At 39.0% G+C, this 144,179-nt stretch overlaps 3 protein-coding genes and 1 long non-coding RNA gene across 8 annotated transcripts; 1 reads left to right on the top strand and 3 right to left on the bottom strand.

Annotated features, from left to right (window-relative positions):
* Positions 1–30,261: 30,261 nt before the first annotated feature.
* On the bottom strand, positions 30,262–92,790 carry igdcc4 (immunoglobulin superfamily, DCC subclass, member 4). Of its 3 annotated transcripts, XR_006399409.1 has the most exons (21): positions 92,458–92,790; positions 71,238–71,552; positions 65,088–65,229; positions 61,439–61,572; positions 57,181–57,315; positions 56,044–56,196; positions 52,489–52,899; positions 52,167–52,331; positions 51,599–51,736; positions 50,983–51,165; positions 49,876–50,088; positions 49,560–49,661; positions 49,225–49,411; positions 41,393–41,520; positions 40,004–40,174; positions 39,690–39,824; positions 37,540–37,642; positions 37,112–37,343; positions 36,857–36,985; positions 33,491–36,542; positions 30,262–32,665 (listed from the first exon to the last, which is right to left on the bottom strand). XR_006399409.1 is itself a non-coding variant. In XM_044337580.1 (20 exons), exons 1-20 carry the CDS (start codon positions 92,522–92,524, stop codon positions 36,015–36,017), a joined length of 3,771 nt encoding a protein of 1,256 aa, XP_044193515.1. In that variant the 5' UTR covers positions 92,525–92,790; the 3' UTR covers positions 30,262–36,014. The 3 variants fall into 3 exon arrangements, 2 of the variants coding, with proteins under 2 accessions (XP_044193515.1, XP_044193623.1); XM_044337580.1 differs by having other exon boundaries at positions 30,262–36,542; XM_044337688.1 differs by lacking the exon at positions 36,857–36,985 and having other exon boundaries at positions 30,262–36,542.
* Positions 46,354–48,370, bottom strand: LOC122971218. The gene is made up of 3 exons (XR_006399437.1): positions 47,953–48,370; positions 46,740–46,827; positions 46,354–46,587 (listed from the first exon to the last, which is right to left on the bottom strand). It is a non-coding gene; the product is annotated as an uncharacterized LOC122971218 (long non-coding RNA).
* A 9,462-nt stretch (positions 92,791–102,252) lies between the features above and the next one.
* scamp5b (secretory carrier membrane protein 5b) lies at positions 102,253–109,993 on the top strand. Of its 2 annotated transcripts, none has more exons than XM_044337384.1 (7): positions 102,253–102,426; positions 102,926–102,988; positions 103,075–103,194; positions 105,261–105,417; positions 107,594–107,695; positions 108,686–108,803; positions 109,154–109,993. In XM_044337384.1, the coding sequence occupies exons 2-7, from the start codon at positions 102,982–102,984 to the stop codon at positions 109,331–109,333; spliced, it is 684 nt and encodes a 227-aa protein (XP_044193319.1). In that variant the 5' UTR covers positions 102,253–102,426; positions 102,926–102,981; the 3' UTR covers positions 109,334–109,993. The 2 variants fall into 2 exon arrangements, with proteins under 2 accessions (XP_044193319.1, XP_044193387.1); XM_044337452.1 differs by lacking the exon at positions 102,253–102,426 and adding an exon at positions 102,688–102,774.
* Positions 109,994–120,518: 10,525 nt separating this feature from the next.
* loxl1 (lysyl oxidase-like 1) lies at positions 120,519–138,675 on the bottom strand. 2 transcript variants are annotated; one of them, XR_006399356.1, is made up of 8 exons: positions 136,963–138,675; positions 132,614–132,722; positions 131,439–131,576; positions 124,479–124,635; positions 124,107–124,202; positions 123,668–123,783; positions 122,281–122,456; positions 120,519–121,546 (listed from the first exon to the last, which is right to left on the bottom strand). XR_006399356.1 is itself a non-coding variant. In XM_044337226.1 (7 exons), the coding sequence occupies exons 1-7, from the start codon at positions 138,071–138,073 to the stop codon at positions 122,450–122,452; spliced, it is 1,734 nt and encodes a 577-aa protein (XP_044193161.1). In that variant the 5' UTR covers positions 138,074–138,675; the 3' UTR covers positions 120,519–122,449. The 2 variants fall into 2 exon arrangements, 1 of the variants encoding a protein (XP_044193161.1); XM_044337226.1 differs by having other exon boundaries at positions 120,519–122,456.
* Positions 138,676–144,179: the final 5,504 nt, after the last annotated feature.

The raw sequence follows: 144,179 nt of genomic DNA, 5'->3' as shown, positions 1-144,179 counted from the left end.
TCAGCTGAGCACACTCAGGCCAGGCTAGTGTCCTCGTGGCCACATGGCACTAGTCATCTGTTTGTCTGGGAGTGTCTTAGAGCCTTCTCTATAGGACAATGATACTCTGTTAATGTCCCCGCCTGAAAAATAAGTCTGAGATGGGATGCTTGTAAAATGAAAATATGTCATTGTGTCCTTATTGTGCCGACCGACATCATAGTGTTCACAAATACATTATATGGCTTTGTTCACTCTACTAAACTGTTACACGGGGCAATATAAAGGTTTGTCCATTATATAATTTGAAAGTCAATTCAGTAAAGTATTCTATGATTGACAACTTACAGTATCTACCACTGACACTGAATTTGCAACAGTTTCTTCTCAATGGTGTGCAATGTATTGCAGCAGCCTTTGAGATATACTTGCTCTTGTTTGATGGGTATGTCAGGGGTGAACCAATATATCTGCAGAGAAAGCCAGCTGAGGCAGTGATTTATGTACATACTACAGTGTTCCAAATAGCCATCAACAGACCATCGAGTACATTTTGCCCCTTTGAACAAATAGTATATTTAAACCTTAACTTTCAATCTTCTCCAAGAATGACTCAAAGTGGCCACAGAGAATATAATTTGTCCACTACACAGTAGTTAATAATAATTTGCAACTGGATATTTAATGTACCACCATCTGTGGTAAAATAATAATAAGAATAATATCAAAAAGAAAAGGAAAATACAAACAAAAATAGTTTTACCAGTGCTAGTTGTGACTCTGATCTGAATATTCCCGATGCAGTTTATGCCAAGTATCTGTGTCTTTCGACATTGCAACCTGGAATGGACATCTAGAGTGTGTCTGACACTTCCTCTCTGGAAGATTTGTTGATAACACGGTGCAGGGTATTTCTCCAGGGTGCTGGGCAGGAGCCAAACCTTGGTTTTATAATATAAACAGAAATGAGGGTCAAGCTCAGGCCATTCCTGCATCAAGCCTCAGTGAAATTGCCAGCAGATGAAAGCTTATGAATAGAAAACTACTGCCAAGAACCATGATTCAAATCACCCAGCCTCTGTTTTCTCTTTTGTTTTAATTGCTTTGCTGACGGTTTCAAGTTAGACCCAGTAGCAAACAGCCTATTAGCTCCTTCTGAATTACAGGTGAAACAATGAAATTAAAATAATCTCGAGCAGACTGATATGCAACTCTCCTGAAGGTTCTCTAAGATCTGGTAAATCTAAAATCCATCAGAGAGTTGAAGAAAGATGCAAAGCACACACTGCATCTCAGATGTGTAATTAACCTCTGTTCTTGTTTTCAGTATCCCTCCACACAATAGACCAGCTGTTTTTGTCAGGGAGGTGGAAGATAAGCAAGCTCATCATTATTTTTAGTACTTTGACTTCCACATGCCTTTACTTGAATATATATTCTGTATTAAAAGCACTTTTCATGCATTTATTTATTTGTATATTTTTTCCAAGACTGAACATTATAGCAAATCTCTGTCTGTCTGTCTGTCTGTCTGTATGGCATTCTGAAATGGTGTCAGGTTCTGCTTTTGACATGACCACTCAACTTGTGAAACTTAGAGAACTGAAGAGTGAAGACTGAAAATTATCTTATGACTGCCCTCTGAGCCTCTGGTGTAAACATAATGAGGTTGAGGCTACACGTGGTCCCTGTCAATGAGTTATATGCTTTTAGTCAGCAAGGATAAATCATCCTCCAGCCCTGACAGTCTTTTGCATTAGCAGTGTAAACCAGATTAGATATGGACAGTATAGATCACACCAAGGGGCTGTTTTCACAGCAGCACTTTGCATCTCATACATCAAAACAGGCTGGCCACGCTTGTCTCAGTGTTTCCCTTTTTACTATACCAGACATGTCTGCCATTACCCCTAATGGCTGATGCAATGACACACAGAGGTTGCCAAGTAACGAGACTCACCACCTCCATTATTCCCAACGCTATCCCCTTGCTTTAGCCCTGTGTGTGAGTGATATGGCTATAATAATAATGGGTCCGATAACACCGCAATTGCATAACACATTTTATAGGCATATGTCCCTAAAAGCACCTCATGGGCATCTAGTGTAAATAAGCTCAGCAATAAACAAGTCATGCATAAACTGCTCAGCCCTTGGGCAATTTCCTTGACTGGTTTGTGTGAAACCCATGGGTCACTGCTGGTTCAGTGCAGCTTGAGCAGATTCAAATGCAAATGTAAAGTTTACTGTGTAATTGTACAGTATGTTGTAGCTTGATAAAGGGCACCCAGCCTGCTAATTTTGAGTGCATAAACTGGCTCTGTGTGGGTGATGCAGGGGTAAAGTTCTTGTCCATCTCTGCAGAGATCCAGGGTTTATATGCGCCAAAGAAAACAATCAACTGTGTTTGGTTGTGTTTGGAGGTTCTTCGTCCGTGTCACTACACTAGCCATACACTACCGTACCTCCTGTGTCACAAAGGCAGCACCTCCCCAACAACAGAGTTGGCAATGACAAGGACTGCAGTGCAGAGGGAATTCAACAGTGGGAGAAAACAGAAGAAATTCTTGTGTGAGTAGGTGTATCTCATTGTTTGTGTGGGTTTATTCAAAACATACTAAAGGCAGCAACTGGCCATTGCTATTTTAACACTTTCAGCATTAAATTGACCTTGACAATTTTAATCTGCCAGCACTTGAGTACTCTTTAATTGAGCTATTTTCACTCTCAAGTAGTCCTCTGGAGAACACTCACTAAAGTTGATTAAAATTTAACTGGACTAACAATGCTTTTACAGTGCAAAGTAGTCTACCACTCTTTCTATTGTGTTTATGTGAAAGAATTTGTGTGTGTTTTGCATTCACTGTTATGCATGTATAATATGTGTTTCTGTGTATGGAGATACAGACAAAATGCAGTCCAACTTTGTTGTGAGACAGCAGGATGTGCTTCAGTCTGCTGTAGAAAGACAGTACTGACCACAAGGTACACACAAGTATAAACCTACAGGTAACTGATCTTATTTGGCTCACTCATTCCCAGTCATGAGTACCGTGGCTGCAGTCAAATGGGCACTTCAAGTCATTTGCATTTTTTTCTTAAGGAGTCAGCCATGGTATAGACTGCACTGTCTCTTTTGTTGCCTGTCCTAGTTTTGATCAGCTTTGATTTGCTTAAAGTCCCCCTCCACACAAAAATGTTTTTCTGCTTGTTCCTACAGTTGGATGTTTGAACTTCACTGTGGAGAATGATGTGTGTGCAGAGTTTGACACTGGAAGCCTGTTTTCACATTCATCTGCTAGAGGGGGAATGTTTCTCTGTGCTCACTGGAAATCTGATTTTGAGAGGAGATTGAGCGCATACACTGAGAATAGACTTTACAATGAAGTAGGAGGCATTTTATGTCCAGCAGTTAAACTTAGAAAGAAAATATTTACATATTTATAGATTCTGGAATTTTTAATGAGGGAGAAGAAGCAGCTGCCATCTTAAGGATTTTGAAGTGGTAACTCAACACTTTTGTGGAAAAATCATATCAGACACACATTATTGCTCTAGGCAGAGTATTTTTATATGTCTTAATATATGTCTGAAGGGGATCTTCAAAGATTTTTCTGAGGTTAATGTCCCTTGATAGACTTGCTGTTAAAACTCATATTTTTGCAGATGTCCATCTTTCTTTACTAGTGTGAATTAAATAGAAAAGACAACATAGTGTGAATAAAAGAACAACAGGGGGCTCATGAGCAACAAGTTGATTACCCCTCTTCTCAAGAAATATACCAGTTATTTATCTTTACATCTTAAAATGTGGCCAATTTCAAAATTGTATGCAGGCATGTTAAACTGTAGGACATGTGTTAGCATTTCTCTACTGGAGATACAGTATATGATTATATTGGTCACACAACTAGCGTTACATAACATGAGGTTATGAGCCAACTCTTGATGGTGTTTCTTAATTATATTATTCAGTCAACAAAGCTTCCTCCCCAGGCCTGTGATGGTAAGAATTAGAACTAAAGCCTGTGTCAAATATACGACAAATTATTTTTAATGATGCTGATGCTCTTTGGGATATAATGTTCATGGCTGGCATGCATTGCACTGTTGTCTCTGCCTTTTGCCATGTGAAGCTGACAGTGACTTGTGAGTGAATCTAGATAACGGCCGAGTGCTGTGTGATGTGCAGCGCACAACGCTTACATGTACTTGGAGAGCTGAAAAGTGGGTCACCCAGCCCACTGAGATTCAGTCTGTACCATTCACTGATGTGGAAATAAATCTCCTGCATCAGGCCCAGCTAGCAAAGCTGCACTACCAAACACTGCCAGCTTTGTACTATACAAAGCCCAACAAAGATGGGTCATTTTCACCAAATCATAGTTATTATGTTGGGCTACAGTCATTGTTTTGCAAATTTTCAACACATGCTAAGAAGATAACGTGTTGTGCTGAGAAGTGAAAAAAAATGCATGTTTCTCCAAGCAGCATATGTGTTAAAAATGGCCTCTTCCAGATTCTACTGGATTTTTCAAAAGTAAAATCACCCTAAAAAATCTATAAACGTATATGGTATTAATACAATTTATGTAGGATAGTAAAACTATAATATGTGATTTAGTTGAAACACTGGACATATTTCACTGGTTATAGATGGGTCCCATTTACAATCAAGTGCACAGCAGAGATGGAAAACATGTTGCCACACTGTCATGATAGCTTATTTATGTCCATTTTCAACATTAAGAACTAAAGCAATTTTAGAAACCAGTAAAATCACTGTTTATATGTGGATTTGACGCTCATCCCACCAAAACCTTTTTTTTTTTAACCATACGCCAACTTTGATAGATGTCAGCTCTGGTTAACAAACATGACACACATTCCTGTGAGAAACAGCAGCTAGTAATGTAAATCAAATCAAATCAAATCAAATTTATTTAAAAAGCACATTTAAAAACAACCACAGTTGACCAAAGTGCTGCACAATAAGATATCAAGAATAAATTAAAACAACGCAACAGGGTAACATCAAACAAGAAACAAGAACAAATAGAAAACAAATAATAGTAGAACACTGGGTTTTCACGACAGTCAAAGGCCCGAGCGAACAAGTGAGTCTTTAGTTTGGCCTTAAAAGTGACTAGGGAAGGGGAACACTTAATTCCAAAGGTAAGCTGTTCCAAAGTTTTGGGGCAGCTACAGCAAATGCACGGTCACCCTTACCCCTCAGCCGTGATCGAGGGACAGCGAGCAACAGTTGGCCAGAAGATCTTAGAGATCTGGTGTTGTGAAGGGGGCAGATGAGCTCCAAGATGTACTGGGGCGCCTGGCCATGTAAAGCCTTAAAAACAAATAAAAGTACCTTAAACTCAGTCCTATACTTGACTGGTAACCAATGCAGGGAGGCCAATATAGATGTGATGCTGTCTCTCTTCCTTGTGCCAGTTATTAGCTGAGCAGCAGCATTCTGCAAGCGAGACAGGGATGACTGGCTAACACTCAAATAAAGGGCATTGCAGTAGTCCAGATGGGAGGAAATCAGAGCAGTTGTGACAGTCTTCAAGTCGTTGAAAGAGAGGAGTGGTTTCAATTTGGCAATGTTTTGTAGATGGAAATAATAACCTTTGACAACAGAATTAATGTGTTTATCAAATTTTAGAGCTGAATCAAAAATAACACCGAGATTTCTGGCATGACAATGAAGGTAAGGGGCCAGGGGCCCTAAGAGATTAGCTATACCCCCGCTGGAGTTGGAGGGACCAAATAAAACCACTTCAGTCTTACGAGCATTTAACTGAAGATAGTTTCGTGCCATCTAATTTTGTATATCCAGGATGCAGTCAAGAAAGGACCTAACTGCATAATCGTTGTTATCACCAGGTCCTAATGGGAGGTATAGCTGTGTATCATCTGCGTAGCAATGATAGGAGATGTTGTGCTTATTGAAGATGGAGCCAAGAGGGAGCATATATAAGGTGAATAAAATGGGCCCTAAAATGGAGCAGTGATAATACTAACACAGAATATACAAAGAAGTTATCTCTAAAATGGTAGAGTTAGCATGAAATTCCTGCTGATCAACTGCTGCACAGGACAGATGCACTCACTCTGGTTATTTTATTTGTAACAATATGAAAATGAAAATCCTGCTGTTTCCTCAAAATATACCACACACTGCCTATGGAGGACCACAAGTGTAACGGAAATAGTAATAAAGCATTTAATTAATGAATAACTAATTGTACAATAAAAACAGGAATTAATACATTGGTTTAGAAATGTCTTAATTAACCCATAAATAAATAGACTAAATTACAAAGTAATTCATTATTTGATATTTTAATGGGCAACAAAAAGAGGAATCATAAAATTATTTACAAATAAAATAATAATCCACCAATAAATTGTCCAAACTAAAAAGGGATTTACAAAAACAACTTTAAAATAGTCAATAAATACATAATTTAAAAATACATTATTGAATTCCTAAATAAATAATGGAATTTCAAAATCAATTTGAAAATACAGTTTTAAAAAGAGAAATTCAGAGTTGAATTAAGAATACAGCTTTTAATCAGGCATTTAAAAAGGCAATTCCCTTTTCAATTTTTCCATTTCCCCGCTGCTTTTCCTTTTTCTATTAGCTATTCAATTGGCTGAAGCCCCCCTCATGTGAGCAGCTCCTGGTTTTCATAATAAAAACTCTGTTGTGTCTCGTTAGTACAGGATGTCACTTTATGTCCGTGTATTGGTTGTTTGTAGTGATGGGTTTTATTCTAAAAAATGTTGGCTAGCTATGTTGTGTGTAAATAACATACATCTAATTAATGATTATTGCCAAACTCAAACTCGTAATCTGAAATGAAGCAATGGAGATGTTAACTAGCTAGCACTAACTCTCCTGAATCTGTCAGTTCATCTCAGTAACTTACAGAACAAATACTAACATGATGTCAAATACCGGCATCATAACTCTCTTGAAACTGGAGTATCATTACAAACAATCAAACCATGGACATAATGTGACAACCTGTATTTACAAGACACTAGAGTATTTATTTTTATAATAATGTTCTTCTCTATGTGCAGTGATGGTAATTATTCATAAAATCATTAAACAAAGGGAAACAGGCTTAACCTTCCTCTTGTCTTCCTGTCGACCATGCAACTTTTGAACTTTTGTCCTCTGGTTTGACTGTTTGTAAAGCATATAGTATAAATTTATCACCCAATTCTATGTTTCATCTTTTTAGCCAGCTTCATTCCAACTCAATACCACAAGTTTTACACTTATTTATGGAATTTATGGCCAATAGACCTAATTTACATGAAATTATACCTCATTTTTGAGAAAAAAAAAAAAGAGCAGAAATTATGAATTATTTTAATTACATTTAAGATTAGAGGAAAATATGTTGATTGATTATCACAGGCTGGTATATGTAAAAGTTTAGGCAGGATACTTTTTTGAAACCATTTCAAATTTTTCAATGGGAGCACATAATGACACCTGTTGTGGTCACGGGTCAAAATTGACCCGGTCTCGTTTGACTGTTTATAAAGCATATAGTATAAATTATCACTCAAAACTGTGTTACATCTTTTTAGCCAACTTATTCCATCTCATTACCACAAGTTTTATACTACATTTTGGAATTTATGGCCAATAGACCTCTTTTAAATGAAATTATACCTAATTTTTAAGTAAAAAAAAAATAGCAGAAATTATGAATTATTTCAATTATATTTACGATCAGAGGAAAATATTTTGATTAATTATCACAGACTGGTATATGTCAAAGTTTAGTCAGGATATTGTATTGAAACTATTTCAAATTCCATAATGACACCTATTGTCCTCATTTACATGAAATTATACTTCAATTATGATGAAATCAGGTTTACAGACCTGTAGCTTTGAAGTTTTGTGTGTGTGTGTGTTAGGGATGTGCCATATCATATCGTTCATGATAATGTCTATATAGTTTTTAATATGATAAAAAAATTTCATGACAATGGCAATATTCCGACTTGTTGATGTAATGATGTCATACTGTCACGCACAGCAACAAACATGGCTGGAGACAAAAGTAACATTCCTACCGACTCGGTGGAGGAGTTAGTGTGGAGGTGGTTTGGTTATAAAAGATCCAATATACAACAAGCCACGGTAATATGTAAGAAGTGCAAGAAGACTGTAACAACAAAAGGGGGCAATACAACAAACTTATTTCACCACCTCAAGCAGAAGCACCCGATTGAGTATGAAGAGCGCCAAAGTATTTTGTCATATCAAAAAGAATATCAGTATTGCTAACCTAACACACCAGATGGTTTGTTACACAGAACCATCTGAGAAGCCGTCCCTGGAAACTGATTGGAAAAGGGCAGGCATTTTCAAAAATACTTAGCAGGTGATTGGATGAACCATCTGTCTATCATCGTCTATCACTGTCTTACCTTACCAGGCAGCTGGATTCACAAGATCACAAGATCAAACGAGAATCCTCATAAGACACTAAGTTGCCTGAACCACCAGTGATTCGAGAAGGGTCTATCTGCAGTCTTGCAGACTTACATGACACGCCCACTACACAACATACCCCCTCTGATGTTGTCACCCTAACGGCATGCTACATGACAACCCTAACCCTAACCCTAACCCTAACCCTAGCCTTAACCATCCCCAACTCATCTTCATGCCTAAACCTAACGAAGTGGGTGTGTCATGTAGTAAATTGGGTGCGTCGTGTAGATACTGCAAGTCCGCAGATCGACCTACTTGGGTGGTTCGGACACAAGAGCATAACTTGAAGCCTGACAAGATGAATTCTCATGTGATCTCATGATCTTGCGAATCCAGCTACCTTGCAAGGTAAGACGGTGATAGACAACAGATAGTATCACAGAAATACCCTGAATATCGTGATATTATTTTAGGGCCACATCGCCCAACCCTAGGGTACGTGTGCATGTGCTTGTGTGTGTGTGTGTGTGTGTGTGTGTGTGTGTGTGTGCGTGCGTGCGTGTGTGTGTGCATGTGTGCATGTGTGTTGTTGTTGTTGTCTGGAAGCTCTGGCCCCCATGTAGGGAAAGGTTGTTATGAAATCAGGTTTACACACTTGTAGCTTTGGTGTGTGTGTGTGTGTGTGTTCATCTAGTGTGACCCATTTCCCCATTGCACCACCTAGTGGTGGGTCTCAGATGCACTGTTATTGTGTGTGTGTGTGTGTGTGTGTTTGTGTGTGTGTGTGTGTGTCTGCGCATGTCTGCGTGTGTGCACATGTGTGTTCATCCGCTGGAAAGCACAATAATTTGACCTATTTCCCCATTGCATCACCTATTGGTGGCCGGGTCAAATTTGACCCGGGAAGACCACAGATGCTATAAATTTAATAAAACAGCCAAATTCAATGAAAGTAGTGATCATTACTTTTACTTGCAAAGTCGGTAGTATGGAACCATCCATGTGATTTTCAGGCAATTAGATGAAAGAAATCCATATTTCTGACATAAAAACATTTGAAAACGGGTCAAATTTGACCCGCAGACAACAGGAGGGTTAAAACAATAATTTTTGTCCTCTCAAGCTTAAAAGAGATGTGATGAGTGCATGATTGAGCAATATAAATCCAGCTGGGCTTTTTCTTTTTTTTATATTAAAATGTTGCTGTAGGTCATTTCACCACATAGACCATAGTGTGCATGGAGTTCCTCCGTACTAAATAACTGAAAGTGTTATTTGGCTTCAATGTCATGAATATCTGGATGAGTACGTCCTCTGTGGACAGCAGAGTACTTTTCTCATCTATAAAGAAGACAGATCTCCATTACTAGCACAATCACACATTGAAGTTACTGGCTTTTGCAGTGTATACTGACCTGTGGGCTATAACAATAAATTGACTGCACATAATTAATGAGTGTACAATTTGTCAATGTCAGTATTGGCAATATTTAATGTATGACAATCATGCTGTTCTTGCTATGTTGTCAAAATTATGCCGCTCAGAAGGGTAATTAGCCAAAGTATATGTAAATGACTGTCAATGAGGCAAATGTCTCAGTTTGGACACATTTTTATGTCTATTAACTTGCTTGATAACACAACACCAACAGTATCTGCTTTATTATCTTAAAAAAGAAAAAGAAGAAGACAAAGTTCTTCTGACAGCAAAAATGCCCTTATTACGGTCTATGCATTGGGATGGAAGATGGTGATTTGCTTTTATATCTGTATTTGATGATGAGTGACGTCTTTGAAGGTGTATCTCAATGTTTTTCTTGTTCATAATCAAATAACAGAATGTGCATATAGTTTTTTTGGGCCTTGACTTGAATAATTTTGGGTTACTAATACAGGTGGTTTGGTCTGGATTTGACGAGGCAGGTGTGTCATCACTGTTAGACAGTGTAATGACTGTTGGATAGACAATGTGGGGTGCAGAGATGCTGTAGGCTGCAGAGACGCTGGAGACTGCAAAGACAGTGTGAGGTTGCAAAGATGTTGCAGACTGCAGAGAAAATATGTAATACACCCACATAATTTCAGTAAGCTGAGTGGCACAATTTGCACTTTTATGATTCAGGGGTATATGCAGTTCAGTCACCACATCAACGAAGCACAGACCCACACGTCAACGTAACTAATGACACAAAATAAATGAAATCACTTGTGCTGGTGGACAAGACCTTTAGAATACCAGTATGGCATGTTCATGTCAACATTCAAGTAGTAATCACAACTAAGAATCTTGTAGTATTCAGAATGCAACAATATATCTGACTAGGCCAGGAATGGGGAACCATGTGCCAAGGAGAGCCATGAGTCTTCAGGTCTCACTCCAGCCAAAACTACAGCAGGTGATTTCACTTATTGGTTGATCACGTAACCACAAAACATCAGTCTCTATAGAAAAGTAGATAGACTTTAAGTGAATGTATATATATATATATATATATATATACTGTCTATACTTTATATATAAATTAATGGTTTAATGGGGTTACCATTTGATAAAGACACACACACCTGTTCCAATGCTTAGTCTGTGTATGATTAAACATCAAGAAATCCTCTGTTTCATGTTTCACCGTTTTTGCTGGCTATATGACACATTACAGGGCTTTGCAGAATATCCTACCAGAATGTAAAAATATTGCTTACTTTAATAACAATGCTAAGCAAGGTAAGTTAGGTCTTAATAGATTATTATCTCCAGTAACAATACCAATATGTGTTACTACTGTTCGGAAAACTTTTACACTTATAAGTACATACTGACTTACACACTCAATTTAAATGGTTAATTCAGGAAAATATTCTTACTGTTGTCTCTACACGATCTGCCATCTTGCCGACAACATTTTGTTTTGACATCTCATGTGATTCTGTGTGATTTGGACAACTCATGTTAAGCCCCTTGCTACAAGTTATGCCCCCTTCTGCCCCAGTCCACAGACAAACCCCTCTCTATTTTTAAAGAACAAAAACAACTTGACTTGTTGATCTTCTCATTAGTTCTCAGTCATTTTGGTTTGTTTTCTGCCACTATGCAAGCACATCACAGTCATAACATCACTCAGAAACCCAGTTGGACAGGCTATAACATGAATCTTGTTTTTTAATGTGATTATTTAGCACTGAGGTTATTATAACTAGATGTACCACATGCCCATGAACTATTCTTTTCCATGGAACTTATTAAAATAGTCTTTCCTTTTTCATTTCAACTGGAATGACCCCAACAACTTTCTTTTATGATGACATGAGTATTTCTTCTGCTTTCATGAGAGGTACACAGAAATGCAGCAAAAGAAGGAGAAACATGCAGACTGATTGCACTGAGTCCAGCTTGTAGACTTTCATGTGAGTCACGCATTTTTAGTCAGAGTTAGCCACATAAACTTGTGCAAATTTTCTAATTTTCACTGTTTGCTGACTGCAAAATAGTAGAAATACATAACTTTATATTGTTGGCATAAACACTGTTGGAATGAAATGCCTTGAGTTTAGAGGACCTGTGTGTTTATATGACTCTGCCATGCCTGGTGTAATGTATGCAGAGCTTTGAGCTCCTGCAGCTTTGACATCAGGTCAGAGTTTGATGTAATTTAAGGGCACCCTTGTTGGATGACTGATGGCTAGAAGCCAGCACTTTACTCTGAGCAAGCCCTCACTGGCAGGCAACAAGAAGGCGTTAATCCACCAACCTCCATCCAAAGCTGGAGGTTTTCATTGCAATGGTTTGCTCACAGCTATAGCTGGATCAACTCACTGTTGGCTCAAGGTAAAGCCAGTGAGACAGGCATGCTGTCAGTCCATCACCGGATTCATGGCTTCCCCCACATGGGCATCTTACCAGCTGGATCTGCTTGGTTTGCACTGTAATAAGGAGGCAGGGAAAGGAAAATAAAAGAGAAGAATGGTAAAAGTAAAAACTAAAGATAAAAAAGGATAGCATTTTGATCTTAATAACCCTACATTGACACTAAAATCATCATATCATAATCAAACCTGCTCTATCACATACATGTCTCTAAAGAGTCAAGGATGAAACATTTCTTCACTCCAAATATCACTGTCACACCTTGCCCCTGGTTGTAGTACAGAAAATTGGTATACAGCAAGTTTTAAAGCTGCTCCCCCTCCAGGGTCCTATTGTGGCCAGCCAACAGTGAATGGAGAGCAGCATATAGAACCCAGGGGATAGCAGAAGCTGGGGCAAACAGTCCAAAGCCATTACTGGCAGCTCCCTGGTTTCCCTGCCAGTCATGCCCCTGTGAGCTCACCTTTTACAGCTACTTTATAGGGTATATTAAGGCTTACTGTAAAGCACACAGGATTTAATATAATTCCAGAGATATGTAGTCCAAATAAAGCAGATGACTTCCTCCACATCCATCCTCCTTTCAAATCTCCCTCTCCCCAACTTCATTAATTTATCTCCTACCTTATCCTCCTCCATTTTCTTTCTCCTAAGGCTGTCTCTGTTTAGTTTGGGGAATATTTGATTGGCAGGTTATAACCCACAGTAGGGCTGACACTGAGTAAATGTCTTATCTGTAAAAAGTGTTATTTCATGAAGTAATTTCAGAGAACTGGCAATGAATGCTAGGAAAAGGGGGAGACATATAGGTATAGTACAGATGCAGAAACAAGCACATACAAGCAGACATTGACGTTGAATTAGCCAATATCCAAAGACAAATAAACACTACACATATTGGCCAGTTTTAACCTAGAGGACACAATGACAGTTATAGGGATAATACTTTAAAACACACAAACTGGATGGTCATGATGTTAGTTTGTCCTTCAGATATGATAAAAATACAAGACATCATTGGGATCTGATGAATAAATCAAATTTTGGGCTTATAAATTAATATTTTGTACTTATAAAAAGGTATTTTTGTGGTTGATCTTCTGCTCCTGGTATCTCTACGTCTGTCTTTTATTTACTGTGGCTGACTGTTACGCACAAAAAAATGGTGGTTCTTCAGCAGTTTTTCAGTGGTTCTTTGGGGTGGTTGAGGTGCTATATAGCACCGCTGCTGTACAAAGAACCTGTTAAGCCCCTGTGTGGTTCTTTAGAGGTTCTTTAGAGGTTTTTCAGCTTAGTTTAGTTTAGTTGGGGAAAGAATAAAAAAATACATTAAAATACAGAGTATTTCCCGAGGATAACACATTAAAGCAATGGTTCAACCTTTTTGACCCCAAGGCCCCCCATGTCTAAGGAAATATTCCATGGCCATCAAAGGAGACTCCCCCGCCCCCTCCTTATTATTCTATACAATATCTATTTACCAATAACCTAACCCATATAAAATCTGTGGTGGTGGGATCCAACAAGACAACTTGGATGCTGAGAACTATCAATTGCAGTTTAAATTCCGTGGGAGGAGGAATACAATTGGAGGATGAGATAAAGGTAAGACTGTAGTCCATGAATGAATGTAAGCTGATAGGAGACTGGACAGTAGGAGGTGTTGAATACTCAAGCTCTTCTCCCCAAAATTATGTCACAAACTTCAATAAAAGGGCTATTATTATATTCATATATTAACTGTTATGAGTTATTTATGTAGTCAGTACATTCCCATTTTGGAAGTTTTGAAAAATATTCTCAAAAGAGATGATGTTTTTCATTATGTTTTGACGAAGAAAAACTTCAAGACTTCATAGATGGATTAATTTTTCAACAGCATGCCTTTTTTAATGGCTCTAAGACACAGTTGAGGCTCAGGTTATATGCTGATGAATTGTAAATTGTAAATTGTTTGGGATCCAAAAAGCAGATTCACAAAATTTCAAGTGTCTACTTTACTCTTGGAAATATTCCTCTGAAGTATCGTTCCAGTCTTCAAAATATACATGTGGATGTACTTGTCAGAAACTGATGGCTTCAGAAGTATGGTTATGAGCCAATTTTGCATCCTCTTCTTCATGACCTTTGTGAACTTCAGTGCCATGGTGTATCAGTTGACTTTGAAGACCAGTCCCGTGTTCTCAAAGGCTCTGTGATTTCCATTTGTGCTGATAATTTATCAGTCCATTCTTTGGCGGGCTTCAATACTTGTTTTAGTCAGGGTCAGATCTGCCATTACTGTCTGTGCCACCACAGTGACATTGGTAACAAAACTGAGGAAAGTGTGTATATTCTCCAGACTCCTGACACACCGTAGACATTTACAAATGCCAGATGGTAGATCTTTGTATGGTGTTACTGGACGCTGCCCTTTTGATAAACTGCCTCATTTTGAGGTTACTGAATCCTTTCCGCCTGACTTGATGCATGATATTCTTGAAGGGGTCATCCCACAGGCCCTGAAATTAGTCTTGCTAAAGCTTATAGCCATGAAAGACTGGTAAAACTGCAACAGTTTAATGACCAGCTCCAACAGTTCCCCTTTGGACAAAACAATGTCACTCATAGGCCTGTTTTGCTGAAGCCATCTGCTCTGCAGCAAGGTGTCATCCCTGGAAAAGCAGTTGAAAGACTGACCCTTTTCCGACTCTTACCTTTTTTGATTATAAGCTTTGTCCCTCAGGAGAACACTTACTGGGGTCTCTATTTTCTATTTAGGTCTATATGTGACATAGTTATTGCACCGGTGATCAAAACAAGTTGGCTGAGTCCACTGTCTGCCTTGTGCACGCTGAGGAAATCCCTTTTTTTTTTTTAAAAAAGTTACACATATTGTGAAGTATTGCAGTCAGTGGAAACTGTGTGGAAGACCCTACAAAACTTGTTGCTTTTCTGAGCATCTACATGCTTACGGTGTCCAATCAACAACTCAGTAGTTGGCCATTACACCTGGGGAGGAAACTGACTTCCATGCCCTTGATGCATACACGGATCAAGAGGACAACCTGTACATCACACTGCTTCATCAGCCTGTGAGATATACTAAGTGATTTGCAACTTCAAATTGATTTAAAATTAATAATCTGTTTGATTGCAGTGATGAACAGAAAGAAGTGCACTAGGAATTTGCTTTGATGTCAATGGCACATGATAGGGCTGTGCAAATATGTAAGGGACAAGGTGTCCATTATCAGGGATTAGTGGATGATGGGGAGTCCATTAAAGGTTCTGTATGTACGGATCAGAAAATCCTTTTGTCTTTATTTTTGGCATTAAAGATTATTTTTTGGCCTGGCGGGGGTTCTCGTTCTTATAATCATAAGAGAAACACTGATTCAGTAAACATTCAGTATGTTCAGTAAATGTTCAGTAAACATTGAATACAGTTAGACCCAGCAGTCTCCATTAGGTTGGTCGAGTTCAAAGTTATGTCCCTCCCTCCGCAGGAAATAATGGATTAATCCTGAAAGGATACTGATGTAGCACTTATCTCCTTATGAAAGTAACACAGTGATTATTTGACCAATGAGACTTTGGTCGGACGAGAGCATATCGACCAACTAATCGACGAGGAGACTACAGCACTAAAGGTCACAAGTGCGTTAACATGAGACTCCCCTGAATGTAGCTCAGCCAATCACAATGTAAGGTCTGAACTAATGATAGATTCATAACAATGCTTGCCATTTATGATTTATTGAATATCTCATTCTTCTTCATTAAATGCTTTCTCATTCTCAGAACATGAGATAGATGGAGTCACTCATCCTCCTCCTCAGAGAGGACGTCTGAGAGGCTCATTCCAGTCATTTGCAAACAGAGTCTCTTTCTGGCCCAGTTGGAGAAACTTAAAAGCACACCAACGAGCAGGTAATCAGAACTGTATACCATATGTCAAATCACAGCACTGTGCTGACTCTGTTTTCTAAATTGTAATTCACCAGTTATTTGCTAATTTTATTTTAATTCCATTCTGAGGTCAGTTTTGATGGTCATCTCTCTATTGACTTTCTCTTTTCTTCTTCCCATTTTTCCTCTGTAGAGAACCCCCTCCGATAAGCAGCGATCACTCCAGCCAAGCACAGTCCAGTCCAAATACCTCTTTACTGATTCCAGCAGTGCTGAGGATGACCATAGAAAGAAGAAATCCTGATCCTTAAGAGTGCAAGTAAAACAAAACTACGAACTCTTTTGATCCAGACTCTTTTTGACCACCTCAGAAAGAAAACAATGTAAGACAGGCTTGCCAGGGTCAGGTTTTACAGAATGGCTATCTCCATTCAGGCATGGGTGAATGTAGCTTGCAGTACTCCCTCCTTAAAAAACAAACAAAAAAATAATAGTGATTGCTTGACCAGTAGGTGAAGGTAGTTTTGCTGTCAAAATGTTGTTTTCTGTAATGTCTTGATAAATGTATGCAAAGGAGCTCTGCGTGTGCGGCTACTCTTAGAATTTTCAGTGTCTAGTTACTATGGCTGGCACTTCACCAACACTAGTAAGCATTTCTCCTTGTGATTTTCATTTTAGGTACCCAACTCATCTTCAGTATATTGAACTTCTGTCAGTTGTGATAATGGACCACCCACTCCTCAGGGAAAGTATTGGGTCAGGATATGTAAGTTTTCATTTGTATTTGTTTGTTTTTGTATTTTGTTGTTTTCATGCTAAATTTATGATTGATTGTATATAATGGTATGCATTGTCCCTCGCTCTCGGCTGAAAACTAAAGGTGGTCGTGCCTTTGCAATGGTGGCTCCAACACTATGGATCTCCCTTTACACATACGGCCTGCAGTCTCTATAGAAGCTTTTAAAAAGCAACTGAAGACCCATCTTTTTAAATTGGCCTTTGTGTCACCTTGAGATGTGTGTGTTGTGAAGTGATTGTTCTTTTGTTTGTCTCTTTTTGGGGTACCCTGTTGCCTGTGTTTTGTTTTTATGTTAACTTTAATTTGTGGCTTATGTTTTTATTGCTTGTATGTTCTATAGTCTTATTTTTAACTTTTATTCTTGTGAAGCACTTTGTGAATTTTATTTATTACTGTGAAAGGTGCTATACTAAATACATTCATTATTAGTAGTAGTAGTAATAGTAGTAATAATAAGAATAAGAATAATAATAATGATAAATGTTTCATCAATAACTACAATCTCTTTTTTTTATCCCTCTTTTGTTTCACAGGATCCCATGCTTGAATTGCTGAGGAATAAGTTTAAGAAGGAAAGGCGGCCACTTTTGGCCAACAATGAAATCCGGCGATTGAAAGAGAGATGGGCGGAAGGAAGTGGCCACCTCAGACATCTGAAGCTAATCCAATCATCACGGTAAAAAATCAAATCAAATTCTACAGTAGACCTAAATTCAGAAATTGTAAAATTACAATTTCTGCAATAATCCATGGACATCAGAGAAAACCTTTTTAAGTAGATTTAAAGGGATAGTTTGGATTTTTTGACAAAGTTCTATAAATCTAGTGATCTATGCACAAAAACAATTATTTTTTTCAGCGAATCTTAGATATAACAAGATTGTATAAGTTAAGCAGTGTTGTGTTTAGAGCTGGATGACATGGCAAAAATATGATAATTTTTTCCCTATTAATCAATATAGATATTTATCATGATATATAATTTGATAATGCTACCACTTTGAAGAGTATCCTGATAATCATAGTTTACTAACATAAAAAATATAATAACATAATGTAAACATTTAACTGTGCAAAAATGGCTTAGTTTAGAATATATTTTTTGATAAAAGAATATATTGAATAAAATCTTAATATAAACATTTAACTTTGCAAACGCTTTATCTGCCTTAACAAAATAATACAAGTTAGCTTGCCTTGTAACTTATTAAAATAATGTAAAACTGTAATTACTATCACATCAAATTTCTTTGGCAGGGCAGCAAACATCTCAAATATTTTAGAGTTGTAACCAAGACAAAAAACTAAACAAGTGGATCACAAAGAAATCTGAGTAAAAAAGTGCAAAATTGTAATCCAGTCATTATGTTACATCTTTTATATATTAAAGTATATATTCTGCTCTAACCTCTTCATTTATCTTACTGACTACATTATATTCTGTGCTTATTTTACGTCACTTGGTTCGTTAGTTTTCTTTCTGAAACGACACTAGTGTTAGTGCCTTTGGTTGCTACTCCGTTTACTTAGCTTCGAGCTTAGCCTAGCGTAGCAGTTATCTTCGTGCATTTGCAGTCAGCCTCATTAAAACGACAGTGTGTGTTGACTATTCTGCAGTTGCATACAGAATGTCTCTACTAGAGAGACATTTTAGTGAGTTAAAGCAACTTTTTTTGGCTTACCTTACTCTGGAGTGATGGGCACTCCAGATAGTCATAGCCCTGCTAATGAATGGTTTTGCTTTGCTGTAAGAAATGGGCATGTACACTGACATGTGAGCCAAAAACTGCAGACTGAGTGACTGTAGTCACATTTATTTCTGCTGTGTGATAGGCTATTAGATCTATCCATAATAAGTAAAAAATGTCCAATGTTTATCATCATTATTGACATGAATTTTATTGCAATCCTGTACTGAGATCATTTTAACGTCCAGCCCTAGATGTCTTTATAGGTGAAGCAATGTTATTTCCAACGATCGCTATTTGGCCAAACAAGACAAGGCTGGAATGCAACCATGTTGCTTTCTCGCTAAACACACAGCCAATGTGTTAGTCTCCTGGAATATAAGGTGAATGAGAGAATCCAACCACCTAAATGGTTGTTTCTGACAACATTTTAGGTGAGATATAGGATGTGGAATTGCTGAATCTTAATTCATATTTGATCTGCAACGCCTAGTTTGACAGTTTAAATTGAATTTTGCGAGCCAGGCAAGCCACAGACAGTAGTGGGAAAATCATGCCAGCTCCTCCTACCTTCCTGACTAGCTACACAGGTCTGTTGTGTAATGAAGAAACACAACAGGCAACACAACATGGGTGGGATACAATGGCTTCATAGTATAGGCCTCTGTTGAATTTCGATTGTTTTTGCATTAATTTTACTTGTTTGGTGGTTGACTGTGAAGATGGATACAATTCAGGATTTGGAATTAATGAGGGCTTGGGCGAAAATGCCAAAAATGCATCATATGCCCTTGAAAATCAATTAAAGGGGGGCAAAAAAAGCCCTGAGAAAAAAGTTAACTTCAAACCCTGATACAATTGTTTATCTATCTGTTTTTGCTTGGTGATTGGTGGTGTTCTTGGTGGTGTTCTTTGGAATGACGCTTCAGTCTTATAATTTAGATATTATTCTTCAGGATTTCTTGCCCTTTCCATTTTTCTGTGGTGCATGTAGTTTTCCCTAAAAAATCTGGCAATCCTGGATTCTGAATTCTAGGGGCCCTGTAGCAGTGCTCCAATAAATATTGAGGTAAATTGTGGAAAATAAATATGATGAGATAAAAATAAGTTGAAAACTTGAGTCTGTGCAGAATTACCATTTGGGCTTTTTTTCCTGATACACCTAAAGGTCCCATATGTTGTAGTTTTTTCAGCAATTTTATACAATTTCCTTGAATCTCGTTCGTTGTTTTTTTTTTCATATTTTACTGACAGACCCCATTATTAACAATTTGACTACCTCAATAGGTTGATCCAGGAGAAGATGAACGAAGCATCAAGGAACATTTGCAAGTAATGAAAGAAGAAACAGAGAAGCTTCAACCAAACATAGAGCTCCACAAAGAAAGGATGGCACTGATAAAATGCTACCAGAGAAATTTTGTGTCCAACCACAGTACAGAGGAGACTCTGACTGAGTTCCCGTGTTTCAGACTGGCCAAAATGGTAAGTACAGTAGTGTATTAATTGCCTCCTTATTTAATTGTATGGATCATGACTATATTTTAATACTTGTCTTTTCTACTTTGCCTTCATCTTAACATAAGCTACATTGGGGTCTTAGAGACCACACCAATGTTAATGTGGACCAACAAATTCTCGCATAGCTCTCTGTAATGGCACCTCGAGTCCTTCAAGTTTTGCGGAGTCCCCTGAAAGAGAAGTTCAGACGCATGATTGATGACTGTGAGGATGGCAGACTGAAAAAAGGCAGTTGCATCAATTAAATCTGCACTGCATAGATTTTCAATGGTGACTGACTGACAAACACCATAACTGTCTGACCGAGATCCTACCTGTCTTCCTTCTGCATGTCTCACACACACTAATGAATGTTAAAGGTCGTGTAAAGCAATAATAAATGTGTTTTGAGTTTGTCACATCACAGAAAAATGTGTAATAAACCACCCAGCCAAATTTGAATGATTAAAAAAATTATGTTTAAAAACCATTGATGAATAAGGAGTATTCTCTGCCCTGAACCGCTAGGGGCATGTCCGCTGAAGGCGCTGAAGGTGCTGAAAGCGCAGTCCAACTGAACAGCCTCTGAGTTAACAATGCTCATACCAAACTCTTGTATAAAAATACAGAATTTAAAATAGGCCTTAGGTAAGGTGTAAGGCAAGCATCATGGATGATATCATTGCTGCCGGCACAAAACTTCTATGTCCAAAAATGTTTCAGGAAATGAAAAAAACCCTGTGTTTTTTAAATAATTGAACACTGCATCCTCACAGTTGGTATTGTGTCTTTATATATGGTAAGATACTTAAATGTGTAATTATATTATTAATATTTTACCAAAAGCAAGCTCAAATGGAGTTACCAGGACCAGTGAATGTGGAGATGCATGTTTTGTCCGTCATTGAATAGAACAGCTGCATCTCAGGCAGTAAGTGCATCACATTACGTTATCATCAACTTACTTGTTATAAAGTTTATTGTAGCTATGTGTGCGCTCAGTTTTTCCTGTTGTGGAATACAATTGGCCAAAATCTCTAGTTATAAAAGATTAAGTGCTATGAACAGGCTTTTGAAGACAGTATTGGCTATGACTAGACGGCAAATGCTAGACTAAACTGCATTCCAACCTACCGTGGTTTGCCTGCGTTCTTCTCTGCTCCCATGTCTTAAGCCTCAAATACATAAAACATTAGCCTTTACAGACTTGGTGTTTCTTGCATAAAGAAAACACTGTACTTCCTCAACCAGTTCTTTATTTAGCTGTGCATTGCCAGAGACTTTCTACTAATGCTGTGTACTCTTCTACAGTTGAATGAAGTTACTGGAGGGTGTACAAAACAGCAATAGGGCTAACTGAATGCAAGACTATTATGAATAATACTAGTTAGAGTATTCTCTAACACAACAGTTGATTACATGCATTAGACAGGCACAATCTTTTTTTTTTTTTTTAAATGTGCATTTAATATAACAATGGCACACCAACAATAAATAAATAAATAAATACATTAATTCATGTTCATTAGATATAAAAAAACAGGTAGTCCATCATAAAATTAAGTGACGCTGCACTAACAATAACAAACACACAATGAACATTAACAGTGTATCTACAACTTCCTACAACAATTTATCTATCCACAACAGTGTATCAAAAATGTATCAACAATCATCAACAATTGATTAACAATGTTTCGCTTTGTATGTTTGTGTGTACAGATAACTGCATGTGAGTGACTGAGTGTGTGTGTATTGTGTTTCCTAGTGTTTCAGGTTGTCATAAAAGCTGTGGAAGTCTTTCGGTATGACCTCCTTCAGGTCTTTGAGATGTTTGTATTTCATCTCCCTGATCTTCTGGCTCTCTGTGTAGAGTGGTGTGACTGCAAGTGTGTCTAAGGTGCTGTGTTGGAGCTGGTGCTTTGGAAATGGAGTCCAGTTGTTGGATCTTGAAGTCCATCGTCCCATTGAGGTTGTACCTAATAACATACAAAAAGAAAAAGTGACAGAGTTTGAACACCTCCGTTTACACAGCATCATCAGTTTATATACAGTACAATGTATAATATCACATAACAGATTGAACAGCAAGTAAATGTGCAACATCATGACTTTTGACCTGGACTGGTGAGAGAGACAGTGGTTTTAGTTTGACAGTTACCTGATGGCTCAGACATCACAGACAGTGGGGTCACCAGGTTTGATCCCTGGGCAGATAGACTTGCAGGGCCTCAGTTTGGTGAAGTCTTGGAAGTGGTTATGGTCTACATATCTGACTTGATATGGGCTGGGCTTGGACCATGCGCTCTCTATCAGGGCAACCTATTCAGCCGGGACACAGATTTACTGGTTTCTCAGACACCTCTCAATGACACTGTGCACTGAGTCCACTCCATCTGTGTGTGCCCCTACTCCAGGAACTTCTGGGTGACTACCTTCTTCATCTCTGTGGAAAACCTCTACAGAGCATTGCTGAGCACAGAATTGTGGTTTTGGTACCCATAACCATCACTCCACAAAATGTACTCCTCATGCTCCTTATGCTCAGAGAGACAGAGCTCCCTCACCTTCATGCCAGACATAGCAAGTGGAATTGTGTGTAGACATGTCATAAATTGTGAAATTGTGGACAGCGAGTTTTGACTTGTAGTACAGAGCTGACGCTTTCAATCTCGGGCAGACAAGAAGGGCTTTCAGATCCATGCAGACAACACGTTATATTAGCATCATGTTGAAGCAAAAAGTTTGTTATCTAGCAAACTAGACAACACATCTATAATCTGTATTATACAACACTGATGTTACATAATGTTACATCTACTGATGACAATCTTAAGTAGCAATTGATCAGTGAACAATAGGCTGTAACAGTAATCATAAAATATTAGCTTGCTATGTAGACTCAGCAAGCTAGTGGCTAACTTACTTCATTTATCATTGCCATTTCAACAGTGGACAGAGTTTACACTGAGTGTTCTAATAAGTGTTAAGAGCTAAATTTGATAAACAGGTACACTGCATAGTTTTAACTGAGTTTACAACAACCTAGGGCTAATTTGAGAACATTTTATTGAGCTATTTACCTCAGATGAAGAAAGACGAAATCGCCTCGTCACTCTGCCGCTCTTCTGTGTGCACCACTTCTTTCAAGATAGAGGCGGGGTGGAGCTATGAGGTTTTGCCAACAGTTGAAGATCCAATGGAGTAATGAGATTTAGTCACAAGCTCTTTTTAATACTATTCATTGGGCAAGTATTTGTAAAACCCATAGACAGATGTAAAGGTTGACCAATAGCAGTGATTTATGAAAAAAAAAAAAAAATATGGAGCTACAAGGTTTCCACCCAATATCACGTTTTAGCAGTTATTTTCTTAACATGTATAATGTGTTTAAAAAGAAATCTCAGATTTTCCTTTACACAGACTTTTAAAAAGTATGTACTGTAATGCACTTTGGGTAAAAGCATCCACTATGTTATGTTAGATTAATTAAGTTATTTTGTATTAAGGCCTACAGTTGGAAGCGGCCATTCTGCTCTTGCCTGCACCGTTCAAAGAGGACCCAGGGTTGTTGTTTGAAGTTGAGGTGAGCCATGAACAGTTGACTATGGTGTGTGAAGCACAATGTAATCAAAGCACTACACTTCTTGCGCATTTTGTTATGCTATAAAATTATTTCACATGCAAGCATTAGTTTTTTTTTTGTTGGTCTACACAAACTACTCTATCAAAGTGGAAAGAAAATTACATTAATTTACATTTAATGGCAAAAGTATTTGAGCAGTTGTATGAAAGTAGTAAAATTTTAATGTTAACTCATAAGATTTGCCTTTCAAATAAATGTGAGAGAAGATGGTTAATGCTATTATTCCCTCTCCCCCAGGGCAATGCTCAGACTAGCACTCCTGGCATCTCAACACCGAAGATGGTGATTAAAGGCTGTAGGGAGGGTCACCCTATGCAGTATGACCACATTGTGCTCATATTAGATGGTCAGTTGATCACAGAAGAGAGTGACGACATCTCGATGGCACTGGGCGTCCTCCTGTGCGTATATTTCAAGTTTTGAATCCAGTATCCTAAAGGACTGAAAAAGACTCACCTTTTTGGAGTGTGTTATTTTGAAATTGAAGGATGCAGCTGGACTTCCTGTCACAGTAAAAAGAGTGTACAACTCAATCTGTGAGTAGACTGTAGGAGAGTATACAACTCAGTTTGCGAGTGTATGTATTACTCAGTTTCACTTACTCACTCACTCACCCTCATTCTAATATAAAAAGCTCTTGACTAGTTCTTTATTTTGCTCAGAAAATCTAATGTAGGACTAAGCCTGTAGGCCAAAAGGAGACCTGCTTACAGGGCTGCAGTAAATGGCTATGGGCCAGAATGTTTGTAAACCAGGACTCTCTCTTCCACAAAATTTAACATATTTTAAGCTTGTTGCAATATTTTGTATTTCTATATTTGTTTCAATATTTTGTATTTCTATATTTGTTGCAATATTTTGTATTTCTATATTTGTTGCAATATTTTGTATTTCTATATTGTATTTTTTTAAGGGCAATATATTGTGGTGTGTGTGTGTGTGTGTGTGTGTGTGTGTGTGTGTGTGTGCGTGTGTGTGTGCGTGTTGTATGTGTGTTTTATATATTTATTTTTTCCCTGACTTGTTAGTATTGACTGTATTTGCTGAAAGAAAGAAATATAAAAGATTTGAAAGGATAATATATTGTTTCTTAGTAAGCATTTAGTAAAGGATTCTTAATCTTTTAAGTCACCATTTGGCAAGAAATGATTAATTATCATTCATGTTTTAAGTAAAAGTGTCATTTAGAAGCATACTGACTCATCTATGGTAGTATGATTTAATTAAATAAATATGGTAAATGTAATTTAAGGGCCCTGCTGGCTTAAAAATGTAAAAACAACACAGTGCTATATGGCACCTCTAATAAACATAGCACAAAAAGTAAGGGAATTTGTGTTTGGTAGATTATTTCTTTGTTGTAACAATGCTTCTTGGCAATAAAACTTATACTGTTGGAACGCCTGTTTATTTCCTTTTTAAATGGTACCACATTTGTAAGAAACATGCATTTGTGGGATGAGCAGCAGAGCTGAGTATATGGCTTGTACCCATGAAAAATATGCCAAATCTTCTCTGCCAATGCCAAACAGCTTATTCTGCCATTGACATTGTTTGGTGTTTGGTGGATTGGATGATTGAAGTTTGAAGAAACAAGACATATTGGCAATTTAACAATTTATTCATTTAACAAACAGGAGCCTCAGTAGCGTGTGGAAGAACCATACACAGCCACAACAGCCTGGTACCTCCTCCTCTTGCTGGTCATCAGCCTGGTTACACACTGCTGTGGGATGGCATCCCATTCTTCAATCAGCATTTGTCGCAAGTCAGCCAACGTGGTTGTGTTGGTCACTCTGGCATGAACAGCACTTCCAAGCTGATCCCACAAGTGTTCAATGGGGTTGAGATCAGGACTGCTGGCAGGCCATTCCATCCTCTCCACTCCCAAATTCTGGAGGTAGTCTCTGATAAACCCCGCTCTGTGGGGGCGAGCATTGTCATCTTGGAGGATAGAGTTTGGTCCCAGACTGTGGAGATATGGGATTGCCACTGGTTGCAGAATCTCATCTCGATATCTCTCTGCATTGAGATTGCCTCCGATGATGACAAGCCTTGTTTTTCCAGTGAGGGAGATGCTTTTTGTGCTATATTTAGTTCTACATAGCACCATTTGACAAATGTCCTATATAGCACCCTTAAAGATAGATGCTGTATACCACCAAAGGAGGTTCCCCTATGATTACGAGCCAAAGAACCAATGTTGGGTACTGTTTAGCACCATTTTTGGAGCAATAAAGTGCTATATAGCACCTCTAATAGATCTACATAGCACCATTTGACAAGGTGCTGTATGGCACCAAAAAGTGTTCCCCTATGATAACGAGACATGGAACCACTTTTGGGTACTATTTAGCACCATTTCTGTTAAAGCAATATGATGCTATTCATTATATCAAGTTTTCAGGAAAATCAGACAACCTTTTCACTTTACCCATTTTTCAATTAACATCCAATCTTACTAATTTTACCCATTTCTCGATTGACACCCACCCCATGTTCATTTTATCAAGTTTTCAGGAGAGTTGGATACCCTTTTCATTTTACCCATTTTTTGACTAACAGGCCCCCCCCCCACTCATTTTACCCATTTTTCGACTAACACTCAATTTTACTAATTTTACCCATTCATCGATTAACACCCACCCCATATTCATTTTATTGAGTTTTCGCGAAAATCGGAAGCCCTTTTCATTTTACCTGTTTTTCGAGTAACCCCCCCCCCCCCCCCCTTACTCATTTTACCCATTTTATAACTGACACCCAATCTCACTAATTTTACCCATTTCTTGATTAACACCCACCCCCCCATATTCACTTTATCAAGTTTTTGGGAAAATCGGAAGCTCTTACCCATTTTTCGACTAACACCCATTCTTACTAATTTTACCAATTTCTCGATTAACACCCACCCCATATTCACTTAATCAAATTCTGAACAAAATCAGATGCTCTTTACCTATTGCCCGTTTTTCAAGTAATACTGCTCACCTTACTCACTTTTCCAATTTTTCGGGTAACACCCCCACCCCTTACTCATTTTACTCAATGTTAGACTGACACCAAATCTTACTAATTCAACCAATTTCTTTGAATAAAACTCACCCCATATTCACTTAGTCAAGTTTTGAACAAAATCGGATGCTCTTTCAATTTTACCTATTTTTCGAGTAACATACCTCCCCTTGCTCATTTTACTCATTTTTCAACTAACACCCAGTCTAACTAATTTTACACATTTCTCGATTAACACCCACCCCATATTCAATTTATCAAGTTTTGAACAAAATCGGACTCTCCTAAATTTTAACCATTTTTCAAGTAATAACCCCCCTTACTCATTTTTCGACTAATACCCAATCTTGCTAATTTTACCCATTTCTCAATTAACACCGACCTCATATTCATTTTAACAGGTTTTCAGGAGAATTGGATGCTTGTTACATTTTACCCATTTTTTGAGTAATACCCCCCCCCCTTACTCATTTTTCCCATATTTCGAGTAACAACCGCCCATTCGTCATTTTACCCATTTTTTTTTACCCAACTAACACCCAATCTTACTAATTTTTCCGATTTCTCGATTAACACCCACACCATATTCACTTTATAAAGTTTTCATGAAAATCGGACGATCTTTGCATTTTAACCATTTTTCGAGTAGCAACCCCCCTTGCTCATTTTACCCATTTTTCAACTAACACCCAATCTTACTAATTTTACCCATGACTCGATTAACACCAACCCCATATAGTACCTCTAATGGTTCTTTGTAGCATCATTTGACAAAGGTGCTATATAGGTTAGATTACGAGGCATAGAACCAGTTTTGGGTGCTATTTAGCACCATTTTTGTTGAAGCAATATAGGGCTATATGGCACCACTAATGATTATATGTAGCACCATTTGGCAAAAGTGCTTTATAGCACCTTTAAAGATAGGAGCTATATAGCACCAAAAACTGTTCCCCTATGATTACAAGCGAAAGAACCACTTTAAGTGCTATTCAGCACCATTTTTTTTTTGGTGTGTGCCAGACCCCCAGTTTCCACAAGCACAAAGAACCATCTGTAAATACCTATCAACCCAGGAGATCTTCTACTGTATGCTTTGAAGAGAGAACACACAGTTCAGGGGGTTGTGCAGGGCTGATACTGAAGGTGGAGACTGTAGTAATGTAGTAGCAGAAGCAGGAAGAGGCAGAATGAATGGGCTGATTCAAGAGTTCCTCACAGTTATTTCCCCACAGGCAGTAAGCTATACCTCATTAATACAGCCCTCACCTGACTCTCTGTGCTCCACTCGCCTGCCTCTCAGATGAAATATGAGGCATGCTGAACTAGCCTAGAGACCACTCCGTTGTTGGATGGAAACACAATATACACACTAACAATTACACATTCAGACAGGTGCATTGGTGAGTACATTGAAGTGTATGAATGCATGCATGAGTGTTTGCATTTGACTCTATGCTTGTGTACAGGTGTGTAATATTGTGTGTTCATGTGTGGTCTTGTGCATATGTGTCCCCTCAAAGACCTCTGCACAGGAGCCTCGCCCTCTGATTAATGGTGATGAGTTGCTGAAGATAGTGAATCCAACCCCTCTGTAGCTCAGCACAAGCTTTTATCTAACTCTTCAGGGGATTCTGCCATGTGATGTCGCCTCAGTGCTCCTGTCTTAACTCTCTGCCCTCATCTCACCCTCTTATCTCCATCACCTCCCTCTCTTGTTTTTTTTCAGGCTGTCTGTGTCTCCCATCATGTACACGTACCCATACACACAAAGACACAAACAGACACACACACACAGTTCTCACACCATTTTGAAATGTGTATCTTTTTTAATGCGCTGCAATATTATATATTTTTGACCACCTGTGCATGTAAAAGCAATATAAATTTGCAAGCACAAACAGTTTTCTATACATTTGCACAATTCAGTAGCCAAGCAGGTATGAGGTGAGCTCCGACACTCAAGCAGCACTCTCTCTTAATGGGAGTGGCACTGGGTTATGATGCCTCTTTTTTATAATTGTTAGGAAAGACCACACTGCCCCCCTGTGTTTCATATAAGAATGACATCTTTAAGTGTGAGTGATTACCCTCCTCAGGCTCTGCTGAAATGAAAAGGGTGGGGCACAAAGGAACTGAGGGCATGTTACCTGGCTAATATGTGCACCCAAAGGGATGATGGGAGGCCAGTTATTACAATGCAGGATTTATTTGACTGTATTCTAGGCTCTAGAGACATCATGGCTTATTATTTTTATAACCGATTATGCCTCTGTGGGGCTGGGCTGATGACTTTTAGAAAACAACCTCATTCAGTTTCTCCACTTTCTGTATTAATAGATCTAGCATGCAATTTAAACTGCAAACTATATTATTCTTGATTATTTGAAGTAATAAATGGCAATAATCAAATAGGACTAGATGCTGTAAATAATTGCTCTAAGCATGTATTTGTTGTACATTTTCCAACTTTTAGATGTGGAATAATGAGTTTTAGCATTTCAAAGAATAGTAATAGGATAGGAAATAGGAACATTTTACGTACCTTCTTACGCACCTTCTTGCTGAGAGTTAGCTTATTGTATGTGACCATAAAATATGAGGCTACAGCCAGGGGATAATTATCTTAGCGAAGCATAAAGACAGATAGCAATGGAAAACAGCTATCCTGGTCCTGGTCAGAGTTTTAGAGATACCAGCAGGTGGATTTTGTTACCTTTAGACAGAAATGTTTCCCCCTGTTTCACTCTTTATGCAAAGCTAAGTTAACCAGCTGCTATCTAAATCTATATATTTACCATAAATAAGTGAGAGAGGTGTTTCATCTAATCCAACAACAGCTGCAGAAAATGAAAGCAAAATACACTTAGCAAAAAGACTTGTTTAATTTTGTTACCGATCATGAAAATGGTTCCTACATATAACAAACCTGTTGACTGTTAACTGACTCAGAGTTTCATTATACACTGTATACAGTGTACATTATGTTTAAATACTGTGATATTTTGTAAATTACATTATTTTTTGCATAATTATACACTAACTCATCTGCAGGGCTCTTTTTTCTCCCTCCCTCCCCACAGTTAACAAGGTGAGATTAATTTTAATCTATGAATGCAAACCTGTACAGCACAATATATCATACACTACGATATAACATCAAGGTCATAATGATTGCGATGTGACAAGAAATAACCCAAGTACGCAAGTTGCCAGGTATCTTAAATGTCATTTTTGGGAACGTAAATGCCAGGAAAAGTATTCAAACAGGGAGTTAAATTGACTGATAAATCTTTGGAGACCAAGGTGATAAAAAAGAAAATAACAGAGATTCTTGAGATTTAAGTTGGGCTGAAGAATGCACAGTTTGGTAGAGATCCAAAGAATTACACTGAGATTAGCTTTCAAATTTCTTTGATGTTTATTTACAGAAGAGTAGTTTCCACAGACATCTTGAGAGTTGTTGTGAGTTTTGACATGTTCACATATGGTAACACAGTGGAAATATTTCTACAAACCACAAATACTACCTCTCCTGTGACTGATTCCTCTGAACAAGCAATGTTTCTATCACACATCATGGCTATGGTCGCCATGACTAACACTGAGTAATCCATCTGTCGTTTTACAGACTAACAAAATTGCACTTCTAGAAATGTAAAGATGACAGTCAAAAGTTTCTCATGGCCCAGGAAGAAGTGCTCATCTATTAAGTGCTCCTACAATTGCTCCTACAGTTGCTCCTACAGTAGCATCTTTGACATGAATGAGGTCTTGTTCGGCACACAATGATTACAGAGGTGTCTGAATAGCTGTAGAGCGTTGCTGGCGGTACATGACCACAGAGTCTGTGCTTACACATTCTGAGAAGCACAACTGAGCGGGTACACACAAAACTAGAGAGGACGACGTACAAAAAAAAAAAAAAATCCACAACAATGTGACATCACTGGACAAAGCAGCTCACCACAAAGCACCAGAATGTACAGAGAAAAGACAGAATACACTGAGTGATTTGTACAAAACAAAATATCATCTGTGCATAAGAGTTTCCTTGATTTACTTTCCAAAAAGGACAAAATGAGGCTTTGTTTGACAACAAATGACATGTATCTGAGTTGGATATGCTGGCATGATCCTCTACAATTTTATGCAAAGATGGGGCACCTGAGTAGAGAAGAGACAATTATTTCTAAATGGCTGTCTGCATTGAGAGGTATGACCTGCCTGGGGAGGATGTCCCTTTAGCCCTTCTTCCTGCTTAGTACTTCAGTTGCCTGGGTTGTGTTAAAGTGGTATTTTACCAAAAACAGACTCTTACGCTGTTATTCAGCAGAAGCACAAATTTGGTAATAACTAGTATCGCAGAATAACAATGTAAAAGTCAGTTTAGATTACGTCCACTGACCCCTTACCCCTGTTATTTGTTTACCCCTTCACCACTAGACTAGACCATCCAGGCCACTGTAATGAGTAATAACTCACACTGAGGTAAAACTTAACAGTCGATCCTGTCCTCCATGAAAAACTTGGCTCACAAAACAACAGGATGCTTATGTTCTACTTGTTATAAAATGTGCAGTATCAAGAAACTGATCAGAATCAAATCAACAAGTTACCAACATGAGGTATACTGTTTAATACAACCCTTACAGAAAGAGGATGAAATGAAAATTAGCAAAGTAATTATCATCTCTACGAAATGAGAGCACCCACTCCCCCACCAAAAAAAAAAAAAAATCTGATTGTTCCAGCCAACAAAAAGACAAACAAAAAGGAAAAAATTACATGTATTTCAAAGATAGTGGTTAAAAGAGTTAAATAGAGCTCATATAAGGAGAGCATACATCCTTTTTGCTGGAGGCAGGTTTTAGGCTAATCCCCATTACAGATCCTCTGTGTTGGCTCCACACACCACTACTGCATCAAGACTTAAAATACGAGCAAAACAGCCTGATTTAGCCGAAATATTTGTGGTAAAACATGAAAACATAAAACATGAAACTTCTAAACTTAAATACTGTATGTTACTATAGTCTATATTGAACCATTGCAATGTCCAACTAAGATTTTTATTATAGATTTTGGCAGCTACATTATGATAAAATCTGACTCCTGCATCACAGATGTGAAATCACTTAACTGAATAACTCTCAAATACTGCAACTCACTGACACAAACCATCTCATTTCAAAACATGTTAAATGTCCATCAGAACAAATTGCAGTGGTGTCGAGAGCGTTCTCTGGGCAGAAGAGCATCAGCAAATAATTTGTATTTTACATAGCCTACACAAGTGCCAAATGGCTGTGGTTTGTCTGCAATGACAACAGAGGTTTTTCACAGAAGGCTCTTGAATATCTCCCATGTTGGAAGACACAACAGCTGCAATGGGCAAAGCGATGGTTTCTTTGTATTCAATTATGAGAAATATACATAAAATACAAAATCAAAACTTGGTATAATATTTGTTTATACTATTTGAAAATGGGTAATGTTGGGTAAAAGACACAAACTTGATGTTCAGTGAAAGGACTCTACAGGCTGAGCGTCAAAAGGTTTAGACAATCATAAGTCATCTTTGTTACTGTTACTACTTACTCAAAACACTCTTATACTACTCTGATTCAGTCATCCCCATTCACTGGGTAGCCCAGACACTACAGATTTGGCTCAAGTATTTGCAAATACTGAAGTGAATGGATGAACTGAAGCCAGCTCGGGATGAAGCCAATCACAGCAGCAGGAACATAGTCTGGGGTTTTAGCACTCCTCTTCTTAAGGTAGCATGGCTAATCATGGCTGACCTGGACTGAGAGAGGTATGTCGAAGATATCAGACTGGAATGCTTTTAAGAATATGCTTCTTTATGGATTCAGGACATAAAAAAACTGTATCAGTAGAGAACCTGGGTCAAAAATACACACAAATAATTTTGGTGGTTCATTTTAGCATACATAAAGAGTATATGATCACTAGAACACAAAACTGGCTGCACTGCTCACTATGTATTAAAATAGTCACCCAAATTAATGATGTAACAGCAGATGTTTTATTTTAAAAGCAAGTGGAAACCTGCTCTGACATCACTGATTGGAGTGGCCACAAGTAAAAACATGCTTGACACTTTAGATCGATGAGTTGAGTGGTGCAGCAGCAGTTTCCTGCCACAGGTGAACTTGCTGTTAAATTACTCTTCATGTACCATTTAAGCGTGGTTTGCCAAATAGCACAATACAGTGAGTTTCGTACATTTTTAAGTCTTGAATTCTCCTGATATAGCAAACTCTGCACTAACCCCCAAAACATCCTCCAGCTAATATTTGACCCAGGTCTGCTGACAAACACATTCAATTCTTTCCCTACATGACTGCTACAGCAGTAAGAAACATGTTAATTATATTGCAAGGTTAAGTACATACATGGCAAGGCTAAAAAATAAAATTATAATAAAATAAGCCTCTTTCAGGTACCAACCATGCATTTTGATCAGAAAAGTTTAGAGCAAACACAATTATGTTGAGAAAGAAACATGTCGAGTATGTTTCCTACATGTCATGAGAAACACTTTACATTTCAGTTGTTGGGGTGATTGAGTTGAGCTGGTGAGATTTAGACACTTGCATGGCATACATACAAAAAGAAGTGGTCTCCGGCTTGCACACTCCCTTTTCACTGCTGGATGACTAAAGACAGCCACCTGAGAGAAGAAGAGACATCATGTACAACAGAGCTTGACTCAATGGTCTGCTCATTCTGTCAGTTTTTGAAGTGTACTATTATTGTTAATATTATTATTATTATTATCAGTATTATTATTATTATTATTATTATTATTATTATTATTATTATTATTATTATTATTATGTTTCATATCACACTCACACAGAGAAACCCTTGCCCTTTGTTTCCACAAGTGAAACATGAGTTAAAGTATTGGGTTCACATCCTTACAGGTCTTAGTTTGGATGGGAAGCACCTATAAAACCATCTTACACACACTGAATATAGACATGTCCGTCATCACCTCCTGCATGAAAGAAAGTTACAGCTTCTGCAACTGTAACATTTCTGAAATAATAATTATAATAAAAATAATTTGACCTTTGTGCCACCTGCAGGCAATGCAGGTTACAGCTTAGCTTTTTTCTTTTTTATAGCTACTGATTTCTTTGTGTTTGTGTGTGTATGTGTGTGTGTGCGTGTTTTGTTTTTGTTTTAGGTTTCACATTTTGCATCACATGTAAGATACATAATTAAAAATGTGTACCTTTTAAAACGTCCACCACAGACAGACACTCAAACAGAACCCGTGAAATTTGAAAACTGCTGTAGTAACACTCATTGCCTGCAGGTGGCACAAAGGTCAAATTATTTTGCCTATAGATGATACTGGTTTGACTTGAATTTCACGTCCAGAACTGCAGGTCTGAAATTGCTGTGACTCTGCAATTAGATGAAACTGGCTGGACCTGGTTTCAGGTGCTTCCATCAAAGACACTGTGTGTTCTTGTTCTCTGTGGGCGTTTTACAATACTGAGTGACACAATCTAGCTGAGATCTGAGAGGAAGCCTGCAATGCACTAAAGCGACATAATTTGCTATTTGACTTATCACAAGAACATACAGTCAGTGTCGGACGATTATTTCTGCAAATACCAAAGGCTTTAAAATCAGACGAGTTAAGAAAAAGATCTTAAAAAGGTGCTAGTTACATAAAACTAATAAAACCACACTGGAAACCGTCCTGAAAAGAAATTGAGGTAGTGTTGTTGATAAGGAATAGGGATGCACCAGTTCTCCTTTTACACTGCAGAAACCAATAAGTATTGGTTAATTATGAAAACCAATCTAATCCAATACTTGAGTATCACAGATTTTATTGAACAGTTTGGGTCAATATAAAAATTGGAGTATATTTCTTTCTTTCTTCTCATCAAACTCCATTCCTACCTAATAAAAGTAGAAATATCAATGGCATTGTGGAAAAAACATTTCCTTCAAATCATGGCAAGGATTTCACTTCGAACTATTTTTTTATTATATCAAATTAAAAATGACAAATTGCTCAAACTGATGGCACAAAATCTTGAGACCAGTGTGGACATTGGTGCATCCCTAATTGGGAGCCAAACCAGGAGAGCCATCTTCAGATGGGTGTTTGTTACATTTAACATGTAAATACTTTGATTCCAAAATGAGATATCCACCATCTGAAAAACAGCAAGACCACTTTTTTACTTCTCAACTGAGTGTCCCTGGTTCACAAGATCATTCCACCTGGATATATGGCATTTTGGAAAATAATACTTCACGTGTACCAAATCTGTATATCTGTATGTGTTTTTTTTCATCATATTGACATGTGTTTTGTACTTGTACTGAATATAATCATCTATAGAAATATACAGAGGTTATAAATGCACCTAGAATAATTAGGCACCTGAGACCCCCACACTCCAGTCAGGAAATGTGTGTGTAAATGTTTACGTGTGAACATGTGAGTTTATATGAGATACCATGGAATCAACACAGCTATGCTTTAGCTTTCTATGTGTGTGTGTGTGTGTGTGTGTGTGTGTGTGTGTGGACCCTGAGATAGCAGGAGGTTGGAGAGAGACACAGGTGTTCTGCACTCTAAGAGTGTGCAGGAACTCTTCAAGGCTAATTCCTCAGTGCCACAGTAAAGTAGCATCCACACAAAGAAGCCCATGGAGACCCATTGAGCCTGCGCTTCCACTCCTCCCGACCACAATGATGAGCCTTTCCAAGTGCTCACTCACTCAGGGAACGTTCCAGCCTCTCTCCTTCCTGAGTGGAACAGAGCCATGTGTGACACAGTGGGAATAGCCTCCTTCAATCCACTTTTATCTGCTTGGTTAAGTTAAATCTTTCTTTTCTTTCCTACGGACAGGACAATGCTAGAGAATGCATACCCATATACAGTACTCTACTACTAAAAATATACTGTATACTGTATATACACAAGTATGAAACAATGGATGCAAAGTATTTATAAAAACTTTGCAAGGAAGAGAAAGAAATCCAACAATGAGGTGCATAAAAATAATCCTTGGGGATCCTTCCTGGGTACATAGAGGAAACAAAATCAGTCTGATGTCTGTATGTGTGTGTAAGGGTCGATGCCCTACATGCAAAGGCTACGGGCACAGGTAACTGTGTGCTGCTGAGGTAGAGTGGACAAGGCCGGAGCTGACAAAGGGGGCGGGGGACAGCCCAGCAGAAATGGCCTTCCCTGGTGCCAAAGGGCACTGTCTGGAGTCCCCGTTCTCCAGATGCTCTGACCTCAGCACAGACCGCATTGTCTTAGGGGAGTGGAAGCCATTGGTTAGCCCCATGTCCTGCTGTGGTTCTATGTCTGCATTCGGATGGTCTGTCATGCCTTCTAGCTCCCTGTTGTGATTAGCCACCAACTTTATCGAGGGAAGACTCGAGGGGCTTTGGGCCAGTGACAGTTTTTCAAGAGGTTCCTCCTCTCGTGGCAGGCTTGGCTGGCTCAAAGGGGAATATCTGTCCTCTGATAATGAAGGTCCCCTGGTGGTGTTAGAATCCTTCGCCTTCTTGCTGCCCTCCTCCGATTTCTCCCTTCCTGGATCTGACAGCTCTGAGTGAACGATAACCTCTGCCTCGACCTGGTTACTGCACAGAGATATACACAGACGATCTTCCTGCAACAAAATAATGTCACTGTTACTTCAGGTCATTCTATCAATTGATCTACCAAGGTAACACTCAATGTTTTCTTGTGTAAGTACACATACAGTCTTTAATAGCTGATCTTTAGTACACATCTAAGATAATGTAACCCATAATCCTGGAGCATGATGGGTAACATTTCACATAGATATCAGCAGGAATCACAGTTAGAAATGCCATTTGACTCGCTGATCCCAAAGCTGAGATAGCCTCTCGAATTTACCTGCTTGTTAGATGCAGATTGATAGCTGGATTGTAAGTAATTATATTTAGTTCATGCATTTACCGTGCCGTTATCATTAGTTAGCATGTTGAGAGCTCCATTAATGAGTTTCGGAGAGTCTTCTGTTATGGTGTCTCTGTATCTAGTGATTCTGTTGACCCAATTATGACTCACAGAGCCGTTCCAAGCAGCCTGCAAGATTAACAACACAGTGGATGCACAAAAATTAGAGCTATTATCCCTCTATCAACATGTGAAAAAACATCAAAGTATCCCAAGGCCCATCTGTAAAAGAACTCCCCGTTTGCAGGTTTTGACCTTGGTTTCAGGTGTAGGGGCATCCTCCCCTTCCTCTGGATTTGCACTTGCCATCAGGCTCTGCTCCTCTGGGGCCGCTGTTAGCAGCAGACCAGACTCTTGGCTGCCTGGGGGCATCAGTGTCTCCAACTCGTGGCCATCGCTGCACTCTGGCACATCAGGGGGAATGGGGCAGCCTCCTCTCCTGTACTGAGGGGTCACAGCTGTGGAGTCCAGGCCCCCAGATACCTCCCTATTTGGAGCAGAGATAGGGGGGGAGGGAGGGATAGAGTTGGACATTATAGAAGACTGTTACAGTAATACAGTTGTCTGAGTAAATATCTGACTTTATGTTTGTAACACAACATTTGTTCTGGGTAAGTGTAACAAGTAAGAGGTAAAGAGAGCAGGTAGATGAGTGCACAGGTACTGTATACAAGTTACCATACCTGGCCTTGCCGTTACGAAAGCTTAAACACATGCAGAGAAGGATGCATATCAGCCCCAGACACACACCAACTATGATGCCTGTCACTGCATGGATGTCCAGCTCTGTTAAAACAACAGACATGGAAAAGGAGGAAGAAGTGTATAGTAAGAATCAAGGTAAACCACAATCAGCAGCATTAGCTTTTATTTGCATCAGATTAGTAGGGTTACCACATCCAAATAACCTCAGGCAATTTATTCAATTGCATTTAAAAATGATGTATTTTGACATATTATATGGCTCAGATCTGATGTGAAGAGACGCTGTTAGAATGTATTGATTCCTTCATTTAGGACAAAGTTACAGCACGGTACCAAAGAGGTACTAGGCAACATTAAACTAGGGAGAGCAGACCTTCATTGATATTCATTTATGCTCGTCATCTTTGGCAGTCTGGACATGGAGAGGAGAGGAAACAGATGGCGGGAGCTCTCACCCACCCACCAACCATCACAGTTCCATTCACACTACATACTGGCAACACTATAACAGCCCATATTCACAAAATAAATCTATTACTCTCTCGTATACAAAGGGTTTGGGTAAAAAGACACTTCATTCTCACAGCTTATTGTGCCGGGAAAGTTCAGTATTTAGAAACTTACAACACAAAATTACACTTGAATTATATTATCTTTTGACAATAAACTCCCACCCATGAAACACAACAGATAAAACATATTGAACATTTATGCACTGCTGTACATAGCAATATTCCTCTCACATGCACATGTGAAGAGAAATTCAATATTTAAATGTTTAAATGAAAGTTCATTGATTATTTTCCTAAACCCAGGAGCTTGCATGTCCCTGAATGAGTTGAAGGGGCTCGTGTTGAATAATTGTTTGGCGGGTAGTTAATGGTTCCATATTCATGACTCCCTCTGTTTAAAGACAAAAGGGGCATTTAATAACTACAGGTATTGCTAAAATGCTGACTAATGGGAAATTATAAAGTGCATAATGAAATTGCAAACTTAAACACAAAGTGACATGAGAGTAAAGAAAGTGCTTTTCATAGCAGTCCTGCATTGTACAGAGAGCAGTAATCTCCCCCAGGGGGTCACTGATGAGGCTGCCCCTTTGATATCCACACTTATTATCCTCAGAATGCACCAGAACAGGAAAAGTGAAATAAAAGTGTCCTGCAGGGCTACACTTTCTCTCCTGGCAGGGACAAATTACCCACTTTAATAGGAAAGTCTGTGCATGTATGTGTGTGTGCCTTAGTATGGATGTGAAAGTGAGTGTGTGTGTGTGTGTGTATGAGAAAATCCTATGCAATGAAAAAGCATTACAATAAGGAAAATACACAAAAAATACCAAGTTAATATTGTTTCCTCGCTCCCTCTGTTGTCAGTTCTCATTAAAAAATGCCCATCATTTCTTTCTTCCCACACTGTTAAAGCTCCTCTCATTAACAAATGGAAGTATCATTGTTAGTGTTTCAGCCTCTGTCTTTAAGACCACATAAATCCTAACTCCTCTCTTTTTTTAAGTCTAAGTTCATTAAATTTTTTTGTTTTGTCTTTGAAATTGACCTCTTTAGAATCCAGTGCTCTGAAAGCATTGTTTGGAGTGGCTCCCCCACCACTGAATCCAACTGTCTTAGAGGTTGACTTATAGCATTTGTTGGTCTGCTGGCCAGATGCCTGATCTTACTTAGATGGAAGTCCGCCCTGTCATGGTCAATTGATAAAGGAAGTGTTGCATAATGCGAAGCTTGAGAAAATAGTATACACTGAAAGGCTCCACAAGGACATTTGTGGAAATACCTTTTATGCATATGTCAAAAAGCTTAACCTCCCATTTGGCCCAAAATGAAATCATAATTTTTTTTAATTTATTCATTTTTTTAAGTAATTTATTTTTTTTAAATTTTCTCTGTATTTATGATTTGGGTTGGGGTGAGCTAGGTGGTGGGAAGGGTTTGTGTGTAGTGTTGTTTTATTTTTGGAGGCTCTTGTAATATAATATATGTAATAAAGAAATTGACCTCTCTGTACTGAACTAATGCTACTTCCACAACCATGATTACTGCTGCCAGCGCTCCTATTACTTACTTTCTTATTATTACTGTCACCTATAGGTATGCCACATGACACGTACCATATTGTTGAGGTGGGGTGTGAACATCCTTTACAGGTGAATAAGGCCCCGGTCCCACCTCCGTAGATGCGCCCAACTTAAAAAAGTAATGGTTGCCACTGGACAAACCCTGGACCTCCACACTGGTAATGCTCCCTGAGAAGGAGAGAAACAGACAGTGCCAATTTTCTTAAACATGTTGAAAAAACATATTACTGTGCCAACATTATGAAGATACATATGTAAGTTGCACTACTAAATAAAATTATGAGTCAGAAGTTCAATCTTAATTGTTTTGCGTGCAGAATAGTCATGTCATGTTAGCCAACACTCACCATCCTGAGAAAGGTTTTTCCACAAGTGGTCAGGCTGGCTGACGTTCCCACTGTACAAGATCCTGTAGCTGACGATGATACCATTAGGCTCCAGAGGAGGGCGCCAGCTCACCAGAACAGAGCTGGAGTCTAGCGCACTCAGCTGCAGCTCCTCCGGAGGTGTGGAGGGCCCTGGAGGAGAAAGGAGGACTGGGTCAGTAATTAGAGCCCAGAAATGAGGCCTCACAGTTGGGGAATGTATATTGTCTTGGTGGGGGATTTGACATGCTGTGTGACAACCATCTGCGTTCTCGTGTCCCTGCCACCTGGGTACAGGAGCGAGGGGATGAGCAGGGCAATGGGGGCATGGGCCACGGCTCAGGTGATGATACATGGTAGTGGAGAGTGTGACAGGGTGACTGGTGGTGATAATGTCATTAAAAGCAGCACACTCTCCACTCACCCATCCTTACTTGGCTGACAGACAGAGCTGCTGGCCAACATGACTGCCACTGCTACACCTGGGTTTTTTACAGCCAGTTATCAGCCATTGATGGCAACCGCTAATTCCCATGTCCACTGGCCACTGGCCAGCAAGCAGGCTGATCTGCACACGAGCACACACTCACTTGCATGCACAGGCATACTCAAGCACACCTTAACACACACATAAAGTATCTGCCGGCTTCAGAAAGCAAAATTATAAGACCTTTACTTAGGTTCTGAAAGAAAAAAACGAATTTCAAGAACAATGTTAAATTAACGATGTGACATGATGAAAAATGTTTTAATACAGCAGACACAATGAAAAAAAAGTGTGACATGCGGTCAGATCAACAATTCATGTGAATCTAAGAGCAGACATGGTGAAACTCTTCTCTAAGTCTCTAATAACTGTATTTTGAATTATATGGATTTTTAGGGGCAATACCCTGAAATTGTAGCTCTTGTTTTTTCGTTAATTTTCAAACAGACAAGGTTCACTGACCCTGTATCCACCTCTTCTAGACACTTATTATCACACATTAACACACATCCACACCCGGGAACTGCCCAGTATAAAATACTATAGTCTTCTACTGTTTCACAGTCTGTAATTCCCCTTGAGCAGTTTGAGGTTAAGTGACTTGCTCCAGCACACTGCCAATTTTGCAAGGGAAAGGAGCGTTTTCATTAATTAATATCAAGCGAATTGAAGTGTACACTTGAGAGAATTTTCTGATCGACTTAATGCAAAAAAAAGTGTTTTCCCCCTTTGTCACAGTTCTACATGAGTAAGAACACTACACCACCTACTGTAGGTAAACTGCTGATTAATCATTATTGAAAAAAATAAGGAAAATCTTAAGGGTATTTGATGGGTCTTTAAAAGCTAATTGAATAAATTGATAGAGCACAGCAGAGACTTACGGTCAGACAGAGTGGACTCCTCCACTGTGCCACTGAAGGGTCCCACAACGTCCACTCCATTAGATTGCACTGCCAGCTCATAGCGGGTGAAGGGCTTCAATGCCCCGAGCAGTATCTCTTGAGCAGAGCTGCAACACACAAGGGTAGAGTCTGCAGTGTATGTTTTATATTCTGAACTGAAAGAAAAAAAACACTTAATTACATTTAGTCTTGTTAGTTTGAGCTGTTGGACCACTCTAGGCTACAATATGTATTACCTTTATATTGTTACCCCTTACTACCTGCTGGTTGCTTGACAACCATTATTTATTATGCCTAAAATTACTTACAGTATACACCTACTTAGCCCATGAACTCCATATCCAATATCTATCTATCTATCCTCATTATACCTGAATAAATATGTAAAGAATGATGAAAAGAGGAAGTAGTTGCAAAATAAGTGTTGAAGGTAAAATCAATGCAAACCACATTATGTGCTGTACTTTGTGTTATGAGACTTGATGTCTTGCTATTTGAAGATTCAAAATACAATAGAACTCTCACAAGAAAAAAATGCATTTGTTTGTTTGGTGCTGGACACAAAACTATTCTTATATGTAAAGAAATGGAGAATGCAAGATGTTCTCAAAAGTGATAAAGACTGGCCACTGAAAAGAAAATTCTCCTGTCACTCTTAGGCAGAACAAGCATGTAGGAGATCCAGTTGATCTCTGTTCTCCCTGCAATCTCCAAAAGAGCCCAAATAAGGTCTGGGCTCAATCAACAATAACCTCTAACCTCAAAAGGCATGGATGTATATTCAACTTCGTCTGGAAATGCCCTCAGGTAAACTGAGAACCCTTTCTTCACATTAAAGTGTCAGTTTTGACTCCTCACAGAACCATCTCTCTCCCCAAATTGTGTGGGACAACCCCAAGTGAAATTTATGACATCAAAGAACTGCTACATTCTTCATCAACCCAAGTTTCAGAAAATACTGGACCGTTTCCTTGGACAAATGCAGAGAGACTGTTTATCATAGTGAAACCTCATCAAGTTGTTTGATGAGTTTGGACAACTCTATCTACATTTTATGTTCTCTTTTCACCTTCTAATCTCATACATACACACACACCCACATTCCAAAGCACATCCTCTCCTGTTGCTTTCACCCTGGTGTGACTCCAGATAAAGATAGTCCAGACCTGTCGTAAATTCAGTTAAGCCTAGTTGAATTTCTGTGTTCCTTATAGCCAGAAGTTTAAGTATATAACCATCTATATATTATTGTTCACAAAGTAATTCTTGTCAAACCAGTCCAACTCTGATCTTTCTATGATCAAGTATAGCCGAGATAGAAATACCTAGTCTTAATTGTTACATAGTAATAGAACCACAGTGCCATCCAGTGGACAACTTTCAGTAAGGTTGAATGTTGAAGTAAGACCTCTGCCAGATATATTATGTAGAATGTTTTCTTATCGTGATCTATTAAATTATCATTAAACTCTATATAACTCAATAGGAATGTGATATGTATGAAGGATTACTTTGATAAGCAAAGAATTAACACTAGTAGTTATAATGTATGTTAGCTAGTAGGAAGAGTGAGTGCTAAATAACTATAGTATTTTTTAAGTAAGCTGCACTGATGATTGTTAACTTTGTGTTTTAATGGATGCATAGCCAACAAAGACTACATTTTTATGTTTAACCTAATCAAACGATTTAATTCAGGTATTGTGATGGTGATTATATTATAAATGTGTGTCTCCGAACATTTGAGTAAATGGTGAAATGTTCATGTTGAAATTTAATCAACATCATCATCAGAGAGGATCACGTGTTTTCTCTTAGACAAAAGATTTTCCGTTTTGCATGGGAGAACATCTATCTCCACCCACACATGCCTATCTTAGCACCAGCCTAATAAAAACAGCGTACTTTCTACGCTCATCCTGCTTTTTCCTTTAAAAGGAGACGCATGTTGCGTCCTGAAGACTTCTGCCATTTTACCTTTTGTATTACGTGATCTTCTAAGTTAACTCTCCTTTTTCTTTAAGCTACGTGCAGTCTTGTTACTTCAGTAAAACAAATTTTATTTTGAAATCCTTTCACGCTTAGTATCTTGAAGTATAGTTTTGTTCGGCCTGCAAGATTATTTTTGAGTAATGTAGTAAGAAAGTCAGTCAGTCAGAGACTTCAATTAAAACAACCCGCTCTCTACAGATCAAGACCTCATCAAGGTTGTATTTCAGAAACAACCACAAAGATCAGCCTTTGTCCTTCTTTGTAACAGTGAACCCTGTGGTGATTCGGAGAATTGCCTGAAGAATCTGTAACACCAACACTGCTCCTTAAAGGCTCCCACAATGCTCACGAGCGGAAACTCCTCTGGGAAACCCCGCTGCAGAACAGCTGGTTTTCCGACCTGACGCTACAGACAACAGCTGATCTCCCTCAAGTCATCTAAAGATAATGCCACGCAAAGTAGGCTAAACAACGCTACTCCTGCTCTCCATCTACCTCATGATCAAGAGTTGGTGTCGTTTAAAGGTCCAGTGTGTAATATGTGTGGTATTTAGCGGCCTCTAACGGTGAGGTTCTAGATTGAAGCACTCCACCGCTCACCCCTCCCCTCACTTTGAAGAGGTTCCAGAAGCTACGGTGGCCTTCAAGGAAAAGAAGCTATTTGCTGAAGATGTCAGGGTCCACGACAACTTCGAGCATTTTTAACAAGTCAAGCGATGAGGTTAATATGTATTTAGTTATTTAGTCTATAGTACTATAGGTTATAGCTCACAAGTAAGATAGCAATTATGAGTGTTTTATTGTTTTGGTAATATAAGCTAACATTAGCAACGTCATGCTAAACAAAACTTACGTTATTTTATTCTAAAGTTACGCATTATTGATAGCGAGATAGCGTTGGCAGGATAACGTTACATATTTTATTATCCGTTTGCAGAGTCAAGTACTAGAGGTTAGAGGGAGAGGAAGGGGGCGAGTTAGCGGTGCTGCTGCAGGCAGGGCCAGGTGAGGGAGGAGAGCAATCACCGGCACCGCGGAAGCAGGGGAAGAAGCTGGAAACCCTCCAAAGGGACCAAAGCGACTGAGGACGTTATTTATACAATTATTTTATCATATTCCTACTCGTTCTGCACAATTTTAAAAATACAACATAAAGTTGTATTTACATAGCAGCTCTGTGCTTTACATTACTGTAGTCTGTATAGTTTGATGTATTATCAGTGTAATGTGAATCAGTAGCCCCTTTTTCATAGCCCGTTCAAGGCGGGAATACTGCACCTGTAATCCGCCTCGCTGTTCTGTTTAGCCCGTATTCCGACCAAATCAGGCGGGGCAGTGTACAGCTGCAGGGTTGAAGAGGTGTGTGGGTGTGTTTGTGCTTTAGAAGCTAACCGCTGTGAAACAATCAGAAAATAACCATTTATTGATCTGATTCACCGGCTTCCTCACTATCAGCGATCATCCTCTAGCTCACTCGACCACAGCTGCTCTGTTTCGCTCTTTCTCTCGTCTTTTTAAAATGAGTCGGGAAGCCGACAGAAAAGTCTAACTTTACTTTTAACGTTATCAAACGAAGAGACATGTCCTCCCCTTGGATCCTCTTTACGGCTATAATACCAGTTCTCTGTATAAAAGAGGCTACTGAAAACATCTGCAACACTACTGAATGATTATACAAATACTATATAGGAACAGTATCGAGCAGCAATATTTTGACTTTTTTTTAAAATCATGTTATTGTTGTAGACATGTTTGGGAACACTGGACAGCCTACAATCCATATTCTACACTACCATTACCATATTTCCAACATATCATGAAACTTATAACCTATAAAGCCTTATCTGTGTTTTTCCTGTGTTTTATTTTTTCAGAAACTTCTTGAAGAGATAACCTTGGAGGAGCATAGGCAGCTCACCAGTGAACTGCTTCAGAGGCAGCCAGGGTTCATTTTTGATGCTTTGATGATGCATCAGTGCAGGCATGGTGTCCCACCGTTTGCTGGAGTGCCAGGGGTACCATGGTGTACTTGTAGTAACTGTACAGACATGCCTATGGACCGGGAGAGGAAATGCTGTGGCCAGTACCCTGCAGATTGTGTGAGCCTAATACCGCAATTCCCCCAGTACTGTCTTGAAAATGCTTTTTATGCATTCACAGGCGGTACTGGGAAGACATTATTGTATTTGGCCAAACCAGGAGGCCTGGAGATGACAACCGGGAGTACCGTTATGCTGCCTATAGACATTTCATCTATTGACAGCATGGCTCTCTAGGCCAGGGAAACCAACTTGTCATCCTCTCATATTTATTTGTTACATTTCTGATATTTTATTTATTTTATACTTGTTCTATACATTTTCTATATTTATATATTTTCTGAATAATTATTAAACTTTTTGTTTATATATTCACATTTGTTCAACTTAAATGTGCAAGTTTACCAAATAAAAGATATTCATCAGATGTGCTGTGATAACTGCAATGACAAACATATTAATATATACTTATGCAATGACAGTATTTCCCTGCAGTCAGTATATTGTCATTACCACTTCCACCATTAATTTATATTGTCATTATTTATATTTAGAAAGCAACATAAAACAGTAGTGAAGGTGGAATACCACTGATCCTCAGAACAGGGCACTGTAGTACATGTTATGGATTAATTTTCAGTGCCACTTCAGGTTATGTTAACTGTAATTCACTAGTTTGAACCACAAAATAAAAAAATAAAAAACAACACTAAGAATAATGACATTTGTAATAAAAAATATATTTTATTTAACAGAAACATTTTTGGACATCCTTTTCAATCTGGACAATAAAAGGATAACATAAACATGCAGCTTTTACTCTACAAACACAAACATATTGACAGCTTATTCTGTGTTCTTCAGAGTTGACTGATAAAGACAGAATAATCTATCAAATCATTAGTCTGTTTGAACACTAAAAGCAGTGTGATTAAACTCATCTGATCACCTTCCAGCAGTCAAATTGCTGCACATATAATAGCTGACAAGGGTCAGACCAATACCACACCAAAGGTATTCAATTTACTGCTCTGGATGAAGATGCTCTCATGGCAGGAACAACACCCATGATTCACTGGCACTGCTGTTCCTCATCTGCTCCAGGAGCTGTGTGTAGAGCAGCAGCTGCATGGAAAACTGCTTCTGTGGAAGACATTACCATTACACATGAAGATAATTTACTCTTTCATACATTTTATGCAGTTGTACATGTGAAAATAGTGCTATTTAACCAAGAGTAGGACTTACAGGGTAAGTTAATATGCTACATAGGCAAACAAATGTGTACCACTTACCTAGACCTCTCCTGACTTGGTCTGCAATACTTCTGATATGGTGGGTGTGAATGTCACAGACATGGTGAATAATGCCAACCCATAGTGCCTGAGAAAAATAAAACAGCACAAATTAATGAACTTATTATAAATCATCTATCTATCTATCTATCTATCTATCTATCTATCTATCTATCTATCTATCTATCTATCTATCTATCTATCTATCTATCTATCTATCTAATGTGCTCACCAGAAACTGTTCAACTTTATTCCATGCAGATTTTCATCCCAACAACAGACTAGATCAGATTATTTAATTGATTAGCACACTTTCAGTCAGAGACGAGTAGCTATTCAGTGAAATCAACTTTTGTTGTCTTTGGTTGTAATGAAAACCAACGTACTCCCAGCAATCAATGGCACATGGTGAAATACCCCTGACCTATTACACAGTCACTTTAGGATGAAGATAAAGGCAATACCATGCATCGATGCTACAGGACCTCTCTCATAGCTGGAGAAACAACAGCAACATCAAGAAAATAAGTGCTTTATGACACAGTCACAAACCCTTGTAATACATTATGTTACGTTCTAAGATACTGGGAGCCTTGGCTGGCCTGGATAAACACACCAAAATAAATAACAGAAAAATTCTACTTCTGACTGATGAATGTAAAATTAAAATTCTAGTCACAATTACATGTTTTTAAACATTGAAACGGGGAAAACGTTACTTGTGTTGGACTATAAGCTAACTTTGCCCCCCATATGTGTACATATGCTCCTAAATGACAAATTAGGAGCAAACAATGAAATCATGGAGCACTGTGAAAAATATAAATATAAATTCACAGGATGTATTAACTCGGTGATGAGCAGACTTCTTCTCAGTTTATCTTTCACACTAACTCATTACTCTGACTTACCATCTTTACCACATTACCAGCACTAAATATCTTAGTTATCAGTCAATGTGTTGTCTTACTGCCACAGAAAATGAATAAATCGTTGGGTTATTAGCACGACGTTGCCTCCCTGTTGTCTCTTATCAGACCACCAGCTCTGTGAGAGGCACAAACTGAGGCTAAAGTGTGCTAATATTTAACGTTACGTGGCAGCGTTTCTTTTCAGGGAAACTAATGTACTGCTAAAAAACATTGTACATCATCTAGGTTTTGAACCATTACCAGCGGGGCAAAATAAATATATAAATACATTACACTCTTACCTGTCCAGCAGTAAACAGGAAACTTCGGCGTCAGTCTGCAAACATTTCTCTCATCAGGGATTTCGATCTGGGTTTATCCTCGTTTTATGCCGTTGCTTGTCCTGATTTCATTTAGCTTCTTCATGTTTTTTTTTCTTTGACGACGACAATTCACGCTCCTGTGATTTTCTAAATAAGTATAATCCTCCATTTATCAGATTTTGGTTTCAAAAACGTCTCACAATACAAAATGTTTGGTCCGCTCTTCTTCTTCGTTTTAAAACCGGTGCATTTCCAGTAGTCGCCCACTGAATCTAAAACGCGTAAGGCCCTCACTGGAGCCAGTGTTAGGTTTGTCCGTTCTGCGCTACTGTAGAAACATGGCGATGCAACATGGCGGTCACTGTGGAGGGGGACCCGCTCCCATGTAGATATAAAGGGCTTGTTTCTAAGGTAACAAAAACACAACAATTATTATTTTCAGCTGATTAGACACTAATTAAGGTATACTTATTAATAATCTATTCAATTTTTACCAAGTCTGTTCTTTTAGATGTTACTAAATACTACACACTGGACCTTTAAATTGAACTCTCTAGTTAATTTCTTACAGGAGTTGGTCAGTTAAATTACCTCAACCTTAATTAATTCTCCATAATTATGCTATCATTAACATTACACCATCACTCATTCATAACTGTTAATATGCCATTTAGAACATTTATTTTGGTTGATTATTAATTTTTCTGTTTGCATTGAAATCTCATTCATTTACTGTTCATCATTTAGTTCAATAAATATATCTTTACTAGCATGTCGTCCGTGGCTTCAATTTAGGCAGAGAATTAGATCACTGCATCGTAACACACTACATCAGACTTGAGATTTATAAAAGTTCTTTCTGTGTTTTTTCCTGACACAGTTAAATTAGACTAATAATGGGAAGTGATGCTCCTGATCAAACGAGGATTTTGTATTAACAAAGGTGATGTTCCTACAAGCAGAAAAGCTATACTAAAAGCATTTATATAGTGGAGCAACTGAATGGCCTCCAAATGGTTTTAACCATTCATCCTTTTCAAAAAAAGCTAAATAAAGGCTTTTGATATACAATTTCTCCTTTCTCTGCCTTAGAGTGGCTTAAGAATATGTCTTTTTGGTGACCACTTTTAATAAGTAATATGATGTTATACAGGAAACTTGACCATGAATAGGTTTTTAGACCCCCAGGGCTAGAATACCTCACACATTATATACAGGATAAAGTTTCAGTCGTTCATCCTGGGTTCTGACCTGGTGTGGTAGGAGACCAGAGAGGCATTGGTGGTTCCTGCTGGGCTGCAGCGCACTGTGTAGTCGATGATGCGTACGTTGCTGAATCGCGGTTTCTCCCAGCGCAACCAGATGGAGGTGGAGCTGTTGGCCATGGCTTGGATGCTGCTTGGAGGTAATGGAGGGGGGCGCATGGGCAGTGTTGATGCTTTAACACAAACATGCACATTATTTGCCTTGAATCTTGGAAAATGTAATCATCAGTTGTTTTATTACCTCATTAAAGTGAGAACACATCCATATGTTTCATTCATTCATTTATTGTATACATGCACACATGCAAAAGGGATGCTTACTTCTATCATGAGCCTTGTCTGTCCTTCCCTTCCACACAGCAGCAGATCCATCTATCTGCTTGTTAAATGCCCAAACTCTCACCTCGTACTGACGGTCAGGGACTAACACACACAAAGACACAGGGAGACAGAGGCAGAGGGAGAGAGATAAGGGAAGGACAAAAATAACATTATGAGATAGAAACAATGATAGTCCTAGCCATCCTAGCTGTCAACCCATCTAACTGGATTTGGTGTTAGTGTGTATTTGGAAAAATGAAAGCAAAATAGGGTTGAAAGCAGGTTGACTTTGAAGTTGCTTCTGTCAATAACTTACCCAGCCCAGTGAGGAGATGATACCTGGCCTTCTTACGGAGCCTGATGGTGTGGGTCTGTGCTGTCTTTCCTCCATTCGCTGATTCGTCAGCCTCCACCTCTCGACAGGACAGCTTATACCCAGAGATTAGTGTGTGATTGGGTGAGGGATGCCATGTTACGTTGAGTGTGCTCACTCTAGCTCTAACTTTCATCTCAGTAGGGGCAAAGATCACTGAAAAAGATTTGTGAGAATTTTGAGAAGAAAAAAAAAGTGTGACCAACAAGTCTAGATGATGGAACATTACAACTTAACAGGGCACTTTCACTTTCACTCTCACTACTGCTACTAGATAGCGCATGTACACATGCGCTATCTAGTAGCTACATGAATTCTAGTAGCTACATGAATTCAAATGAATTCAAATGAATTGTAAATGAATTTTGTTATAGTTGTTATTATTGCCCATTTTCAAGAAGCGGATGTTAGTCTGGTCTTTAATTTGCTGGTTGTTTGGTCATCATGTGTTGGGCAGGCATCTCTTTGAAAAGCATCTCTTACAGACCACAATTTTTAATGTATGTTATGAGCTGTTTAATAAATCTTAACATACATAATCCTCACACACTTTAGGAACAACCTGTATATTTTTATAGTAGCCATCAAGGTAAGACTAGTACCTGTGCACCAAATAATTTAATAACTTTGTTCCGCACAGCACCACTGTTCAAACAAGATGGTTACATATTTTGAGAGCACTACACACTTTTAAAAAGTATTCTTTACATGGTCGCAATTTAAACCATGAGGTCCAGAATGTATTTAAAAGCCACCAGGAGTCAAATGAAGATATTTTCACATCAATTGTGTGTGCAGGCAGTTGGCCAGGCTCAGAAAGACATGAGGGTAAGTTCGGTCCCAGGCTAGTGAAACTCAACACTGATGTATGGCTTTCCTCCATAAAACCACACACATGATACAGACATATCTGACTTTCCTGTCAAAAACCTCAAAATTCCATGACAGTCCAAAAAATAATACTTTACGACCAGTGTGAACCCTGGGTGAGAAATAGGAATTTAAGGAATTCACAAATGCTAAGTGAGCCAGGTCTGGTGTCTTTCTTACCCATGCTGTGGTCACTGTGGTTATAGTGGGCAAGGGTTTGGTGCTGGGCCCACTCAGATGGAACCCCAAAGCCAACGCCTGTTCCAGCTGCTATCCTCAGTCTGTAGGACTGGTTGGGCTGCAGCTCTCTCAATGTGAACTGGGTCTCATTACCTGCCACTTCCACTGAGAACACAGTGTCCACTGTGGGAACACAAATACATATCTGATGTTCTGAATGTCTTATTTTGTGAAAATGCACAGCAATATTTCTTGAAATTAATGATTCAACAGATAACTTGTATCTCACAGTAAAAAATACAGGTTCTTTCCTGTGTTGTTTCAGCAATAATTCAAGTATGTTGCTGTCTCTCAAGGACAACATAGAATGAAAACTGCTCTATTCAGAATGAACTTTTGTCTTTTCTAAATACTATTAATCCTATAATACAAATTTCTGAGATTATGCACTCAAGCCATCATGAACTATTTTCAGAAACAGAATGTAGTTTAATTTCATAAACTACAGTTATTTCTGTGAAGAAACTAAAAAGGGAATATCTTCTCCTGATAAGCGCTTTCACTGCCTACAGGCAGGTATGGTGAACTTGTTGTGAGTATTGGCCAGGTTACTCACCCTGATCCAGAGTGCTGTACTCAATGCGGTAACGGGTAACAGCTCCTCGACTGTGCTGCGAGGACAATGGATGCCACATCAACCTGATGTCTGTGGGGGAGGTGCTGGCTATTGACAGCTGAGGAGGTGCACTCGGCACTACAGGAAGGAATAATGATGTACATTCAAGGCACATCCTATATATCAGCACAATTCCTGGACCGTTGTAAAACACACTATCTATAACAAATCTCTACTTAGTAAACCTTTAAAAGTGTGCACCAAATCAAAATGTGGAAAGGGGACTTTCAGTGGGGCATAAATGTAGTGAATCTATAATAAAATAAAACATAAAATGTCAGTAAGATTTAAAAACAGCTGTAAGAAAATGCTCTGTAGTGTCCACTACTGCTTTTGCAATGACTACATAAACTGACGCTTTATGAACTGATGATACTGATGATTCATGCACCTCTTAAAAATGCTGAGGACTTACAAGGTTGGCAAGCTAATATTATTTGCTCTGTGACTCAGTGAAGCATCCCAGGCCCGCCTTATTTTACCGGCATACACAGAGTTTGATACTCACCATCCTCCAGCATCTCAACAGTAACAGGCATGGACGGGCGACTGGCACCCATGGGAGAGTAAGCCACTACAAAGAATGTGTAGGCAGTGTGAGGGTGAAGCTCTTTGACGTGATACTCTGTGGTGTCATTGTTCATTGCAAACTGGTACTCCACATTATCTGAGCCTGAAAGAAAGGAAAATGTAAATTAATATGTATATGTGTATATATATATATATATATATATATATATTTATTTATTTATTTTTTTAATCTATTTATTTTTTAGAAAAGGTGCACAAGCTTACTGTATGGCTACACACACTTGTAAATATACACACACCTGCGGCTCGCTGGCAGTGCAAAGAGTAGCCAATGATTTGGTCTGAGTTGTACTCAGGTTTCTCCCAGGTGAGCAGGGCAGTTGTGCTAGAGTAGGGCATGGCAGACAGGTGGCGAGGAGGGCTGGGCAGGCCCTCCCTCACAATGACCGTCAGCTTGGCAGTGGCACAGGCTGTGCCCAGACCGTTGTCTGCTATGCACTGGTAGTAGCCCGCATCCTCCAGTGCCAGCTGGTTGATGAGCAGGACTCCAGGGCTTTGGTACTTCACCCGTCTGAATGACTTGATTGGCTGGCCGTTCTTCAGCCAGTGCAACACTGGAGGAGGTTCCCCAGAGCTGTTGCACACAAACCTGGCTGTGTTTCCTCGGGAGAGGGACACTGTCTCTGGGGGCTGGAGAATCACTGGAGGGGCTGGTGGAAGTAGGAAACAGAAAGCTCTGACTTAACAATTATCACTGATTATGCATTACAAAATTGAAAGAGGAGACATCTTGTATTTTGGATTGATCTCTTTAAAGGCACTAAAAACATACATTATTTTCTCCTTTGGTCCTACATGAACACATAATTCTCTGGTAAACTGTTTTTTTTTGTGTGTCACACTGAGATTTCTGTATTTGTGTTTTTGTCTGTGCTCTTGTCACTGATTTTGAGTAGGCAATGTTTGTGTGGAAAAAAGTGATGTTACGTCCACCAATCAGATTTTTCCAAAATTGAAAAAGACTGTGTGGTGTTTGCTTATGTTGTCAAGTTAATGTCAATCAAAACTGATTAAACAAATTAAACCAAAATTATTAATATTACACAATTTTGATGATGAATTATGATTATCATGATGTTGATCAGTATTATTATCATTACATAGATTATTCTTGATAGGCTGAGATGAGTGATGATGATAATATGATGATTACTATTATGCTTAAAAATTATAACACTGATTATCTCCAATAGTATGATGATGTTGATTTTTATACAGATGATTATTACTGTTATTTTTATTACATATGTTAATAGGATGATGACGATGATATTGATTTTTTTTGTTTGTTTTGTTTTGCTTTTTTGCTTTGCTTGTTTGTTTTCAATCATTATTATTGTTATTTGCTTATTATTATTATTATTGTTGTTGTTGTTGTTGTTGTTGTTATTATTATTATTATTAGGAACATTATTATGATTGACATTAATCTGATATTAATTATTTTTATTTACTACCAGGCAACACACACAACAACACACCTTCACTTTCTGGCCACTAACTGCACCGAGCCTGCTGACTCAACAAACCATTTTTTAAGTATTTGTTTCCTCAATAATTTCTTAGTTTTTTCCCCCCTCTCTCTCTACTTCTTTCTTTCTTTCTTTACTAACCGGTTTGCCATTTTTATCTATCTCCTATCGTGTTTTCTAAAACTAAAAGACAGCTCTGCATGACGGGACCATCTCATACCAGGCCCAGGTGGCTGACAGGGCACAGGGGTCCTGATGGGTTTGGACAGCTTGATGTCTGAGGGCCTAATCCCCATTTCACCCCCTTCAAATAGAAAGAGATGCACCCCACCGTCACTGTAGTCATCTTCTTCTTCTGTACTCTCTCCCTTCTTCTTCTTCTGCACTCTCTCCCTTCTTCTTCTGCGAAGTAGGTCTATCTGCCAACCCGCAGTATCTACATGACGCACTCACCTTACTACATGACACATCCACTTGGTTAGATTTAGGCATGAGGAGGGGGAGTTAGGGGTGTGTAGTGTAGTAAAGTGGGTGTGTCATGTAGGTTTTTGCAAGACCTTCTTCTTCTACTTCTGCACACTCTCCCCTCTATATCCTTATACACACACACACACATCTACACACATGCATCTAGTATTAAGTCAAAATTTTATTTATTTATTTACTTATACTTTTTGTTCATGTTGTTTTGTTTATTTTACTCTCCCGTGTTATATATGTTTGTTTGTTTTTTGTTTATTTTTGTTTGTTTGTTTTTTTGTTAATCATTGATCTTGCAAAAAAAAGAAACAAGGAAAAAACTGATTAATCTCACAGTCCTGAGTTTAACTCTTAATATACATATATTTTTCAATTTTTTCAAAACTGTAACTTAGATTGTTACTTTTTAGTCATGAATTTTTCATATTATTGAGACCAAAACTTAGTTTTAAAACTTTAAATCTCTACTTTTTCTAAAAAAACCATTAAAAGCCAGTGTCAGTTTTGAATGAAAAGCATTTAAAAAGAGAAAGAACTTACACTAACCTGTCCATTGTCTGCTGAAATTGTATATATTATCACTGTCTGATTTTAATAATTGACAGCTTTCCCTTGTGACTTCTGTAATCTAAAAAGGTTACTTTATTTGCACTTCACTGAAAGATAGCTAGATCTAACAGCAGCTGAGTTGGACTTTGTGGATTCATGGAAAATGATGAATGAATAACAAAATATAAGATTTCTATTTTCATAGACTGTGAAAAAATGATGGATGTAGCCACTGTGATGTCACCCATTGGTTTGTGGACTCCAGTTTTAAACATGGATGTATAAAGAGAACTGGTTACAGCATTGGAGGCAGGGCCCTGTTCATTCCAATGAAGATTGCTCAGTGGTGCATGAAGCCAAAAAAGTTTGACTTCTGGTAAAATTACCCGGATTTTCTGCATCTGTGAGGCCCATAAAGCAGCGTATTAGCATTTCCTTTAACTCCACCTCACATGTTCACCAGAGTCTTCCGCTGGCTGAACCGGCTAACTTCCAGTTTAGCTCTCCATTAACTTGAATGGGGATGAAATGATTAAATTGTGCGGCTCTTCTAGACTTTCCAAATGTTATCAGACGGCATGGATCAAATTCTGATAGTGAATGAAGTCATTTTGCAGGGTTGTTATGCTCAAAAATATTTATCCACCGTTTACAGCCACTCCTTTTCCCATGGCCTCGGGAAGCCTCGAGTTTGGCATTTTGACTGTCGCCATCTTGGATTTTTGGCACCAGAATTGACCATATTCGGACAAGAGGGTGGAGCTAATCCTAACGCTAGGTGCTAGCTTGGTTAGCATGGCGCATTTACAGTCTATGGTTAAATGTAAAAATGCTAATTCGAATTTTTTTCTGGGGTTACACCATGGTTATATTATATAACCAATGTTGCCACACCCTAAAGCATACCCTGCTTTATTTGTCTATTTTACTTTAAATGGGACCACAATTTACAAAATGAACATCATGCTGTAATGAAGAAGACTTGAAGCGAGCAATTGAGACCATAAACTCATTAGGAAAGTGTTTACAGAGGTAATAAATGAAGTGAGAAGTAGGATCATTTTCTCATAGACCTCCATACAATTGGATTTTGTTTTTGGAGCCAGTGGAGTCGCACCCTGCTGGTCATTAGAGAGAATGCAGGTTTAAGTTACTTTCGCATTGGCTTCACTTTTTGAATTATGAAGCTCTACTTTTTTCCACCACCACAGGAACTTCAATTACTTGGTGACTTAAGAGTAACTTGGCATCAGAGACTCTGTTGCCACATACAGTAAATAATATGACTCTTACCAGGCACATGCAGCTCAGCTGCAGCAATGACAAACTCTCTGGTTCTGGGCTTGTTGGCCCTGCAGACATATACACCAGCATGGTGACGCCTAGTGTCCCTAATCACCAGGTTTGTCGCGAGGACGACCACTTCAGTGGAAATGGGCTTTCCATCTGATCAAAGAAAAAAGCAACAAAGAACAACAGAGAATAGTCTCAGATGATACTGAAAAAAACGAGGAGGTGAGAGAAGAGACTGGCCTTAAGAAAATTTGAGATAATTTTTCTGGCTTTCAGTTGCCTGAGAAACAAAAGAGAGAGAGAAAAAGAGAGAGAAACAGCAGTTTGAGGAGCAAAGGTGATTTGACCTGTAATCCCACACTGTGACCAACAGGTGGCTCTGTGACTTTCTAGTCAGGGTTCACAGAGGCGTCTGCATTGGCACACTCCTAGGCTGCATGTAAAATTATTCACTATTCACTACTATTTGACCACTATTTAGTTTGACCACCATTTTGTAGTGTTGTCACGTTGTCTGCAGACAATGATAACCCCAAAATTGTGAATTACTGTATCTCACTATAGTACTTTCTAAAATGCAGTGAACAAGATATGGTAACTAACCAAGCACCTTACACATGACTTGAATAGTGTTGTGCAGTTTATGAAAACTGACATAATGCATAGTCTTCTACAGAATTCCCTGTACAGAGAATTAGAGGTTAATTGTGAATGAAGGAAGAATTTCAGATGCAGCACTAGACTCCATGAAAACTACAGTGATGTTGCCAAATCACAGCATGAAGATGACATTCCGAAGGTTTCACAACATAATTCCCCTCAAGACCTTACACACACGCATGTGTGTGTGTGTGCACGTGTGTCTGTGGAGGTGTGAATGAATTGCTGTGACATCATCTTATGTAAATCATGGCAAAATGCACAATAGAACAATAAAGGACTAGTTGAGAGGAGACAGCTATTATCAGTAAAACAACAACTTTACAGCCACAGGTATGTAAATCTGACGTGATGATGTTTGTTCTTTGTGCATGAGAGACAGATAGCCAGAAAGGGAGACAGATAATGAAAGATGCAGAAAAAAAGGATGAGAATTGGAGAGAGAGAAGATCAAGTGAGAACATTTGGGAGTGTTACCTTGTCTGCTCCAGGACACCAGTGGTTTCGGCTGGCCTTGTGCCATGCACTCCATCACAGCGGGACGGCCGAGCACTACTGTTGCATTCTGAGGCGGTGCCACAATCACAACTTTGTTCAGGGCTTCAGTAGAGCCTATAACAAGAAAGAAGTATAAACTTATACATTGAATCCAGTGATTCAATGCTATTAGATCAGTCCTGGACTTGCAGTAAAATGGCAGTTCAGCTTCTCCAGAAATTTCCGGTTTAACTCCCAGCATGTGAACAAGGAGCTTGTCTTCTCTACAAAACACAGTCAATAATTCAAGGTTAATTTTAAGTTTTAAGATAAATGGAAGAAGGTGGTAGCTTGCTATATCAGCCCAGAATTTTATTTTTCCTCACTGACTTGTTGGAAGGTATTGCACACAAGGTTAATATAATTGCCCTCTTCACACCTTTTCTGTGCATACACTTAAATCTTAAGTTACAACATGGGGTAGACCATTTTAAGACAGGGGATCAGATCATGCTCCTTAACCAGTGGATGGTGGTATACACAAATGGTATACCAAATGTTAAGACAGAGGAAGCTGGTGATGTTTCAAAGTGGCAAAACACACATGATAGCACAAAGGAGTTTGGAGCAAAGAATGAGAGGAAGAAAACGGAATGCAAAAGAAAGAAGCCTTTTGTGAGAGAAAGGAATGCCACTGTCTTAGTCACCTCTCTTCTATTCACTGAATAATGATGCTATTCAAAGCATATTGTTCATACGTTGAAGGGACAGAACACTCATTTCTTGAGTATCAGTCCTAAAGGTACCACTGGTGTGAGAGGACCTTACTTTCCTGCTATTCTGCTCAACCCAGGCAGCCTCAGCAGCTCATAATGCTAATCACCACTGGAAAGAGACCTGGCATTCTGTAGACACATTATAAATTAATCATTGAGATTATATAGAGAATCCCTTGATTATGCATAAGGCTTTAAGTGGGTCAGTCTGCCTTTTCAAGGACTGCACAGCAGGGTGCGCCTTCAAAGGGGTCTGGTGTAGATATGATGGGTGTAGGTGCAGAGTAAAGTAGCCTACATAAAAAAGGGAGATAGTAAAGTAAGTAGAAGAAACACAGAAAGCAAGCAACCAGGGGTTGGAAGCAGCTGAATGTTTCATATTTTCTACATCTTCATGAGTTAAGGACGTTAACTTGAAGACTTCAACATCAAGCTCAAAGCTAGGCTATGGGTGTTGAGTTATTCTATTCATAGAACTCTGAAGCGCAAGCGAGTGAAATGATGGCATTTGATCTGACATCGGCGCATAAATGCGTTCTTTCCATTCAATCCACACCCACTCCAACCTGCATTCAGCGTCTCTGTGTTCATTTATAAATCAATACATTTCTGAGTAGAACATCTTGTCTTATATATTTTAAAGGCTTTTATTCTGAAATTCCACAGTGAATTGCTCCGGAAATTCAGAGCCAGTGAAATTGATTTGGTGTTTAGAAGGATAAATTGCATATTTTTTGAAAGCGATGGCAAACAGCATTTTGACAATGCATTTTTCAGTTGAGGTACAAGGAGTAGATGCCATGTTAAGAATTTCTGAATGTGAATGTGATTAATTGAACTTTTTTAATGGAAAAACCATACCAGACACAAATTATTATTCAAAGCAGAGTACTTTTATATGTCTTAAAACATGTCTGGAAGGGATCTTTAAAATATATATATTTCTGCAGTAAATTTCCAAAATGTTGCTTGACTGTCCAAAGAGTAGAGCACCTGTTGTGCCAAAAAGACTTTGCCATCTATAGTGTATTTTGTATTCAAATGACTGCAGAAGCATGAGAACAGACACATCATTAAACTTGCTGATGGCAATGCCATATGGAGCTTATTGTTCAGTAATAAAAAATTACCAAGACAGAGCTGTTAATGATTTTCTAAGACGGATGTTAATCCCTGTTTAAAATTTGCCATTACATTTAATTGTAATTATTTAATCAAATGTGAAAAAGTGATACCCCACCCAAAATCTGTCTCTTCAGTAAGAAACACTCAGCCCCTGTGGATTTGAGGGTTTGAAAGTGTGTAAAATCATTAAAAGTCCAAATGCTGTATCTAACTCGTTTGCTTTAGCCTCATCTGTGTCCTCCCCCTCTCCTTTTTTCTTTTAAAGGGCACAAAAGCTGTGACTCAAAAAGCACACAATGGTTTCCACAGAGCAGCCAATTTAGGACTTTAGGACAATTTTAGACTGATCTGTAGTAAGCTAGTGACAGGGGCCATGACTTTAATGTGGGCTGCTTAATGGTGAAATCACACTTCACAGCAATATTTGCTGATTCACTGCACCATGTAATCCACTAATGCAAGTTCTTATAGTTTGCACTCAAACTGGGATTTTAGTTAAAAGAAGGGTGTATGCTGATGTCAGAATAGTCAAATAATGCACATACTTGAAAGATGTTCTGAAATTGTACTAGTTTAACTTAATTGCTAGCCTAGAGCTTAATTGATTGGAGCATAATCTACAGCGTAATGTATGTATCCTTGTTTATTGCCATGTTTTGTTGAGTAGACATACTTTGGAAAATAGTTTAGAAAAGAATTTGTATCAGAATTGTATAACTTGGTATTTATCATGCTCAAATTTAGTCACTGAAATGAATTATTGAACAATTTGCAAATCTTCTATCAGAGAGAATGAGCCTTGATAAGTGGCTGAACAGATGAACAAAGCACAGTACCACCCACTTATAAAAGGCTAAATTAAATGTGTAGGCTCAATGCCAGTAACCATATAAAAGGTGACTTTTCATTAACACACAATAAAAGTTTCTTTATGCATTGAAATCAGAAGGACAGTCCTTGAATTTAACACATGACAAAAGCTGAAAGTGTTTTACATAAAGAAGAAAATGCATTCTAATAAAAAGATGGAGAGGGTATAAGAAGAGAGAGAAATGGTATAGAAATAACATTACATAAAGGACATATGGCAAAGGTCACAGAATTTTTAGTAGGCTGAATTTTCATTAAAAAGGCAATTGAGTATATGCAAGTTTTCAACCACAACTAGTCAGAGTTGAGAAAAGTTTCAAAAGAAAAAAAAAAGTTTTGTGTAGCAGAGAACTGAATTCTGCAGGTTTTGTTTTAATAATGGGAAGAGTTAGCAGTGTGGCCCCAGATGACCTGAATGTCAGACATCAGACAGAATTCAGATATGTCCTTTGACTTGAAACCACTGAGCATTTTCCTAATTGTTTTTAATGAGTCGAGTTAAAAAAAAGTTTAATTAACTCTGAAAGATCACACTGTGTCAAAACATGTTTTTATCTGCTTAATGGAAACAATGAAATATTCAAATATCCAGTCCATTTTGCACCCCTCCAACAGTTCAAAAGAAGAACAGTGGCTCTGTATTCATATTCCCAGGTCCTTAAGCCACATCATGCTACATAGTAACAGCGCTGACTGAGCTGTTCAATTAATTCCATGTGATTCTGCAGTATTTTGATCACATTATACCCATTGTTTTCCCCACGGTCTGTTTATATTATAAGGGAACAAATACAGAGATACAGTGTGTCTGGATATTGTGACATCCCCATTCACTGACAGTAGCTGCCCAGCACCAACTATTTCTGCAAATGAACTTACTACAGTCCTAAAATTATCAGAGTAACCACAATATTCACATATGAATTCTCAACAATAACTGATCCACTGTATTATGTTGTATTCCTTTATAATGTGTCATTTTTGAGCCCCACTCAAAAATGTGGATTTAAAATTGTAACTTCACTTGGATGTTTGATTTTCACTGTGCAGATTGATGTATATGCAGAGTTTGAAACCAGAAGGCTGTTTTCACATTCATCTGAGGGAAGGTTTCTGTGCACTCACATTAAATCTCAGTTTAAGACATGCATGTGAAGTAGGAGATATCTTGTGTCCAGAAGTTAATCATTTAAAACAAAAGATAAATACATTTACATATTTATAGATTCTAGATTTTTTAGTGGCGGAGAAGATTGCTAGTTATTTGCCATAAACAATATGTTTTTAGATTTAGATTACACTAGTCACAATAGTTTCAAACACACAATACAAACAGCGGGTTTCACACAATACAAGATGAGAGAGAGTGCTATTTCATTAGCACTGGACATATTTCATAGTTCAAGATTTTTTGAGATTGGCATGGCAGCTCCCAGCAGGGCCTGGCTGCCTATTCAAACACTATAAAGCACTGCGACAGACCTCACCTGTGGTGACAGTGAGCCTGGCTTCATGACTGATGTCCTTCCTGGCAGAGTTGGATGCAACACAGCGGTAGGCACCCTCATTCTCCTTGGTAACCTCCAGAATCTGTAGCACCCCGTTAGGGAGGGAAATGAACCTGTTGCAAACAGAGGAGAGGTTACAGAGGGAGAGAGGGTAAGAGGACGAATGAGAGAGGGACAAACAACTGAATAAATGGTTTAGTGCTGTGTGGAATGAAACATCCAGCTGATCAACTCTGCAGGGGTCCTGCTGGGTCCTCACAGGGCTCCATCCTTTATTCAGGAGTGAGACTATTTTGTGCAACCACTTCAAGGAAGAAGGAAGAATAGGAAGGAAGAATTCAAGGAAGAACATAATTATAAGTCAATTCAAAAAGTGACTGCAAGACAGGAACATCAAGGTGAAAGTTTTCTGGACAAATACAAGAGCTTCACAGCATCACAGATACAAGCAGTGATTAAGCTTGCATATTTAATGTTTTTGGGGTACATTGTCTACTTGTACTGTTGATATTTACTAAGACTGTTTATGTCCCACAGCTCTCTACTTCTCCCTCCCTTATGGAGGTCATGTTCCAGATGTATTACTCCAGGCCCCCAGGGCCCTGGCAATGTAATACCATCCCACAACCTCTTATTGCTGTTATCATAGCCTATTAATCCTGCCAAAATGTGATCAGTGTGAGGGAGGGAGGAAGGGAAAGGGTGGGTTGATGGACAGTGGAGAGGAGGTGAGAAAAAAAAGAGAAACAGAGAGAGGGAGAATAAAGAGGGAGTGGATGGGAAAAACAAAGAATAAAGAAAGAAAGAGACAATGGAGGACAGAAAGCCATGAATGTAAAGAAAATGGCAATAGTTGAGTGACAGGGAATAGAAATGGAAAGGGGATAATAGCAATGAGAAAGAGCAAGAGTGAGGCAGAGGGACCAACAGAGAGGAAAAGACACATTAGAGCAAGAGAAAACAGAGAAAAAGCCAGTGATGTATCAATCATCCTTTGGCTCATCTTTGTGAGAGGTCATTAACAGCACCTGAGGTGGGAAAACCACATCCCACCAATAAGACCTTATGAGCAGGGAGCTGTTAGCGGGTCATGCAGGGCTACAGCAGCCATTAGCACTTAGTTCTGTGCAATGAGGCTGGAAACAAATTCCAAGGTGCCAGAGCCAGCAGAGCCACAATGAAATGTCAATATCGTTAAATGGCTCAGCAAATGAGAATATTTGTGAAAGATAACTGAGAGAGAGACCTGTCATACACCAGTCAAGGATGTGGCAGAAGGTATTTTTTCTTAATCTTTAAGAGCACAGGGTTCATAGTCTGTAAAGTTTGTTTTAAACTCAAGGTAATTCTTCAAGGCCTGTAGTTGCTGAATACTGACTTCTATAATGGTTTTTTACTTCTAATCCACTTCCAAAGCCACATTATTACTGTAGAATGGAAATATAAAAAAGTGAACACAATTGTTATGACTGCAAGTTCTGTTCATTTAAACTATTTAGTTAGTACATTTTCCTTGCATTCAATTGTCAAGGTCAAATTAGAGTGCTTAACTAACTCTGCACTCTGACTCCTTCACTGAGGCTTGTAATTGCTAACACTATGTGCTCCAGAAGAATATACAAAGAAGATGAGGTAATGGTAAGGCTACAATTAAGTGGCACTACACAATTTGCATGTAAATGTATGTTTCATATATTTAATGAGCAAAATTTAAATGTCAAACTAGACAATTAAGAGATTTTATCATTTTCCAGGTTCTGTTTGTGTTGCGCTGACATTCACAGCTGGTTTCAGACAAAACCCACTATGGGTAATAAGCATGGGGGGCATGTAAAAATTTCTTGGTCCAATTTCAATTGAAACTAAAAAAATCTGCAAAACTTTAATGTAATCAAGAGGTACAACCCTGAACCCCTGTTCCTCTACCTTTTTTCTTAGTACAAATGGGTGATTCTGAAATAATTTACAATGTTAGATGGATAAAGCTTTTGTAATGAACTGCAAACAGACAGTGACACAATATTTGCTAAATTAAATGGATGATGGAAACAGTACTATCTTTTATCTGAACTAGGATTTAATCTTGATGGAACTTAATCCATAAAACCAAGTTATAGTTCTTAATACTTAAACTTAATGAATACAGCTGCAGATCAGAGACCCAAATATGCAGATGGAGCCAGAAAATATTTCATATCTCATTGTGTTTTTCTAACTGAACTACAATTTAGTTTATTTTCTATAAAAAGTTAAATTATAAAGTCATGATATGACTTATTTATATGACTTTTCTTTTGTTGCAAGACAAAGTGAGATTAGTGGGTTAGTGAGGTATGTTGATCATAAAGCCAGGGTTTTCAATGTCACAAAGGTGGCTCTCTTTTAACCTGGCTAGATCACCATGGTAACTTATACTGCAAACTTAACCTGGTCCGAACAGGTTATGTTCCGAGTTTCGGCTTAAATCGGCAATAAAAAGCACTGTCCTTTCAATAACCACCTGATTTGCTGCCAAATCTGTTTAACACTGCTGGTACTGCAGCTATTAGAACACCGATTAGAAAATTGATTAGTCTTTTATCATACTTACCATTGATTTGATATATCATATTATAATTTGTAATGGTGCAAGAGGTTAGGGTTAGGTTACTTTGTTAATTTGATACAATATATCAAATTGTATTTCAAATTAAAAAATAAATAAATAAATAAACTAATGAAGAAATACTTTGAACAAAAAAAAAAGATTAATCTATTGGTATTTGTCACAGATAATATTCCATCTATAATATCAATTTCACTTTGATTTGGCCAGAATCTAAAGTGATTTCCACCTATCCTTCATTATGGGACAGAGTCAGACCTAAATGCACCTCTTGAGTATAATGTTTCAAACTGCTGCATCAAGTTTAAAGTTTAAGAGCTCTGGATGTGGGAGGCACGGAGAGTGCAATGAGTGGTAAAATAAGTATATAAACTAATTACTCAATTAATAAATAAATTATTTTTTTAATTAACAAATTTACACGATTAGCAATTTTCTGCCAGCATTCCTCTCTCACCTTATTTGCAGCAACAGTGTTGCTTTTTGCTGTGATAATGTATTTATATTCTCCATAGCTCTCCATTATGATGACCTGTTCCTCCTGACTGAGGCAGGCAGCACGCGATCGGTCCATTTTGTGCAGAAAAAGAGTCAAATGACACACCAAATGCCCCCTTTCATGGGGATGTGCACAGAGCCTGAAGCAGAAAGCCTGAGTTAACAAAGAAAGTTCATAACCACTGTCGTGATACCACTTATCACTGAGTGCGAGTTTAGGGTTTGTTGAGCCAGCTCACACAAAGAAAGCCTGAGTATGTTGAACTTGCTTCATAGTACACCCCTCAGGGCAGGGCTAACGAGGCTAGATGCAGGGCAAGTGTAGAGGGAAAAGCAGGCTGGAGAAGGAGCACAGAAGGGAAACACAGAGCAAACAGAAAACCAAAACCCGGAAAACACATTAAAGACAGGAGTAGGACCATGGCACTCACCACTACTAATAAAATACTTTTTTTTTTTAAAAAAACAGACGAGAGGAGAAGATCTTAATAAGATGAAAGATAATAATAACACAAGCAGAGTCACCTTGCATTCTCAGGGACAGCCACTTTGTCCTTTTCCCAGGTAATAACAGGTGTGGGTACTCCCTCAATCTGGCACTCAAAGCGAGCAGCTCCCCCAGTGGGCACTGTTTGGGGTGATGGCTCCTGATGGAACTGAGACAGACCTGAGGGTATAGAGACCATAGAGATCAGGGGATAGCAAAGCAGAATTAGCAAGATACAGTAGCCACAAAACTTAGTAAAAACGTAGTTTACTTGTGTTAATATTAGGAGCAATTAGAACCTGAACTAATGCTTTAGCAATTTACCTTTTTTATTGAGTGAAAATCTGTAGAGGTCATGTCATCTACAGGTACCTTTGATATGATGCACACAGGCCTAATTTGTTTGATGTAGCTCACACATGATTTGACAGATGTATGCAATTATCTTGAATGTCTGTACCATTATTGGTCTCCAGCTCCCTTTTCCAGCAGTGCCAACATGGACAACGTTTGAGTGCAATACAAGTAACATTGACTACATGGGCCGCAAAACCAATCTGGTTGAGGTGAAAAGGTTTTTGTACACTAATTGTGTACACCACTCAAGAATTGTGGTTTCACGCCTAAATATAACATTAGAAAATAAAGCTGGCCATCCAACCCCATTCACAGCTTTTGTTTAAATATCCAATTTGTGAGATTTTTTTTTTCTTTTTTATTTCACTTGCTTTATTTTAAAAACTTAGTTTGAGTATCTGTGCATAACACTGCTACAGTCTATATTTCACAAGATCTGCTTATTGTATTCAAGCCATTTTAGGGCTTTTAAAGGTACCATTTCGAAATGTGTAATTTAATTAAAGACTTGTTCAGACTCTTTAAATACAATTGAATGTCCTGATTAGGGGAAATTTGGGGATTTAATCAGGCTTGGCTAGATTATTTCTCCTTTCCAGGTCTAATCTTGGCAGGGCTCCAGTTTTCACAGTCTCAACACATTCACACACAGGGGAATGCCTCCTACTGTATATAATACTGAGCACCAGGGGGCAGCAGTGAACACTATCTGAGGGCCTCTAACCTCTGACCCTAACAGGCTGTCGGAGGAGAGAACAAAACTGGTTGGCTGTCCCAGCCACTTCGCCTGTAGCCCTGACTGAGGAGTACAGAGTGGGGGGTGGATCAAAGGAGAGAGCAGAGAAAGAAGACAGAGAAGGCAAACTAAGGCGGGGAGAAAGCTGGGAGGTAACATAAGAGAAGAATCCAAATCCCAACTGATATAACTGTGCAGAGAAAATGCAGTATATATGTAGTAATGGCATAAAACTAACATTAGCCACATACAATAACACATAGTGAATCATTATATCACATACATATTGTGTGCAGCAAAATGTAACATGACAATAAATTAATCAATTAATCAATTTTAACATGAAAATATTTGGTATTCAGTATTTTTTTTCTAGTTTCTGTATCCTGTCCTGTAACATTTTTACTCCACGTAGAGCTAATTGCAGAATTGATGCAGACCAGATTTGTAGAGTTGGTCATGTAAAAACATATAAAGATTAACCAGCAGTAGCATGTACATAAATCTGCTTTGCAGGAAGAACAAAGCAGATTCACACATTTCAAAAAGCTGACAGTAGAAGAGATACTGTTTAATCAAAGAAGTGATTATGAGTGAACAACTGACACAGCTATCACTTTTACAATAAATAAGATCTTATAGGTAATACAGTAGGCTATGTAATTTGCTTTCAAAGATCACATTTTCACTTACTGTATTTACATTTCACATCAGTGTGATACTATTCCCCACATGTTATATTAACTGTCAGTTTCCTCCAATCATATTCTGGTGGTACAGCAGAAAAACAACATGGTATAGTAACAGTTCCTAATTGTCACTAAACACAAAATACAGCTGAGGTTGTGGGAATGTCAACATAGTTTTTCAGGTATTTGGTCATAAAGTATTGAACAAAAAAAAATTGGACCTGATGATGGTGCTAGAAAGTTACCAGAGTTATCACAATTCATCCTGGGGGGGGCGGTGTCTATACCAAATGTCATGGCAATACATCCAATAGTTGTCACAACATTTCACTCAGAACCAAAAATGTAAAAAACAAACAAAAAAAGAACCTACTGGTGTCCCTAGTAATTAAAGTAAAGTCAGTAAAGTCAAGGAATCAGAGTCAGTAGGCTTCATTCTCTGGGGATCATGGATGTCTGTACAAAACGTCATGGCAATCCATCCAGCCATAGTCAAGATATTTCAGTCAGGAACAAAACAGTGCACCGACCAACAGACAGACATTGTCATCCACAGAGCTAAAAAGCTGTACATGTGGAGACACAGTGGGATGTCATACGACTTTAAACAAACAAGAGCCTGGCACAACCGTAGCTCTCTGACTTGTTTCAGAGGTGGGTGTTATAAAACCTTCAGCTAATAACATGGCTGTCTCGAGATTTCTAAAGTCTAGCTATCACAATTTTTGAACAAGCCAACAAACTGGCCATCTGTGTTTTTCGACTGAGCTGGATGATTTTCCCCCCCTGTGCTAAATGTGACATTGACATTGAAAACTGCATAAAAGGAACAAGAAAAAGAACAAAATTAAATAATTAATGTTGGACAACTGGGCTGAAGTAACAATGTTTCTCAATGAGTGTGTAGATGCTGCATGCTGACACACATGTTTGGCCATAGTAGCAGAAAGGATTTCAATCATTTCAGAAAAAACTTGTAATGGCTGTTGCTTAGCAAGGTTTGCAGGAGGAGTTGATGATTAACCCCTGCCACTTCCAGCCATTACAGCATGATGCCCTCATGTAAACACACCACCTGTAACACTACCAGAGTGCCAGATTCACTGTGTGTGAGTGTATGCATGTGTGTAAATTTGAGTGCATGTGTGCCAGGCTACTTGTACCTTAGTGTTAACTCTACTGTGTGCCTTAATGTTTGTGCACAGTCTACCTGTGATTACATTTCTGGATCACTGTGTGCATGTGTGTGCTTGTGTATGCATGTGAGCAGTGAAAAACAGCTGATCAGCGAGAGTGCACATTAACGGACATTAATTCAAAGGGGGGTGGTGGGTGTTCGGAGAAGACATTTTACCCATGCTGTGATGGAACAATGGTGACTGGCTGGGCTTCCACCTCCACTCTGTCAAAGCATAATCATATTAGTCTTTTCCCAGGACTCCATGATTTCATTGCGGTCCTTAGGCCAGCAATGAAATTCCATGGCAGATCCGTTCGGCACCATGCAGAGCACACACTCAGATGTTGCAAAGTTGACACTCTTCTACTCAGGCATGTGGTGGTGATACACTGGGCAAATTTTCAGAGTAACACTCCCAGTAAAAGGTGGCATATCAAGCCACAGGGTCAAAATATGTCTAATTGCTTCCTAGCAACAAGGTCTTTCTATGTTTTAAAAGAACATTTTAAGGCAGCCCCTTGGGCACTGCTCTATGTAAAGTGTGTAACCTTTTGTTGCGCTACATAAAAATTCCCCATCTTGTCTCTTTGCTCCCTCTCTTTTTCTTTTTTCATTGCTTATCTCTCTCTCTCTCTCTCTCTCTCTCTCTCTCTCTCTCTCTCTCTCTCTCTCTGTCTCTCTCTCTCTCTCTCCTGCCCTTGACTTTACCCCGACTTTTTCTCTGTCTTTGTCCATCCCTCTATCTATGCCCCACTCTTTGGCCCCACAGCTATCAGATTGCAGCTCTTTTCCCCTCCCCTTGTGCAAGCAGATAGTTCCACCCATGACCTCTTTGCTACCCAGCTTTCAGGCTGAGTAACACTGTGAAAACCCATTAAACATTCCCCCAGTCTCAACACATATTTGTAATAGCTACTGGAAAATGTGTGCAGTATAAATTTTTCATATTTACAGTACACTGCCCTTGTTAATAGCGGACAACAGGAATCCACTTACATTTGTAAATTTGTCTTTTTTTTTTTTTTAAGTAAAAGCCAGCCAATACGACAATAAATGTAGTTGAGCTACCATTTCTAATCTCGAAAAGTGATTCTCCACATCCTCTTTTCATTGGGAATGGAATGAACATTTTAAGATAAAGAGACGTTTTGTATGCATTAATATACAGCTTCCTAAAGATAACTTACTAAAATCATGCAAGAAGCATAACAAGGCAAAGGAGGTTCACTGCAATGAAAGAAACAAATTCATTTAAAAAATGTGTGCACCCACAAACTACTAGTGCAAAAATAAAGTTCTTAACCTTAAATGAAGAGAACATGAATGTTTCTGTTTTAGTTCCATTTGAATATGATGCTGTTAAAAATGCAAAGCACTACAATGAAGACAAAACTAAAACATTTAAACTAAGGCGACATGTTGCATGGAGGAGAGAGCATACTTTTCATGGTTATGACAGCAGCTCTGTGATTGAAATGCTGGCATGAATTAGGAAACATTGACATTCACCTCAGCAGTCTCATAATGAGAAAGGTTAATTGCTCTAATTAATGTCAAAAGCTGTTTTTTCCAGTATCATAATTTACCCACGGATGTATTTGGGAAAGGTAATGTGCACACTCTGTATGCTGCCTCTAGCATTTTGCTGAGAAAAAAGTGAGTGAGAGACTGAACAACTCTAAACCTAAATATATTTTTTATCTTTATTTAAAGAGCAAGCAGGTCTCTTTCATTGTCTCTCTCCCTCTCCGACACATTCACATGCTTTTAGACAAGGCACATGCATCATACACTGTGACAGGGAAACTGGAGCAGGTGGCTTTCATAATGTGTTTTCACAGATGTGATCTCTGCTACATTCTCTCTTCAGTCTCATTTCTGGTAGTGAAGACACAGTAGGAAATGAGAATGTCCGCTCAATGTCAGTGTTGAAGCACTTCGGCTCCGACCTCTTGCACACTGGTCACATCTATCTCATAGCCTCTCACCACTGATTTAATTCAAAAAACACACACACAGGCATGCACTTATACACACACACATACAAACTGAAGGTCATTCCTAATGGTCTCTGAAGCCTTTTCTTTCACCATCACTAAAAACTCTCTTCAGCCTTTTCCACTTCCCACCATTCATCCAACATCCCCCTCCCTCCCTTTATTGTCCCTCAAACAAGAGGTTCTCATAAATAGGCATGTGACAGCTGACAAAAGAGGGGGCATCCGCAGAATATACTGTCTCATTTTACACAAAGCTAATGACTAAATAAAGACTACCACTTAAGAGTGTGAGAGAAAGAGGCCTCCTTGGAGGGTTGAATGAAAAGCTAGAGTCTGGCCTTTCATCCCTCACACTCACATCCTCCTGATCATTCTCTCATTTTCACCAGCTCTTCCTCTGTCTTTCTGTGCCTTTTAACAGACTGTTGTTTAAGAGTGTACCTGTTCCCAGGACACTTGTTAGCGCTCCACCAGAGGATAAGTTTCCTATTTGAGGCAGGGGAGAACCGAGTTCATCTCCATCCATGCAAGGAAATTCCCTTGACAAATCTGACAAATCACATTGCTGTGTGTGTGAGTGTGTGTGTGTGTGCTTACCCAACTGAACGCTTTAAATGAATGAACGAATCAAACCAATATTCTGTCATTTATAATAGAAACTACATTTTTCTGCCTATTTCATGCTTTTTGACCACCCAAGTACATACCCACACATGAAGTAGCTTTGGTGAACTTATATACAGTATTGTCAGGTAAGAGTGCCTTAATTACATCTATTATATATATCCTTATGAACATAACTTGGCTTTACAAACAGCAAATATCCACACCTGAGTAGCTCAAACCACACATTTCTTTGGAATTTTTACTTTAAAAATTGAGTTAAACAATTATACAATTATATAATTACAATTATATTTCTCCAAACAATTGATTGACTGACCAATAGTCAGCTCTACTAATGATGCGCTAATGACATAAATATCCATTCATCTGTCATGAACTTTCTACACTCTTCCTTTTCAGGAGATAGGAGCCTATTCAGCATGTACTGGTTGAAAGGCAGGGTACACTGAACAGATCACCAGTCTATCACAGGGCTTTCACCCACTCACATTGCACCATTTTTTAGCTTCCAGCTCACCCAACTAGCATGTGTTTTAACTGGTAGGAAACAGAAGCATCCAAAATAAACCAAGGTACTCCGGGTGTTACTGGACACTTACTTGCCAGGAGCACGTTTACAGTCCGGCTAGTCAAGGCTCCTAGGGCGCTGGCACTCACGCAGCTGTAGCCGCCCTCCACTCCCCGGGGAGGCTGACCATCCTTAGCGGTGGGCAGCAAGAGGAGGGATCCATTGGCTAAATACTGCAGGAAGTCACCCCCCTCTAGAGGCAGGGGCTGTCCATCCTGAAGCCAGGTGACATTGAAAGGTGTGTCGCTGGACCCCAGGTGGCAGTTCAGCACGAGGGGCGATCCCGGCTCCAACACTACATGGCTGGGCCCAGCCCCGCAGCTCAGCTCCACCGAAACAGGCTTTTCTGTGAGGGGCAAAGAAATAAAAGATTGTTTAACAGTCTACGTTAAACTCATTTTACGTTCATCTTTATTTATATATATAATAATAATTTAATTCCTAAATTTTCTATTTCTGATTTATTTGTCAGTATTTGTGCACAATATGCTGTATGTGCAGCCTTTTTTATTGCTCTTTGAACACTATCACAGCTACTACAACACAACTTTATAAATTAAATATTGTACTTTTTCTTCATTTATTCAATTCATTCAATTATTGTTAAGTTCCTACATCTGCATCATTTTTCAATTTTGGCTATTTTTGTTTACTTCATCAGTTTCAGCATTTGGCAATTTGTCATTTTATAGCACAACTTCGATAGAGTCAATAGTGTTGGCAGGACAGATGGATAGGGGTAGTGCATTCCAGAGGCAGGGTGTTTTGGGGACAGAGAGGAAGCCAGAGTCAGAGGAGGAGGAGGAGCTCTGAAAATGAAATGGGTGCAGCGGCATGGAAGGATTTGTATGTCAGCAGCAGGACATTAAAGTCAGTGAGAGAGCGGGAAGTCAGAGGTTGATGAGTCCAGGAGTCAGAGGCTGATGAGCTGGTGTGAGAAGAGTGGCTGCTTTATATGCTGCAGTCACATGAGATTTTGTTGTTGATTGACCTTGATCATGTTGATTATTTATTCATTCTTTTAAACACAAGAACATCATCATGAGTAATTTTCATTAATTTCATTAGTCTTGTAAAATGATCAGTATTTCATTAAAGGTTCTATATGTAGGAATCAGAAATTCCTTCTCATTAGTGACATCTGTGGCCATTAAATGAGCTGCAGTCAACACGCTTGTACTCGCATGCTCACAAGCATGCTCACGGCACAAGACTATTGCAGGTGATGTCTTTTCCTCGCTTACACTTCTCATAATTACATAAAAGATCTCTAACGTTGTGTTTTGCACCGTGTTTCAGCAAAGCATCTCTCACTCCAGTAGCAGGGTGTTTCTAGTCAGATAGCACCGCTTCTGTTGTGTGGTTTTGTCGTTATGCTGATCATTTGTTGATTTCTTATTTTGTTTGTTGTTAGCGGGAGAGAGGCAAGGCACTCAGAAGTGCACAAAAACGTCACTTCCGTGTGATTTTCGCGGAAAATCCAGCCCAGGTCCTTCACATAGAAATCAGTCCACAAGCTGTTACAGACAACCAGGAATGTCAGGAAAGGTCTCATTTTTTACGTTACATTACTACTCATTCACTCATTGGCAATAAAAAATGACTGTCACAATTCTACAGATAGAACCTTTAAATACAACACAATTTTGAGGAGTCACAGTGGCTGATGCAGTTTTTTCTCAGTTAAAGTGAGATAAAAGAAGCAAATCACCCTCTCACATGGTAGAATATTAGTAATAATGCCTAACCACCCTAAGTCATCCAGGTTTTCTACAACAAACTGCCCAAACACAGCAAAGTATGGGCTAACTAGCACTACTACCACTAGCCAAATGGTACAAGCTAACCAAGAAGGGGACGCCCTCTCTTTCCTACGCAATACCATCCCACAGCTTCTCCACCTCGACTATCTTGACAGACTTGACCTTGACAGAGCTAACATGTCCCTACCACAAGCTATCCTTGTCTGATTCCTGTGCTTCCAGGACAGAAAGCGCATTGCTGAGACAGTGTGGAGGAGGAGGAGAGTGACATGGAGAGGCATCACATCATGGTCTTCCCGGACTACTCAAAACAAGTTGTTGAGAGGCGGGCTAAGTTCAACCAGTGCAAACAGCTTCTACATGAAAGACAGATAAAATTCATGCAACCTTCAGTCCACAGATGTCTAATTATCTGAGGATCGATGCAAGTTCCATGACCCAAAAAAAGCATTGGACTTCATTTGCTCTTTTGCTGCTTCCACTCAGACTGACAGATGAACAACTATCACGGACATCTGCTGCTTTTAATTTACAAGGTTAAGGCTGGTATGATAGACACACAGAAAGATACAATCATTTTTTCTAACTTATATGTAAGTTGCCTGCTCTACAGGTATATTTCATAATTTCTTTTTTTTTTTTGCTGATGAAAGTTACTGGAGTCTGCAAGGTCCGTGGATTGGATTGGGGACGCTTACCTCCCTCTCTGTCCAACGCCCTTATCTCACTTATTTTTAAAAAAGACAAGGATCCCATGGATTGCAAAAGCTACAGACATATCAGCTTGATAGGGTGTGAGGGTAAAATACTCGCAAAGATCCTTGCAAATAGACTCAATAAGGTTATTACTTCACTGATAAATCCAGATCAAGTAGGCTTCATCCACGGGTGTAGTTAAGATGATAATTTCAGACACCTGATAAATATAATGGATAAATATGAGGGCTCTGCGTAACGAAAAAGTCCCTGTGGCTGCTCTCTGTTTAGACCTGAGAAGGCTTTTGACAGGGTGGAGTGGCAGTATCTGTTCTCCACTATGGAGTCCTTCCGAATTGACACGAAGTTTACTGGCTGGATCAACCTCCTCTACAGTCACCTGAGGGCTTCAGTTGTGACTATCAGTGTTCTTTCACCTTCATTTAAGCTTTGCAGAGGTACAAGACAAGGCTGTCCACTTAGCTCCTTGCTCTTTGTGCTAGCACTTGTGCCCTTGGCAGCGGTCATACTGGCAATTCCTCACATAAAGCAATGTTATATGCAGATGACAGATTAGTTTCCATATCAGAGCCTGAACGGTCTCTCCCATCCTAGTCTCGTATAGCCAGACCTATCTCCACAGCGCTGTGCCAGCACAGAAGAATCGTCTGGCTGCACCCCACTATCATTCTGCTATAGGGGAAAAAAACGCTCACGCTTTTTTGTATTTCTTTAAACCAATGACAGCCGTCTTGGGCAGCGCTAAGCTCAGAATGCAGCGACTGTCCCCTTGCAAAATGGTGTCGGGGGGGGGGGGGGGGGGGGGGGGGATTTGTTTGAGCCCTGGCATAAAACATTAAAAGACATATGTTGACTATGTGATACAACTTTAAATGAACTGTGCACCAATATTCAACTATCTTTTATAGGCACTACCTATTGAAATTCCCCTCAAGTATTTTAAACAATTTGACAGATTGTGCAACACATTTCTCTGGAGCGGCAAATGTCCCAGCTGTGAAAATTACAGAGGCCAGTGGATGAAGGAGGGCTTTATATCCCAAACCTTGTATTGTACATTATGCCTTTGGCCTCCAGCACATGGTCCACTGGTCCCTATCCCCTGAATGTGCACCTCCCTGGTATGCCATTGAGAGTTCTTTATGTAGATCTATGCATCCTATTCACTTTATCACAGCTAAGCTGACAGCAGATGAACAATCTCACCCAATACTGTCTCATATGGAGTGGTTATGGAGGAAGATTACAGCTATTTGTGAAGTGGATTTGCACCATCACTGCACCACGGTGCAGATGCGGTTTGACAAGGGGGTTGAGACTCTAGGAGATATGTATGAGGGGTGCTCCATTAAGTCTTTTGGCACTCTTAAAGAGACATTTAACTTGCTTCAAAATCAGTTCTAGAGGTATTTACAACTCAGACATCTGTTAGTCCAAACTTTTGGTTCCATTTCTATACCTCCCCCTAGTGCAGACACCCTATACACATACTAGAGGTCTTTGGTAAAGGGCATGAAGCTTCTCGCTATTACTTAATCCCTTTGAACTGCTCAAATAAATCAGCCTTTGCCATGAAAGTGGTGTGTGAAGCTGACATGGGATTTTGTTCATAGATGAGGCATGGAGCCTTATTCTGAGGAATTTTAGAAAAATGTCCAGAGAACTTATAACTAGACTTGTTCAATTTAAGATCCTGAATAGAGTATACTGGACTCCATCCAAACATCATAGGGTTAAGTTGAGAGACAGCCCTGAGCGCTAGAAATACCAGTAGGATGAGGGCACTCTGATGCACATGTTATGGGACTGCCCTTACATGCATGACTTTTGAAGAGGAGTGTACGATCACATTGAGCGAATTCTCAGATGTAAAATCCCTTTGTCCCATACTCTTGGTGTTCTGGGTGACCATTCTCTTCTTAGGGATTTATCACCATCAGATGCAGAGAGGGTTCAGATGGTCCTAATGATGGGCCGCAAGCTCATTATGTGTGAGTAGAGATCCCCGTCTGCTCCCTTTGTGAACGTCTGGTTTAGTCAGCTCAGCAAGGTGGCAGCATTAGAGTCTATCCTTTAGGCTCATGAATAGGGTAGCCTGATATCTTCTAAAATGAAAGAAGTGGGAATCCCATATTTAAGACCCTAATTGAGTTTGTGGCCTAGCCTAGCTCCTCCTGTAACCAACTTACACCTGTATTCACTTTTCAAACACTTACTTGGTGTAGCTTGTGACATTCTACCATCGATGACAGTTTGAGTCATACACTGTGAATGTATATATATTTTTGCTTTTTTTGTTTTGTTTGGTTTTGTTGTCTTTTCTTTTGTACCGTGTAGGTTCAAAAAAATGCCAATAAAACTTTAATCGTAAAAAAAAAACCCAAAAAAACCATAATATTGAAAGAACGTTGAAAATGACAGCAAATTAACTAATTGTCATGGTATCATGAAACAAAAATACTCAATCAGTATGTTTTTCCTACTGCACTTTGCAGCCAGATGTTTTCTGCAGTTTCCATAGTCTTTGAATTACTGTATATGACCTTCACAGTATGGTGTAATCGCGTTTTTTTCCCCTCTATCTTACAAAAGTAAGTGCTGTGAGAGACATTTTTAATTAATTTCTGTGGAAAACATGATGGTGGGAGAAAAGGGTAAAAAATTATAGATGATCATAGGAGAAAAGATAACTAATGAAAAAAGAAGAAGGTAAAGATCAAGAGAGAGACATAGATCGGAGATAGAAAAAAAGTTGAAGACTGACTATCTTGAATGACGTACATGACAGCACTTAATTATCTTTTATGAGGAGGGCGGTAAGCATGAGAAACACAGGGAAAAACTTGAAATGAGTAAGGGTCAATAGTAGCTCTACATTTTGTTGCACTGCTTTCAGAAGACTACAGATATCAGCCCATGCATTTTCAATGATTACTGCTTTTAAAGCACACATTTTTCGTCATACATTATGCACTAACATCTGTTTCATAATCTGTGTGAGACCAGAGGCAATCCTTATCCTTGTAAATGGATATTAAAATTACACTCAATACTATATCATTGCAAACTTAACAAAAAATATCTATTGAACATACTTCCCTTAGGAGAGAAGTGGAAAGACTGCTAATCAAACCTCAGGGTCATGTGGATCTCTTCAAATTATGATCATTTAGGTTGAGTAAGTTGCAGTTGTAATAAAACATGTCTTTACAGTAAATGATGGTAATATAATTGCTTACTTTGTGCATCTCCATCTTAGTATAGGTAATTTCAGCTGTATGAAAAGGGAGGCACACACAATGTAAACATGTTGTAAGAAAGAAATTAAATTTGAAGAGAATAAATCACGACTGCAAACAGTGCATCTCCGTATGTATCTATCATATCCCTGATGGTTACTTGTTTCTCTTATATCCTGCTTATATAAGTCTATATTTGACAAATGCAGTCATGATTTGCAAAACTGCGTCTCAACAATTTGGCATTTTTGAAGTTGTTAGCTGCCTCATGATAGTTTGAAAATCATCTGACCTGGCAAATACTGTCAATTGAGTTTAAGTCACTTCAAATGTCTTTTTCTTGAAGTCATTGTACAATTTTATGTGTACTTGTGTACATTTAAACTTCCTGTCCCTCTAGTTGAACTTGAAACCTAGTTGTGAATACAGCTTAGAAACAATATTTTCTCACATACATACATAAAGACAGAGGCACACGCACATACACGCGCATAGGCAGGTTTCCTTCAGCTTCTCTTTCTCTGGCGTTGGATTAATTAAGTTAATGGGAGATGGAATTTTTTCCTTGATTAAATGAGGCCTGACCCCCCACCATCACTTCCTGATGAAGAGGCTGGGTAATGCTGAGAAAGGCTGCACAGCGCTCTGGCACACACACACACACACACACACACCTGCCATGGAGATAACATGCATGCACACACGTGCACCCAAAATCAAACACACATGCAGACATACAGGCAGACATGTTAATAACACTAAAACAGGCATACAGTCTTGTAGGAACAGAAACACTCGCCTACATGCACACTAACACACACAGACACAGATCACCTCCACTGCTCCTCTCTTCCTCTCTACCATTTCAACTAATTAGGTCTCATTAAGTCATTAAAACGTTAGCAGCCATTTCCCAGCTCACTGCCAATGGTTTCACTTGGCGAGAGGTTGGGATCATTCTGTGTTGGATATGTAAGCCATTACACCTCATAAAACTGAAGTAGAGGTGTGATGAGTAACGTGCTAAAAAGAAAAAGAAAGCTGGAAAACAGTAATTTACTATTAGAAAGGTTTAGACACTTTAACCTCTGTAAAGCTAATTATAATAAAATGGATAAATAAAATGTCAGTGTCCAACCTAGAAAAGTTGCTGTAACATTTTCTGAACCAAAGACTAACATGACCTACTATATTTTTAAAAAGAAGGCATGGTACGCATATCACATATTTCAAGTAATGGCTATTTCATCTGGGAATAAAACACACACACACACACACACACACACACACACACACACACCAGAAACCTCAACATGCCCTAGATTTGTGGCCATGTACTGCTCACACACACATTTCTCTAACATGTACCCACGCACGCACACCCATTATAGCACACACAGACACATACACACCCACACAGTAACTGTCAGTATCTCATGAGGAGACAATGTGGTGAAGAGGGGGGATCCGTGAAGTGGCCATTTTGCCATTTTACTGTACAAGTGGGAGCTGCTGGATAGGACAGGGTACACTCTGGGATATAGTAGCGGCTGTGCAGTCTCGCTGAGCTCTAGTGAATGGATTGTGATGGCACTGCGCCAAGAGGTTCATAGCTTACTCTAAGTAGAGAGAGGACAGTGGTTTACAAAAGGGAGAGAAGAGAACAGAGAGATGATGATGAAATAGAAACAGTCTGACAACAGAAGACAATCAAAGATAGAGAAAAAGAAATAAAGAAGCAAATATATCACCCATGAATGATACTCAGTAACAATTATCATACTTTGTCTAGAGTAAGAGTGCAGTGGTGGTATGATACTCAAGATTTTGAAAAAAAATGATGTTTGGTGTACCTCCATACTACTTCCATATGGAGAAACTGATAGACTGAAGACTGATTTGTTGTCCCATTCACAATGAAAAACATGAAAAAGAGAGACAGAAACAAAACACACACAGAGGCAAAAAAACATAGTGTCTCTGTCTGTTATTCAGAGAGAGAAAAAGAGAGAAAAGCCTGGAGAGATGGAGAAGTTGGTAGGGCAGTGCTCTCAGTACCATCAACACTTATTCCGAAAGTCCATTTCTGTTAATGGATCACCTATTCACAAAACATTTGGGAGAACAGAAGGAGAAAGAGGAGGAGTAGGAGGAGGAGAGTGACCTGGCACAGCCAATATTTCACCCGGCCCAGCACACTGTCAACAGAGACCGGACACCCCATGACCCAGAGGCCACAGCTCAGGTTTCCACAGCCTCTAAAGTGAAGCTATACAATACACCAGGCCTTTCATGAACTACAGATACCCATAAAGAGGCTGAGCTAAAACAGCCCCCCAAAAATTCATGTTAAGAATTTTCTTTTTATCTAATGCCCCAGAATAACATATGTTGCTGTTGGTAGCTGTTTTTGTGGTGATGCTGCTTGCTATAAATTTCACAAGAGAAAGAATTAAGTTTAGCCACTCCTGTCATACCCACCTGTGCATTCCTATTAGAACCATGTCTGTGTAAACTGTTTATGAATCTGACTTCTGTTTTCCACAGTTGTTACTTTGTCCTGATATGTATATTATATTGACTTTTATATATTTTCCTGGGTATATTATGAAGTGGAAATGAATGACTTTGTACAGGCATTAAAAACAAGGCAGAGTCTATGGCTGCACTAATAGCAATGCTTTCAGCTAAATGTTAACATCAGCATGCTGACATGCTTACCATGACAGTGTTAAGATGCTGATGTTTATCTTTAACATGTTCACTATCTTAGTTGAGCATGTTAGCATGCTAACATTAGCAAATTGCCACTAAACACCAAATGCAGCTGAGGCTGATGCGAATGTCTTTAGTTTTATGGGTATTTGATGGTGCTAAAAGAAAACTTAAAGGATCACCAAAGTGATTACAGAACATGGATATCTTTACCAAATTTCATTGCAATGAATCTAATAGCTGTCATGATATTTCACAAAAAAACTAAATTGTCAACTTCATGGTGTTGCTAGAGGAAAAGTTAGGGTATCACCAATATCAGTAGGTTTCATCCTCTTAGGGGCAAGAATGTCTGTACAAAATTTCCTGGCAATCAATGCAACAGTTGTTGAGATATTCCAGTCTGTGTCGTGGGCCAACCAACAGGCCAACACTGCCATGCATAATGTGGCTAAAAAACTGTAAAAGTACCACAGTGTTGCATGAATAAGACTTATGTGTCAAGCAGGCTGAAGGGTTTTTAAAAAAATTACTAAAGGTGGAGAGGATCGGGTAATGTAAAGAGAGTATACAGGACATAAAGAGAGATCCAGAAAGACAGAATGAAATAGAGGACTGAACAGCGCAGATAAGATTAGGACATCCTTGAGACTCAATTGAAAGAGAGCGGGAAAATGTGATTACAGACGCTTTTGTGAAGAGGGACCACTGAAGCACTCAAAAGCAGTGATAACCAGATTGCCATGCACATCTCATAAATTGACACAGAGGCAGTAGATAATTGCTATGAGCCTTTCCTGAATGATAGAAATATATTGTATCGTGCAAATAGGTGATATATGTCTCAGAAAAACAGGATTACAGGACATCACTATACACTATAGTGTGATTGAAGGCACTAAGGAGTTTACAGAAACACCAGGAAAACTCTGTATGCCACAAACCTGAAACCAAACCTGAAACCAAACTCAACTAGTGCTTGTCTTATTGTTTCAGTGTTTGTTTGCTAATACTATATCAATAACAACAAGGTAAAAAATAGCCCCAGCGCTTATATGTGCTTGCGGCTAAAAACTACCTGCCATCTGAATAAATCGATATTTTGAGGCTGCAGTTGTGATAATCTGGGCAGAGAAGCAGCACGCTGTTAAACCCTACAGGGAGAATGAGATTCTCAGGTTTTGGTATGCAGGTGGAAATGCCTGGGCAATAACAGGAGACAAAAAGTCTCAAACAGTGAAAAACAAACCTCACTACTATCTAAATATTTAGGCTTTTATCTCAAAGGCTTCATCTTTGACTTTCCATGCAAAAAATGTTTGTGCAATGCTTTCTGTAAAGCACTGTCAGGAGTCTGAAGTGTACTACATATTTAACCTTCCTGAGCCTTAACTCGCTCTGATGGCAAATTAAAACTCTCTGTTTACTAGTTAAGCAATGCCGCATACAGAAGCCTCGACATTTCACTGAATCCACAGTGAGGCTATGAGTCACTCAACAATGTGAACAGCTGCCGTGTCAGGTGTTAACCGTTCCAGCTGTGTTTCCTCCCATGATGATACACCAGGGTTCTTCTCACACCCAGTCATCTAACCGCAAACACACACACACACTTTCTCTTTCACTGTCAGAGAGCTGATACAATCAAAGATTGTAATTGCTCCTTGAGCACAAACCTGACTTTGGGCTCTGGAGTTTATACAGACAGACAGCACTGAAAAATTAATAGGAAAAAAATGGTTATATTTACTTTGAGGGTTGCGCTTTTTTCACTTCCTTAATTAAGTATTCTGCTGCTGCTGAGGATCCCTGGCCTCCAGATTGAGTTGAATATTGTAAATCTGTATTAAAATCCAAATGATTACCTCCCAAAAGCACATTATTGACATCTTAAGACAAGAGAAAAATTGTTCCCAAACTTGCAAAGTCTTTCTGTATTTGTCAACCTGCCTTTGCACCTGTCAGGCTGTACTTACATGTACAACAGCTCTAGTGTCCAACTAATGTGAAAAGTTTCCACATTTAGTAGTTAAAGTAATGAATAGGGCTGGATACCGAACTTCAATGCTTTTACGGCACTGATTGAATTGCTTCGATACTATCGAGTATTGAAAAATGCCTTATCATTCTGTACCAAATTTTGATACCTAAGGAGTGCACAGGCAGGCAGCGCCACTCATGCGGCGGTTGCCGCTAATAGAGCTGCCAAGTCTCATGCTTTGACCATGAGACACACAATTGACACAGATCTCACAATCTTATGCCACACATGCCTTTTCTCACACTATTGAGAAAAGGCATTGTTGTAAAGATGTAGAGCCCAACCACAAGAGTGTGTACAGCAGACCTAAGCTGGAGCCTCTTCTAGCCCTGGAAGAAAATTTTCCCTGCCGTCTTCCATGACCAGCTCACCGGGGGACAAAGCGAGGGATGCGGCGGCGTTCCTTGCTAGCATTAGCTGCTTTCAGGCCCTTTCTGCGCTACCCAGCCCTAGGGAAATAGTTTTTTTTATGTTATGAAACTGCTTTGAGTGTGTAAAAATGCCAAGGAGCTGAAAAATAAAACTCAAGATTTATGCCATAATGTGTAATGTAATTTTAACTTTGTTAAAGTTGATTTTATAAAATTGGTATTGAAAAAAGTATCGTTCAGGAACTGGTATCGAAGTCAATATATCAGTACCAGTATTGAAAATTTTTGAACAATACCCAACCCAGTCCTTGTAATGAACCACAAACTTAACATTTACTCTTACTATTACTTATCATTCAGTGACCTTCTCCTCACAGCCAGTGGAATGACAAATGGCATACAAGTGCACAATGAAAAGAAGAGGGGTAGTGGTGAGACAAACATGGCTCCCATGTCCCATTGAATGTGTGTGTGTGCGTGAGTGCATGCGTGTGTGTATAAGAGGGAGAACGGAGCAGAACAGAGAACGAGGGATAGAGAATGAGAGAGGGGGCGTACCAGTGCAGTCCCTCATGCCTCTCGCTCTATGTACAGTGCTCATTCATCCCAGTCTGGCTTTCTCCAATCACAGAGCAGCATTCCTGCAAGCAGGGCCTCCCAGCAGCATGGGGCCTCCACATGGCCATGTCAAGTGCCAGGCCCACTTGCATGAGTCAACAAAGCTGGCAATAAAACTAACATGCGAGTAACACAGGAGATCCGAATCAGAATCTGTTTATTCATGCAGCAGCGCAGTGAATGTACAGGAATTTGTGCTGGTGACATTGGTGCATGAGATGGTATACTGGCAATGTAAAGGTTCCCAGTATGTAGAGACAGTATGTGGGATATAGTGGTCAGCATAATAATGGACAACACAGATGTGAATAAAAGAGAAAACACAAAGGCAGACATTTGGAAAACAGTCTAAAAACACTCCCCTCTTCCTCAACGCTCCCTGACGCTGCTCTTTGAAGTGAGGCACATGGACTATATAATGCTTGTGTGCAAGGATCAGGGTTGAGCATCTCACACAAGGTCAGAATGATGGATGGGACTGCTATATGACACTACTTGGTACATGCACTGAGGAAGGGCATACTGCACTGAGCAGGCCTCACATATTATGCTTGCACTATGGTTCTCAATAATGACATTTTCCATCACAGATTTGATGGAGAATTCCTCTCACTGAGTAATATACAGCATTTGAATGAGAACTGAAGGATGTATGTGTGCTCAGTATGAATGCAGAAATAATTATTCAGGCGTTTCATTAATGTGTGATCTTTATTGTGTGATGGTTATATGTGGTATTAGTGATCAAGAAGTTAAAGCACCATTTACTGCTGCACCTGCACTATATTTTACAAGCCTCATTTGACTTCTACTGTAAGCATGTGGATTTCCAGGACTACCTTTCCCTCTGCAGCATGTAGTGTCACTTTTGGAATACTGTAACTCCACAGCTAAACCACAGCTTGAGGGTGCCATTGCAATATTTATCTATATTTATCCACACCTACATGGTCACCTCCAGTGCTACTCCTCTGCTCTAATGTGACCAAGCAGACAGCGGGGAGGAATGGAAGGAATGTGGCGCAGGTTAGTTGACCAAGTGAGCATCGCCAGACCAACTTCTCACCCACACACTGATAGTACTGAACTTAGAGCTGGGCGATATGGCAAAAAATATGATCACGATAATTTTTTCCATATTGATCAATGTAGACATTTATAATGATATGTATTTTGATAATGCTGCCATTTGAAAAGTATCCTGATAATGACTGAAGTCTGAAGAAACAAGAGGGTTCATCAGTTAAATTTTAGAATATAAAAAATAGAATAACATAATGTAAACATTTAACTGTGCAAACATGGCTTGGTTTAGAATATATTTTGTGATAAAAGAATAAATTGAATGGCCGCATTGAACTTTGCAAACATGTTTTATCGGCCTTAAAATAAAACATGTTAGCTTGCTTTGTAACTTGAATATATACTTGGACTGAGGCTGGTGATGGCTCAAAGCTTGCTCAAATTATTTACTGTACCACTGTGACATTACTCGAAGCATCAGCTCAAAATCACATCATGTGAAGTTATCAATTACCCTATGTAGCAAACCTCAGTGACCTAGTAAGCCAGCAGGATGAAATATTGCACAACCTGTGAGTTGCATCATTGCAGTTGTAATATCTATTTGTGCTCCCGGGATCAAAGAATTAATAGATAGCAGCATTACCAAAGAGCAACTTTTCACAGCATGACACACCAACATTTGATCTCTATATGCAGTGGAGGTGCAACAACGTGCAAACCAAATAAATTCAGCACACTACTTTGAACATCCCAAGAGAGCAAATCATTTGAATTCACAGTAGGCAAAATCGAGCTCAAGACTTCCTTTCCTTTCATGCAAACACTTATGTGCTTAAACCTGCAGTGCGGAACTTTTGTCTCCCCCTCATGGCAATTAGGGTAATTACTAAAAGACTGTTGACACATTCTTTATGATGTATGCCGACCGGCTGGTCTCACCCAGCCAGCAGCTCCTTACAGCTTCAAAACTTGGGGCAAATTTCAAAAGAGGCGTTATTTAGATAAACTTACCACATAATGGGAATCTAAATGGTTACTTTCTCACCTGAAAAATATTAAAACTTAATAAGTGACATATTAACAGTCCTACAGCGAGAATTACAACAGCTTTTAGCCACGCATACCCAGTATGCCTCGTGGTCCGGCAAAAATACCCAAGCACTGGTTGGGATGGGTTGGGATGCCAAACATGACATAATGTCCCCAGCAATCTGAGGGGAAACCAGTCATTGCTGGTTGACGAAAAATGCATCATTACTGGTGCACCAGCACAGGAATGTCATACCAGACACCAGATTTTACAACTTGGTGAAATACAGAGAGATTTATCTGGAGATGAGAGGCTTAATCAGCATTGTGTGAACTCGTTTGGCAAGGTTTTGAATGTAACGGACATTCATTTACATGTAAAAGTCATGCACTCCAGCTTTAAGACTGCCTCCCTGGCAGCATGAATTGGCACACACAGAGCACCATAAAAATCAACATATTCACTGCACAAATATACCCAGCTGAAACTCGGCCCAGGGCATCTTTAAATAATATGCATCCTAATTTAGCATGGACTCTCTGGGGAGGGGATCAAGATGCACTCACAAATCGCAGCTGACACACCCACGCTTATACAAGCAAGCAGGCACACAGGGTGTATGTAGCTACCTCAGCAAACACACACACATGCAGATACTTAATTCACTGCTAATGTGTAATGAGCTATTCTCCACAGGTACTGCTGTCCGACATGCTCCGGTTTTAAGTCTCAAGAGATCTAGGTATGTATGTTTGCAGAAATACTGAATGAGAAAGTAGAGTGCAATAAGTTTGGGCCCACACAAACAACACTATCAACTAGAATATAGTCATTAAAAGTACAATTTACATAAATACGCCATTTACATGAAATTAGAAATGCATTTACATAAAGCCATTAAGGGTGTATGTTCACAAAGAGAAGATCACTCTACAGTGTAAAGGCCAATTCAACCCATACTGCAAACCGCATACATCCCTCTACAAATCCAGTGTTTAATATTCTGTAGCTGCCACTATACGGAAGACTGAACAGCTGGCCCTCTGCTGTAGACACAACAAACTGGAGCTGAACACACTCAAAACATTAAATATGATGGTAGAGTTCAGGAGGAGACATGGACAACAATTCTTAGGGGACCTAAAGGTGGATACCGACATTGACTCCAGCATATGAGGAAAGCATATGAGCAAAGGATACATTTGCTGCAGTGGCTAAAGAGGTTCAACCTGCCACAAAAACTGTTTACTGAATTCTACATGATAATCGTTTATTCTATACCATTTTTGTTCTGTAAAGAATGTGTTTCTCTGTTAGTCCGTATGTGTTTTTATGCAGGAACACTGAGATCAACAACTCCTTGTATGAGCGTGCAAACTTGGTTGATAGATAAACTTGATTCTAATTCCAGTTTTTAATGCCCCTTTGGTACCAAGTATGAAAAGGTAGAATGAAGGATTACAACTTAAAGCAACACAACAGTTGTTCGCTTCCTGCCTAGAGATGTTGTACATGAGAGGCTGGGGGGGGGGGGGTCTGAGTATTCGGCAAACTAAACCAAGGCCAATGCAAGAGAATATTGGAAAAGAAAACTCCAATGTGATGCCCATGCTGCTTTGTGTCTGCTGAATGTGTAAATTAATTGCCAACATTTTAGCCATACAGTATGAATTTTCTGATGGTAGATATCAAGGTTTAATGCTATTCACAGCTGCTGTTGCACAGTGCAGTTCCAAGCTGCTTTGATGACACCGCTGTAAGAGTTTGTTATCTGGTTTGTTTTGGTAACTTGTTTATGTACCTTGAAATCTCCAACAATAAATTATTAACCAGCAAATTCAACATTTGGTCTCACGATGCTTTGCTTGATATTGCTCAGTTGTCTTGACAACCCGAGCTTGAAGGTAATATAATGCAAGTAAACAGAGAAATGAAGATGAATTAGAAGAATATAGAGAAATAGTCTATTTTAATTTTTGTGTAGTGAAAGTTTGTTGGTTTGTTGTGTTGGTCTATGAGTCAAGAAATCCCTGTTTTGTTCCGCACAATTCAGTGAAGCATACAGGAGGTGAAATGGTCATGCAGTATGTCATTAAACTTTATCGCAGTGAGGCAACTTTTGTGCCGGTGATACACAACTTCATTGTGCTGCATACCATAATTTGTGCCTTTTGTGGTTGACCTTGAACTGAACATTTCATGAGACATCAAAATTATGAAGACATTATACACTTGTTCAAAAGGTATTTTAATAACGGTACAGTGTTTGTGACATATCAACCTCACCAGATTCAAAATATCCTCCTCTGAAACTGTGCTGAGCCGAAAATGTAACCCCTTGTGTAACTTTACATCTCCATGATATTTAAGCTAGAGAATGGACTTTGCCCCAGAGTACTCTGGTTCAGTGTGTGGAATAAATGGTTGACTCAAAAAACATCTCCCTCCCACCACTATTCCTAACACTGCACAGGGTCACATAAGCAGTAGGATTCCTACAGGCTAATTTTCCTAGGGTGCTCAGTGGAAATATTAACTTTATATGAAACAGGCTGCTGAGATGACCCATGACAGTGTTGTTTTGCCTAGAACAGTAACTCACAGGGTAGATGTTGAGTTGTAGAGTTATCCATCTATTGTACACTAAGAGACTGTAATTTAATCCTTCCTAGAGCTGAAAGCATGCAGAGGTAGTCTAAGGTACTTTCAAAGCATGCTAAAATAAGACATCAGCAGTGTGGTGATGTTGATGGGCTCGCTCACAGCCTTCGCAGGCATGTCAGGCGCAAGTGAGCAAATGCTGCTCTTTTGGATACCTTTATTTTTAATGAAAATCATCATAGTATTCACCTCAGTAGCTAAACTGGGAAGTAGAGTTACACTGTATCACATATTCAGCTGTCCACATTATTTCACTTTGTCTGTCTTCAGAAGGTAATGTAACACATTAAAACTAGCATAAGGAAGCTGTGATAAACACATAACCACAACCACGTGCCATTGAGGGCCAAGAATCTGCAGGTTTTCATTCTAAACTTAATTTACTTTTCTAGCTTCAGGGTCAACATTTCTCCTGAGTCATTAAGTCACCACCCACACAGGCTCTCTTTAATTTTCTTCAATTTAATTTCATAAAATGAAAATAAAACTAAAGTAAATGTAATTGGGGCTTAAAACCCAATGAAATTAAATGCATGGCAAGAAGAATTTGCCGCTGGGGCTTAAAAAAGTGTGAATGACTTTAAAGGCACTGAAACAGCAATTAGAACTAACTCATTTAAGCTTTTTCTGCCTTTTATTTCATTTATTTAATTATTTTTGCAGCATAACATGTTAATAACAAGGCAATGAAGCCATTTCTCTGCTGAAAAGGATAAAGAGTGGCCCGACACTTTGCTGCAAACAAGATACTGAGATTTTTGTCCATTTTATCTTTGATGCAAATATCTTTCATCTAATCACTGACACACGCATGAGAGTTTGAAGAGACCTCTACAATGTGCAAGGTGATGGTTACATGACCATCAGAGGTAGAAAAAGGCATCGGTAGGCTGACTTGCTATGCTTGCTTCAAGATAAAAGCCTTACACTCAGTTTTGTTTTTTTTCACGTGAGTTCACCTTTCAGTGGGTTGTTTGCATGTTCTTGGGTGCTCTGATTTCCTCCAAGACATGCAGGATAAGCAGTTTAGAGAAAGGATGGTGCCTGATTGCAGAGAGAAAATTAATATGAAGTACCTTTCCCCTTAATGAAGGCACATCACACTATTGCTGCTCCAGTGGAATTGTGCAGTAACCAACAGCTGGAGACTGCTGGGCATCAACCAGGCAGTAATGTATATGTGAAAGAGTTAAACTGCACAGCGCAGAAAAGCATCATGAGCCCAATCAGCACTTGCTGGGGAAAAAAAGACTGCTGCGACATTTAATGACACTTAATGTGAACTGTTAGAATGTTACTTCATACAGACAGTATACACTCTTGATTGTATACACTCTTTCTAACACAGTACATCCAGTTTTTCACATAATCTGTGTTTCCAGGGTAAATCAACTCATGTGGCATTCTCAGTTAGTAGTGCCAATACTTCCTGATGCAACTGTTCCTGTGTTTACATTTTTCATGTGCACATAAAAAGGCCAAGGGCGTTACAATAATCAGATTCATTAGCTCATAAAGGCTTGCAGAACTGCAGATGTTTTTTTTATTATGTCCATTAATAACTGTGCCATGCTGTAAGTCTGTGAATACACAGACACTTGGGGCTCTTTCCTTTCATTCATTTGGTTGTGATATGATAAGTCCAGCTGACATATTTTCATTTGATATTTAGAATGGACAAAACAAGCTCTTTGTTTGTGGATGTAGCAATGGCCCTTGCCCTCCAATTCGCCCTACCAGCACCCGCCAATTCATCCCTGTCCCAGAATCACCCCCCCCCCAATCCTCCCCCCCAACTCACCAGCTTCAGTTCCCACAAAACGCCCACTACCACCAACACCCACCACACTCATGCTCCAATTTCTGAACCTAACAAAAAGCACATAAAGACAAACATGCACACACCAAGTCACCCTCAATGACTGTGTTGTTAACTGGTCTTGGTGATGACTAATAACAATGCAAAGTAATTATTTGGTAATCATACATGAAAAATACTAATCTGCTCATTTAATCACAATGCATGGTACTGCTGTCAGTGTTTTACGGAGCTCATTAATACAAATGTGGCTTTTCATTTAAATTTAAACCCTTTTTGATGGCAATTCCTAAATATTGCTGTCCCATTCTGTGATTTAATGTTCTTTTAATCATTGTATAAATTCAAAAGCTTTCATGTCAAAACTGTTTGGTACCAACTTTCAGTGATAAATCTTACAGTGCAAATAAATCAATTTCCTCTTCGCTCTTATCACAGATAACCTCCATCAGAATCGCCATTTACCTCCACAAGATTTCATCACCTGGATGTGATCGCCCCCAGTGTGGCACTCACTCTTCTGTCAGTAGGATCCCAGGGGGAGTAATTCCTTATTCTGTCTCTGCAGGAGTCTGCAGGGCAGGGTAATCTAACTCTATATAAATTGTATCCTCTGACCTTCTACTACTATATCAGATGAAAGTCAAGGAGGTATACCTCTAGTTGCCTCCCTTTTAAAGCCCTTAAATGCATAATTGAACAATGAATAATGGAACTTATGTAATAAGATTACAGTATATCTCAAAGGGAGGTGGCGCCTCCCCAGATGCACTTAAGTACTTTAGAGCTTCTAATATTCATTCCGCCACGCTTGAATTTTCAGCGCCACACCAATCCTTGCACACAATAATGCTTTATTTCTCATCATCGTATCATCATACTGGCAGCAGTCACTGCAAAGTACATCATATTAGAGATCCAGCAGCATACGCATATGCTTTGAAAAACTTTAAACAGTACAGCTACTCTAAACACAAATCCACTGGCCGATGAGTAAGAGTGAAGTGATGGTAAGCCAAGATGTCTTCTATTTGTGATAAACTTTGTGTTTACATACAGTATGTGTTGTTTACAGTAAGACTAAGTAAATCTATAAGCAGAGATGTGATCTTCTTTAATCGATCAGAGCTTTTATAGTGAGGCCATGGGCTCAACAACCAATCGACCAGTACAACATATCAGCAGTACAAGAAGAAATTGTGGACACAGGTGTTACAGGTATTAGGTGCAGGAAGTTAAAGGTAGTCAGATGTTTTTGTGTACTCGTCCTCACATCTAGACATGTAACTGAAATCAAAGTTATGTTATGCAGCAGGACTTTTTTCAGAGGTGCTGTTCACATGGCACAAAACCTTATTTGTATTATGTCTGAATAAACATTACAAAAAAGGGTGTGAGCCACTTCTCAATTCATATATTAATTTTGTCTATACTGTAAAAATCAGAAAATTGTGAAAAAAAACACCCTTTATAATTTCCCAGAACCCAGTGTGGCATCTTCAAATTCCTTGTTTATCTGACCATCTGTCCATGACCCCAGAGATAACTGGTTTACTATCATATATGACAAATAAAAGCAGCAAATCCTCACATTTGAGAAGCTAGAACCAAACTGGCATTTGTGCTTGAAAAATGACTGAAATGACTACTCAATTATTTTATTTTCTCCCATGGACAAATCAACTAATCATCTGATTTAGCTCTAATTCAAGCTGTGAAACAATAAAGTAATATTCATTAGGAGTAAGATTAATTAACCATATCATTTGTCCAGCCTGAATATGAATACCAATTCTTGGAGTTCTAAGTCCAAAGAAGATAAATCTCAGAGTCCTCTCTCCCTCTCAAACACACTCACACAGTCCACTTGTCTGGCCCTTCAGCTCTTAACAGACAAGTGCCAACCTGTAAACATGTTGATGCTCAGAACGTCAAACTTTACGCAACTATGAACATTTTACTGTAAATGCAGTCAGGCAGCTGAAATTTGAAAGCGAAACACGTCTATGTAAGAGTTTGTTACATGTTCAAGTACACAGTCAATAAACTGATGAGACGGGGTTTCATTTCATCCTAATTTCACTCCCTAAAGTCTGCACAAAGATAATGTGCATGTTAATGGGATTATTTTGCTTCACAACATGATCGTTACTATGTAACCTCAACACCTGTAGCTTGTTTCAGTGGTTTCATGCAGCCATGCATACAGAAATGTTCTCACATGTCCATGTTGCAAAACATCTGTAAATGCAGCCTATTTTAGTAAACTTGATGAAAAAAGTTTGAAGAAGAGAAATGCATAGCAGATTCAATTTTTTCAATTAAATATATATATATATATATATATATATATATATATATATATATATATATATATATATATATATATATATATATACTTTTCCTGGCCCTGAAGAGCAGTAACCTCCACTGACACTCAGGTCTTTGTCATGTAAATCCTGTGGCCAGGCTTTCACCCACTCGTCGCCTGGGTGGGCATAATTTCTTTCCTCTGCAATCAGCCGGCTTCCCCTCTCAGGAGTAACCACAATGTCTCTCTTATCAGCTCTCAGACGTATTTTTCTTCAGATTTACTAAGATCATCTATAGATAAAGATGATCGGTTTAATGACATTACTGCTCTTTCCACTAAATCCTCTCACTCAACTTTCTGAGCCATTGGCTAAAACCAGACGTCCTATACGCACAGTCTTTCTGGGTTATTAAGTGTGAGAAGGAAAAAAAAGTTGATATTTTATTGGCAAAGCAATCAGCACATTTAAGACTGAGCTGCTTCCAGGTCCAGGACGTTTTACTTCTGTTAAACCCCGAGACCGAGCCTACATGTCTTCATAATAAGCCACGTCCCCTGTTTGATCCGAAACTTCCCCGGTTGGTCCAAAGCCCGCTGGCAGCCCTGTGGCAACATTCAGGGCTGCTCCTTTGCTGGCAATGTGCAGCAACTCCGTAACGCCAAAGCCTATAGCGCGTCCTGAGAGACAGCCATGAAGTAACAATACACCCCTACTTCATAAGCACCGCACCGTAGAGGCCACATGAGGTGAACACAGAATACAGAGGGATATTTCACGGACCGTGCAAGGTGCAAATTCACCCAGTGACTCCCCTCTCTTTTATCATAGCCCACTTATGTCCTGAGTAACTGCACTTTAGGGTAATATTGAGTGGCCCACTGCCTCACACATGCACTCCCCTGAAAAACATGCACATGATTAAAGTGAGCTCTTTACCTTGCTTGGATGGACCACAAAACAGCGAAAGAAGACAGAACAGCCAAATTGTACTCTCCACCGCCATGTACAGCCTTTGATTTCCACCAGTGGGGTATAGCAGCGTGAGTCTATACAATCAGCTATACCGTTATAGCGACATGCATATGTTGGAATCCGCTATTGTCTCCGCCGGTGCGTAAGGGAGTCTCTGTGAATGTTTAGGTCTCTTTGGTTAACAGTCCCCTTGCTTTCCTAACAATAAGGTTGCACTAGTCGGGGGTGAGCCGTCGTGTCTCTCGGCGATTCAACGCCATGTTGCGAGCGAATGTTAAGTGTGTGGTTGCTGGTCCACACACGATACGCACACGCATGGACGCACACATGCGCGCGCACATATACGCGCACTGGCACGTTCACCAGACACTGGCTGGCTGGTCGATGCTGGAGTCCTGAAAAGCTGTCGGTGATTCTAACACACCCCTTCTTCCTCCTTTTTTTGTTCTACTCCATGCTTTCCACTAACACTTGCAAGATCCATTCAAAGCGGCTAAGCTGCTGAAAGATTTGCAATACCAAATTTGTCAAAACATATTTTACCCCAGGCGCCCTGTGTCTCTGTCTGGAATGATGAATTCGTTAGGGTAATGCTTCTTTCTGTGTCTGAGCAAAACGAAGTGTGGAGAGTGGTCTGGTTAAGCGGCTATCTATCTGTAATGACTGAATGAACCCAACATTGGAGACACCAGTGATGTTTATGAGCACTCACACATCCAAATACAAATGTGTCTGTGCAAACATCATCTTCTAATCACGCAAAATCAACACTCATTGATTCATATAGTTTAATATATCCTTACGTTTTTGGATTTTGCTCAGTGCGTATGATGCACCTTTGCACATGCACAATCGTGTATTCATGGCCGCATGAATGCTTGAGTGTGAGCAGGTCTGGGTAAAAAATGGAGAGCAGAGCAGGGAAGGCACATGTGCTCCCTTCGCAAGAACAGGCAAGAGGAGGAGGCAGAGGAGGTGGGGTGGTGTGGAGCACTGTGTGTGTGGGGTGTGGAGGGGGGGGGGGGGGGGGGGGGGGGGTACATCCCAATCAAACAGCCAGCTCGCCTCCTGCACTGTGTGTGCTGAGGGACCCACTGACTTTTGCATGCAAACACATAGCAAGAACCAGCTGGAGCCCAGCCTTCCCAGAGCAGACAAAGACTCGCCTCGTGTAGCATTCTCAGCATCACTGATACCAGGAGCATCCCTACATTCACCAGCATATAAAGATAGTGCTGGAGAGAAAAACAAAGGATTTAATCAGTCAGATATGGTTGTACAGCAGTACACATGTGGGGAGGGTCTAAGGATAGAGGGTGTTATATTGCTGTACAGATTGTAAAGGTAAATTTGTGATTTTTGATATTGGGCTATACAAATAAAATTTGACTTGACATGTACATCAGTGCTGCAACTTGTTACACTGTAATGAACAAAGGATTGTTCTTTGAAGTTGTAAAGAGCAAAATCCACCTTTTCACGATGTGATGTCAACTTATTGGTATAGCAAGAAAACCTCAATGGATTACTGCAGAGTTTTTTTTTGCACAATTTGAATAGTGAATTTAGTGAAGGATTTGTGCTTTTAAATATAGCATTTTTTATTCAAAAGTGATCTACAGCATTTAAGAGTAGAATGCTTTATGTATTGCCTACAACATAGAGAAAAAAATACAGGCGAATCATAAAAGGCTATAATGAGGAAGGTCCCTTTGGTAATAATGTCTTGTCCAGCCAGATTTCTTGTCTTTGCGTATTCATTTAATGCTGATATGAGATTGATTTGAGCTGATGAAATGAAATTGGATGGATGAATTTCCCAGGTGTCTGATTAAAGCAAATGTCTGGGCCATCGGATTATGTGATTGCATTGGAAAACCAATAGCATTGCTGTGTCCTCTGTGATTGTGGTCAAGCTGTAATTTCCCTGCTTCTCCTTTTTCCTCCCCAGCTGCCGTAAAATAATGAACACAAACTACCAGCTGCTCACAAATCACTCTACAAAGCTCTATGATTTGAATGCACAAACTAACTACAAGAAATAGCTTAGGTTCAATTGTGTCATAAAATGGTGACACTTCCCTATTAGGCTCAGGGTTTTAGCTGTGCGCCTCTGTCCGTCTCACTGTGTGTGTGTGTGTGTGTGTGTGTGTGTGTGTGTACTGCTCTGCTGTGTAGTTATTGTATAGAGTGTGAACAAATAAAAGCAGTACAAATGTGCAATGAAGGACAACATTACACAACATAAATGTAAGCTTATGTTGCAGTGCCAACAGTCCAGACAGACAGAAATGAAAGACTTGTGTCCCTTCAGAACCTCCAAAGGTGATCCAGTGCAGGGCACAACCTGGTCTGTGTTATGTTCTTAATTATAAGTAACCTGAGTCCCTTAAACCACAATCCAACTGAACATGCTGCAGCAACAGTTGAAACCCCATCTGCAATTTGTTACCCCCAACCGACATGGCTGGCCGTGCACTCTGGCTGATATGTTTTATGAGATCGGTAGCACTGCGATTGAACATTGGTGTCTCATGACCTATTTAAAGCAGTTTAGTACAAGATGATAACAATGTGCTCCAAGAATTACAGAACATCCTTCCAAAAAAGAAAAGCCAGGAGAGATGAACAAAAAAAAATGCGGGGAAAATCATTTGCACATTTGATGCTCTGCCCACTGAGACCAATTAGGATAGTAAACTTGTCTGGCTTGAGTCAAACAGCAAGAGGGTTTAGTAGTTTCTCTTGGCAGTAAGTGGTAGGTTGGTGTTGCTGTTTTTCTTTGAAAAACAAATTAGATTTTTATAATACAGACAATATTGTAAATGGCTCGTGAGGAGCTGAGCAACTCTGCTGCACTCCAGGAAGTGTCCATCTTGGTAACTGTTGTATTTACAATTAGAGAAAACATTTTTCTTCAAATAACTGCATGGCATGAGATAAAAAACTTGCTTTTAGTGCAACTACACTGTTTTGACAATATTCTTGAATTGGCTGACAAAGAAATCTGTTTTTTTATCAAAATACTGTCATGATCATTGAGTTGTTGTTTTTATGTCAACATTCATATTCAATTAGTATTGATTATAAAAAGTCACTTACATTTTCCACACAAAGATACAATATTATCCCATTTTGTTTTGCACATACTGTATGTTAAAGTAAAGGGTAAACCAACCACAAATAATATCAAGCTTTGGTATCTTTTTATGACTGTGCTACCTAATAGCATATTAGGTGTGCTGCCAAATGATGATATCATAGTGATTATATATGAACACCACCTTTAGAGAGCACATACTTTATGCTTATTGATAATCATAACACATGCATAAGGCGTTATAGATAAAGCAACATTAATTTAACCACAAGTATCTACTATGTAGTTATTATTACTTCTTTAATTAGAGATTTCATGAGTGTCTATTATTCTCTCAAGAACTAGTAAAGTGTAAAGAATATTAGTGATTTTATCATGAGGTCCGATAGCTTCTCTGTGCTGCAGGGGTATCTGAATTATTAAGTGCTCATATGGCAAAATATAGATACATGTACCATCATAATTACATATTCTTTTGATCATCTGAAAGGTGATTTAATACGTTCATTTTCATTATCCACAGTAGAAGTGGCTCCTGATGTTTGAGATGCAGTACTGGCTACATAAAGCAATCACATGGCTGTGTGGCATTCAGTCAATGCTACAATTACAGCCCCAATAAAATGTGTTGGTTAGCTGCCATTTCTTTGGTTCCATTATAATTTGGCCTTTCAATTAGTGGCCTTTCCATTTAAGAGGTATTCAAAGGAGCAAGAAAACGACTTTTTTATGTATTGTTTTACTGAGCTTCATTTAAATGGATCCCTTTTTAGGGACAAGCAGGTTTAAAAAAAGCTAGAGTTAAGGCACATATGAAGTTAAATAGCATAGTATGTGATGTAAAATAAAGCCAAAGATAATGGGATAATCAAATCTGCAGTTCCAAAAGTAGCAACTTCAGTAAGTAGTCCAGAAAACATAGCAGTTATAGTGGTTAAAAATTTAAAAAAATATTCAGTTGTCATTAGAGGCACTGATTGTCACCTTGCTTCTTCCCCTGTTTGTGTGTCCTTGTCTCCAGGACATAAGCAATGCAATCTTGAGACGATGAGGTGTGTGTATTTGAATGCTTAGTACAGTTGCCTCTGTGGTGGCTTGGCTGTCTTTCATCTTCGTCAAGGTCAGAGACACCCAGTTTAGTCAGACAACAGAGTGTCTCCTGAATAGGTGAGGAAATACCACAGACTGACTGACAGACAGAGAGAACAGTGCCCCCAGCTGGAGGTGCCGAGGAGAGACATCAGGCCAGACACAGGCATGCATCATTCATGTCATCAGTACAAAGGGAGACACGATGATCAGAATGCTGAGTGATCACAGGGCACAAAGCAAGATATTTTCTAGCAATAACCTTCTGTGAGAAGAACATTATGTATTTCATTGATTTTCCCTCCATTAGTTTTCTTTAGATGCTTGCAGTCAGTATTTAAGATAAATATAAGTAAGTATTTAAGATTTAATCAACTAAACCTTGGTTTTGATTTAGAAATAATAATTTCTAAATAATAATACAAAATAATAATTATATATCTGTGCTTCATTTCCAGCTGGGTTAAATCAAATACTGTGAAATGTTTAGTGAACAAACACTGTACGCTACGGTCCATGGTTCATGTTTGGATATGTAAATGAGGTTGGTGTATGATTGCCTTGCCACAATGTTATTCCACCTCCTTCCGCTGGAGGGGTGCCCTCTGCATGCTTGGTCTGGAGGAAAGTGTCTCCATAGAAACTAAGACAACGGTGGCACATGGGCTTAAAGGGTGACTGGGCAAATGTTTTTTTCTTTTTGAGGACAATGACTCTGGGGTGCACTGGCACTGGGCCGGAATTGAGAGCATCAAGCAGGGATATTGAGTGTTGAACAACAGACACGTATTTTTATCCCATTTAAAGTGCATTTACACACCCAGTCATGAAGATAAATAAATGTATTCATGTACCCAATAAGAAACAAGTAGACTAGCATGTGTGTGTGTGTGTGTGTGTGTTTTGCCCACGTGTGTGTGTGGTGGTGTAGTACCTCTAAATTTAATTTATAAATTAAAAAACTGACAACATTTAATTAAAACATTTTAGCACAGACTTAAAACAAAATGTGAAGCTTTTTAAAGGACATCATCTAATTTAAAAAATGACAACACAAATCTGAAAGATGAATAAATGATCAACTCTTTACTTCATTTAGAAATTTGTGGATTATTTGTGGGTCAACTGAAGCAGAGAAGGAATAATGACTGATGCAAACAAAACTCCAAGAAACGAAGTGCACTATGTCTCTGCCTCTGGTGTTCAATAAATGTTGATGCTGTCAGGCCCATCTCCTCACCCTTCATTTCCTCTCTTCTTCTCTCTCTCTCTCTCTTTTCTCTTTTTCCCTCCTATCCCTCTCATTCGCCCACTGTCTTACTTGATACTTAATATCCTGCTTTCTATCCACACCCAGTCCAGGATGAGGACAAAGCATGCAGCAAAGAGCCAGAAAAGACTCATTGTGTTGCATCAGTGCCGTGTTGGCAAAGCTTATGGGGGAAATCTGACTTTCCCATTCTAATCTATGCAGAGTGAAGCACTGTTGGTGAGCTGGAGTGGGAGGGAGTAGGTGGGCTAGAGCCTCTGCTAATACAGAGTAGCATCACTACTCCCTGAAAGAAGCAGCTCTTGTCCTAATTAGCTTAAAAAGTAGATTCTGAATAACAATATCGGTTGAAGATTGCAAGGCACTACGAAGCAAGGAGCTAATCTCAATGGTCCTGTCAATGGAGCCTTGTGTGGTATAGAGACGAGATAGGTAGAATGAGGGACTGAGTGAAAAAGACAGACGCATACAAAGAAACAAGAGAGAGAGACCACTTAAAGCCAACTCTTCTGTAGTTTTCTGTACAAGGCCTATGGCTCGATGGCCCCAGAACAACCTGTCAAAAGCTTGTCTCGACTGAGACTACTTCTGCTAATATTAATGGAAAGATAAAAAGAGGAAAAAAAGAGAGTGGCGGGAGTGACAGTGAGAGATAAGGGGAGAGAGAAGTGTCAGCTTTACATCCCAGTGGCCTTGAATTGACAGAAAATAAAAAGGTTTTTTTTTTTTTTTTTTTTTTTTTTTAAATCAATCACTGATTTTCCAAGAGTTGTATGTGCTTTTCCTTTTTTGGAGCCTTGACTACACTGTAATACATTTTATGCTTGCATCTGGTAGGTCTCTCCACCGGTTTAGACTGCTACTGCACAGATTTTTTGCACCACTTTCAGTGTGTTACCCCACACTGGCTTCCTGTTAGGTTGTGCACTGAATGTATTGAACATCAGAGCCAGGTCTACTTAATGTATCTGTCTCTTGCCTAATGTGAGTGTAGATTGTTCCCAGGACCCCAAACTAGATAAGCAGTTTAAGAAATGGATGGATGCTTCAAGCAACCTTGCATGTAGGTGTATGGCCTATGTGGCTCTTGTAAGGGACACATGGGATGATGATTCACCAATTAGTCAAACAATCGCAAACCTTTCTTCTTCTACTTGGTTAACTTTTCCAGCTTTCATTTAATTTTTGATCATTTTACTGCTTTTACATTTCAGCTTCCAGCTTTGGTAAAAAGACCTGCAGGCATATCATTGAGGAGCTCAATATATTGTAGAGAAGGACACAGTGCTACACTACTACATTCAACACATTTATAGAATAGTACATCAGAGTAACCTTTTGGTTGATGCAGACCTTCCTCTTAGAATTTCTTTGTTGAAAAGACAGGTATGACACTATTACTCAAGCATCTCCCAGCACAGCTGAATTCACTCATAGATGTCACAGTGAAGATACTGATCCCATAGAGTCCATAGAGAATAGTTAAGGTAGGTACTTGTGATCTGCATGAAAACAAAGAAAACGAAAAAACATATACCCAATGAAGACGCATCACTCACTCACAATAACAACTGTAAAATAGGATATTCAATATATTCTGAAAGATTTTTTTCTCCAAGAAATGCTTTTCTTGTTACTCATTGCTCATTTCAAAAGTAATATTACTGATTGCGTGGAGTAATGTGTCAGACTACTAATTTTGTGATTGCGCCTTTTACTTTGACAACATGCACTTATAAATGATCATGGTAAGTAAATATCAAAGTGCTATCATCCTTGTATAATAAAATTAAGGTTCCTAGAATACACACACTGACAAAGTAAACATTTCTGCCAATTCTTATTCATGTATTTCCATTTCAACTACAACAATGACAATTCTTTTAAAGATGATCTAGTAATGAAGGTGCTGTGTAATGTCTGTTTACTGCAATTTGATGTTATAATTTAATGAATAACTGTAAGGATATTCCATGTCAATCTTAATAAACAGAAAGATTGCATGTTTGAGACTCACACACCAACATTATCTCTGAGTTTTTACCAATAAGATGCTGAGCAAGATGCTTAACCCGCTTTTGCTCAGATTTAGCTCCTCAGTGGCAACATACGACTGTGTATGAGTAACATATTCAAGTAGTTTGAATACACAGTTACAATTGATTTCATGGTCAGTTATCACCATTTGAATTACTTAATTAGTTCTTATCTATTAGTGAAGCAGAGGCTTCAGAAACCACATACGTACCTGATGGCTTTATGTGGGCAAAGTGAATCCTTCAGGTCTACACTTTTCTGTACATGGTGTACATCTGTGGCAAAACTTTGACACACCAGTCAACTGCTACTTATACAATATGTGTAATCAAAAACAGAGATTGTATTTCAAAAGCTGAAAGAACATTTTTTACACATACACATACCACAAGTCAGGCAGGGAGTATGGTGTGTATATGTATATATATATATATATATATATATATATATATATATATATATATATATATATATATATATATATATATATATATATATAAAAGCCCAGAGAAAAAATTAATTGAAATGGTCAATAACTGTCCTACCGAGGTTGAGTCTTCCAGGACAAGGAGACTGTATGAGATAAAGCTTCACATTAATACACCTGATTTATTACTCCTCACTATCCATGCCTTATGGGCTGATCAAGGTGCATCATGTCTGTTATGTAGGTGGATATTTGCAATGATAATGTGAATTATCCACAGAGGAAAGTTTGCTTTTCTCTTGTCCACCTTCACAGAGAGGCAGGTGCACAGCAGCAGTAAAAGAAGCACAATGGTACAGTAGCTAGTAAAGGATCTTGCCCAAGGACACTTTAGTGGGAAGGATTCTTGGGGTCAGATGTGCTTGAATGACTTGAGAGTTAGTTTTTGTATCCACCATGCCTCACTCCTCCTCAAGGATAGAAATTTGTTGGATTGACGTTTAAAAACAAAAAGGTACAGGGAACCATTGTGATTATCTACAGTATATGCCATATAATTTTGGGTTGCAGTGACACCTGCTGTACTACACTGGGTTTGTAACCATGTGCTATAGCAACACACCAAACACATGTGACTTGTTGATCAATGATCACAACTTCATTCAGTTTGCTAAATGAAAAAAGCTCACTCTTACAGTAGTTCGCCAAGTTTAAGTTTGCAAGCATGAGTGTTTACTGCCAAGAGATTGTGTCCTGTGGTATAAACCAAGTTACATTATCCCTCCAGAGTCACTCACCGCAGTGAAACAGCAACCCCAGCTGGAGAGCTGGAGTCAAGCTTCTATCTAGGTCAGCAACAACCTCAAGTCTCATATTCACATTCAGACTGATGACACTATACTATGTGGTGTGTTTTATAGCTGAAATTGTGCACTGTAAAGGAAATCACTTTCAGGCTCTTCTTTCAGGGAACCATGGTTTATTCTCTGAAAACAGATAAGTTCTGAATATATAACCTACTATATAAGTTTAATATTTTATATGCAAATCTGTATGTTGGACAGTCTATACCACATATATTTGCTGTTCCTGACATCATTACTGTCATTTAATCCCTGCACTTGTCACTTTTATATATTTCATTAAATTGAACTTAACATTGTACATTGCATTCAACCTCCACTGTTACATAATTTAATTATTTATGCCCATGTAACATTTTAAATTTTGCTCTAGTCGACCTTCATATATTTTATACACTTTATTTCTTCGTCCAAAGCACAGTCCATGTTTCCTTTGTACAGTCAGTATTTAATTTCAAGTTTTATATCCCATTTCAAAACTATTATTATCCCAGGCTAAGTAGATTTAAAATTTAAATTTTAAATTTTCATTTAATTTTAGCACCATTTTGTTTATTTCATCATTATAGTTAACTCACTCTTGTTCTATTTTTATCCTTCTGTGTTGTAGGAGCAAACGCGAAGACACAATTCTTTGCATGCTTGCATACTCATAGCTAATAATCAGATTCTAAAGAGAAATATTAAAACGTAAAACAACCAAGAACTGTTAATCTATCTGTGTGACTGCAACACACATGTCAGATTTACTGTAAATATTTGCTAGGTGGTTATCACATGTGATAGATGAGGCTGGTAGTTGGCAGTTTACCACTACACTGTCGGTAGACCAGGTTCAGCACCATGGACAGAGAGCTGAGCAGTGATTGGGTCATCAATACAACGTCTAGGATTAGGATAATCTGCCTATTGGTCTGGATCAAAGTGACAGCAGATTTTAAGGACGCTGATTGGTCGAAGGCTGGGATAGTTCGGATTTATCGCTCTGGTCATACCGTGTAGAAGAAAGTATATAATAGTAGTAATAGTCTGATAGTTTGCGTGCAGATATCGCCTGATAGTCAGTTGTACTCCATTCAACACGCAGTTGAAGCCTCCATTGGAAACTGTGGTCTGTAAAGAGAGAAGCTTCTGCTCTCTGGAGGAGGTAAGCAGATTATGTTTACTGTGAAATCCGTAATTCCTGACTATGATGGCCAGCTCTATGTCAAAATAACTGTCTACTGTCGCACATACAGCGAGTATGGCTGCCTCATTTTCCTCCAGTGGAGTGAAGCTTTTATGTGATTGCAGCCAGCATGCGTGTCTGGTCTCCCGGGGTGTGTTGTCATTTTCTTGTGGTTTCACTGAAACCGGAAGGTTTCAGTCGTTAAAATCTTATCACCACCATTGAGACGTGGCTGGAGGGCTCACACATTAGCTAAATCCCCCGGCAGGACGTCATGATGGCGGCGCCTAGCTTAGCCCCCTCTGTTAAACGCATGTTGTCTATGAAGTATGTTGGTTTGGCAATAATCTAGTAAAAATCTGCCCCTATGAGCAATGATGCGGCTATCAAAACAGCTGCAAATTACTGCATATGCAAAGGCTATAGAAATAAGTCAGCGTCAATAAATCCTAACTTGTAGTTTCTTCTTATTTGACAGGCTCAAGAGACCCAAGAAGGAGTAAATCTGAGCAGCAAACTCGACATTATATCCATATGGCTGGTCAGTAATGATATAGGTTCATTCATATACTGGAAAAGCCTTATTCAGCATGCCATGTCTAACTGTTTTGCAATTTTTTGTTGCAGAGCCTAACTTCCCCCCACTGCCTGGATTCATTCCACTCAAGCCATGCTTCTATCAGGACTTTGATGAGATCCCTGAACAGCACCGCAGCATGTGCAAGAAAATGTACCACCTGTGGATGTGTGAGTGGCTAAACTTGATATTGTATTGTTAGGCTGTAAGAATGGCATGGGATAACCAACTCTTAAATGTGCACATTTTTGTTACTAAATGAGGTTAGCCCTACATTAGGCTATAAAGTTTGGAGCTTAAATTTAAATGATGAAACTTCAAACAGACTTTTTAATGCATAGACTACCTGACTCTGTGATAGAACGGCAGGCGCCCTTAAAGGAAATAGAAAAACAATGATCTGAATTTTCCTGGAGGTCCCATGAACTGTCATCTCCTCCATGGTTAGCTCATGATAAGAACTAACAGATGGGAAATAGTTTACAAGGGTCCTTTTGCAATGGGCCATCCAAAAGATTTTTTTTTTATTGGCTGTGGCTGTGATATCCTGACTGGTTTATTTGCTAATGAGTCACAGCACTGACCAGATGGCCTTGGTTTGAGCTGAGCAGTTACCGTTGGAATTGTGTTAAACAATTTTGTGCCAGAAGCACTTTCATCTGAGTTTATTACACCATAAACAAGCAGTGCAATGATGTTTGTGATATTGTTCTGCTCTGAAAGCTCCCTGCTCGTCCATGACGGCGTACAAGGAAGCAGAGGGCAGGGAGAGCTGCAAGAACAAGCCCAAAGCTACTGCAGCATGGAAATAGGAGCTATGACATAATTAGTGTTTGGAAGAGGAATAGAACAATTATACAATTAAAAGTAAAACAATAACATAAAAAACAATAAAGACTAATTGGAAGGTTAAAGAAGATCAACTGATTTGACAGTGAACAATCAATTGTCAGTATTTTGTTGCATGTAGTCAATGGAATGGTTATCTGATTTTGTAGTGCCATTAGCTGTGTAAAGTGAATATAAGTGGAAGATTTATACAATTTTAAAACTATGTTCAAATGGACTATTGAAGAGAAGTGATGTATGCTCACTATCTCCAGTGATTTTAATGTAAAACTGATGTTTCAACCACACTGTCTTCTCAAGGCAAGTTCCACATAGACAAATATATCAAAGCAAACCCGCCATCAAGCACCATGCAGTTATTTTAACGATTTCAAACAAGTCCTGCAAGAAGGATGATTGCTTTGAAAGCGAATACCAACTGATTTTGGCCAAATGAAGCACATCCAGATGTGCATCTCCATCCCAATTTCCCTGCTGTAAAGCACAGCCTGATTTTGACTAGAATAGTGATGACACTTCATAGAGGACGCTGGAGTACTGTTGGTTTTGCTTTATTATGTTTGCAGTGGAAAGTCGACAAAGCTGAAAGCTGTAACTGGAAGCTGGAATAATTATTTGTACACAGCAAGAGACAAGTATCTGTTACTCTGAACTATGTTTCGTTGCAGCTAACCTCTTTTCTTTCTGCAGACTTCTTCTTTTTTGTAACGATAAACATAAGCAGGTATTGAATGTCCCAGTCTGCTTTGGGTGTGCTATTTTTGCATTTTATATAAAGCTTCTGGATTGTTTTTTTTCTTGCATTTGCCATTTTCCATATATTATAATGTTTGGTCATGGTATGCACATTGCTTTTTATTCTTCTTAGGTTGTTTTTTTAGGGGGTTGGGGGTAATTTTTTATGTGTAATTTGCTGTGGGGTAATGTTTTTTTATATGTATCTCGTTGTGGGGTAATTTTTTTTATGTGTATTTGGTTGTGTATTGTGTATTACTGTGTTCCTTAATGGCTGTCATGTTCCAGCTGTTCTTTTGCAAAGCAAGACCAAAATTTCAAACTTATTGGCCTTCTTTGCTAGTTTAGAGCAGAAAAACAGGACCAAAACATATAGCTCCAATTAGAACCAAGTGAAACTTAGGCAGGGAACACTGTAGCTTCAAAACGTTACTGAAAATTAATAGAAAGAACACTTGCAAAAAGCTATTCAGGGAACACAGGCCCTTTTGTGATTCAAGTATATTGCATATTTCATGTTATGTTAACACTGGCTGTCTTCATATCCACTTTCCATTTTTTTCAAACTCTTCTCTGCATGTGCATGTGTGTGTACCAAGAGGACATTATTTTGTGCCCCAATACCATAAATATGTTTGCTCTGGTCTTACAGTGAATAGTGTAACGCTTGCTGTGAATCTCATTGGCTGCTTTGCTTGGATGTTTGGAGGAGGTGGAGTGACCAATTTTGGACTGGCTATCATATGGCTCCTCATGTTCACTCCCTGCTCTTATGTCTGTTGGTTCAGGCCCATCTACAAGGCCTTCAAGTAAGTCAAATATGAAGTACTGACATTCAAAATAGTGTTTTTGTCAGAGATGTAGCAGCAACTCAAGTTGTGTTTTGGGTAGCTGTGTATTGAGGAATAAAGTTACATGCTATTTTTTTGTATAATATTTGCTCAACCAACACAAGAATTGTGTTTTATAAACTGTAATCCAGTATGTTAACAATACTGAGTGATGGAGAGAATATGTTTGGCTTATTGTAGCAGTACTTCTATGATCATTATGGTCTTTATAAATCTGTTCTTTTTAAAAATGTGCAAGTTTGAGTCAAATTTGGCAGATCAAGGGACAACTATACATCACAGGGTATTTCCCTCTAATGCTGTGTTGGAGATAATGTATGTGAAGATGACTGAAAAACAATTTTCTCCCCATACTCCTCATGACATGAGGTCATGTTGATAGAGGAATGCGACAGACTGTACTGTACCTTAGCTGCATGATAAGAAGTGCAATTGAGTCCTCCAATCCGGTGAAGATCTGGGCATCAGCTGGTAGAAACACATAACACCTCCTTGGAAAAGGTAGAAACATAACCCATCTACAGACGAGTGACAAATTAAAGGAAAAACTGGTACAGGTCTGAATGCTTGACCCCTACAGTGAGGGGATCTGGTGGCTCTGTTATGCTTACATTTTTGCATTTTGCTTACATGGTTTGGGTCCACTTGTCCCTTTAGAGGGAAGGGTCACCTCAAATCAATACAAAGTTGTTCTGAGTCATCACCTTTATCCTATGATGAAACATTTCTATTCTGATGGGAGTGGTCTCTTCCAGGATGACAATGCCCCAATGCACAGGGCAGGAGGGGTCACTGAAAGGTTTGATGAGTATGAAAATGATTCTATGGCCTTCTCAGTCACCAGATCTCAACACAATTGAACACCTATGGGAGATTTTGGGCCGATGTGTTAGACAGTGCTCTCCACCACTACCATCAAAACACCAAATGAGGGAATATCGTTTTGAAAAATGGTGTTCATCCCTCCAGAAGAGTTCCAGAGACTTGTAGAATCAATTCCAATGCTGAAAAACACCATTCATTTGCAGTGACCCTTCCCTCTAAGGGGATAAGTAGACCCAAACCATGCCAGCAAAATGTAGGGGCCGAGCATTTAGACCTGTACCAGTTTTTCCTTTAATTTGTCACCCATCTGTATGTTTTAGAAGTCAATTGAGCCTTCACCACCTCACAGAGGGGCAGGTAGGAATGGCACAAATACTGCTGACCAAAGAAGGCTTGTTGTTATCACTACAGAAAGGCGGATGTGGGAGCACTTGAAACCATTGCTTTTTCCAAGAACATGTGGTATAGGATCATCATGATTGGCTGAGAATTAACCTGGAAATTTATATTGTTTGGATTTCCAAACATGAGTGGTGTAGTAGAGCACCGATAGAGGGTGAGCCCTGCGTGAATACAATATGTCTCCTTATACATGGGTGAGGAGAGCCTTTATCATCCTGTGGGCTTGATTGGGCTAATAAAACGACAGAATGTATAACATACAGATATAGTATTAAAGTGATAAAGGTAACACTTTACAATAAGGGTACCTTAATTAACATTAGTTAATGCAGTAATAACCATTATCTAACAGATAATTAACAGTTAACCAATGTGTCCAGTAATTCTTTACTACGCTAGCTAAGTTATCACATTAACTATCCCCAAAGTTTGAACAATGGGGATAGGAAGAGTTTACCATCTCTTACAATATAGTGGACAATCATTACCCTTAAAAAACATTTCATCATATACATGTTAATTAACATCTTTATCAACCATTTACTAATATTAGTTAGGACCTTAATTAACATATAAACCCTCGATAAATGTTAACAAGAGATTTTTGTTAACAGTTACTTAATGCTTATTATTGTATTAATTAACTGTTAGTTAATGCTTATTACTGTAATAACTAATGTTAATAGCATCTTTATAAACTATTAAATAATGTATAAATCAATACCTTAGTTAACATGAACACCATTATGGTTACTAGACACATTAGTTAACTGTTAATTAACTGTTAGTTAATGCTTATTACTGCATTATTAATGTTAATTAATGTCCCTTATTGTAAAGTGTTACCGTGATAAAGTCAGTATGCAAGTGTAAATATTTCTTGTTCTTTTTGTTTTGTTTTCTTCAGGAGTGACAGCTCTTTCAACTTCATGCTGTTCTTTTTTGTGTTCATGGCCCAAGTTGGCATCAGCATCATCCAAAGCATCGGCATCCCTGGATGGGGAGTATGGTAAGAGTCAGAGATTAAAAGTGCACTGGAAAAGTACTTAAAAAAAAAAAAAAAAATTGTTAAGTCTCAATATTCAGAATATAGAATATTTTATAATACATGAGATGTAATTGTATGTTCAACAGTCTTTTATCCAAATAATTTCTTCATTCTTTCTTTTTCTGTTGAATTCTTGCAAAAAATAATTAGTCTGCAGAATTCTTCACATAATTCACATAAACAAAGCTTTAGTGTCAATTATGTTAAGGGCAACTATCTGGTAAAGCTAAATCTCAATGAAATCACTCATATTCAAAAAAATGTACTAAAGTAACTGGAAATTAGGACAAGAAATTGTCAAGTAACCACCATCACACTAAAGTGCAGAGACTGTCATACATACAGCCAGTCTAGAATACTGTACCTGAGTCTTTGTTAAAGTACATAGATATTCTCCCAGAGTTGAGAAGTGATTCATTCATTATTATGCAACAAAAGTTGCATAAAAGTGTTTTAATAAGACTACAAAATCTTCTTTTGAATGAAACATTTTGGGCTCAAGCAATAAGATAAGATTGTATTTTTTAAAGACCTCGTTCACTGCTTTCATTAACATGACAGTGATGGACCATCAGAAATTGCCCTCATATAACTTTTATGATAGTCCTGTTATTAGACTTTGAGAGGTCGTTAAAGGAACCCTCAAAATGTCACCTGACTCAGGCTGATGATCAGAAATTAACATTATGACAGCCTCCATAAAGTTTATAAATGTCACCATGTGCAATTGGATATCACTATGTATGAGCTATAAAACTTTTAAAATTTAATCTGCAGTACTTAAAGTCCGCAAAATTAGCAGCATTTAACATCCAGATGTTTGGCGGTAGTATCATTTTAAAGAATGCCTGATCAAATGCACATAATAATAAGTGATGCTGTGTTCAAAGTGATGACAAATGTTAGAATAGCCAGTTTTTGAGCAAATTGTGTAATTTCTGTCTTTTTCAGCGGTTGGCTGGCTACCATCTCCTTCTTCAGTTATAATATTTTCATAGCACTGATCATGCTGATCCCTACTATCATGTTCACTGCGGTGGCATCACTGTCCTTTATTGCCCTCACAAAGGTAAGAATTTGACTTGTGCATTTCTGCACTGAGTGTAAAGGCTTTGCAGAGTGAGGAGTTTTTGTTTTATTCCACAAGTGCAATTATTCTCATGACAATAATTATTATTTATTATTAGTTTGATGTTGTGGAGAATAATGTAATGGGCCTTTATAAGTTCAGAATTTGAGATGTTTATTACTGTAAATGCCCCAAATTCAGGTAATCCTTAAAAGTACCTAAAAAACTGTTCAAATAAGTAAAATTATGCAGGGCTCCTTATTAAGGAACACAGTACAGTAACCTAATCCACATATTCCCCACATGTGATGGCTTATTGATAATACTTGTGAACCACACCTTGCCTGCAGATCCATAATTTCTACCGTGGCAGTGGGGCCAGCATGACCAAAGCTCAGGAGGAATGGACCACAGGAGCCTGGAAGAACCCTCATGTCCAGGCAGCAGCCCAGCAGGCCGCCATGGGGGCAGCTGCTGGAGCCATGCAGGATCAGTACTCCAGCCCACAATATAATGACAACCAGATGTAGCCTCTTCAACATAGAGGTGTCAAAGAAATTATGTGACAGTTATGCCAAAGTTTGAGCAATGGGGTTAGGAAGATCTTACCATCTCTCACGATACTGTTGAATATTCATTTTTAAAGTTGTCGTCTATATTAATAGAATAGTCTATTAATGAGTCAGAAAACCTACAGTTGCATATTTTAACATGTTCAGGTTTGACTTACGGAATCAGTCTGATTCAGTCAAATCTTCAGTTTCATATATTGGCAAACAAATATCTGAACACCTCTGGGATGCTGGTTTTAGCCCTCCTGTATTACTGTAAAGGGCATGCTAATTATTTGTGGTGTTTTATATTATTTCATACGTAAATTTCATTTTTTCTGTTTGGGAAAGTGAAATGAAATTAGTTTTGAATGTATATTGTTTTAGTGGCTCCATCATGGGAGCTGTGTGCTAATGTTATCTTGGTGTTATTAATGCGTTAAGTTTTAGCAATTTTTACAACAGAAAACAATTAATTTTGTTTTTCTTAAAGAATAGAAAAATAAATATGCAACAACTTTTACGGTAATGAAGACTAAATAATTAAGTGTTCACTTATGCACTGTTAAAATTGGTTAGAAGGTTTGGTAGGATGTAATGTTATTTTATTTTTTGTTGCATTTCTAATTCAAAGGTAAACCAAAGATCCAATGTAGATTTGTAACTTCATTTTAAACAAAGCTACTTTCTGTGACCTCAGCATAATTTCATCATATTTCTATGCAGTTTATCAGTGATTGCACTATAAAAGAAAGAATGTTGTCTATATTACAATATGAAACAGTATTATTGCAAGTCTTCTGCTGGATTTAAATAGAAGCAGAGAATATCAAATTTGAACTTACTTGAAGCTGCCTCTTTGATGTACTTGAAGCTTCCTGTTGACATGTCTACCTTACACTGAAAAGATGTGATTTACACAAATAGATTAAATCAGTTTTAATACTACTATGTAAATTCAGCAAAAAAAATTATTGAAGTGTCTGACCCATGTGCTGTAGCCAGTTCCAGTTTATTAGAAATGTGACGGTTTTGTACATATATATATACATATATATTTAATGTGATCTTTTATAAAATGTTGTCAAATGCAGACTATGTAGGAGACAACTTGCCTCTTGCAGTATGGCTGTTTGACCACACAGAGGCGCTAATGGTTTTAGTATGAAATAAAGAGCTCCAACATGTACAGATTACCTTCATTCATCCTTCACAGATCATAGTCTGCATTTATGGCAGTCCATTCTATTTCCTGCTATTCTGTTTTTCACTCTCTCTTTCTCTGCATCAATCTTTCATCATCATCATGATGCATCAATATTTGCCTTTCTTTCTCAACATTACATTGAATGGGGGTCTATGGAAATCAAGGTAATCACTAAACACCCATTCATACTGTAGCAATGAATACCACGGGTATTGTGTTATTTTGTAGCTGCACCACATTTACAAAGATGGTCATTTGGAATGGCTTCCTAGTATGGAGACTTGTTGGGTGTTGAGCAGCTTTACTCTACTCAACTCTACTGCTCAAAGGCACTTCAAGGACAGTTGGTGGGAGAATGGCAGATCGTTGCTCAGTCACTCCTCCCACCAAGCTGGGGTTTTGAAACAGCTGACATCCAGTTTCTTTCTAATCTTTTGGCTACCAGCATCCATATTTTACTTCTGATTCTGTATTCATGGGAGAATATTTGTTAAAAGACAGAGACATAACATTATATCTCACTTATTTTTCCTCTGTTGTTGGGAGAATGATTGGTTTAACACAGCAGCTGTTGGCAACATTTCCTTTCACTTATTTTTGCCAAACCTACGGTGTAATTGTTTTGTGTTATTCTCCAAAATGTATATATGGAGATACTTTACATATATTTTTACTATTTGACAGTTATGTCCTTCATGCTTAGAATGATATCGAGGATCTAAGTGCATTGAACACCCTTGTTGTTTAAAGAACCTTGACACAAGCTGCTAAATAGTTTATTATTATTCTGCAGTTATTCAGGGAGGTTGCTTTGCATAGAGCCTATTTGTTTCTTGTTTGAGTGGTTTGTTATATTTGCCCCATTTAATCAAGGCATTGTACTCAATCATTAAAATGTGATCTTAAATTGTTTCCAATACATTACACACAGCAAATGGTACTGCAGCTACATTTAAACACTGTTAATATGGGAAATTAACGACATTCTTTGCCTTCAGGTGGCAGTATTGGCCCTCTATAACTGTCTACCACTCATACTGACTGTCCATTTGGAGCGCTATATAACCTTTGTTTTTCCTCACAGTACTCTATCTATAAATTCTGTATTAAGTGGACAAAAAATATGAAATAGTTAAGGTGATTGATACTTTTTGCCTGCTTAAACTATTATTCTTTTTTTAACTCACATGCAGCAAAAACATTTTTTCTCTCAACATCCTGTGAGCAGGTGACCATCACACATGTGGATTAGATTCCAAATACACTTTACATGGATTTATCTGAGGATGTTTGCCTCCCTTCTGTCTGCTTCTCTCTGTATGGAGAGAGTGTTAGAATTACTCTGTGGAGTTGGGGATGAAATTATACAGAGATGTAGATACACAGAGGACCCACCAGCAGCCACCGACAAACACTGTAATTGCCATATACATAGAAATCTCTTGTGATTTCATGTGAATGTGTGCACACAGAAATCTTTTATGACAAGTGGTGATAGGAAAGACAGAAAAGCAGGACTGGTTGTCAGCTCCAGAATATAGTCATTGATTTATAACAAATGAAGAATGTACACACACAGGTCTTTTTTCAATTATATTTTGTTGACTTGAAGAGCGTGGGTGGAAAAACATCCAACTGCATACCTCTAATCATTTCATTCAGACAAATAGACTCCAAAAAACACATCTGATCTAAATGCTAAGTGGGTCTTAGAGGGTGGACTTACAGTGGCCTATTGGTTAGTGAAGTTTTCTCATAACCACTGGGCCAGGGTTTAATTTGCTGTGCAATTTCCAAGCTTGCCAAAGTAGGTGTCTTTAGCATGATCCTTAGCCCCCGCCTGCCTGTGTTGGGAGGACTGTAGTGGCACTCTGTTTTGGTAAAGGTAGAAGGTTAGGCAAAGTCTCACATACAGCTTTAATGAGTCTTAGACATTGGCATGAAAATATTAGGAACCAAAGTCCTCTATATGAGACAAATTAGTTTGACTTTAGATTATGTGAATTTATTTGAATTTGAGAACAGTTTGACACATGTGAGAAGAGATGCACTGTGGTTGAGATATTACAGAGGACTTTAAGACTTGGTGTTTTGATCAGTGCAGACACTACAGTGGTTTACAATTTACAATTTATTTCTTGGGGGAATCCATAAAGTAAATGACAGTCAAGGCTGAAGTAATTACTGTCAGGAAGAGTTCTCTGATGCAACACTCATGATCAGTCATGTCAACATGAGAAAACAGTGGGGTTGGAGGAAGGAAGGAGAAGGTGGGGTCCATATAAAGGGCACTGTATGACCTAAAGTTGACACAGAACAGAAGGCCTTTTTGTTTTATTTCTCAGGAGAGATGGAGATAGAGTGCCCTTTCATGCTGTTAAACAAACACACACAGTACACACACACACACACTCACACATATTACTGTCTGGACAAAGGTGTACAGACATGCGCTCACACAGGAATGCATTTATGCTTGTGTAACATGCACAAGCACATGGTACCACCATGCATGTCTCCTATAAAATTGTTCTCTGAGGGTCACAGACACAGTCAGGCATCCTATGAGTAAAATGTAAAAGAGCTGCGATGAGGAAGAAGGCTCAATGGGAAGTGCTCTCTCCTAAACATGATCATTCACACTGGGTTGGAAATACAACTACCATCATTACCCATTTTTCTATTCACAATAGTTTAACAGTGACCTGAAAAATCTGCATCTGCAGTCATAGGCTTTGCAAATTGGGTAGTTAGTGATCAAGCTGGCTTAAAATAGAATAAAAAGGGGAAAAAAGGGATAAAATCATTATGTTCATAATTGTATGCAGAATTGTTTTGGATTTCTGTAAAGTGGTTACTGTTCATTAATAATTAACACAATATATCATATCTTAACTCTACTAAAAAACATAAAAATGACAAATCTTGTCAACCTCAAAGTGACAAGAAGACATCAGGAAGTCACTGCTCCCAGCCAAGATACTGTGGATTTTGTTACTTTTGGACAGAGCCATGCTAGCTGTTGTCCCGTTTCCACTCTTTATGCTAAGCTAACTGGCTGCTGGCGGTACTGTAGCTTCATATTTACCAGACAAATATGAGAGTGGTATCGATGTTCTCATCTAATTCTCCCAAGAAAGCAAATAAGCGTATTTCCCAAAATGTCAAACTATTCCTTTAACAGCAAAGTGACTTCTAGCATTGTCAAGCTTTTTATCATAACAAGAGGTTGGGTTGCAGTCCCAGCTGGACTTTGATATTTGTGTTGACACAAAGTCAAACAAATACACAAATCAGCAGCTCCCAAAAGCTATTGGCATCATTCAGCAAAAATCCCCACCCTAGATCATCTTTACTTGTGCATGATGAGAGGAATCAAATCATCCAGCCAGCTACTAAGGAGGGGTCACCCAGCTGTCTGGAGCTTGGCCATGTTAGTCAGCTACAGCGAGGGAGTGCTGCTGCCACCAGCCTGTGAAATCACTGATCTTATGATGGGAGTCGTCCCCCTGACAGCACAGGAAACGGTGACAGTGGAGGATGGAGAATGAGTCTGGTGAAATATGGGCCTGTCAGAGGGGAGAGAGGCTGAGAACAGTGGCGCAGGGCCGTCGCTTCCCGTGGCTGACTTCATCATCGACACTCCCCATGGAGCCAGTGGAGGGATGGGTGAGTGGGGGAGCGTGGGTTTTGCGGGGACCCGATTAAGGCCTATCTTGCCTCCACAAGATCTCCTCATTTGTTCCAATTGTCTGGGACTATAAACACGAATATCCCAACTTCAATTTCTGCCTTTCAAGGAAGGAAGGCCTTAATGAGAATTTATTGCCTTGTTGTTGTAACCGTGTGGACTCCCAGGGATGCTAGAGGATTGTCCATTTGCATACTCCTTAAAATTGATGAGTGGGAAAAGTGAGGGAACTAAGTTGTAAGAAAGAGTGCTTATTTTTTGCAGCAGACACCAAAGACAAGCCAGATGTTTCAGTGATGAGGCAAGAGGTATTTAAACTGTCTGCCAGTGCACTCGAGTGTGTCCTGTGTCTATGACACAAGCTGCTTCTTTGTCTCGTATAACGCGCATCGCTTTCGATCAACACATTGTCATAATTAAACGACCAAATAGGTTGATTGTACCATGCATTCCAGAACAACCCATAGGAGCGTTTTTTAATATGCTGCCTCTATCAGCAGCTTTCCAAAACCGTTACAAATCACTAAAAAAAATAAAATAAAATAAAAAAATAATGTTTTATGGTGTGACAATGCTGTGGTTTGGTTAGGTTTAGGCACAAAGTCATTTGGTTAGGAAAAGATTATGGTTTAAGTTAAAATGATTACTTGAAGCTTGGCGTGGGTTAAAGTTACTACTTCTTTAAATTAAGGCAACCTTCATTGTCAAGGTAACAGTAAACACCACAATAATCATAGTTACGTTTTAAAAAAACTGTCCCAATTCACTGTTGGTAATGTGACACTCACGGTTGGAAAGTGTAACAGCGGTCTCCTGCAGATACGTCTACTTTTTAACATCTATCTATCTATCACGACTCACCACCCTACGAATATGGAGATTTGTCACCTAATATAGATGCATTTGAGCTCCGTCACTTCTCCTGGTCATAATTACTACATGGTGTCTGTCACTCAAACATAACTATAGGTCAGTTTTGGCTACTAAATTTACAACTTATACTGTTGTTTTTCCAGGCAGGACAGGCTGCTTTTGATGCAGAGTGTTAACATAAGAAGTGAAATGTTTGTTAACTCAGATGGTGGAGTCAGCTCTGCTTAAAGTGTGCGCAGGATGAGCTATTATCAAAACAAATGAGCCAGCAACTGCAGCTGCATGTAAATCAGAACACTGTTTCCCCCCACAATCTAAATGTCCTCAGCCATTCACTATCTCCCGGCCCAGTGGTTTCTCATCTGCCTCTATTCTTCCTTTACAAAGCCAACCTTTCCTCTTACCTTTCCCATGCAGCAATGTGTTTATCCCTACGGAAATGAAGATTTCTTCACATCTTTATTCGTTTAATTAGGTCGCAAAGCAGAGCTAGAGCCAGAAGATGAATTACCTGTGGCCTTGATATTGTGCCACAGAATCTCTACACAGTAGGCTCTGCAGAAATTAGACCTCAAGTCTGGAGGTGGGCTTTTTGGCGATGTCGACTCACAGACTAGTCCCTATTCTCTCTTTCCACTAAATTCAATTATCCTCACATAAACCTGCTGAAGTGAAGAATGGAGGTCTCAAGTCATGTCTCTTAGTCCTGTCTCATTGTAAGCCAGCTGATCAAATTAGGGCGGAGTAATTTGGGTCTTTGTCAACAGTTAGTCTTTTCATTATTATGGGGGAAAGTCTAAATCTGGACCAAGAGGGTGTTAGTAAGTTGAGCACTCTGCTCTACATTGATTTATGTTTTTAAGATAAATATATAAATCTTGCAAATTACCATAAAAAATACTACTTGAAAAAACTACTAGATAGTCTAGTCTTAACTATTAAAAGATGTATGCATTTAGAAGAAGCTTAATTGCACATGCTACATACAGATTGTGGAGGCAAAGTGTCCCAGACAAAAAGTCTGATTAAACACAAATGGTAATTATGATTTGAGAACACGTTGTGACGTGACCTCACCATGAACTATTACACACTCTGACTGCGGCTAAAAAGGGACGGGGGTGGAGAGGGGGAGCTGGAATGTGTCATTTACTGAAGCTAAATGTTGTCACCTTGTCGCCTACTTATGATTATGCGCTGCAGGAGTGAGATAACTGTCTAATAACACATCAGCTGAACTATCTGGTGCACATGCAAGGTAGGAAAAGTGTAAAGAAAAGAAGAAAGGAAGAAGAATGTCAGGTGGATAAAAGAAGGATTTATTTTGTTCAAATAATTAATTTGACAACTTGCCTAGGACGACATGTAGGCTATTGGCCATTGTGATCATGGGTTAGCAAAGATGTGATGGATGTTGGAGGGGACAAAAATGTTTCAGTAGATCATGATAGGTCAAAGTTGTCATCACAGACATAGCAACCTCCACAATCTCAATGTATTCATGGCAGATCACTAGAATTGGATTTATTTCAGCTTCATCACTGCATAAACAATACTGTACAACTGTAATGGCCCATTATTATAGTGCTTCACTGGTAATGCCAGAAATTTAAGCCAATGGCCATTCACAATATCCAGCCTTCATTTGGCCATGAGTGACAACTTCAAACCTAGGAAAGGTGTTTCCTTGTGTTTTTCCATTTTCAGCATCAGCAGCATTACACCCATGGCTTCCATTCCCGCAGGGGTTTTGTGTAGTCAATGACGTCTCGCCGCTGGAAGATCTAATCAGTCCTGCTTCACTTCACTTGATCTGTTTCCTCAATTATGCTGCAAGCTTGCAGCTGAAAATGCTTGTTGCTTTACATAGGTTTGCTGGTAAAGTAAATGTGGCTTGTTGTAAGAGGAAATATTTGTCTTGGGGGTTCTTATAGCTCTCCCTACAGATTTTCTGCTTATCTGTGATCAGACATAACGTTTGCTGCCCAAAGCAGAGTATTTACATATGTAACGGATTTGCTCTTATCATATTGCAACCTGATCTATGAGCAGTCTAGAATCTTTCCTTTTTCTCAGGATGCTAATACACTTTCTTGCCACATGTTCTTGATCAGGTGCCAGTATGTTTTACAGAGCTCACGCATTGAATGGGGCTGCAGCATTCAAGGAGAATTACAACATGCCTGTTGCTTCAGATATAATCAGAAAATGTATTATTAAGAAGGTAGTTTCAAAATCCCTTGGGATGGTGTGTGTTTTCTGCCACATACAGAGTAATATTCATTACGTCTTCTGATATAACCCTTGGTTCAAGCAGAAAAATTATCCTGCATATCCTGTCAGCTGATCTGTGTTAACTGACTTACAATCACCAAAGACCAAGTGGCAACTACCACGGCTTGAAGCTGAACCCAGTAGAAGTACCTTAAAGTGCAAAGTCACTGACAGCCACTAGATGCTGGCTCCAAAAAGTTCCTGGCTCCACTTTACTCTCATTTTAAAAAGTGTCACCTTCTCTCTAGAAAGACTAAGTCAATAGTTTTATTCAACAAGTTATTATGGTCTCATTCGCTAAATTCAGCAGGTCTTCTAATAAGTGTGCTGGTGGTTATTTTGGAAATTACTGCTCCATTAGTAAGATTTGAAGACTTAAAGTAGCTTTGATGTCTGCCGTGTGGGAGTTGATTGACAGCTATGATTGACAGTTTGCTCACCTGGCACTCTCCCCAACTTCAGTACTCCCACTGAGTTGGACAATTGATGCACTATCTCTGTACTTTTAATGTTACTTGATTATGATACCTGCCCTGTTAGCACAATATAGCTAAAGTAGCTAACATTAGCCCAAGTGTGCAGCACTTGGTGTTCCCAGTAAGCTAACAAGGTGTGTTTCCAGAGCGTGAAAGGCAACATCCTGCGCTCCTTATTTGGAAGGTTCAAACAAAAAAGATAGCCAACCATGAGCTGTACTGTGGGCTTCAAACCGGCTCCAATGCAACCCTTTATATACAGTCATGCCAAACAAACCATTGAGGCAGTATGTATAATCTGACAAGCTGTTCTGACCATTCATACCAACACTTCTGTTGCTCTTTGCATGCTACCAGTTGATTTGTCCCTCCAGTCTGCTCCTGTTCTAGTTTCTTTCTCAGAACCATGCTTGCGTTGGCATCTCTGGCATTGTGCATCATGTATATTCCATTTCTCAGTGATACAGTATGTGTCTGTTTTGTTTTGTTGTGTACACCCCTTGGGGGATTTTTATGTGCTCCACTCAGAATCTCACACTGTTTGGATTCATTTGGGAAACACCCTCTAGCACATTTCTGATAAATACAATTGCATATTCATTTGTTGGAAGAAATTGTCCTAAATCATTTACATGTCCCTAACTCAAGCGTTTTGACAGCCATTGCAACAAGAATATGAAGCCAACACAGTAAAAAAGGCTCCTGGTGGACATTGTGCATTATTGCTCCCACCCCACTGAGGCTTCATTTAAGCTACTTAACTAGCAGCTGCATGAGAATATGTAGAAGCAAAAACAGGATGGTGTTTATGAAGAAAGAAAATATGACTTCAGTCTTTTTGGAAAAGAAATACCTATGAGTAAATCAATTCAATTCATCATTTGGCTTCTCTGTTCCTCATTAGGAGTTTCCCATCTGTTTCTTTCGCTTTCTCTCTCTCTCTCTCTCACACACACACACACAAATATACACATACACATTATAACATAAGCACATATGGTCAATCTCAAGTTCATGCTAGCACACACAGCACTGCAGCACTTTCACAAAACAACATAATGTGGCATAGAGAGCTGGAATGAGGTGATTTCATGTGAACAGCCTGAACAAACAGCCCATACCAAGAGGAAGTCCCATCACAGGGGTCAGGGTTTTGTTAGGACAGACCAAATATGAGAGTGAGAACTGCATATCAAAACAACCAGATAATGGATTTTCATTCTTCTGGGGACAGGAAATACCTCTACAAGGAATGCCTACATGTTTTCCAAATACCATATTTCACAACTGAAAGTAAGTAGTGAGTTACCAGTTTATTAAGGACACTGCAGTACTGTATATTTGAGGTCATACAGTTTGCTGCATAATACTGTGAGTTGTTTAAAAAACTTTTTCCACCCAAAATTTGGTGTAGATCATGTTATAAATACATTTAATAAAGGCCAACAGTTAGAGTGCAGTTGATCATCTGTACAGAGAAAACTGCCTCATCTCTGATTGACTGTGTGTCTGTGCCTGTGTGTTGCATTTTGTGTTTTATTCATGCTGTAAGGCCCTCTCCTCCGTTTTCCTCCATTCCATCCATTTGTTTCTTCAGAATCTTTTTTTTTTTTTTTTTTTTATGATGTGAAGCTTAATATTTCTATTTGAAGTAGATTATATCTGTAGAGCTTGTAAGTTTTTGTTCACACTTGAATGATCTTCTGTTAAAAGCCACACAATTTATCTCCAATGTTACTGTGATGAGTGTGGTGAAGCCTGTAAGTACTCCACAAGAACTGTTCATTAGTCAACATTTTCATTTCCATGTGACAATATGGTGCATCTCCAACCAACTTTTTCCAGGCATTGTTTCTATTTGAATATTTGGAATGCACAACCATGTTGGAGGATTGAAAACAAAACAAAAATAGTAATCTGATTGCCTCCTTTCCAGATAAAATAAAGAATATTACTTTTTATGCGTTTCTATATTTAGTTTTGGTAACATTATAAGCTCATCTCTCACTGTTGTGATGTGGTGTTATGCACCATGTAATGACTCTCAATGCATAATGTGATTGGTCTCTGTTTGTTGCTGAAAGAAGTAAAATTATGTTAAATGTTCATTTGCAATGAAAAACTTTTTGAAGAGTGTAACTAAACTTGTAGAAACAAAGGGATCTTTGGCTGTTTGGTGACAGTGTGTGACAATAATGGAAATACAACCCAATCAGATTTTTTCATGATGTATGCACTCTGCACACATCTAACCGTGTTTGTGGAAACTCGACTACAACATGAAAACTAGTGTGACTGATTATGCATAGCATCAGTTCAACGACACAGTTGTTGCATTCACTGTCTGGTGGTTTTAGGCGTCTTACATGCAGTGTGTATTTTTCTGTATTTGTAAAGGTCAGATTTGCATCCCTGCGTGAATCAGTATTCGAGAAAATGCCTTAATGCATTAAACATATCGCACCTAATCTTTTATGAAGGGGATGATTTCAGTAACTTCTCACACCTGTCATTCAGCATTTCCTTTAAATCCACTCATATGTATTCGGTGTAAACCTGCAGATGTGTGTTCATATGCAGCATGGTGAACCAGTGCTATGAGAGTGGTACATGGCATTCATATTCAAGTCTGTGCACACAGCAAACGTGTAAATGTATTTATTGTATATGACATTTTTGACAGGTGTTCACTGTTAGAAAAATACAAATTTCATCACATGTCAAAGATGCTGTATAACTGTCACCTACTATTGTGCTGTCGTTCCACTGAATGTCAGAATCACATGTGGTTGCATCTTTCTCCATAACCATAAGGTATAATCATGAGCTACTGGAGTAAGAGGACGTTGCAGATAAAAAAGAAAAGAAAAAAGTAGTATTTACATTACAATATGAAAGGCCTGTGTATGACCAATAAACTTGGTACTTAAGGCTGGGTTTGTTCTGCATTTACAGTATTTTGTTTCAAAAATTAATTTCCAACATTAGTAATTTAAAAATGAACAATAAATCAAATCAAAGTCAACCAAATTTAACACATTTTGGTGCTTTGTAATGGTTTGATTAATACAGACAGACTGGATTCAGACTGGATATCACTCTTTCTTTCTTTGAGTCCCAAATCATGTGTTCTGTAATAGATTCAGGGGTTTTACAGTAGGTGTGTGTTACACCAGAGTGGTAGGAGGCCACAGTCAGCAATCGCAGGAATTTCCAATGGAAACCAAACACTTAACAGGAAACAACAGCTCACTCAGTTGGAGAGGTAGGTCAAGACGGCTTTCTGGTACTCTGCATTACAATACTAAGTTTATAGCAGTGTTTTTTCTCCAATAACACATACAGTTTTAATAAAACTGAGAATAATTCAGATTATCAAGAAAAATAATATATAGAAGTTCACTGAATTTCACAAATTACAGTAACAGGTAAACTGGATAAACAAATATAATCAGTTACAACAAAATACTTTCCATCATTTAAGTCATGCATCAGTGGAATATTTGTATATACATTCTTCAAAAGGTATAGATGACCTATGTGCCATCTGACCAGTGTTGGTAGCTGAAGAAGAAACCCCAAAGCAGTGTAAACGTACAGCTTACATACTGTGAGTCTTGTATTCTGGAAAGTGCCCTTTTCTGCCAGTTGAGCTTCCTGTTCCTGTTGAACTGAATTAAGAAAGGACGAATGGGGGCACAATTTGAATATGCAAGGATTTAGAGAGTACAGCACCCAGTGCTGACAGTTTGTCTTTATGTTGACTTACAATTTGACGAGAAGACAAATGCAAATATGACCTGCTGTCTTCCTCTTGCTGTTAACACAACATTAAACAAGACGTGCCCAGAGAATCGCAATATCTGAGTCAGACCCATTGCGGCAGTGAAGAGAGAGAGAGAGAGAGAGAAAGAAAGAAAGAGAGAGAGAGAGAGAAAGAGAGAGAGAAAGAGAGAGAGAGAAAGAGCGAGAAAACAACTAACACATTATACTGTGGTTCTTCTGAGTCACTGGGCCTTTCTGTCTGTCCCCGTGCTGCATGGATGAATGCACCTGGGAAGACTTTGTCCCCTAATTTTATTTGTTGGATTGCAGCTGAACACTGATGTGTCGGGAACCACTCGTTTCAGCACCAGCACCGTTTCTCACTTTAATAATTTAAACAGAGACACTCTGCAGGAGCTGTGGATAGATGTTTCTTGCTGTGTGTAGATACAGTAAACGCCTCTTTTGAAAGTCAATGATGTGTCAAAAGCATGTAAACAAACTGGGGTGGCTAGTTGCAATATAATATATGTTTTTGATAAGACAATATTATAACATAGATTGCAGGGATCTGAACTGTCATTAATGGGGTATCAATGTGCAAAATGCATTATGCAATATGCAGTGTGTGTGTGCTTACTTTAAACCCCCACATTCTTATCAGTGCCAGTGGATCCCTCACTTGCCATGGGCCCAGGATACCAAAACAGCACGAAAAACAGTAAAGACGAACAACAAATGGATTCCATTCACATTTCAATGGAATAGCAATCAGGGTCACTCTAGCGTGGCAGCCTTCCAGTGCCTGATCATGACCTGCAAAAGAAACAGACCACACATAACACTTTTGTGAGAGTAACTGTAACACTCCGGACTCACTGAAGGATTTCAGTGCAGAGATATTGTACATAATGAATGAACAAAATGACTGCTGATATGAAGTTATTAACTATTCTGACCCTATGAATTACAAAATTATACGTGAATATCAAATTTAAAATCATTAACATGCAGGATGTTTTCTTTTCACACGTATATAATCTCTTCTTTTTTCCTCTTTGAGTTTTGGTGGTTGGTAAACAATCAAATATTGAATTATCATCACATATGGTAAGGGATTTGGCTGAATAAATAGACCATTGTCACAAACATGGATGGATACTGGGTTCTCCTGTTGCTTCTAGCTCTTGCTGTTAGCGCTTATTTCAGAATTTCAGAATAGCCAATCACACAATACAGGTGATGTTATTGGCAACTGTTTCTCCTGTCAGAAACTGTTCAAACATCAGACTTAAATGTTGGAAGTCTGATGATTTAATTCTTTTATTGCCGTCAGTTCCTTAAATACCTGACTATTATATCCAGCTCCCATTAACTGTGGAAATGCTTTAGCAAACATATTTTTAAGTTTATGTTTGACTGTACCAGTGAAACTAAGGGAGACTGGCTAGAGCAATTGAGCCTAATGATGCTTTCGTCATGCATATCCACTCTCTATATAAAGTCTTTTCAAGAGCATATGATAGTACTTCTGAGTGCAATGATAAACTTTCTAATAGCGCTATTGAAAAGTTCAACACCCCTGCATCTCCATTTGAGGGAAAATATGAAAGTTTCAGAGCCCATTAATCTTAACTGGAGAATGAGAACATAATTCATTAAATCATCAAATATTTCAGCCAAGACCCCATTAAGTCCACTAAGTAATTCAAAACACTTTGAGGCTCTTCATAAAACTGCATTTAGCTGCCATCCTGTCATGTGGATCACTATAACTCAATGTTGGGAACATGACAAGAACGCTGATTTACAGTTTGCCTCTCAGATACCATCTACAGCATATATGTACGCTCTTTTAGGTCAGAGTCCTACATTGCATAAAATGGCAAACTGTATCTTTCTCAAAAGCACAAGATCACCAAAGGAGCGGAGGATTTTGAGAACACTGAAATAAATCGGTCCCAGTGAATTATTAATGATCAGCAATCAAGTAAGTTTTTAAAATCTGTACATTCTGTCTTACTTACTGTGCGATCTTGCAGTTGGTTGTTGTAACAAACCGTCCTGTGTAGTGAATGTTACACCTGACCACATTGTTGGTAAAATCTGATTCCAGCACCAAGAACTTGGGATTGACCTGGAGCTGAGAGACAAAAGACAGATGGCACATTACAATTCACCATATACTCAAAGTTCAACAAACATGGGTGACATCCAATGGGACCAATATTGCTTTAAGAGAGAATGTGAGATTTGAGATAGATAACACTGTATAGATCATGTGTTTGCACATCTTGCAGCCATATTGATCAAATCAAATATGCATGAAAAATAGACAATGAGATGGATGGGAGACCAGTGCCACTGAGCCCTGTGCTGCCCCTCACTTCCGTCCATAAAATATGACCCTATGCTGTTCACAAATGTGCCATGACCATGTATACCAAAATCTCTCTTTACTCTTACTTTTAGTACGTAGTTTCCAGGCTGGATGTCTGTGATGTCAATCCACTGGCAGTCAATATCAGCATTGTATGTATCATAGCAGCCTGGGCTCAGACCCTGAAGAAACAGAAGGGAAGAAAGACATTCGTAAGGAATACTGATCTGAGGTGAAAACCTTGTATGTCAGCACAATGTCAGTGGTATGACATTGTGCAAGAAACATATTCAGGCTGATGACTAAAAGCCAACTATTAATGCAACTGTAAAAAAAAAAAAAAAAAAGTGACCACCAAATGAAGGTTGAAAATTGATGCGGGAGCTTGAACTTAAAGTGAAATCGCTTTGTCATTCATTGTTGCTAAATTCCACTCATGCCCTTGTTTGCTGCATTACCTGAGTGTGAGCGGTGCAGGCATAACGCTTCAGGTGACCAAAGTCACAGGTTGTGTCTTCTAGACAGAAGCTAGCCTTGTGTCCCTCTGCGACTTTGCGGCCAGAGCTGGCCTCCAGTAAATCATAATGGCTGAACTCGTCCATACTGTGGTAGTGCCTGTAGGAACAAACAAATCATTGTGCATGTAGTAAAACAATGAAACAAACATCTTAGTTAATGTGATCAACCAAAATGTTTAAGCTCATTCTAGTGTTATTGTGTCATCTAAGCATAAATTATAGCTAGTTTATTAAGTTTGTTAGGCTGCTGTAATTACACTTCCATATTGTTTAAATTAAGCTTATCTGGGTTTAAATGCAATTTCAAGACAAACTGTGGGTTTATATAATGCATACTCAACCCATTGACCAAATCTATTAATGTTTATGTACGTGATGTTGCACCTTGACTGAACACATCATAAAGTATCAAAGGACAATGGATACTAATTGATGGAAACAATAAAGTATTGCAAGACATTAACACCCTAATGATGTATGAATGATGTTAATTAGCTTGTATCAGTCAGTGAGATCAGAGGTGTTTGTGTGTGTGATCGCGTGTGTGCGTGTGCTAATGTTTTTTTTTATGTTTGTATGCTCATATCTTAGTGTGCATGCGTAAATGTGTGAGTGTAGCAGTGTCAGAGTGTATTTTTGTGCTGCTTGCGGTGTGTTTGTGTGTGTTTGCACAGCTTTAGCAGCTTAGGAAAGGCTGGATGCACATGGCCACTGATCATCTCAACTGAACCAGAATTTGAAACAAGTGACTCTCAGTGAGTGACTCTGTCAGTGAGCTGGTCCATTTGAAAGCATCTGCAATATTAACTGCTATATGGCTTGGACCTCTCCCAAATGTCAAAGTGACCTGTGATGCTACTCACTTTTTAAAAGCCTACTGTGCACATAATTGCATGACATGCCAACACAAATGTGTTTGCATGGAGTACCATGACAACAACCTTCCAACTTTTATCATTAGTTTGAAGTATTTATACACAGCAGTGGAAACAAATTAGTGAAGCACACATACCTAAAGTAGTTAAAGAAACGTAGCCTGCTTACAACAACCTACATTCCCATTTCCACTTTTCTGTGATTGAATGTCACTATTTAATTGTTTAACTGTCTTAATCTGGCATGTCAGTAAAAATATATTTCTAGTAAATCATAAAATGCCACAACTGCACATGTACAGTTGTATTTTGTCACATTAATATAAAACATTCTAGGTTTCTGTAAATTTGTATGTACATGTCCGAATAGCCCTGTTTGCCTAAAAAAAGATCATTGTCCTGTTTGTGTGTCATATGGGCACAGCCAGCATTGAGCTATCTGTTATTAAGAGCGTTTAGCAAGAAAACACCCAACAACATCAGCAAAGTATAGTTTCCTATAATATCGAGGCTGCTTAATCCAAGTGGTGCGCTCTTAGTGTAGCACATAGATGCACAAATCTCATTCAGCCATGTGACTGTGGCAGAGGCCCATGTGGAACACTGCTGAGCATGAAGCATGACTGTCAGGTTTACAGACATGAAGTCATTTGTCACAGGCAAAACAGATACAATATGTTAGCAGATAGCATTCTGGTGGTTTCGACTGAGATGGTAAATTTCCTACAGCAGATATGAGATATACACTTTTGACAGTTTATAAGCCACACTGAATCGTTTGCAACCGAATTCAACAGCCTACCAATAAATGTTATGAAACTCAACATATAAATGTTTTGTTGAGACTATGTCAGAGAGGCGTTCATTAAATTTTGTGGTCATTTTGAAGGATTTTGTTGTTGTGCTATTGAATTGTATTGCATTATATCATATAAATAATTTGTAACAGAGTCTTGCACGGGTCCAATTTTGCAAACCCGCACCCACCCGCACCCGCAAAGCTCAGTGCCGAAACCAACCCGTTACTGCAATTATCTCCATGTCAAATCCGGACCCGCCTGGACCCGTAAATATAAGACCCACAACACGACCCACGATTAAACACATAGGCTACACAGTCACTCACTCAAAAGTGCTTTATTTTTACTTGTTGTGCAATCATAATCTGTGTCTATGGGCAGTACTGCACATTCACTGACAACCACACATACCCGTGCACACACACAGATATGCAGTCGCAGATATCACAGCAGTTACTCTCTCACACACACTTAACAATGATTGCATACTAATGTTATAATGCTTGCTCACTTGTATGACTTATAACAGGGTGCAACATACTCTGAAGTGTAGTTCATTTTTACCTGTACCCGTGAATTTATATAATTATATTTTTTACCCATTACACAACTTTTTTGTGGGTACTCGACCCAGGGCAGGACTCTGATTTGTAATATTTTGTCCAACCCAAATAGACAACATATTTAATATTAGTGTCTTCAACACATTTAACTACTAACAACGATAATTTTATTGGGCACATTTCACAAAACTGCAGTATAACCTCCAAAATCACCACAAAGTTGAATCAACTTTTGCCATCTCAACAAAAACTGAATACAAGCTTTATAAAGTGTACCTAATTAACTGGTAAGTTAGTGTAGAGAGCAATATACAGTATCTCAGTGGCATTAACTGCCAAATTCATTTCAGATATGCAAACATCTTTAGAGCAATGTTTTGATGAAACAACAACAAAGACACTACATTTTAAGTACTAAGAAACAAAAAAGGGTTTTAGATGTTTGTATGGACAAGAATACATGAATCACTCAACATGGGGCAATATGTTAGTTTAATTAGTTACCTACAGTACTGATATGCAGTGTATCCACTGGCTGTACACACAAGACTTACACGGTTAGGAAAAACTCTGAAAATGATGTGCAACTAAGGGGGTTTACTTCATTTGAACAAATTAAAATTTTTATTTTGATAAAACTTCTGAGCTGTTGATACGGTATAACTGTTCAATCACATTAAAAAGTAGATTAGAAAGGAAAACCTTCCTAAACCTTTGATCCTGAAAGCCACATGTTTTAAATTTAAAAAAGACCTATACCAATGTGATAAAGTTCCTCGAAGGTTTGATATGTAGAATTGTGAAGCAATTTACATGTATTGATTGTTTTTTTATTGCCAATGAGTGAACAGGTAGTAACGTAACGTAAAAAATTAGACCTTCGCCAACTTTCTCGGATGTCTGTCACAACCTGTGGACTGATTTCCATGTGAAGGACCAACAGAAGTGATGTTTTGCATGCTCCCGAGTGCCTTGCCTCTCTCCCGCTAACGTCAACAAACGACTGGCATAACTAGAAACACCCTGCAGATATTAACTCTCCAGCTAATGAAACAACTAGCTGCCTACATCAACCACTACACATTTCACAACAAAGGAAGAGGAAAAAGACATCACCTGCAATAGTCTCCATCACCTGCAATAGTCTCACGTCGCAAGCACCACCTGTATGTTGACTGCAGCTCATTTAACAGCCACAGATGTCACTAATGAGAAGGAATTTTTGATTCCTACATATCAAACCTCTAGGAGAGCATCCTACCAAAATGAAACATTACATAATACACATTGAAGTAGCAATTGAAAGTATTTATCATATTCTCTGATTCTTCAGTTGCCCCATACAGTCATACAGTATACTTAAGTGGTGTTGACTTTAGTTGTTGTGGCAGGTGAGGTAAGCACTGGATCGTTTACAGTCAGACAAACTCAGACTATATAAATATTGCCCTTTCGCCTTACTTCATGGCCCATGTTTCAACATAGCAACAGCTTTTACTGGAACAGTCATTAAAGATTGAAGGATGACTTGGAAGCAAAAGTGGGTACTTTCCACTGATGGAGCAAGTGACCATTCAAGGACTCATTCTTTCCATAGCTGAGGCAACCAAATATGATTGCTCTCAGGTAGAAACCTGTCTGTTGTTATCTAAGTCTGAACACTATCTTGGTTCAAATTACTCTCCTGTCTCTGTTGAAATGCAAATGCATGTGACCTTGTCTATATGTAGGATTATTTGATGTGTGGCAGAAGGGAACATACAGCATGTATTTTATGTAAATATGTGTGTGTGTATAAATACATGTGTATAGAGTGGGGTGGGAAAAGAAAAGCCTGTAAGGTTGAAACACAGTCTTTGTTTGTGTTCCCGAAACTGGCATCCATTTCAGTGGCAGTCTTGAGATGATTATCTCCAATACGGTATGTGTGTATGTGTGTAAGTGTGTGTGAGAATGAGACAGAAAGAAAGACTGCGGGAAGCAGGGAAAAAGATAGAGAGGGGGAGGCACTGGACGATGAGGTGCCTGGAAGGGTCCTCTACCTCCTTGGATTCCTGGATCCCCTCACTGACTATGTCAACTACAGAGAATGTAGTGTTGGAAGAACACATAGAGGATTTAACAAGAATAGCTTGTAATCGTAATATACAAAACATTCCAATCCTTCTTCATAGTCATGACTCATTTTCCACTTGTGTTGCAACAAACAAGACTTTGAGGGTTTCTCACATCATAGCTTGGGTTGTAAAACATAGAGAACTACAGTAGGCTCTTTCAGAACTATTTAGCAGGGGCCTGACATTTGCCTTCCACAAAGTGCAACCAGGATATGAAGACATATGTCCAAGCACCTGCACAAATAGCAGCTATGATCTTTGACCATGAAGGTCACATAGCTTATTAAAGATGTACTGTAAGCGACTGACATAAATAAAGCATAAGTTGAAGAACTCTGTTATTAAGTTCTGTTCAATCAAAAATGAAAGTAAAACCAAAAAATCACTTTTAATGACTTTCACTTGCTTTCCATATTGACTGGCATGAAAAATAAACTCCACATGGAATTCTGTTTCTTAATCTGTTAAAAAAAACAACAAAATACACAGAATTCCGATATTTTCACAGTCTGTGTTACTCAAGAGGACGCTGTTCCTTTCCCTTTTTCTAATACTCAAGTGAGAAAGATAGGAGTGAGTGTAATGAAAAGCAAAACTGTCAACTACACAGCTTATTCAACAAAAATGTGGGGCAGGGAAGTTTATTGTGAGAATCTGGGCTAGAGGTTTTCTTCCCCTAAAGAGATTTCTTTGTAACCAAACACCCTGTCCCAGTAACCCATATCCATGCCATCATACTTTAGCAGCTATATGATCTGGTGTCACAGATTGACAGCAAAAATGGATTGATTTGTCAATCTGATCACACAGCCAGTGGAATGATTGCCTTGGCTTCCTGCCTTCTGGGACCCACTGTGTAAACGCAGACTGATGTCAGACAGCAACAACACTGCCAATCTTCTAACGGCCAGTCACATTCCTGTAAGATGAGGATAGTAAAGCAGAGCCCGGCACTAGCATTAGTGGGCGGACTTGCTGAAATTGAGATAAAAGCCAGTCTACATGGAATATAATGTCATGAAACAAAGGCGATACCCCCAGAATCACTTCATCAGAAATCCCCAAGAGATATTCAGTCTGAGCCACTACTGCCCTGCTAAACCAACTAAAATATGTCCACTTAGCAAGAAACAATGAGAAAGCTGCTTGCTAAATAAACTCACACAGCTAGATACCATTATGTTTCATGTGATGTGGAATTTAGAGTGTATTGTCCTGTTGCTCTATTTCACACAGGTTTGGCCCTATAAAGGACTCCATTAATCTGACTTCTCTTTAGACCAGGTCTATGAAATTTAGACTTACTCTCTGTGGAGCTTCTCTTCCTGCAGTGACTGTCTATATTGTAAAGGGGACCATGCTGCGTTCACTTTCATTCACTGACTGAAAGAAGAACACAACATTGAAGTGCACCAGATCAATCGAGACTGTTCATGAGCAGCGAGAATGTGCTCTATGTACCAATAACCACATTTACAACACAAAAGCCCAACTTGACCATACATTTAAAGTGTTGGTGCCAAGGTCATGTCCATTGGGTTAGCTATCACAGGATAAATCTCCACTACACCCTGATTTTATAGTCCAGGATCTTGTTTCACCAAAGACATTTGTGATCACTGATCGTAAATGGTACAAGCTTCCCATTTCTCAAATGATTACACTTGGAAAATTGTAGGTACATTTGCAAGTCCTCTCTCCTGCTCATGCATAAGTCGCCAAATATGGTGTTTCTTTTGATTACTTAAACGCGTCAAAATTAATGCAAGAGGAAATGATCTCATGTTGCAAATTTGGAAGCGGGTCCCAGGACAATATCACTCATGTTTTTTTTCCTCTTCTGGTTTCCTCCTAGATACTGTATTCTGACGCCAACTGGGGTTATGTCGGGTAACATCCATATTCCCAGTAATGAAAAGGTGAGGTTGCTGAATAAGTTCCCTCTGCCGTGTTGTATAAGGTTAATCAGGTTTCAACTGAAAGTGGGCTCACCAATCCCATGCAATACTTTAGAATAATGGGCCATGTTGGTGACCTGGCAGGGAATACAGTCATCTGGCCATTAAACCAATCTTATGTCTGTATGTGAATTAGCACAATAGTCACATACCACAACCCTAATTCTATAAAATGTGGAGCTGTTGCTTTGCCAAACCCCTATTCCACATAAGGAATGCAAATCAAATCATCGATCATGGTTCAATATATTAATCAAAAGCTATTCATCCACCAGTCAACAAGCTGATTAGTAGTGAATTTAGTTTAGCCAGTTAATGTTCAAATTTACTGTTATGCGACCAGTCAGTTTTACAACAATTTGAACATGTCCTACAATCAAAACCAACCAGAACTGTCCATTCTGGCAGTGCAAAAGTAGCTGTACAAAGCACAGAAATTAGTTAAATAAATAAATATATTCTGTAAGAATAAAAGCAGGATTGACATAAAAATGTTTGCTCACTAGTTCCATGGTCACAGCTGATACTGCAGCCAGTAAAGCATAATTCGCTGATTAGGTAAAATCTGGTTTGTATTAAGTACTTACTGATGACAGCTGTGCCACTCCCAGGTATGACGTGGCCTGTTAGGCATGAAGTCAGCAGTACCCTTGTTCTTCACCCTCTGTGGGAAACGTAGAAGGACTCTAACATCATAGTCGGTGGTCTCGGAGCCATAGGCAGAGCTGAATGGCGGACAAATACATGAAGACAAAAAACAGTGAGGTAACTGCACCAGTGACTGCAAAAAGGATGTCAGCATGTCTGTTTCTCATAACTAAGACAAGAGGGGGAAAAAGAGCAGGATGGGAAAGGCTTGGAGGCAGGAGAACATCTACTAAATAATTCATTCTACAGATTACAACCATCTCTCCAAACACATAGTTTCAACATGGGGAGAGGGAGCAGAGTGAGGTACACACTCTGTTGCATGATTCACTTTTTTGTGTGAAAGAGGAGGCACAACCTCGAGTTCACAATACCACTGAAGATCTAAGCCATTCGTCTTGTGGCTGTTGTTGACATTGGAGTGTATGGCAAATTACAACAGCCCATCTGTCGGTGATTGCTGCAAACTCAGACAGGATATGAAAGGGCTTTGAGGGATGGCTTCGCTTGTGATGGGGAGAGGGCAAATAGAGCAGCCATGGGGACAGCACACTTCCATCATTTCAATAGTGTCCTTAGTGCAGAGGCAGTCAAAGGCCCAGGCCCGGGGCTCAGGGGATGATATCCACCAACAAAGAGAAATGAAACTAATGGCAGCCTGTATCCACAAAGGTGACCAGGATTTAGTTCATGTTGAGCTTTTGGTCAACTTTTTTTCATTATTTCTTTCAGTTATTATTGCACAGGCATAATCCCAAAGGCTACGTTAGAATTGTGGACAGTTCACTTCCTGGTTAATGCTGCCCAAAGGTGGAGCACATTACAAAAAAATTCAATCTCCCATTAAAATTAACATTTTGTTGTTAATGCATGATCCATTCATTTATTCCATTTATCCTAGGGTCATGGAGGGCTGGTACTTTCCAGAATTTACTGCGTACAAAGCAAGGTGCATTTTGGACATGTCGCCAGTGCTTAAAATGTTGCAGAAACCATTAAAATTAGCATTCATCACTGATATGAAAAATGAACTCATAGGGGAAAAACTTTTTTTTTTAATAAGTAAATTAACGTATAATAAAAAAATGCAAACGCCATCCAGAATTTGGTTTACCTTGATAGGCATTTTTCCTCAGCAGCACAGCGGAGGGAGTACATGTGGGCTCTCTGGATGTATGTGGAAGCCTGGACATAGTTGGGATCAGGAACCAGGTCAGGCAAACCTAAAATGATATACATATTTTCATACTTTACAAAATACACAACCTGATGTGATAGTAATCTGCTCACAAATCAAATCTCACAAGTCTGCTCAAAATACTGAAAAAAAAACTTGTATACATACATACGGATACATTTTTAGTCTCAAACATACCTTATAGAGAGAGTTAATGTTAATGTTAATGATTGATAATCTGTGACAGGTCCCCTTTTGATCTCTCTGAATTCCAGCCCTCCCAACAATGGCAGTGAGGGCTCTTTCACATATTTGTCATCAATTTTTTATTAACTGGTATTTATTGCAGTGCTGGTGGAGGATATGAGGGGCATGAGTGACAAGGGCCGCAGTTCAAGACTGGGTCACAATAGAGAAAGCTATTGGCCACTAATTACTGTGCATTCCAGATTATTATCATGGTTTCCTAATGAGACACTTTTGCTCCATAGGCCTCTCAGACAGGGGTGAGTTTGAGGTGAGAGAACACAAGGGTTACATTTAGATCTCTTGTGTGAAAAATCCCAAGAAAACAAAGAAACATATAACATTAACACAACACTTTGGCCTCTAACTTAATGTATCTTCTTATGAGGGAAATATTTTATACAAACAATGTATTGCCTTCTTGGCTAATGTGATGTGATCTTGTGTGACACTAATCTTAATATGAACCTGTCACTTGAGGTTAACCTTGAGCAAAGTAAACGTAGGATGACTAGTCATATCTGTTAAGGATAAGGCTCAACTTGGAAACATGAGCTACAGTATCATAGGAGGACTTAGTGTAGTACAGCCTACGTTTTTCATACTTTGGTTTATACAAACAAATGACAAAGATGGAGAGATGAAGAAGGAAAGGCATTGTACAGAGATACAAGAGAGCCAGACAGACACACAGAGAGGGAGAGGGTACGTGCGAGGGCAAAACATGACACCACTGCTGTTTTTAAAGTGGGACACTGTCCAAGTCTGTCAGAAAACCTGAGGAACAAGTTAAAAAAAGCAGGCCTGATTTTTCAGAGTGGATGTCTGTCCCATGCCCTGTAAAGGCCATGCCAGCAAGAGTCACTGGTGTAGCTTATCATCCTTCTCTGTTTAGCTCACAAAGGCCTGGTATGCTTGCTTGTTTAAGCTACAGATAGCAAAACCATTCGACCTCTAACTCTGGAGGCATTAATAATATCACAAAAATTATATTCAACCTTCAATTTCTGTTGTACCATGCTTTAACAATGGAAAAGAAAACAGATGATGAAACACATTGTTATCTGTCACATGAATTTCATTAGTTCTGGTCTGTTTATGGAAACCAGATAGGAAGTTTCCTATTTTATATCTGCCCAGCGTTTAACATCCAGATGAGTCTTGCCTTCCAAGCTGCAAGTTTAAAAAAAGGGCTTTGACTTTTCGGGCATTGTGTAAACATCTCATCTGACAGCTCTCTCTGAGGCAGACGTATAGGACAGGGGGAAGCTTCCATGTAAACATTGTAAGACCAGTGTGAAACGCAAAGGTTTTCCAACTGCACTCTCAGCCCCGTTTTTTCTCTTCACCCCAGGAAGGCTTTGTTCTCTGTGCCGTAATCTTTTGAAATGTGAAATTGGGTCTCTTTCAGAGGGATAAAGTGTTTTGAGAAGCCAAAGCTGATCAGCTCTCGACAGCATGTGACAAAGCCACACATTACACTCTAAGTGGGGCACGGAGAAAAAAAAAAGAATCTTGCCAGGCTTTTTATACCATCTAATATAGCATAATAAAAGGACATGAGGGCTCCCTCTCCTCATCAGATACTCCTGCTATAAGCTGAATGCTGTTAGCTGCACTGACAGATTAGCACACTTGAAATTCATTGAGGTCAAAATCAAGAATCATAACAGCATCTGATGATTATGCATCATTTTAGAAAACTCTACTTTCACTGCATACTCTATGCCATCTTGCAATAAACATCATGATTATGATTAACCATTTTACTTTTGCTGATCACTTGTTATATTACTATAAATTTTAGCAATATCGAGGTGCTAAAACCTTTTCCCTTAATTTGAAGATGCTTGAGTAAAATAACTGTGATGCTGCCTTGCAGCTGCCTTAATGAATTAATCTATACCAGTTACGGTCTAATTATTCTCTCCTCTGACTGCTGGCACCTTTATCTGGGAACATGAGAGGAAGGAAGAGTGATATCAAATGACGATGTATTGCAAAGTGTATGTTTGGGACATTATGTATACTTTTTTAACCAATCTTTGCGATTTCACTTAATTAAATACAATTCCTTAATCACAAAACTTCCTGAACATCACAGCTTTCAATACTGTAAAGCTCTCAAAGAGTGTGTACCTTCACGCTCCCTGTCACAAACTCTAGTTCTTTACCAACAAAAGTGCCATGCTTACTGATGCCAAAGCCAATGTGGGTTCAGAAAAGACACCCGCAAACTTGATAAATTGCACATATGATGTAAAGGTCTCTTTGCTTAACACTTTGAGCACAGAGTACATACAGTACAGTATGCTGTGCTCTCTTAATTGTTCCACTGTGGCTTTGGCTGTAGATCAAGCCCTATTTACTGTACATGGTTCTGGGAGTAACTTGCGCCATTTGACATCTAAAAGCAACAATTAGGAAGTGTTTCTGCATTGAAACTTATTTCATGGCCTTAAACTTAATTGTACAGTAGTTATCTATACACTTTGGTTGTTAATGGTAATGCTTGCCAGCTTGTTCATGCATAGCAACTTAACTCTATTTGTGCTTAGTTGAATTTCTTGCACTAACCTTAGTAGGCCACATGATGAAATAGATTGAATTTATTTGTATTATTTAATAAACAGCCTGGCCAATGATTGGTGTTTATCTTATATCAGCATAACTTACGTTTGCTTATGCATTTAAAAATGGCTGTACAAATATGCTTGTCTGCTTACTTCAATTTTAAGTAAATTTTAAATGTGTAGATCACCATTAGTATAATACTTTAACAGCTTAATGATGTTCCATGAAGCAGTGCAATAAAAATGTCAGCTTTTCAGCAGCTCCCAATGGCTGAAACTTTATCACAATGATTACCGGGTACACTAAGGCATCTGCACACATGTTGGCTTTTTGTGCTGTAGAAATGGCTCCCAGCTCTAGAGTGTCTAATGAATGATGGTTGCAAGGCTCACAGCACACTAGAGAGACTGCAGCACAGTAATGCAAATCACTGAGTAAAACCTACATTATTAAGAGTCTGAGATTCTTGCTAGAAGTCTTCCCTCACTGCCTGCTGCAGTCAGAACATAGGAAAATGTCACATGCATTTTTTTTTCCTCAGCATTAACAATAAACTCAAGGAAAACTTCTTCCCCCCTTGCACACCGACAAATTATGAAAACAAGGGTGATCAATTGCTTATAGGTTAAAAGAAATTTTCTGCTCTGTTACAAAAAACTTTTTTTTTTTAGTTCGTGTACTGCATGTTTTGAAACACCGCATTCTTCCCCTAAGAACTCTAACTAAATATTTCTTTGATTTCATGTAACTGAAGCAACGGACCCCATGTGTAACAGGGACTTTCCACACTCTCCCTCCCCCTCAAGGAGTGGTGGATTACTGTATCCCCCTCCCTTATTTACCCTCTCCTGTCCTCAAGCTCAGGAGGCAGCCACTGCCCACCAACACCCCTTGTCACCAGACCCCGTATGAGGTCACCACCACCATTACCAAACTCTACACGCCTCATGAAACAGTCTGCTCTCTTGTAATACAGAACTCCCCACACGAAAACACAGTGGTTCTTGTGTGTGATCTCTGAACACTGGCAAGGCTTTCTCAACACCTGGTTTCAATAACCATACAAGTGGGAAAAGATGAACCTTGCATTCACTTTGCTTTGTTTGTAAACTGAAAAAGAGGCTGACTTTTAAACAGCTGTCTCATTCTGATTACTTCAGATATCTGACAAACAAGAATACTAGAAAAGCATGATTGTATACTTGAGGGGGTGGTGAGCTCTCTACTCCTCTGGGTTTTGCATATTTCAAATTCATATGTCTAGCTAAAAACATCACACTGCAAGCAATGCAAGAAATATTTTAAGTGCTTTAGAATTTTCTTGATGGCTCCCAATCTGTATCCACTCCCATCCCACTCATGCGTTATGTACTCTCTTAAGATCTGGTAAAACGTCCTGAACAAAGTGTGAAATAAAGCATACATTGTGTTAGTTTACAGGTGCCCAAACAAAAAGCTCACTGTACCTCTCTGTTCTGGTCGGTACACACTCCCGACATTGACACTGGGATTCTCAGGGGCAGAGTTTGGAGAATTTCTGCCTGGAGGAATGGGCTGCATGAAGGGAGGTTGGGGTCTTCCAAATGGAGGAAACTGCTCATACTGAGGGCTCCTGATTGGTGGTTGACCGGCTGCTCCTGTCCTGTCCACTACCACAGGAGTGGCGTGATTAGCGTCAGGGGCAGGGACAGCGGGGGCAGGGACAGCTGGAGCAGAGTCCTCGTTGTAGATACTGTGGGTGTATCTGTGGTCCAGACCATCTGAAAATGGTGGTTGGGCAGCACGTGCAGGAACCACAGGATTGGGCCCGTAGCCATAAGACTGGTAGAAGTGGTAACCATCTTCAGCAAAGTCAGAAGGAGAGCCTGGGAGCACAGGGGCCACACCACCTCCAAACCCTCCTCCAGTGTATCCCCGTCCAGCACCATACCCTCCACCGCCATATCCTCCACCGACGACAGGCTGAAAGGGTGGCTCATAGTTCCTGACTTGTCCATCCCCAAAACTAGGGTCATAAGGTACTGGTTGGAAGGGAGGCTGTTGAGGCAATGGGTACTGTTGGTAGGATGGTACATTATAAGAAGATGAAGAAAAGGATGATGAGGATGATGAAAATGAAGAGCCTGTGGATGGCCTGAAGCGAGTGCTAGAGGATCCCTGAAAGTGGCTACCACCTGTGGTGCCTGCAGTTTGTCTCCAGTTATCAGGTACTTGCCCAAAGCCGAAAGGATGCCTGGCCTGCCCACGGACAGTCTCAGAGGACCCTCTTGATGGTGCCTGTCTGCGGACATTGCCTCTCTGAGGTCTTTGTGAAGAGCGTGAACGTGTATCTGCTACAACCACCCTAGGACCTCTGTCCTGGGCCCCCGCCCCAGCAGGGACATATTCAGCTCCACTGTTCAGCAAGCTATACATGCGGCCATTGTTCTCCCACTGAATCACCTGCCTCCAAGGGGTAGCAGAGCTGTCCTGCCCCTGGCCCCGACTCTGGCTCTGCCCCCGAGTCTGTGTGGCAACCTGCGCTTGCCCCGAGCCCAGCAGGATGAATACCAAACATGTCACAACCATAGGCAACATACTGGCTCCAAAGATGCCACAGCTCACCACACAGGAAAAGCCCTTCCAGTCCACCAACAGCTCAAACTCAAACCACCTGTGGCTCTGTCAATAAAACATGTGTATCCTCTTCTCGTGGGTGCAGTTTTGGTATGAATGCAGAGACAGATGCAAGGTTGAAAAGTAAGCCTGTAGTTGAGTGCATCTGCAGGTCTTCACTGACAGCAGTAGAAGAGGTTGAATGTGCATTCAGGAGCAGTCACACAGGAGAAGGAAAGTGGGCTTCAGAAGACCCACTGGTGTTGTTACCATCTGTTAGTGCTATGAGAACATGTCCTGACGTCTTGTCGGTCTGCTGGCTCGCCTGTCAGTAGACTGAGCATTGCTCTCTGCCTTCTGGAAAGGAGAAGTGCCTGTGCACTGCACGACTGCAAGCTTCTATTTGCCTGATTGCTTACAATGGGCTGTGAAAAAATCTCAAAGTTTTTTTCTTTTTTAAGGAGAGGTCCCACATGGCCCTAGTGCTAGTGATGTTTCCTAGCCTGCAGCAGCCAGCACTCCATGAGGCTTCCAGAGTCAACATTACCATCTGCAAAGGCATTCAGACATTCTGTATAACACATCTGACTTTCAATGTCTTGAATTCTTTTCTCATCATGTACAAGCATAGATAGTACAATGTGACCCACAGGTAGTTCAAAGGTTTGTAATGTTGTTACTTTGTCTTTAAACCTCTAAAGATTACGATAATTATGTGCAGATGGGAAATTACTTAACTGGTAACAGGGGCACCCTGTCACAGAGAACCACTATACTGATGTAATTCACACAATTGACAACTGTTTTTTTAACTGACTCAAACTGTAAAATATTCCATGGTGCAATGTGGAGGTACAGTAAGTCATTCCAAGTGACATTTGCACAAACAATGAGAAGTTAATAAGGACATACTGTTTGGTAATACGTAACCTTATATAAATAAAATGTGATGTCTCTGTTTATAGGGTGGGTATGTTAGGAAATGTGGTCTGTATCCCCCACCCTAAGAAATATCAAACTGAGGTCAATTATGAAAGTGTTCAGAACCCTCCTCCCACCAAATACACACATTCACAAACACATAACCTCCTCTCTCCACCCCTTATTCCCCTTGCTGCTTGTAGTACACTGAATGCACAAAAGACATGCATACATGCCGAGCAAGACAAGACTGTGTGTTCTGTTGTCTGTGAATACTATCAAAGCACTGTTGCACTCTGAGACCCTCATTTACACAAATGTTCTGAGAGACAAGTCATTAGTAAACACATTCACAGGGGATTTGAAACAGCTTGGTTACTGCTTGCCTTGATAGAGTACATGCAGACAGAATCAGATTTCCCCCTGTTATCAAAGTCAGCAGTTTGCAAGGTATTTTCCTTGGCACGGCTTGCATGGGCAATGGCCACAATGTGCCACAGACCAAAGAAAGGACAACATTCCTCAAGGGCTATAGCAGTCGACATTCACTTTGCCTCTCTCAAAAAGGACCCATAAAAACACAAATATGCTTCCAGTATATGCTATATCTCACCCAACAAACATGTAAATGCACTGCAGAGAGGACCTTTATCATGATTTTCTGCACAAGGAACTTACAGCATCAATATGGATATGATATCAGTTCTATATATATATATATATATATATATATATATATCACATCTGGCTTTACAGACATGAGCTGTTCCCTCATACCGTTATACAGTGACTCAAAACACATTTGTTAAACGTTGACACATTCATGACTGAACATCAAACATTTTTGATAATTGTATCTTTCTTCTCCAACACAAACATTTTTATATTTGCCAGTGAACAGCTTATTAGACAGTTACATCACAGAAACAGTGTGATCATTTGTGTAAAATGTGTCAGACCTTTTTATGACAAATACACCCAACTTAAACAAAACATTAGACTTTTTTTTTCACTAGCACCTTACAATGTGTGTAGTCTTTTTGCAGTGATACCTTATGAGAATATTTTACTTTCATTAAAGTGATACAAAAAATAGAAATTCCTTGTTCTGAACTTACTCTGTCCCAGCTTGTTTAGTGCTTTTTAAAGCCAAGATTCTTTCTATCTTCTGGATCAGCCTTGTTTTCCTTTCTTAGTCCTGCATTTGTATTACATGACGTTAAACTTTTCTGTTGATATTAAGCTTGAGGGTTTTTTTCTTAATTACAGATTGATCCCATGGGATTTTCCTCTGAGACTGAAATTGCTGCTTTAAAGAGCCAGACCAGCAGTGAGCCCCAGAAATCCTGTCACTGAAACATTCCACAGAGATTAGTCTAAGTTGTGAGGCAAGGTTGGTTGTTTTTGTGTGACTGCTGTGTGTGTCCCCTGTCTGCTGGAAACACCATGTACCCTGTGAAGTATGGTGAAAGAACGCATTGATCTCAGTGACTATGCAGCACAGGAGGAAAGCCCAGGGAGTAGACATCCTGCTGAGAGCAACCTTTAGCTGTACAGAATCAGAGCTAGGGATGCTCTTATATACTTAGAACTACATTCATCCCCAAAGTCAGTGTAGAGAGTAGGTACAAGCTATCATGTGTGATGTCACAACAAACTTATCAGTGTTTTCAGTTCAAAATGCAATTGGAAAAAGTGACATAACTACAAACTAATACTGTATGTTTCAAACCAAATTGTATCCTGGTCATGTGTCTTATATAGGAAAACCAATCTTTGCCTGAAATCAAGGACCAAACAATCTTCTGATAGCTCTGGTTTTTAATAGATAAATGGTCTTTAATCAGGCTTGATACCACATTTTTTCTGTGATGACAGCTCTCCAAGGAGCGCAGATTTCATGCTAATTTTGACAGACAAGCTGACAACACAAAATAACATAAAGGGAGGAGATGTCATAATTATGGAAAAATCTCACCTTCTCATGGAAAAAAAGCTGTCAGATGTTGAAAAGAGTTGCACTTTTTCATGTAATTATTTGATCCTTCCTTATTCAAAAAGACAGCTGCTTGATATACAAACAAAAGATAGATGAACATACAGAAAAAAAAAATGTTGTACTGGCTCCCAATGTAAAACATCTGCTATCCTGCAAACACCAAATATATCCTGCATTTGTCTTAAAGGATTTGGCATGGAGCAATGCAGCCAGTTCAGCAAATGTGCCGGTAAAAAACTGAGACTTCTGTGATGGTTAAATTTGTGTATTCAATGTCAGACGATAAACCACTTCCTGAAGTCGGTTAAGAATTTGACACATTCAGCGTTTTGTTGTCCTACAGCTTCCCTTCCCATCTGTAATCTGCTGGAGAAACATTAAAAGATTGCTGTGGCTGCATTTTTCTGTGGAAGATTTCCAGCTATTTTGCAAATGATTTTTTAGGTCACGGTGGGGATTTTTGTTTTTTATCATTAAATTCAAACATTAAGAAATCCTGTGCCTTTGTTGTTTAGGAGCATTGATTTAATCTGTAACGTGGCTGTTAAAATAGGTCAGGCAAATTGTTCAAACACTGCTGAACTAAAATGAGTCTTATTAGTGCAGTGAAACCAGGTATTTAAGTGTACAACAACACAGTAGACATCAAGTTTACTGAATTTTAGTACTACTAAGTTATAAAAATACAAACATACAATAGTGTATACAAAGATGCCTAATTGTAGATTCCTACAGTAAAGACACATTGATCTTTTTCTATCATGTTGCAGGCCATGTAAGTTGGTAAAGCACTTTGTAATTATAACATACTGTGTACAAAGAGAGACTGGTGACAATGCCGAACCACAAACTGTATCTGTTGTATGACCCTGTAATAACTGTCGACTCCTGAGGAAGACAACATATCCCATCTCTTTCATCTGCTTTACTCACTGTGTCTCTAATATTAAGTAATTATTTCCATTCACAATTCTAACTTCCACTTCACCATGGCAGAGATACAACAGCTGAGGTTGGCGATTGCAAGCACATTTGGTCATACTGTTGGAGCAGTCAGCCTTTGAAGTACCCACCTGCTTTCCATTAATTTCATTTTCATGCAAGGAGAGTCATCAGGCACCTGCACTCTGTTATTGGCTCAGTTTCAGATACCAGGAGACAGAAACGATAAAAATGCCTTCAATCATAGGATAATTTAAATTTTTTTTTTCTTCTTAGCACAACATCAAAATGAACCTTGTGATCTTCCTTTAGAAAGACACAAAGAGAGGACTTATTTGTTTCACCCTGTAACATACAAAGTAGCATTTTTTGTTGAAAATAATTTACATTCAGGTGTAACTGCAGTCCGGGCATATTTGTAATGTCATAAATGTGATTATGCAACAACAAGACTTTGTAATGAGATCCTAAATGCATGCTGTGGATATGTGTAATGACTTAAGTTCAACTTTACAAGATACAGTAAAAGCTAAAAAACCTGCAACTAAGAAAATTAGGATCTTGTTAGACAAAACCACCTGCTTCATAGTACAGATTACAGCGAAATGTATAATTTTGCATTTGTCAGGCTGAAATCCCCCGATGTTTTTTTTATGGTATTCTAATGTTTAAATCAATTAAATTAGGCTTCCGACTCCCTCCCTATTAAGATTTAAGTGCCAAGATTGTCTCGATTGTTCCTAATGAGATTGTTTTGGACTCAACTGTGTTGCTTAGGTCATTTTGATTCTTCTGGAGAGCAAGTGGATCATCAAGGAGGAGCAATAACACAGGAAGGTGTGGCATATGAAGAATGTGATGTGTGTTTTTTTTCACCCCATTTATACCTTTTCTTAGCAAAAAACTTAATGGAAAGGGATTTATCATGCTTTTCCTTATTTTCGGTCATACACAGTATATAATGTTACAATGTCAGATGTTCATATTAAATGCGGCCAAAGCGTCAAATAAGGAGGTAAATGTATGTAGAATTAATCTCTGTGAGCAAAAAGCTCAGGCTTCAGACTGCTCTGAATGCTTGGTTTCCAACAGCTTTTTCTACTTTCAGCCCGAGCTGACATTCGCTTGTGAAGGACCTCTTTATATGGTCATCTACTCTACACACAGCGTGTGAGTAGACTGCTCCGCTCTGCTAACATTATGGTATTTTTTCATTGTTCTGGGGGCAGTCACATTGAGCTATGACTCGAGTCGAGCTGGCACGCTGTGAGTGTTTTTCCATTACACAGCAGGCAAAGTAAAAGAAGTTGTTTACCTGTTGGAGGTATGCTGTGTCGTCTGGAGCTCTTCATCAAACATCATCATCACTGTGGCTGTTTCTGTTTGTACTACTCCTCCCTGCATTATTTCTTACTGATCTGCTCAACAAAGTTGAGTTCCAAATATCTCCATATGTTGGTGTGTCGACTAGTTTTTAACGCCACTAACAAAGCTCTGCTAATTCAGTGAGGAACATGTTTAATTTCCTGTAAATTCTTCACAATAAAAGCCTCTCATTATTCTTCTTCACACTAGCTTCAAATAAACTTTTAAACACATTTTTGCACAGAAGGAGAGCTGTGGATTATGTCCCCCATCATCTACATTGAAAGTGCATTATGAAGGGATCTCTTAAAGGCCAGTATAAATAGGAGGAATGATAATATCAAAAACAACATGTGTTAGTGTTCATTTGGGCACCTGACTGTTGTTTTAGGACAGATTTGAAAAATTGTGAACCTATCCTGTAAGCAGCCAAATTCACAAAAGTTTCAAAAGACACTATACCAAAGGGGTGCGATTATAAAATTATGAGATTATTCAGTCCCTTCAGTCCCTGGATGCCGTTAACCTAATGCAGTGTAAATAAGGGGGGGGGGGGGGGGGGGGTAAGGAGGGAGGAGGGAGGACACAGAGAGATAATTGCCTAACACATTGCTTTGACAATGGCTGCCCTCCCCATAGTGCTGTGACGTTAGGGGGCTAGTACTGTGATTGATGTTAAACTCTGTTTAAGATTAGCCAAAGGAAGAAAGAGCTGTGAGGGATATCTGTGTTTTTTTGGTGCTAATGAGTATCTTACAGTGATGCAAAATCAAATGGAGTGTATAGTAGCAGTATGATGACAAAAACATTAACACACACATATGCCTGGTCCATGCATTCCTATACAGATAATACTGTAGA

This window comes from Thunnus albacares, chromosome 1, assembly GCF_914725855.1.
Source record: "Thunnus albacares chromosome 1, fThuAlb1.1, whole genome shotgun sequence".
Lineage (NCBI taxonomy): Eukaryota > Metazoa > Chordata > Actinopteri > Scombriformes > Scombridae > Thunnus > Thunnus albacares.
Note: the sequence above shows the minus strand (reverse complement) of the source record. Positions and strands in the feature narration are given on the sequence as shown.

Bases quoted from the DNA above. Each gene is read 5' to 3' on its own strand.
- igdcc4 (XM_044337580.1), bottom strand. From the start codon at position 92,524: ATGGCGGTGGAGAGTACAATTTGGCTGTTCTGTCTTCTTTCGCTGTTT. The intron at 71,553-92,457 runs GTAAAGAGCTCA...TGCCCCTCACAG, and splicing joins TTGTGGTCCATCCAAGCAAG to AAAAGCCTGTTTCGGTGGAG. The intron at 41,521-49,224 runs GTCAGAACCCAG...TGTGTGTTGCAG, and splicing joins CTGGTCTCCTACCACACCAG to CTCTGCTCAAGAGATACTGC.
- scamp5b (XM_044337384.1), top strand. The intron at 103,195-105,260 runs GTGAGTGGCTAA...CTGGTCTTACAG, and splicing joins AATGTACCACCTGTGGATGT to TGAATAGTGTAACGCTTGCT. The intron at 105,418-107,593 runs GTAAGTCAAATA...TGTTTTCTTCAG, and splicing joins CCCATCTACAAGGCCTTCAA to GAGTGACAGCTCTTTCAACT.
- loxl1 (XM_044337226.1), bottom strand. From the start codon at position 138,073: ATGTTGCCTATGGTTGTGACATGTTTGGTATTCATCCTGCTGGGCTCG. The intron at 124,636-131,438 runs GTAAGTACTTAA...TTGTTCCTACAG, and splicing joins GAGTGGCACAGCTGTCATCA to GCACTACCACAGTATGGACG. The intron at 124,203-124,478 runs GTAATGCAGCAA...CTGTTTCTTCAG, and splicing joins CCTGCACCGCTCACACTCAG to GGTCTGAGCCCAGGCTGCTA.